Source organism: Melitaea cinxia, chromosome Z (assembly GCF_905220565.1).
Source record: "Melitaea cinxia chromosome Z, ilMelCinx1.1, whole genome shotgun sequence".
Lineage (NCBI taxonomy): Eukaryota > Metazoa > Arthropoda > Insecta > Lepidoptera > Nymphalidae > Melitaea > Melitaea cinxia.
In genome coordinates this window covers 4,553,195-4,683,950 of record NC_059424.1, presented here as the reverse complement: position 1 = coordinate 4,683,950, position 130,756 = coordinate 4,553,195, and the positions used below count along the sequence as shown (strand labels likewise).

Genomic DNA, 130,756 nt, shown 5'->3' with positions numbered 1-130,756 from the left:
GATCTACGTAAGATTGCCGGTATTGACTGGATGAGGATTGCAGAAAACCGGGATGTCTGGTGCGAACTAGGGGAGCAGCAGTGGACTGCAATAGGCTGAACTGACTGACTAACTGACTGACTGACTGACTGATGTATATAAAAATTAATGATCGTGTGCTTGTTCTGTAGTGTGCTGAAACTATTCATCAGATCTTTGGTAGAGGATTCTGGAGACGATCGTGAGGTATCCTAGCCAAAAAGATCGCTTTCGCTAATGTATGTTCTCGTAGGAAGCCGTTCTGGGTCGCTAGTGAAATATTAATAAGATCTCACAATCGATCATAATATTTTCTAGACAATGAAGTATGTTTAATACTGTATGTTTATTACTGTATGTTTATACAAATGTAACGGTATTTCGAAGTCAGCGGGTTCTGGCACACGCGTGGGCGATCAGCGAGGCGGTCACTTCACCGCAGGATGTCTGGATTACCTTATTATATACGACAAAGCGTCATCCGCCGTGTCTACCGGCCTTCACCTTACTCTTGCTCTTGACTCTCTTCAAATTGCATTTGTATAATAGGTATTTCAAGTAGATAATTATATAATAGATATTTTGTTTGCATTACAATTTTCTGCATTTTTTTTTTTTTGATTATCCCGTTGGCGCTGTTGCAGTGATCTTCTTCTCTACTCCGGGAACCATTCCTGACCCGAGATTGGATCTAATATACAATGTGTATGTTAATTATAGATGTTTAATTAATATTCACTAATTTATATATATTTTTATTTATTATTTTATTTTATTATCATTTATTTTTATTTTATTTTTATTATTTTATTTTATTATCACTAATTTATATATATTTATTCACATAAGTTATAGTAGTTTTCGCTTGCGTTTTCGATTTCATTGACATTTCCATTGTCCTGACGCAATTCGATATATGATGTTTTTGATGCTTACCTTATATTATGGAGACAACATTTTCATTTGTGAAAAAATAATTAACCCAGCATTCGGTCAGACGAAAAATTATACAACTCTAATAACTTTGAAATAAATGATACGCATTGTTTTGTTGAGTTCGAGTTTAACGAAAACCACTAATTAATGCATTCCATACTGTATTAAGGAAATAATGTTGCTCTATAAATTATGCAGAATATAAATCCGTGCCTCCTGTGTTAATTATATAATATAAGTCTAGTTATTGCCTTTATAACGGTGTGATTAGTTAAAGTTACGTTCTTCTATCAGCTTAACTTACGGATATATTTTTTGTACAAAATGATATAACTATGTTAAAAAATTCGCAAATCTTAACATTTGTCACGTATTATCAATTTGTCAGTAATCAATCACTCTAAGCATTCAACACTATTTTTCGTGCGTTTCCCTTCGTGGTTAAAGTGCGATTGTTTTGAATTTCACATTTAATTTTCAGTATATATTTCGTGAATATTGGTGTAACTAGAGTTAAATCCCTTTGAACATAAAACTTTCGTAAACTGTTAAAACTCAGGTAAATTATGTGACGCCGCGTTGGCGCAACATGGATTGTACCTGTTGCGCTGGCTGTTGCGGGTTCGATCCCGGCACATGACAAACATTTGTATTGGCCATACAGGTGTTTGCCGTGGTCTGGGTGTTTGTGCAGTTCTTGTGGGTCTCCCCACCGTGCCTCGGAGAGCACATTAAGGCGTCGGTCCCGGTTGTTATCATGTACACCTGATAGCGATCGTTACTCATAGTAGGGAATATATCCGCCAACCTGCATTGGAGCAGCGTGGTGGATTAAGCTCTGATCCTTATCCTACATGGGGAAAGAGGCCTATGCCCTGTAGTGGGATATTACAGGCCGAAGCGTAAATTATGTGAATAGACGAATGGTAACAAAAAATACGAAATCTAAAGGGAAGGTACACCAGTTGAAACCCACATAGTTCTAGAACAAAAATTTTAAACTTGTTTTTGCTCTCCTGTAAAATGATGTTTTTCAACATGTATCACTTGTCACAGGAGGCAAATAAATAAAAAACTGAAGCTTTCTGTTTACAATATTAATATTATATCAATATTAATTATATTACCTAATCTAACAGGAATCCTAAATTATTAAGAAGTAAATTTCACTATATACTTAAAGAAACATAAATATTTAAAATGAGTTTTCATGATTTTATTTGAAATTCTTGTAACAATAACTATAAAAGGTAGATAACATCTTTGTGGCCCTAAAAAAGTCTTTCACCGTCCTCTGTTAGAAAAGCTTATACTTAAGTAAAAGGTACCTGCATAAGCCTCAGTCTGCACTTTCTTACAAAAAAATGAAAACAAAATGAAAAACGAAAACAATTACAAAAAAATATATATTACTGCAACATTAAGCAAAGTCCCTAAATCAAAATAGAAAAAATAAAATATTAAACAATACAATGTGCCAGAACAATATTGTATTCTTTGTAAAACTATATTCGTTCATCTTTAGAAGAAGTAATGTATATATTAATACGTGAAGCAAAAACTTAGTACCCCTTTTTACGAAGATGGCGTGGAAGGAGAAATCTGAAATTTCGCACACTTATCTATAATAATATATATAAAAGCGAAAGGTCACTCACTCATCACGAAATCTCCGAAACTATAACACCTACAAACTTGAAATTTGGCAGGTAGGTTCCTTATACGACGTAGGCATCCGCTAAGAACGGATTTTACGAAACTCAACCCCTAAGGGGGTAAAACGGGGGTTGGAAGTTTGTATGAAAGTCCTATGTTTTTGAAGTAAGAGACTTGAAATTTAAAATGCAAGCTCTATAGATGGTGAAAAGGTGTCCAAATAATGTATCTTTAGAAATTAACTCCTTTTTGCGGTTAAAACGGGGGATGGTAGGCTGACTCACTCATCGCGAAATCTCCGAAACTATAATAGCTACAAACTTGAAATTTGGTAAGTAGGCTCTTTATAGGACATAAACATCCGGTACGAATGGATTTTACGAAACTCGACTCCTAAGGGGATAAATCAGGGGTTGGAAGTTTGTATGTAAGTCCTATGTTTTAGAAGTAAGAGACTTAAAATTTAAAAAGTATGCTTTATAGATGGTGAAAAGGTGTCCAAATAATGTATTTTTAGAAATCAACTCCCTTTTGAGGTTAAAACGGGGGATGGTAGGTTGACTCACTCATCACGAAATCTCCGAAACTGTAACAGGTTCAAACTTGAAATTCGGCAAGTAGGTTCTTTATAGGGCATAAACATCCGCTGAGAACGGATTTTACGAAACTCGACCCCTAAGGGGGTAAAACGGGGGTAAAACGGGGGTTGGAAGTTTGTATGAAAGTCCTATGTTTTTGAAGTAAGAGACTTGAAATTTAAAATGTAAGCTCTGTAGATGGTGAAAAGGTGTCCAAATAATGTATCTTTAGAAATCAACTCCCTTTTGGGGTTAAAACGGGGGATGGTATGCTGACTCACTCATCGCGAAATCTCCGAAACTATAATAGCTACAAACTTGAAATTTGGTAGGTTGGCTCATTATAGGACATGAACATCCAGTAAGAACGGATTTTATGAAACTCGACCCCTAAGGGTGTAAAACGGGGGTTGGAATTTTGTATGAAAGTCCTATATTTTTGAAGTAAGAGACTTGAAATTTAAAATGTATGCTCTATAGATGGTGAGAAGGTGTCCAAATAATGTATCTTTAGAAATCAACTCCCTTTTGGGGTTAAAACGGGGTATGGTAGGTTGACTCAATCACCACGAAATCTCCGAAACTATAACAGTACAAACTTAAATTCGGCAGGTAGGTTCCTTATAGGGCGTAGACATCCGCTAAGAACGGATTTTACGAAACTCGACCCCTAAGGGGGTAAAACAGGAGTTGGACTTTTGTATGAAAGTCCTATATTTTTGAAGTAAGAGACTTGAAATTAAAAATATATGCTCTATAGATGGTGAGGAGGTGTCCTAATAATGCATCGTAATCTATATATATAGAAGAGAAGGGATCACTCATCACGAGAACATAAAAATCGCTGGATGGTCTATCCATCCAGGTTGGGCAAAGATAAAGTTTGGCAGGGATGTAGATTATAGTTAGTAGACGTCCGCTAAGAACGGATTTTACGATATTCCATCGCTAAGGGGGTTTAATTGGGGTTGATAGTTTGTATGAAACATATACAGCCTGAAAATAAAACCAAAAATGTGGTGTATAGAGAGGTTTTATAAAAATAATTATTAAATTATACTAAATTGTGCCTTTTAAAAAGTTACTCAGTTTGATAAGCATTTCAAGTGACTGAAATAAAAAAATAATTTGCGTTAAACATCTTAATAGTAATACATATCTTCATAACCACGAGGACGTAATCGCAGGCAGTTAGTGTATTATAAACAAAGTCCCCAAAAGTGTATGTGATCGATTCGCTCAAAATTTACTGAACGGATTTTCATGCGGTTTCACCATTGTAGAGAGGGCTCCACCATTGGCAAGAGGAAGGTTTACGGAACGGCTAAGCCGATTTTGATGAAAGTTTCACTGGAAGTTTGCCGGCAAAACTTTGTGACACACTTATTTCAACGCGGGCGAAGCCGCGGGCACAGCTAGTAGTTTATATAGAGAAGTAGAGCAAAATGGTATTTTTTTTAAATTACGCATTACAATACTTATTATTGTCTTTACTGAATGTCAAACTTTTAATTTTAAATTAATTATTATCGAACTCTGAACATTGGGCGACCACTAGTATATATAAATAATTCGCCGTAACAAACGTAACATAACTTAGCACCTGCATCAAATTGTATTTTTTTATGTTCGTTACTGTCATGACTAGATTTATGTACAAAAACTTAAAAACAATACATCAAGCAAATAATAAAACATGGCGGATCGAGGTTCTCAGGAACTAATTATTAGAATTTTATAATGCGACCTTCGTCATAGTATAGATTTTCAACGCATTTTGTTAGAGGCTCAAGTTTGACGTGACATGACGTACTAGAAATACACGTACGTACGTAAAAGAAATACTCTTCGAAAATTTAGTTCTTTGAAAATCAACAATCGCATTGGCTTTGATTCGACAAAATAAGTCTGTCAAGTCACTTCAACGTATTCTTATTTCCGTTCAATTTGATGCTTTCTGAATTGTCATTTATGAGAAAACTTTATATAGGTAGACCTTTCTAACTATATCAGCGTATATTCTTCAGAAGTTTTTTTATTATTTTATTTTATATAATTACCCAAAGGCCAAATTGCCCACCACGATTTAGCCTGTAATATCAAAACAACAAATTACCATTGGAGCATTGAGTAGGTATCAATTTTATAAAGTCGATTAATGAATGTAAAATTACGAGTATAACTTATATTATTGAAATCTGTCATAGAACAAGTTTAAAATATATACCAACATGTAATACACAAACAAATTCTTATAAAATCAGTTCAATAATTATCGCAAGCAATTAACACAAAAATAAAAATAAAAATGTTAGCGTCCGTAAATTTAAATCAACTACGAGTAAATTAGACAATAAATACAAATCTGTTGTAATGAATTGTATTCAATAAACTATACGATGTAGTAGTAGAAAGAGACTAAGATACAACGAGTCACTTATCATGAAACCAATGGATCGAGAAATCGCCTGGACAGTGGAGACCGAGGGAAACTTGCACTACTTCCAGCGCATACTTCATTGGTTTCTTACACATATTTCGTGACTTGAAACTTTACGGACTTGACAAGTATTTTATTTTTGCACAGATAAGTTAACATTATTAATAACTAGCTGACCACCAAAAGTTGAAGTTTAATTTTTTGAAAGTTTAATTTTGTGATAATATCCAATTTTATGCGTTCAATTTCTACAAAGTATTTGGAATGTTTAAAAATAGGCTAGATCGGCGGAATAAAATGGAATATAAGAGAAATGCAATAGAATCGGCAGCCGTTCTTGAGTTTAGTGCTAAGCAGCACATTTAGCGATTCATTTTTATTGATATAGAAAATAATAATAATCTGTTAATTTCCGAAATAATTTCCGGAATAAAAAACTATCAACGTTAATTCTATTAGCACTTTATTATTAACAAAAATATAAACTAACTTAAAATAAATCAATTAAAAATAAATTTGAACAATATAATTAAAATATATTGGTGATTCGTTTTTATTTTTAATTTTTATTGAACACCATGCATTAAAATATGGTTATCCTGCAGGCGATTTATTATTTATAACTACAGATGATAGTCCTGTGACTGCCTCGGGAAGCTATGTCGCGGTCCGACGCTGATGGTATTTTTCTATTACAATATACTAATTTTTAAGATATTATAAATTCAAACAAATTACATACAAGGAAAAAAAAACGTTCTAGTTAAAAGAACAACGAATAAATTTTACATCTATGTTTGTTACGTTGATATGAATTATTGCTGACCCCACGACTCATAGTCTCTACTGGTGACCGTGGGTGTGTACATTCCTTGCCGAGATAATAGGTATTTCGATTCAACGGGGAAATGGTACCAACATTCTCGCCACTTTTACACACAGATATAGATTTATTTGACTAGAATTATATTGTATTATCACAACATAATATAAAACGATGTCGCTTCCCGCTGTCTGTATGCTTAGATCTCTAAAATTACGCAACAGATTTTGATGCGGTTTTCTTTAATAAATAGAGTGATTCCAGAGAAAGGTTTATAGGTAAAATTCATGATATACTAGAGGAACACTGATAGTTTTTGTCCGTCATAGTCTGTGCTTGGCGGGTCACTTGTAAATTATAAATACCTATGTGTAGTTAAGTTATTATACTCGTATTATAACATTTATAACAACATTATTAATATTAATAGCAGTGCAGCAGTGCAATAATCGATAGCACAGAATGAAATAATTAAAATTAAAACGTGTATCATATCATAGAAACAAAAGCATGAATAAAGCTGCTTTACGGATAATAGAGTTGTACATCAAGTTAATGCTAACAAAATGCATCATAACGCAATATAAACAACCGCCGAACGCATCCATTTGGCACACTCGCGTAAAGCTAAAGCATTCATCAACTCATGTTATATTCCTGTAAGCAATAATAATTTTTTGAATAATTTACTAAATACTTTAGAGCGCAACGTATAATTTATATTCTAGATAAATTTTTCAGGGTTTTTTTTTTCTTATATATATATATATATATATTTTCGATGATTCACCCACATGTATTTCGCGATTTGCTCCGTTACCTTTACCGTTATGATTTTTTACCGTTATGATTGAATGAATTGTATGCATACGTTTAAATTAAGTTTTAAATTTTTAAAGTTGTTTTACAATCTTCAATTTCATATCCGTCTTTGTTAATATTATTTACAAGCCTATATATCAAATTATTTAATCCTAATATAACTGGACTAGCTTTTAATCTTTTCTTGCTTTGGATTATTACCGACAGTCAAGGATATGATATCTCTTCAGAATCCGTATTTATGTTTGTACGAACGTCGAATATCTGACTGTGTCTTAGTACTATCCACTGTGCCTTGAACTAGACAGCGGTCGTTGGACTTTTCATGGAATTTTTTCATGATTAAACTAACCCTATATGCTACAAAACTTCACTTTAGGTACGGTAGGACTTCATTTTAGGTACGTCTCAATGAATGACTTGTCTTTAGTGTCCTTAACGCTACAAAGGTTCAGTGAGGTTACGGTATGATATATCTAATTGGTCATGGTGTAACTCAGTAGTTCAACGGGCTCAAAATAAAGGACTGTTTTTTTTTTTTTTTATATATACAACTAGTTATCGCCCAGTGATCGAAATTCGAACATAATTAATTTAAATTATAAGTTTGAACATCTGAGGTTTGAACATTAAAAAAAAGAGTATATATGCATGCGCGTGTGTGTCAAATAAATGGTTGTGGGTGTAATGTTTTTTTAAATTGATTTAATGTATTTTTTATGCATAATTAAAAAAAAATATTAGCATTCTGCAATCCTTGTCTATATAAACTATGTGTGCGAAATTTCATGCTCCTCCGTCCGTGCAATTTTCGTAAAAAGGGGTACTAAGTTTTTGTTTCACGTATTAATATATACATTACTTCTTCTAAAGATGAACGAATATAGTTTTACAAAGAATACAATATTGTTCTGGCACATTGTATTGTTTAATATTTTATTTTTTCTATTTTGATTTACGGACTTTGTTTAATGTTGAAGTAAAAAAATCTTAAATGTACACTAATATAAAATTCTTATTTGAAAATCATATCAGAAACAAACATCTATATCAGAAACGGTGTTCCTATAAAAATATGAAAAGTCAAATTTATCGTATAAACCAAAAGTAAAATATTACAAAGCCCTCGTTTTACACGTCACACACATAATAACATTACTGAAAGAAAATAAATATCTCACACAATATGTGACTATTACAATCATAAAATATTTAAATATTTCAACTCAAAGTAAAAAGATAACGCCATGTCCTACGTTTTCCATTGTGTTTTAGTAAATTGGTTTGAAATTTTTCATTGCATTATGTCTCTTGCTACGTACGTAATAAGATTCATTGTTAATGTTAACATTAACATTATTTGCGTACACGAATACATTATAGTTGGTATCAAGTTGTATTAACATAGAGGCATAAATTTAGCCGTGCTTCAAGTCAGCGTTGTATTGTTGTAGAATAATATTCGCATAAATCACAGGTTAATTAATTTTATTGTTGTCGACTGTCTTACATATGTATTGTTCGAATACACTACATTTGTTATACAGGTTGTTCGACTCTTAACTACGTTTCTTCAAAGCCCCCCCCCCCTTGAAGAAACGTGGTGGGTTCTGTAAATATAATAAATCACGTTCCGCTTAACAATTTAAAAATTGGTATATTTTTTTACGCGGTACTTGATCTATGTCATCTACAAAACCCCCCATTTAAAAACCAGTTAGGAGTCGAACACTTTATATAGTGCTATTATGTAAAAATTGTAATAATATTTCAAGCTCTTTTTAGTTTCTTGTACAAAAATGGTAATAATGCACTTATACAAAAATATTGAGATATTTACTGCCAAATTATTCTCAAATGTTATACGTCTACTAGCTGACCTCGCAAACGTTGTTTTACCATGTATGTTATTAAGCCCCTTAATCCCCCCCCCCCCCCCCCCCCAATAGCTTTGGAATATGAAAAATAAATGTCGACCGATTCTCAGACCAGTGATTTCGGAGGAGTATGGTAACTAACATTGTGACACGAGAATTTTATATATAAGAACTAGCTGTGCTCGCGACTTCGTCCAGGTGTAATTTAACAATAAAGTTATTGTTCAGTTCGCAGAGTTATTAAATAAATAAATTTCTAAAATAAAAGTAGCCTAAGTTACTCCTTATTATATCAAATATCTGCCAGAGAAAGTCCCGTCAAAATCAGTTTAGCCGTTTCAGATTAGCCTGAACAAACAGACAGAGTGTATGTACCGTGTATACATCTATATGCATTTAGTAAAAAGCCTTTATTTTAATATTACATAAACAGACACTTCAATTTTATTTATTTGTATAGATTATATATCTATTACGAATATGGGCTGGCGGAATAGAAGAATAATAATAAATAAATAATAAGTTTTTCTTCCAAATTCACGTAAACCCGATTTTCACAGGTTAAGTACTTTGTAATACTCAAATAGTAGATTAATTAAATAATCCCTACACTATACCCGTGCGAATAATTCGCATTAAATAAGTAAATAAAATTACCGACCGTCGATCATGTTGACTTTGTTTCAAAATTAAAGCCGTCATATATATAATTTTATTAATTAATTTATCAATAAAATAAATATTTTCTTGTTGTGGTTAAAAATAAATATTTCTAGTTGTGGATGCCGGTAGAGCAAACCATTATCTATGAAACGATATATAGTTTATGTGGAGTAATTGTAAGGTAAACATCTTAACCATAGCGTATATATATATATATATATATATATATATATATATATAGTAGCTGACCCCCAAACGTTGTTTTGCCATATATTTTATTAACCTTCTCAACCCCCTCCCCTCTTATAACTGAGGGGAATGATAAATAGATGTTGGCCGATTCTCAGACCTACCCGATATGCACACGAAATTTCATAATATTTTATTAACCCTCTTAACCCCCCCCCCTTGCAAATTAGGGGTTTGAAAAATAGATGTTGTTCGATTCTCAGACCTACCCGATATGCACACAAAATTTCATAAAAATCGGTAAAGCCGTTTCGGAGGAGTTTAACTACAAACACCGCGACACAAGAATTTTATATATTAGATATATATGTATATATATGATGCGGTTCCGTTTACCATATGCATCTTAGTTTTTAATTAATGTTGGGCGAAAATATTTTGTGTCGTTTGTTTTTATTATTGTTTTATTTATTTCTATTGTTATTCTATTATTATATTGTAGTTGTTATGTCTCAGTTTCAACGAAGACCAAAAACATATTATTAAGCAAATCTACTTTCATAGAAATTAGTTAAATTATATAAATTTAATGAATGTTAATATGCCAGAAATATTGTAATTTCTTGATGATTAATTTATTAAGTACGATCATATAAATTGACAGCCGATCATTCTAGTGTAGAGTTGATAGGAATTCCATTTACAGTGACGGTCGCAATTACGACTACCACTTGAAGCAGATATATACAATACTTGTAAATCTATTTTTTATTGTATACAAACATATATTTAAAAAATATATAACATACGATTGAGATGTACACAACATTTACGTATACGAATCTTCGCTTCAGCCTGTAATATCCCACTACTGGGCACATGTCTGTTTTCCCAACGTAGGAGAAGGATAAGAGCTTAATCTACCACACTGATCCAATGCAGGTCGGCGGATGTATTTCCTACTATTAGTAATGATCGTTATCAGGTGTATATGATAACAACTGAGACCGACAGCATAACGTGCTCTCTGAGGCGTGGTGGAGAAACCCACGAGGACTAACATCATCAATAATCATTTCAGCCAATTGCAGTCCACTGTTGCACAGCTCCCAGGCCTACACAAGTTCGCCCAAAAATGGCGTGAACTCATGTATGTGTGTTACCCATAGTCACCACGCTGAGCAGGCGGCTTGGTTACCGCAGGGCTGGCTTTGTCGCACCGAAGACGCTGCTGTCCTGTGTATTTCAAAGCCAGCAGTTGGATGGTTATCCCGCCATCGGCCAGCTTTATAAGTTCCAAGGTGGTAGGTAGTGGAACTGTGTTATCCCTTAGCCGCCTGTTACGACACCCACGGAAAGAAATGGGGTGATTATATTCTTTAATGGCGTAGCCACACAGCCTAAGAATAACAACTAACACAAGGACTAACAACCAGGCCGGAAATAAATATTTTTATAAACACAAATATACACTCCAAGTGAAAATCGAACCATCATCGGCGGTCCTCACGTACGTACGAATCTTACGTATCACTATCCTATAAAAATATTAACAGCAACAAGCTACAAAAATATATTGTTCTTTCATAACTTTTTATTCAAAACAGAGATGTTCACGTCTCCTTTAATAGGCAAATTTTTCCAGAAAAAAAAATCAAATAAAAGAGTCAAATAAATGATCTAGATCGGAGAGGATTTTTAAAAAAAATTCGGGGATAGCTGGATTCAATATTGGAAGTAGAAAAACGAGTAGACAGACACAGAACGAACCTTTTGACGATAAAGAAGATGAATACACCAACGAAAACTTATAGTTTGCAATTATTTAACAACTACTTATACCCGTGCGAATAATTCACACTAAATAAGTATAATAATTATGGATTGGTCGATCCATAATTTGAGATACCGCTCGCGTTCAATAATTTGACCATTCAATATTCCAGTCCAACAATTAATTTTGAATTGGTAGAGGGTTAGATTTTCGAGTTGCCAGCTATGAAAATTGTTTACGCTACGCCCGTAAGGAGGTACCTGAACGAGAAATTGGAGAGCGCAGGTATTCGCGCCTATTAAAAAGGTCGTTCATAAAAAGATGTAGAGCCTGTAACTGAACTGAGAACTCTAATAGAGTAGGTGGCAAACAATTTGAGCATTTATTATAAAACTACCTATTTCGAATTGTGGTTTAAATTATTAAGCATCTAGGTTCTTTGATTCCTTAAATATTTTTTATCATGATCATCATTTCAGCCTATTGCAGTCCACTGCTGGACACAGGCCTCTACAAGCTCGCCCCAAAAATGGCGTGAACTCATGTCTTTTGCCCATAGTCACCAAGCTTGGGCGGGTTGGTGACCGCAGGACTGGCTTTGTCGCACCGAAAACGCTGCTGCCCGTCTTCGGTCTGTGTATTTCAAAGCCAGCAGTTGGATGGCTATCCCGCCATCGGTCGGCTTTTCCAGTTCCACAACTGTTATCCCTTAGTCGCCTCTTACGACACCCACGGGAAGAGAGGGGCTGGCTATATTATTACTGCCGTAAATATACAGCAAAAATTAAATATTTTTATAATAGTCTAAAAGTTTGTTAGATAGTGTTGTAGTTTCAAGGTGGGATGATCTTATTTTACAATATAAATCTACGAATGCACACAAAACTATAACGTGTAACACGTCACTGTGTAAAACGTCATTATTATACATCCGTCATTACAGTATTTTTAACTCTATAACAAAAATAACAGAATAGCTTAAATGAAAATTGTCGCATCGGAATTCGCATTCATATATATGTATAACTTCTATATAAATAAAAATGAATGTTGCTAAGCGCATAACTCGAGAATGGCTCGCCCAATTTGGTTGATTTATATTTTTTACAGCGCGTTGGTGTAACGGTCACAGTCATGGGTTGTGCCTGTTGCGCTGGCGGTTGTGGGTTCGACCCCACACATGACAAGCATTTTTACTGGCCATACAGGTTTGCCGTGGTCTGGATGTTTGTGAAGTCCTTATGGGTCTCCCCACCGTGCCTGAGAGCACGTTAAGCCGTCGGTCACGGTTTTTATCATCTACACCTGATAGCGATCATTACTCATAGTAGGGAACCCGCATTGGAGCAGCGTGGTGGATTAAGCTCTGATTCTTCTCCTACACGGGGAAATAGGCCTGTGTCCAGTAGTGGGATATTATAGGCTGAAACGTATTTTTTTATATTCCGTAAAGCCCACGGAAGGCTTTAGTACAATAAAAAAATATATTACTATTAACTTTGACAGAACGAAGTCTGTCCGGGCAATTAGTACCAAATCTTTAAATTTAAGAGATTTAGATGCCAAATCTTTTAATTAAATTTCTCTTAAATTTCATACGGTCCTTAGATACCATGACTTATGTTAGACTGTTAAGTTTGACGGATTATTATATAGTGGACGGTCAGTGGTCGAAATTCGACCATAATTAATTTAAATTGTAAGTTTAAACATTAAAGAAGAGCATATATGCGTGTGTGTGTGTGTCAAACACAAGGTAGTGTGTGATATGTTTTTCTTTTTACTGATTTAATGTTTTTTTTTTTGCATGATTAAACTTTTACTTTTTAACCGACTTCCAAAAAAGGAGGAGGTTCTCAATTCGTCTGTTTTTTTTTTTTTTTTTTTTTTTATGTATGTTACATCAGAACTTTTGACTGGGTGGAGCGATTTCGACAAATTTTCTTTTAATCGAAAGGTGTTGTGTGCCAATTGCCAATAATTCTTTTTTTGTTAGAAAGGAGATATCCCAAGTTTAGTACCATGATAAGGAAACTAGGATCTGATGATGGGATCCTAGAGAAATCGAGGGAAACTCTTGAAAATCCGCAATAACTTTTTACTAGGTGTACCGATTTTGATAATTCTTTTTTTGTTGGAAAGAAGATATTCCTAGTTTAGTACCATGACAAGGAAACCAGGATCTGATGATGGGATCCCAGAGAAATCGAGGGAACTTCTTGAAAATCGGCAATAACTTTTTATTAGGTGTACCGATTTTAATGATTTTTAATTTAATCGAAAGCCGATGTTTATCATGTGGTCACATTTAAATTTCATCGAGATCTGATAACTACTTTTTGAGTAATCTTTGATAATGCGTTGTTACTTGACTATTATTTCGTCGATCTACGTTGTATTACTCGTCGATGTAATTGAAGTCGGTTTTTTTTTCGTTTGCGAGCAAACACAATTATACTCTATATAAACTATAAGTGTGCGAAATTTCATACTTCTCAAGCCGCGCAATTTTTGTAAAAAGGGGTACAAAGTTTTTGCTTCACGTATTATAGCCAAATAAATAGCTATGAAAGACATCAGAAATCCTTTTATGTACTAACAAATTAGCAGCGCACGACTGATAAAAATAATAATAACGATTAACATTATAACATACCTACTGTTATTACATAAAAGATGTAAGTCGGATTGTATTATTTTGCTTGAAACTTACGGGGATTAAAATATAAAAATTGTTGTAACAAAAAACAGCAAAAGTACGCAATTGTGTTTATTGGGTTAAGTTATTTCAATTGTATTTTCATTTTACTTATTATAAAGGTAGACGATGACCGTCGGAACTAAGTCTTATACGAAAAATAATAAAAATCAGCTAGCCACTATAAAGCAACGTGAGTTGGAGACAATCGAAATTAAATAGAAAAATTCATTAAGATAATTGTTGACGTATACACCTGGCCGTAATGTCTTACCTTGAATCACCTGCATCACACGGATACCGGGGCGCCGTCACCGTTCATACCTCCGACGCCGGCCGCCGGACACACACGTCACACCCGGAAGGACTCGACTTGCTCTCGCGGTAAAAAAATAAACAAATCGATATATCGGAGGAGCAAGCGAGCGTTCGCGGACAGGAAGCTAGGATAATAGCGAAGTCTCGTCCGGTGGTCGGAGACGGCAGGGTGGAGTGGTCCCTGGCAACGCCCCTGGGCGGAGCTACATGTCGCCTGCGCGGGATTATCACCCCTTCGATGCGCTGGCTGATTCTTTACGTATAACAAAAGACCAGCCACAATGCCTTCGTATTTTTGAGATAAGTCACTCCTTCCTATCGTCGAGGTGGCATTACTCCCGATACAAAATATTTAGATGGTGATAAACGTTATTACTTTAGATAACCGTGTTAAAAATTTTGTATCTCAATTGGTTTTTTGTTTCATATTTCACGTATTATAGTGGTTTCGTGTGGTTTTTAGGTTTTGTAGACATTAAAAAAAAATTATTAAAAAAAAAAGTAAGTATTAATAATTGAAAACTTTTTATAACCAGAGTTCTCTTTAAAAATAATTCCAAGTTGAAAAAATCGGATTCATAATTATAAAAATGAAGACAAAATGTAAATTTATATAAATTTTTCGTGCTATTTATTAGAAATTTACATTTCTCTCGGAAAGTATTTAAAGTCAAACTCATTAATGGTAGTCTTGTATCTCAAAGCTAAGTCAAGAGCAAATTGATAGAATTTATTTTTTATTTTTCATCCTACATAGACTAGTCCACAAACTTAAAATCAAGTAATTAAGAGAGAACAATAGTAACCGACATAGGCCAAAGAATAAGCAAGTGGCAGTGACCTGGGCAATTGGATCGCAGGACCGATGACCGTTGGAGCAGACGTGTCTTGAAGCGGAGACCACTTGCTGGCAAACGCAGTGTGGCACTCCGGCTCACTGGATCGATGATCTACGTAAGATGACCGGTGGAGGCTGGAGTATTACGAAAAACCTATTTCCATCAGTGCGATGCTACAGGCTAAATCGTATTATATTTTATATTTTGTATTTTCGATTGTACTATCAGAATCCAATTTAAAATCGAAATGATCTTGTGAATAAAACATATACCTAAATGGATACAAAACATTCATAGATTCAAATACGTTGTTATCATACATACCTAACGTCACAGTTGTTATTATAGATGCCTAATAGCGATCGGTACTCATAGTCAAGAATATGCTAACTCGCAAAAGCTCTATGTTCAGCAGTGGAATGTAACGTGCGTAATGTGTGTGATCAAATCTGTGTTACTTTTGCAAAATTTATCTTTGAACCTCTAGTTAATATTTAATGTAGGCTTAATTTTTTATATTAAAAGTGTCAAATTGAAAACTTTAACTAAGTTTTATATACATAATTTGACACACACACACACTCAAACCTTTAGTCAGCAACTCATTCGTAGCTCCATTCGTAAACGTTCACGTGTTGTCTCCAATACAGCGGCTGCTACTTATGTTATGTTACTTATATTATGTTAGAATTTAATTTTGTAATTCTAACAATTATTAAAAATACTAGCTGCACCCTGCGCGCGTTGCTACGCATTTTATTATTTTTGTTTTTGTCGTACCAACTCAGAAACCTTTGTGGGCTCATGCGCAACACTTTGCTGAACATCATGACATGATCACAGGCATAGTTTACGATTCTCTAAAAGATATACAGACAAACATTCATATATATTATTTTGCCATATAAGTGATTAGTGTGATAACTTATTCAATGTAGTTGAAAGTGTGTATTGTGAATGAATAAATATAGATTTGAAGTGAGAAATGAGTGTTTTATTGTGTGTTTTCAGTCGTGTTCTACAATTAGATGGTTTTTTATTTTATTTCTTGACGTATTATCTGAAAGATATAACACTAATTTATAAATCCCGCGTGATTGTGGGGTCCAGCTTTGCGGGTTTGCAATAACTACTAGCGAAGTGGGCACAGGTACATCGAATAATGGAGCTTCCATGTAATTTGAAAGCTTTTATTAATATTTTACAATATTTCTCTGTCCTAGGAGAGAGTAAGAGAGAGAATGTGAGAACTAGAAGACAAAAAATAAATGAAAAGTAGTCCCTTTGCGCAGTGTGCAGTAACCATGCAGTGCATTTGTGTGGGTTCGAGTCCAGCCCCGAATCTGGGGGTGATAATAAACATGCATTTATTAAAAAAAAAAACACAGGTATCTATTAAGTTGGCCGTTACAAGCATTAAGTTGCTTATCGCAGGAATAGACGGCTAAAGAAGATATCTTAAGATGTCTTTTTTAACTGAGTGACTCTCTGTACCCAGATAGACCCACGAGCCTTTCGTGGTACTTAAATTGCAAAGTGTAATGTATTTGTTACATATTGGCCAATAAATTGAAAAAAAATATATATACATTTCACAAACTTTTATTTTTTCCTTTACAGCAAAAACTAAAAATAACATAATAGTCTATAATATAATCTTTTAAAATATAAATCAATAAACTCTTGGTACTGGGGGTATGGTCTGCACTTCATCATCCAATGTCTTGTCAATCACGGGTCGATATGTTATAGAAACTTTTCCACTTTTCAAATCTAATGTTGATAGGCTGTGTTTCCTCCAGTGCTGCTCTATTGGTTTTGCCGTCTATTGAAATAATAAAATAGTAATATTAATAACTACTATTTAAAAAAAAAATAACTAGGTTTTACAGGACTGACACGTTGGCTTAGGAAGCATTGACTTTGCCTTCTTTTCTGGCCTATCATAGGGAAAGATAAAAATGTATGTTAATATTATTTACAAAAAAAAAAATACAAATATGAGTTTAGCACGTTTTGGGTCATGTTTGAAATTACAAGATTATTGTGCATTATAGAGTATACTGTGCTGTGTGGCTATGGCACCAAAGAATATAGCCACCCCCTCTCTTTCCGTGGGTGTCGTAAGAGGTGACTAAGGGATAACAAGGTTCCACTACCACCTTGGAACTTAAGAAGCCGACCAATGGCGGGATAACCATCTAACCGCTGGCTTTGAAACACACAGGCCGAAGACGGGCAGCAGCGTCTTAGGTGCGACAAAGCCAGCCCTGCGGTTACCAACCCGCCTGCCCAGCGTGGTGACTATGGGCAACACACATGAGTTCACACATTTTTGGCGCGAACTTGTGGAGGCCTATGTCCCGCAGTGGACTGCAATAGGCTGGAATGATGATGATGATGATGATGATAAAGTATACTTAATTATAAAAGCCTATTAGTTCAGTATTTACAAATCTTTGAGAAGTCCCTTCAGAGTGAAACGTAAATCTGTAAGTATCAAGCGGTTGAATAAATAAATGAGTTGAAAACGAGTGAAACTACAAAATAGAGAACTACGATGTAGTTAAAATACAAATGTATTTACAGTTTGTCGTTTGTGAACTACGAAAAACATTAAGAAACAAATAACTAAAATATAATGTAGGATAGTGACCCTGCTTTCTGCTCCGAGGATTGTGGGTTCGATTCCCACCCCGAGTCTGGGTGTAATATAAATATTTATTTATATTTTCATATATGTATTATTTATAAGTATGTTTATCGAAAAAAAAATATAAGTAGCTATACCAATCGACTGCTACCTATACCACAAGCATTAAGTTGCTTACTTTAGGAATAGACGACCGTGTGTGTATTGTGTTGATATTTATTTATTACTAGCGACCCGCCCTGGCTTCGCACGGGTGCAATGCTGATACTAAATATACTACAGAATGTCTTTATTTATAGTATGAAGCTAGCTTATAGCATGGTTATTAACATAATAACAACAACATTCAAATATGCGTCATTAGATTACACGTTGTTACAGAATGCGTTGAAGAAATAAATGTTCACTGCTCGTTCCCCGTAGGTGATAGCGTGATAATATGTAGCCTATATGTTGACCCGACTTCTTAATAATATTCGTGCCAAATTTAAAGTAAATCCATGCAGTTCTTTTTGAGTTTATCCCGGACATACATACAGACAAACAGACAAAAATTCTAAAAATTATATTTTTGGCTTCGGTATCGATTGTAGATCACACCCCAAATATTCTTTTAAAAAAAATTTAATGTACAGTTTTGACTTTCCTACCATTTTATTATATGTATAGATTATTTATTATTATGCAATAAAATAATGTTTGCAAACCTGTCCTTTAGTCGGTTTGCTATAATCCATTTCATCTATTCGTTTAGGGAAGTCATCTCTGAAGTGCGCCCCTCGACTCTCCTTGCGATTGAGAGCACACGCAACAACCTGCACAGCAGTTTGAAGCATGTTTTGAAGTTCCAGAGCTTCGATTAAATCAGAATTCCAGTTGAGTCGATGATCTGTTACGCGGACGTCATCAAACGACTTATACCATTTTTGTATTTCGGTACTGGCTGAAATGTATAAAGTTCATTATATGAAAAGTGACTTTATAAATACGACTATATATTTTCAGGCATCAAAAGTGTCTTCGAGTTTCTCATGCTCACAATGAGTGCCTTTTATAAATAGTAGTTACAGTTATGTATTTAGTATAAGAGGAATCAAATATGAAATCGTGTCTCAAAATGACAAAGTAGTATCAACTATTCAAAAAAAGATATTCAGTTTTGATATGAAATCACTTTAATTCATTTTTTTTATATTATAAGTTTGTGCTCTTGTTTAATCTAACGATTTATCATAAATGCAATAAACAATCTACGTCAATTTCAAACATCATTCAAATAGTAATCGTAGGTTCTCACTACAATCGAAAGTTTATTAAAATGTACCTTCAGTAAGCAGCTTTTCGTCCCTAAACACGCCACACTTATTTTGCATAGTGTGTCTCATACCCTCCCTTAACTCATGTACAGCTATAGATCCTTTCTTGTTGCGAACTCTGTCAAGGTTGTCGAGAATTGGCTCGCAAGTACTCTGAAATTTTAGAATAAGTACTATATTTAATAAGGAATTGCAAGACACAGTTTCAAAATAAGCATGCGAAATTTTAGTCTTCTGTGTATGTGTAGCTGAAATTGGGCTACTGACTAGTTTTGTGTCTGTACAAACTATATTAGACAGATACGTGTCGTCACATTTAAGTACCTTTATACTTGACATAGCAGGTAATTATTATAATAAATAATAATTCTTTATATTTTTTTTAATAAATAAACGCCTCACACTCAACGGCCCCACTAATACTTATTCCTGTGTCGGGGGTCTGAAAACACACAGAATACACGCAAGCACAAACGCCCAGACCAAGGCAAACATCTGTATGGTCAATACAAATATATTGCGGGTAAGATCGCCGCGCATGGCATATGCCATGCGCGGCGATCGAACCCGCAACCGCTAGCACAACAGGCGCCAACATTGCTGTGACCGTTGCGCTAACGCGTCGATTGTATTTATTATTGTTTATTTAGATTTCTTTCATTTTGACATTTATTTACTTTTCTACCGACCTCATATAATTATCTTTATTCCGAAATTTTACAATATTATCCACACTTACAATTCACAACTTAAGCAAGAAATATTTACAGAAAGACGCAGTATAAATAATGTCCGCGTGAAAAGGTGCCAAGAATGCTGGCAGCATGTTCCTGTGGAATCGCTATGCTGATTCTCTGGGCAAAAAATGCACCAGCCCTCTTATAACAAAAAAAAAAAATCAAAATGAAACTAGGTAACATTTCATTATAATTATACTTAATTTTAAAATGTGCCTTTTTGTATGTTTTGGTGTTTTATATGTAAACGTGTGATAACTTTCTTTTATTCTAATATAATAATAATAATAATAATAATACACTTTATTGTACACCAAAAACAGAAATAATACATATCAAAGAAAGAAAGAAAATATTGACAATATATTCATTAGGTACAAAGGGCGGCCTTATCGCTAAAAAGCGATCTCTTCCAGGCAACCTTAGGGCAAAGGAAATGGTCTAGCGTCAGCATAGGTGTACAAGTTACTACAAATTTGTTATAAATATTCAAATAATTAAACATATACATACATACATACCTACATACATAAATAGATACATAAATACATACATACATACATAAATAGATACATAAATACATACATACATACTGACATATATACCCACGTACATGCAGACATACATGTAAATACATATATGTATACATTATAATTATGAATTACTTGTTTATTGTTGAGTTTGAAGAAAATGCTTCCAAACAGTCTTTTTAAAAAGTGCAGGTGTTTGTACACGTCTGATATTCAAGGGCAAGGTATTCCATAAGCGAGAGGCTTGAACTGTAAAAGATTTGTCATAAAAGGAAGAGGAGTGAGAAGGAATTTCAAGAAGAAAATTACTGTCAGAACGAAGACAGCGTTCGTGAGAATCACCAAGGAATTTGAAACGTTCTTTCAGATAGGAAGGGGTAAAGGGATTAAATAAAATGGAGTAAAGTAGGGTAAGAATATGAGTATTCCTGCGAAGGCGAATTGGGAGCCACTTGAGTTTTTTGCGAAATTCCGAAATATGGTCATATTTGCGTAGTCCAAAGATAAATCTTATACATACATTCTGAATGCGCTCAAGCTTATTAAGCTGCTCCTCTGTAATGTCAAGATAGCAAGTATCAGCATAATCAAGAATTGGTAATAGGAGACTATGTGCAAGAGCAATTTTAGTAGGAATGGGCAGAAGATTACGCAATCTGCGGAGAGACCCAACCGAAGCGAACAGTCTGCGACTAATTTCACATATTTGAGGACCCCAAGAGAGATGTTGGTCAAAGATAACACCTAAATTTCTCACGCTTTCGCTATATGGAATGGTGAATCCATTAAATGTAACAGGAGATAGCTCAGATTTATCAATGCGGCTGAGCAGTCTGGAGCTTCCTATAATAATAGCTTTCGTTTTATTTGGATTAATATTTAGGCCATAGGCTTTACTCCACTTACCAATGGCTAAAAGGTCATTGTTTATACGCGATACACACTGAGATAAGTTATGAACAGTGGAGTGAGAGTATATCTGGAGATCATCTGCATAGAGGTGGTAGAAAGAAGATATTACATTACAGATAGAATTTATAAATATTGAAAACAAAAGAGGGGAGAGCACGCCACCTTGCGGGACACCGGTATTGACCATTGACCAATTGGAGTATGAGTCATTCAATTTAACTCGCTGCCGGCGACCCTGCAAGTAACTAAGAAACCAATCAGCAACCTCAGGAGATATGTTAAGAGAACGTAAAATATCACATAGTATATCAAAGTCCACGGTATTAAAGGCGTTACTAAAATCGAGTAACGTTAATACCGTGACCTGTTGGTTTTCCATATTTGATCGTATATCATCCGTTATTTTTACAAGCGCAGTAGTCGTACTGTGACCTGGGCGAAAACCGGATTGCATAGGATTCAACAGACGGTGTTTTAAAAGGAAACTGCTGAGCTGTTGATGCACAAGCCGTTCGAGTGCTTTGGACAGAAAAGGGAGGATGGAAATAGGACGATATTCGGATAAGGACGACGGATTAGCTTTTTTTGGGAGAGGTACAATTTCAGCATCTTTCCACATTGATGGGAAAGTGCAGGTAGAGATGGAAGTATTAAAAATGGATGTAATTATCGGTGTTAGTATATCAAGGAGAGGAAGGATCATTTTCCGACTAATGCTATCAGAACCAACGGAATTTGAAGTTATTGCTAAAATATTCTTCTTAACATCACATTCAGAAAGCTGATCAAGAAAGAAAATGGGAGAATCAGGAACTGACAAAGCTGAAAGTTGATTTCTTGTATGGGCTTTAGTTGCACTATCTATGGCAACAGACGAAGAGAAGTGGAGATTTAACTCGTCAAGATTAAGATTTTGAGAACTGTTATCTAGACGCGCTTTGCCAATTCCAAGTGATTTAAGAAAATTCCAGACTTTGCTGGAATCTTCTTCTTCGATGACAGATTTGTGGATATGGCGACGATGTGCATCTCTACACACCCTATTACAGTGATTCCGAGCCTTTACGTATACCTCTCTATTAGCCTCACTGTTATTCAGTCTGTACCGCGACTTAGCACGAACTTTTTTTTCCTGCAATTTTTTAATTTCGGGTGTAATCCATGGGGCAGGTAGATGTTTTATTCTTACTGGTCGAATGGGTGCGTGAATATCGTAAAGTTGTGTAAGCAGAGAGCTGAAAACAGCTACCTGGCTGTCAATTGTACCTGCATCGTAAACCGCAGTCCAATCAATCTCAGCTGCATCCCTCCGCAGTTGTTCCACATCCATTCCACCAAAACTACGCTGCAGAAGAATTCTTGATTTAAGCTTAGGAGGTTTGATTTTGTAGGATAGATATAATAAATCGTGGTAAGAAAAAGCATCAGCAGCACATTGACCATGTTTTTCAACATGGTCAATGGAAGAAACAATAATTAGATCTAAAAGAGAAGGAATACAATTTGGTAAAGTATGAGTAGCAAGCAAAGGTAAGATATGAAGATTTGAACCATTAATTAGAGTTTTTAGCCGGGAAGACCGGTGATCGTTTTTGAGCAGACAGGTGTTAAAATCACCCATGATTACCGTATGACTATATAAAGGACTAAACTGTTGAAGTAACAATTCAAGCGAGGTGAAATAGTCTACAGTAAGACATGGGCTATAAAAAACACCGAGTAGGAGTTTTGTGTGTGACAGATTCACTTCAACAAAAAGATGCTCAGCTCCACCGGCCTGAGGTTGTGAAGTATCTATGATGGTAAAAGGAATATGAGAGCGAAGATATATGGCAACCCCTCCACCTGTCCGACCAATGCGGTCATTACGGATCAAGTGAAATCCCGGTATGGAAAAGGAAATAGAAGGCAAACAAGGTTTGAGCCAAGACTCGGAAACTAGGATAGCGTGTATATATTTATTACCAAAAGATGACAATAAATCTGGATAATGAGCAGGAATACTCTGTGCGTTTATGTGGACTAAATTAAAATTCTTGGGAGTGTTTTCAAAACAAGAGTTTAACGTGTCGCTCAAAGAGGGTATGCTATAATAACTGTCATTGTTACTTGAGCCTTCGGAAGCAGACGATAGCGATAAAAATGCGTCACTATCATCAAAGAAAGACATAAAAAAAGAAAAAAAAATGATAAATAAATAAAAGAGAAAAAATATATATAATAAATGTAGGTATATAAAAATAATAAAAAATAAATAATAAATAATAAAACAATATATATAAATATAATACAATAACGTAAAAATAATAATAATAATAATAATAGCAGGAATAGATATTAAAAATATATATATATATTATTAAGGTATAAATAGATAAAAATCAATTTCTATATAAATTAAACCTTTAAATCAATAATATAATAATGATGATAATAATAAAATAATATAAAAAATAAAAAATAAAATACTATAGAAAAATAAAATAATTATAACTATTATTATAATAATAAAATTACAAAATGAAATAAAGATGAAATATGTTAATACCATTTAACGTACCCACCAGTTGCAATGAAAGAAGTTAGAATTTACAAACTTCCAAGCGTACAAGCAAGGTATAAACAAAAATTATAAAATAGTTAATAAAGATGAAGAGATAACGTTAATGTACACAACACAGAATTAAATATAAAGTAGCATGGCAAATTATACACCACTACTGGCAACACAAACACCCAGAAAACAAAGTATCCATGTCGATCGTCAGCTGTAATACGTATCTATTAGATTACTTGTTAATCATCTGCAAAGATCATCTGTGTCAAAATTATAGAATCTACCCTCCATAAATAAAATAATTGTGCATATTGGATGACATATAATAGTAAACAATAACAAAGTGTATTGAATCTTTATGAAATATAAATTAAACGTAAATGAAGAAAAATAAATAAATAAGTTAATGTACATAGGAAAAGAAGATAAGTGTTACAGCAACAATTAACAGACGAACTATTTCTTAACCGCCCGCTTGGAGCGTGTCGCAGCTGCTTTACATTCCGGTGCCTTTTGGATGGATTCAGTGCTTGTTAGCGGTGATTTTGCTTCTTCATTGGAGCTGGATCCAGTAATTTCATCAATGTCTGCCAGGCATTCAGCCCGATGTCGTGTTCCGTCTGAGGTTACAATGAAAATTATACCTTCACGTGTCCAACACCTGCTGATACCGAAACGCTCCCTAGCCGCCAGGAAAGCTTCATGTCGGGTCTTCGTTAGGAATTCAGACTGTGTGACGCCTGTTCCTTTCAGCTTGGTCTTGGCGTACCATACCTTGTCCCGCACAGCAGTCTCACTGAATCGGACTACGATTGGACGCGGCTTCTTGCTATCGGGGCGGCCCAACCGATGTGAAGATTTAATGCTGGTAGTGGAAAAATTAGCCAGGTTGAGACTTTCAGCAATAATGCTGGTGACACGCGCTGAAGTATCCTCACCCTTGCTCTCAGTCACACCATGAAACAGCAGCATTTTACGTCGGGTCCTCATATCCTGCCGGTCAATCACTCTGCTCAAAAGTTCAATTTGTTGCTTAAGTGACGTGAGAGCCAATAGAATGAAACTTTTGAAGGATTTAAAATCAGCGGCTAATGAACTAGTGGTCGTCGGAGAAGAACTCTTGTGCAAATCTTGCTGGAACTCATTCATCTTGGTGGTAAACAATTCCGTCATTGACATCAGGGTGTCTTTCAGCGAATCCATATTTTAAGAAGTGGGAAGTAGCAGGTGGAGCTATTAGCGGTTATAAAACTAATGAAACTGGCTTGAATTTAAAAAGGATTTGTTGGCTGGTGGGTGGTGTACTTTAAATTTTGAAAACAAACATTTATTGCACTATACTAAACAGAACTAATAAATTTTAAAGCAATATAATTTCTATTAGACTTTTTTACGTGTAACTTGTTTGGCACCTACCCGCCGAAAAAGTATTTTATTCTAATATATGTTATTATATCGAATTCCAAATGATAGTGTTAATCAAGGGCAAAAAATCATCATTACTTCACTTCAGCCTATCGCAGTCCACTACTGGACATAGACCTACCCAAGTTTGCGCCAGACATTATGGCGTCAATTCACGTGTTTTGCTCATAGTCTCCACGGTGGGCAGGTGGGTTGATGACCGCAGGACTGACTTTTCACACCGAAGACGCTGCTGTCCGTCTTCGACCTGTGTACTTCAAAGCCAGCAGTTGGATGGTTATGCCACAATCGGTCGGCTTTAAAAGTTCCAAGGTGATAGTGGAACTTTGTTATCCCTTAGTCGCCTCTTATGACAACCACGGGAAGAGCTGGGGGTGGCTATATTCTTCACTGCCATAACCAAAGCAGATCAAATCAATCATTGCTGTACATTTAATTGGGGAGAGGACTAAAGCGTACAGCTTACCTGATGGTAAGCGATTACCGTAGCTTATAGACGTCTACAACACCAGAAGCATCGCAAATGCGTTGCCGACCCTATTCCCACCAGCTCTGGTCACCTTACTCACCAACAGGAACACAACCCTGCTTGAAAACAGCATTATTTAGCTGTGACCTTCTGTAAGGTCAAGGTACTACCCCAGTCGGGCTGCTCCATGTTTTGAGAAGGAAATGTTCTGCTGTGGCCAAAATGTGTGCAAAAAATATGATCAGTAAAATTATGTGTACTATCAAGTATATACTTTTATTAAAATTTTAAACTTGAGTTTACAAGTAGAAAGACTAAACATTATATATATATTTATTATATTGTATTATAGTACCTGGGTAACCGAGCTTAGGTCGGTATTTTTAGTAAATCGTGTTTTAAAAATTAAATATGAATCATATTTTCCGATTTTACCAACATAATAATAAAAAATATGAACTGGCTATTTAAATAAAAAATCATGAGTGCAATTAGAAAAAAAAAGAACAAAATAATCGACCGGCCGAGCTATTATAACTTAATGTACAACTGCGTAATTTACCTTCGTATTCTAAAGATATTGTAGCCATTTTTTTATTGCCTAAAAACAGGATAAAACAACATTTTCTAAAAATGAATCCTAGCTATCGATTTATCGCCCCCGAAATTCCCTGCATGATAAATTTCGTGAAAATCATTCGCGCCGTTATATATATACACAAAAATTGCCCGTTTAATATATAGTATTAGATTTTGTCTAGCCCGTTGGCGCAGTTTGTAGTGGCCCTGCTTTCTGTTCAGCGGGTTGCGGGTTGATTCCCGCCTGAGTCTGGGTGTAATATTTGTATTTATATATTTATATATGTATTATCGGTACGTATATTAAAAAAATAGTTATAACAGTTTAATGTTACCTGTAATACAAGCATGAATTTACTTATCATAGGGACAGACGACCGTGTTTGTATGAAGATATTTATTTATATTTATTTAATTATGTTGAGGTTATGTGGTAGGTATCTACATAGAGGTACGAAATCTAATATTTTGATTATTACATTTTGTTTGAAGCACTTATAAATACTATTGCATATTTCTCAAATTAACTTTTATACTCAGTCATTATAATAGTAAAAATTAAAGATTCGTTTTAGTGATGTAATAAAATACAAATATTAATATATTTATAATTGCTTCTTACTTCTTTTAGTTTTGGTTGACTTTCTCCTGGCTTGTAAAGTTTCGCTATATTTAATCCAATCGCTTTGCCGAACACAACGACGTCCAGAATGGAGTTTGCTCCAAGGCGGTTGGCTCCGTGACAGTTGCTCACGGCTTCTCCAGCAGAATGAAGACCCGGAACAGCCGTGTCTGACCCGTTCTTGTGAATTAAAACCTGAAAACGAAATTTTATATGCTCAGGAATATTTCAATAAGACTCGCAGAAACTAAGACTTTTAAACCTTATAACCTTCAATGATATCTAAACACGATTTAAGCCCGGTACCTATATTCAGAAACCGGTTTATCTTATTTACGAACTTCATATTTAGAACCTAATTTAACTAAATTAGATACTAATTTTAGTACCTGGGTGACCGAGCTTAGCTCGGTATTTTTAGTAAATCGTGTTTTTTGGAAATTATTTTTAAATACGAATTACATATGGATGAAATATGAATATTATTTTCAGATTTTACCGACATAATGATTAAAAATATGAACTGGTTATTTAAACAAAAAATGAGTGCAGTTAGACATAAAAAGATAAAAATGATCGATCTGGAGAAATGGGGATTCGAACCATCGTCTTCTCGGACGATCCCGACCGGCCGATTTCCAGCCGGAGCCATTACAGCTTTATTGACTACTGCGAGATTTGCCTTCGTATTCTAACGATATTGTAGCCATTTTTCCATTACCTAAAAACAGGGGTAAAACGACATTTTCTAAAAATGAATCCTAGCTATATCGATTTATCGCTCCCGAAATCCCCTGCATACTAAATTTCATGAAAATCGTTGGAGCCGTTTCCGAGATTCAGATTACATATTGCAAGAATTGTTCGTTTAATAGCATTTTATAACTTTTGACATAATTATAATGCCGAGACGTGACCACTGACGAAGTAACTAGCCCACAAGCTTAAAGTTGCTCAACGTGCAATAGAACGGTCTATGCTTGGGGTCTCTCTCAAAGATAGGATTAGAAATGAGACTATCCGCGAGGGAATGAAAGTAACCAACATAGCCTATAGAGAAAGCAGGTTGAAGTGGCAGTGGGTTGTTCACTTGTGTCACAGGATCGATGGCCGCTGGAGCAGACGTGTCCTGTAGTGGAGATTGCGTGTTAGCAAATGTAGTGTGGGACGCTCTCCAGTAAGCTGGGCCAACGATCTACGTAAAATTGCCGGTGGAGGCTGGTGGAAGATTGTGAAAAATCGGGATGTTCGGCGCAAACTTGGAAAGGTCTATGTCTAGCAGTGTACTGCGATAGACTGCAGTAGTAAATGTATAACATTTCGTATTGGATTTAATGGTTTGTAAGAAAAACCAACCGTTTTCTGAATATATAAACCAGGCATTACCAAATACTATTTTTGTTACTGTTAAATTTACTAACGTAGGGCCTAACAAGATGTATCCTGCTCATAATCTGAAGTAGACAGTCTGGAAAAACACCTCAACATTACAAAACATAAATAACACTGTTCTCAAGCAGTGGGGTGTTACAAGCACCTGTACGGTACGGTTATGGTAGCTACCAGGTGGTATCGGCTACGGTAGCTACCAGGTGGTATGATTGTTTGCCGTATAAAATCTAATTGTATAAAAAACACCAAGGAAACCTCTGTATCTTTAGCATCAACAATAGTATAGTAGAGACATTATGTTTTGTAAGCACCTATTTTCATTCTACGCAAAACAACGATACGTAAGCGCAAAAATTGTGTTTATTTACGACCCTCACATTAGAAGCCTCTAAAACTATCACTATTACTCTACTGTATCTATTATACATAAAAACCTTCCTCTGGAATTACTCTATTTAATAAAGAAAACCGCATCAAAATTCGTGGCATCGTTTTAAATATCTAAGCATACAGACAGTGGGACGAGACTTTGTTTTATACTATGTAATGACAAAGTACCTCGCCTTTATAATTGATTGGTATTCCACCCATCGTGTAATGAACGGTAGGTACAATAGGAACAGGCTGCGTGTATACGTCTGCTCCTGTAAATGTCCATGCTGTCTCCGAAATCCCTGGAAGCCTTTCTCGGATAACTTCTGGAGGAAGATGATGGAGTTGAAGATACACGTGGTCTTTCTTAGGTCCGACACCTCGACCTGGGAATCGTATTGAAAAAGAACGAATTAAAAATAAAGTACCTTGATTGATGAATCTACACAAAACTCTAGTTCGAAAAGTATTATTACAGTATCACCACAAAAATTATCAGCATAATTAAATTGAAAAAAAAAAATGTTCACAAGACATGGGTAAAGAGGCTATAAATAAAACACATTTAACTATATAACTTAGGTGACTCGGTTTTTGATACGACACTCAAAGAAACCGCCGCGCCACTTTGAAGGTCATCTGTTAGTGATGTAGCGATGTGTAGCGATTTTCAAATATGTTTTTAATAATATCGCTTCAACATTTTATAATTTAGAAAATGTATAAAATAATTTTTTTTTGTTACTTTAGTAAAAAATGAGCATTTACAACGATGACTATCTTTTTCAACTAAGTTCTGAGAATCCAAAACCTTAACACCATCAGTATTCTAAAGATCGAAGAGAATATTTTTGTGCAAATATTTAACTTATACTTAACTTAACATCGTAACAATAAAATTTTCTATATTAACTTTTAGCATTTTCGATTTTATAAGTTACGGAATTACTTTACGGATCAATTCCTGGATATAAACTTTTTTTTATTGTCAATTTTTATTTTTATTTTTCGAAGTAATGTAGGTTTATTTATCAAATATTTCACACATTAAAAAAAATATTTCGATTTCAACGTTAATTTGACTGTGCTATTGTGTATCGTTAAGCAGTATATTTTAAATAATAATAATACAAAAGTGCGCGCGTAAAAAGTACACATGTCAGAAGTGAAACTTCTTTGGTAAACTAATTTTTAAGTCTCGATTATATTTATACAAATCTAAAGCTTTAGATTTCCGTTCCAGCGCCACCGACAAAAACGTTGCCGTTTCATCAAAAAGTTGCCATTTCACCCGTAAAAATTTTACTCTCATGCACCTATAGAAGTGTCACTTCAAAAATTGTTCAGTTATAATAATATTTTTTTTTGTCTCAACAAAATATTATGTACAATTTAAGTGTTATAATATTTTAAGAAAGAAATTTTTTATCACATATTTAGCTTTTCTTTGTTTTGTACTTGTGATATTATTTGCGGCGAAATTAAATACCTTTTGTAAATAAATCAATCAAAAAAAATTTACATCGATACTAATACACAGCAGACTTGTATTTGTCTCGTACACGTGTTACTAGATAAATTAGATTGATTCCTTAAAAAAAATGGTTAGTTTTGTCACAAAATTATCATTACGTTCGTATTATTTATTACTAGCATCCCACCCTGGCTTCGCGCAGGTATTTAACACCTGCTTTGTCTATTATAATAAATTTATAGTATTTGTAGCACGAAAAATGCTTACAGTACCTTAAAGTAACAATGTTCCAACTGATAAATTTCAAGGTGAAGTTTCAAGATTGGTTATTTTGTGTTGAAAAAAGTTTTACCCCAGAAATTGTAAGGAATTCGATAAATAGAAATGTGACACAGTAGCCAATTAAAATCAGATTTAAGCACAAGTAAAGTTTACATAATCACTAGTAGTGACACTATAAAAAGTTTCACTATAATAATAATACACGAAAATAATTTAAAATGTTGTTATCTGTTTTATGAACTGAAAGTGAACAACTGCTTCAAAAGCTAAAAAGAAAGGTTTAATCCTGATTGTGATGAAAAATAAAAAGTATTTATTCTATAACAACCCTAAAAAGAAACAGAATACGCCAGTCGCCAAGCCTTTCAATCGTTGTTATTAACTCCAGTATGAATACCAAAACGAAAGTCCACGTTTTGAGGGTAATGTCGTGCATCTGATGAGATCAAAAGGGTATTGTTTATTATGTACACCTAACATCTGAGGAATCCGCTCGAACCGAGTCTTGCGATAAAAATGTCCACTATACGAGGAAAGACAGGAAAAAGTTATTTTCTTACACAATAACGTTCGGACTCTATTAGGGTATTAGTGAAAAATTATAAAATAGCGGGTATGCGTGAGATTTCACTATCCCTGTTATGTTTGCCGGACATGCCTCTTTAGGATTAGAGGTCGTTTTAATGGATTCAGGATGATAAGTGAACAGTTCTCTTCTTTCGAAAAAATGTTCAGTTCTTTCTAAAATTCGGATAACCTCAATAGATGAAATATTTTCAGAAATGAAATCCAACAATTAACTGAGAGATGAGGAAAAGTACCAGCTTTCTTGAGTCAGTACTTTGATTAATCAGTTCGTTTACGATATTTTCAAATTTATACATTTTTACGCTCAAAAACGGACCGAATTAATTTGTAGGTCAATATGAAGTTTAATTTTTTTATTATTATTCTCTTATAAAATACTTTACAAATAACATCGTTAATTTTAAAATCCAAAGAGATATTTATTCTAAAGATGATCACTAATAAGCAATGTTGCTCTATATTACTAGAGTAGTTCTATTTTTTATTTATAATTATAAGAAAAAATATAAAAAAATAGAAAAAAATAAAAATAAAAATTCTTTGTATTTACCTTGTCGTATCTCAGTTGCTATTGACCTCGACACAACATCGCGACTAGCTAAATCCTTAGCTTTGGGAGCATAGCGTTCCATGAACCGCTCTCCTTCGCTGTTCACTATAAAGCCTCCTTCCCCACGACAACCCTCCGTCATTAGACACCCAGAACCATACATACCTGCAATGATAAAAATGTTAACCTGAAATTAAACGACAGTTTTACACGATTTGATGTGGTTACTCTCACCTTTGCTATACGTTAATATAGAATGATCCTTTTTTTTTTGTTAAAAAGTTAAAAAGTAAATCAATAAACTAAATTTATTTTGACTAATTAAAAGAGATTGTAAATATAGAAATTTGAAAATACAAGCGTTGTGTCAGCTCCGACTAGCGACTGAAATTCACTTCTTAAGAATAATTACACTGATATGAAATAATTAAAATGTTAATAATATATTTAATGTTATAATACTTAAAAATTAAAATCAATTGACGCTTACTATTTTTATCGATAAAATAAATGCTGGTAAAGTATTATATCTTTACCTTACATAAAATGTTTTGTACAATTTCACTCCCTTATATAGTTTGTTAGGCAGTAAACTTCAAAAAACATATAAAAAAGTGGATAGAAGTAATAACTTTAAAACTATTTTAGGTCTAAAATTATACTTAATATGCATATTGTCTATATATTAATACGCTTCAGCCTGTAATATCCCACTACTGGGCATAGGCCTCTTTCCTCATGTAGGAGAAGGGTCAGAGCTTAATCCACTACGCTGCTCCAATGCGAGTTGGTGGATATATTCACTATTATGAGTAGCTATCGCTATCAGGTGTACATGATAATAACCGGGACCGACGGCTTAACATGCTCTCTGAGGCATGGTGGGGGGAACTACAAGGATTGAACTAACACCCAGACCACAGCAAATATCTGTATCATCATCATCATCATCCCAGCCTATCGCAGTCCACTGCTGAACATAGGACTCCAAATTATTAATATGTTTCTATACAAATAAATAAAATTGAAGTGTCTGTTTATGTAATATTAAAATAAAGGCTTTTCACTAAATGCGTATAGATGTATACACGGCGATGTGTTCCGGCTAATCTCTGAAACAGCTGGACCGATTTTGACGGGACTTTCAGTGGCCGATCGCTGATGTAATAAGAAGTAACTTAAGCTACTTTTATTTTAGAAATTTATTTATTTTATAGCTCTGCGAAGTGAACAATAACTTTTTTGTTAAATTTCACGTGGATGAAGTCGCGGGCAGAGCTAGTAAATGTATAAATGTATAGATTTTTTTGTCTTTACTTAATGTGAATTATAACCATAATAAATTCATGTATTAAAATATAAATATTAGTTATTTATGGTCGAATTTCGACCACTGGGCGACCACTACTTTAATTAATTCTATTTCAATTTAATCTTTATCGAATGTTTCTAAGTGATGTCAATAAAATTATAGTTACCAGTCGGATGGAACTGTATAAATTCCAGGTCTTGAAGTGGTATTCCAGCTCTAGAAGCCATAGCACACCCGTCTCCTGTACAAGTGTGCGCCGCGGTGCAGGAGAAGTACATACGAGGATATCCCCCTGTCGCTATTACGGTATTCTTCGCCTGAAAACTTTTTTGAAGACTTTGACGATAGAGTTACAAAAATAGGATAACGAAGCAAATACAATTTTACTTAATACGCAACGCCTTCTATATTCTATACATATATAATTAATATATAAGTCGCGGGGCACAGCTAGAGTTGAGCAAAGGCATATTCTGTGAAGCAAACCGGCTGGAGCTTAATCCACTTTTAATCATGTTTATTATTTTTTACTTATTTTATTAAGTGGCGTATTTTAAAAGGGGTAGTATTTAATCCTAAAACTGTAAATCCAATTTTTTCTGTTCAAATATTCGAAATTAACCATCATTGTTCATCAAATAAGTCAAATTTAATATACGAGTACTGTTTGATCTATAAAGCTAAACTGTTTCACTGAATGACTATCTGTTAACTAAAAATAAAACTGATAATTCTGTGTGCAACAAAATATTTAAATCTATTTTTTTTTTTTTTTTGAAATCTATCACCTATTAAACAATAAAGTAACACAGTTTTTTTTTAACAAATTACAAATTACAAAACAGTATGTAAGGTAACTCAGTTTTTTTGACAAATCAATCTTTGTTATTACAACATAAAAAAAAAATAATTGTATTAAAATAACAAAACCTTTTTTTTTTTGATAGATGGGGAAATACATTTACGCACTAACCCCGCCACATGGATTTTTATTATACGGTGAATAATTTTGTCTTAAAATCTGTATATCTGTGGTTTCAGCTAGTGCTTCTGTAATGTTCGACGATGAGATATAAAATTTTTTTTGATGACGACATCTTCATATCTGTGGTGTAAGGCATTTATCCCTCCCATCACTAAATTATTAATTTATTAATTGAACAATTAACAAAGTAATGATGTTAAGGAAAAAGCCAATATTTTTCTGTTCAAAATGACACATATATCACTTATTTATAGTACAGATATGACACTACAAAAATCTAGAAAAATATAACAAGACTTTTTTAAAGTAAATACTTAAAATCTATATTAAAAACGATAATTTTTCGATTTGGGGGTGCGAGGAACAGGGTCTAAAGTTCCTCATCCACCATCGTAAAAGAAGGATCCTCTGACCAGATGGGTGTTGTGTCTGGTGGGCTACTGCCTCCCCAGTTGTTGTCGGGTACATGTGTCCAATCGCTCAGATAACTTCAACATCGCGATGTAAGGCACGTCAGTTCGTATGTGCCGCTATAGATATCGCCACATTCGACTTATTCATTTTGTGGTATCTTCTGTAGTGTTTGACGATGAGATGTGAGAAGTTGTTTAATGACATAATAATTAATAAATTAATTAATTATTAATAATAATTATTAATTTCGTATGTGCAATGTAAGTTACCTTTTCTATTACGAAATCATTGATTTATAAATTGAAAAATTGACGAAATAGTAATATTAAGGCAAAATTTTTTTTTCTATCTGATCGGAGATTATTCTTAATTTACAAAAATACTTACGTAAATAACACTAAGAACACATACTACACTTAAAAAAATTGAAAAATTCAACACCTGTTTTTTAAAATAAATAAACTTTATAGAAAAAATTATCATAAGCAAGTCAGTAATTTGTATTGCACTCTTCTGTCAGCTTGACTAGTCACTAAGAACATCTATGAAGATTTATTTATTCTGAGGATTCTTCTGTAATGTTCGACGATGAGATATGAGATTTTTTTTGATGACGACATCTTCATATCTGTGGTGTAAGGCATTTATCCCTTCCATCACTAAATTATTAATTTATTAATTGAACAATTAACAAAGTAATGATGTTAAGGAAAAAGCCAATATTTTTCTGTCTGGTCGGCCATTATTCTTTTTATTTTAAAATAACGTATAACACTTATAACATATATTACACGTATATATATTACACTTTACAAAACTAGAATAATTCAACAAGAGTTCTTAAAGTAAATAAAACTAACAATACCCGCGCGAATAATTCGCACTAAAAAAAGTATAATAATTGTCAACCATGTTGACGTTGTTTAAAAATTAAAGTCGTCAAACATATAATTTTAATAATTAATTAATTTACAAAAACGATAATAAAATGTTTAAGTTGTCATTGACGGTAGAGCAAGCAATTATATGATATATAATTTATGTGGAGTAATTGTGAGGTTTTTCTAAAAAGGGATGCAGTTATCTTAAACCTTAGTGTGTTAATATGATGATTTTTAGGAAAAATGATAATGAGAAAGTTGGTAATTTGTGTCGCTCTTCTGTAATGTTTGAGGATGAAATGAGAGAAGTTGTTCGATGACGACGTCGTCATATATGCGGTGTAAGTGTACCCATTCTATCACTATATCATCAATTTGTGTTAGTAAGAAAAAAAAACAAAACTCTTCTATCTGGTCGGAGATTCTTCTTATACACTGAACTGAGAATGAAATAACATATATAACACTGATAATACATAATTACATTTAAAAAACTTGAAATTATTTATTAATTCTGTTGATGTCAACGTCTTTGTATGTGTAGTGTTAGGCATTTAACCTTTCGAGTACTTAAACGTCGATATATTCATTGAATAATTGACGGTTTAGTAGTACCAAAGAAAAAACCAATATTGGAGAGTCTTCCTTTTATTCCAAACTAACATTTAAAACAACTAGGACACATACACAATTAAAACTAAAAAATCAACAAGAGTTTCTCAAAGTAAATATAATTTTTACATTTTTCTTATATCATGAATCAATATTTTTAATTTACTCTGCTGATAGCTTGACTAGCCATGTAAGAAAATCTATGAAGTTTTATCCATTTTATGGAATTTTCCATTCTATCCTCTGTAATGTTTGACGATGGGGTGTGAAAATGCGTTTTATGACGAAGTCTCCAAATGTGTGATAAGTACTTGGTATTTAACCTTTATATACTAAAATAACAATTTATTTATTGAAATATCGATATATTACTATAATATTGAAGAAAAAACCAATATTCTTCTATCTGATCGGAGATTCTTCTTGATACTTCAAATTTTTATTATTTATTTGAATATTTTTTATTTTTTTCATTTTACAAAGCGTTCACAGCAAATAACAATTTTACAGTTTTATATCAAATCACTCGGTCACAAATCGGTGTACTGTGTGGCTACGGTACTAAAGAATATAGCCACCCCCTCTCTTCCCGTGAGTATCGTAAGAGGCGACTAAGGGATAACACAGTTCCGCTACCACCTTGGAACTTAAAAAGCCGATCGGTGGCGGGATAACCATCCAACTGCTGGCTTTGAAATACACAGGCCGAAGACGGGCAGCAGCGTCTTCGGTGCGACAAAGCCAGTACTGCGGTCACCAAGCCGCCTGCACAGCGTGATGACTATGAGCAAAACACATGAGTTCACGCTATTTTTGGCGTAAACTTGTGGAGGCCTATGTCCAGCAGTGCACTGTATAGGCTGTAATGATATTAAATCACAGTTTTACAATTTTATCGCACAGTCTCTTTATCCATTTGTATTGAATGCAAACAAACAATCAAATCTTTTCTCTTTATAATATTAGTATAGACATACAAATATCTCTTTTAAACTAATATTACACTTGTTCAAATTTTACAATATTCTATACATTTACAACGTAAAGCTTAAAGGTAAATATTTTCTTACAGTTTTTGTATAAATCCTGTCTGCGGAAAATGGTGCTAAGAATGCTAGAACATTTAGAAGTGAAAAATAGGTACTTAAATAATCTATTTCACAACTAAAAATGTTCCAGTTCTCCTATCACCAGCGGAAGCTATGTGACAAGAAGAGAATTCTTTCTGAAATGTACAATTATTTTGACTGGAAAGGGCACAAGGATATGCGGATAAGTGGCGAACATAAAAATAATCTCTATTTGATACACTCCTTTCAATTAAAGAGGAAAAAATTAAACTTTGTGTGAAGCAATTATTTCTTATGTGAAGCAAGCAATAACATAGTATTATATAGTTTTTATTTAAAAACTAATCTTAAGCTTATTTGATGGATTCTTGATGGATGCCGAATTTGTGACGAAGGCTGTTTTTGACTATCCTGTACATATCAATAACATGTATAGGAAAGGCAATACTGCCTTCATTACAACACCTGACTTGCAGATATTCTGATTTTGATTTTTTACCTGTTCTTAAACAATGAAAAGACACTTTATTAACACATATTTCTATAACTACGCAGATAATAAAAAAGACCAGATTATCACTACATAGTATAAAACGAAATCACTTATCGCTGTCTGAATACTTAGATCTTTAAAACTAAGAAAATTTTCAAATATTAAATTATTTCAAAGATTCTGATACAGTTTTTTTAATAGATACAGAAATTCAAAAACAACGTTTATATATATAATAAGCTGTGCCCGCGACTACGTCCGCCTAGAATTAGTTAAAAAGTATTGTTCAGTTCACAGAGTTATAAAATAAATAAATTTCTAAAATAAAAGTAGCCTAAGTTATATCTTATTACATCAGCTTTCGGTCAGTGAAAGTCAAATCAAAATCGGCCTAGCCGTTTCAGAGATTAGCTGGAACAAACAGACAGACAGACAGACAGACAGATAAAAATTGTAAAAAATGTTATTTTGTTATAGTTACCGTGTATACATCCATATGCATTTAGTAAAAAGCGGTTATTTTAATGTTACAAACTGACACTCGAATTTTATTTATTTGTATACATACATGCATAATATAGTAGGTGAAACATTGATAATTTTACAGGTTTCTAATATGATGTCGTATATAGACACACTTTTTTTTACTTTGCAAACACTGGCTGAACTCTAAGAGGTAGATCAAAATAACGAACTACAGTATAAGAAGGGCTATAAAAAAGTTCACGGTTGTATATGTCTATCTCTCAGGGCTTACAATAACCGTTTTTTATCCCTTACTTTTTGCGAGAAATAATGGCTTATTTACGAAGCGATGTTAAGCAATACAGCATTAATCCTAATGCATTGTGTATTTAAAATAATTGTAGATCAATATGGCCCTTAACATAATGTATTTTAAATGAAAATTTAACGGTTGCGGCGGTACCGACCGGAGGGCCGGCGCTTAACTTTAAAACCGCCTAGTAAGTTCGTTGGCGATCCGACAACTTTGAAATTTCGCTCGTAAAGGGACTGATAGACGCGCGGTTTTTAAGATCGCGAACTTACTCGGCTCGACGTCGGTGACACACGTCAAGCTTACTCATTCTGTATTGCGATGTTATCGAGAGAAGAAGTTATTTAGGAAGTTACTTTGTGTTATTTAGGAATTATATCGTATCACTTATCGAATTGTATCGTATTACGGAATTTAGGATAATAATTTAATGATCTTAGAGATAGTTATTTAATTGTGACATCTAAGAAACATTTCAATTATGGTAATATTAATTATATAGTTTTAGGAAGAAATTATATCACATATTAATAATGTATAAATATTTAGGAAGAAATTATTAACACATATTAATAATAATGTATAAATAATTTAATAATTTTTTCTTTCTCAATTATATTAATATTGGTTGTATAGTTTTAGGAAGAAATTATATCATATATATTAATATTATATACCTATATGATATAATTTCTAATATATTTATATATTTTTTATTCTATATTTTTATATATTTTTTATAATTTATTATATTATAATCTATAAATAATTTAGTAATGTATAAATTTTGTTATTGTTGTTATTGTTATTATTATAATTATTATAGACTGGATGTTACTCGACCCGCTTAATATATAATAGATACATATATTATAATAAATACTTATATAAATACTATAGTAAATTTATTTATACTTATATATATAAAAATAAGCGGGTAGAGGAATACGCCCCGGCAGGGAGATCAAACGGCCGGGGGTTAGGGCCGTAGGCTGAGAAACCGGCGGACAATCCTAGCCGAGTCAAGTAACACCGCCTTCTGCATCCTGGCTGCGAGCGAACCGTCCCGGATCTCCAGTTGCCTCAGATGGTGAGCGAGGCTAACCGGGATCAAACCGCTGGCAGATATTACGATAGGAATGATTTCAGCGGACCCCACATCCCACATGTCGACAATCTCGTGGAGCAGATCCAGATATTTACGTTTTTTCTCAGTTTCGGCTTTCACGAGGTTCCCGTCATGCGGAATAGTGATGTCCACTAAAAACACCTTCGACCGTGCCCTGTCCATCACTATGATATCAGGCTTGTTCGCCAGTCCTGTCTGTAGCTATAGGAAGGTCCCAGTAGAGCCGCACTCCGTCGCGTTCGAGTACTGGCACCGGTGAGTATTGGTAATACGGCATCCTCTGTTCCAGGAGACCGTACTTAAGAGCAAGCTCTTGGTGGAGAATCTTGGCCACTTGGTTATGTCTGTGCAAATACTCAGTGTTAGCAAGCGCAGAACAACCCCAAAGCACACGCCTAAGTGACTCACCGGGATGACGACAAGCTCGACAGAAGTCAGGAATACCATCCTTCAGGATGTGCTTTCGGTAGTTTTTCGTCTTAACCACCTGATCCTGTATTGGGATAGCCCACAATAACCATTTTTTATCCTTAACTTTTTACGGGACATAATGGCAGAAAAATTAATCGTTATCCAATTAAGTACTATAAATACATTGTGTATTTTATATAGATCAATTAAGCCCTTAACAGAATGTAATTTATCTTAAAAATTTCGAAGATATTACAGTTTTAAAATGCAGGGAGTAGGGGCGTAACGGTTGCGGCGGTACCGGCCGGGGGCTGGCGCACAGTGGTCCCGATATAATAAAATATGATTTGATATGATGATTAATGATTTTTGAACCCGCAATAACTCAAAAGTATGCAGAGATAAGCAGAAAGTATCTTCGCATGAAATACTCAGAATCACTTTTTTTCTAACATGTGTGATCGCCATCTCGACAACTCTTAAGAATTTCGAGAAATTAACAGATATGTAATTTCTTTCATACAAAACAAAGCAATTGTTTTCTTTTTACCAAGAAAGAGTCGTGATAGGATAATAATATTTTTTTGTCTTATTAGTTATCGTAGTGTTAACCATCAGAAAAATTTTCGTGCCTCTAGCATCAATGTCTATATTTTATTAAATCGGGACCAATGTGTGGCGCGACAATTTTTTTGAAATTGTATGTTCGTACTTTAGTCTCTATAAAGATTAATTTTTAAGACGCATTTATAGTAAGTCAATTAGGTTTAAGATAAGACTAAAACCGAAATTTATGTAATCAAGAGTAAAACCTCTAAAGAAAACATATTGATATTGTCTGATGTCAAAAATGCTGTGAACGTTGTATATAGACATTCTGCAGTATATTAAGTACCAGCATTTCACCCGTGCGAACCCGGGGCGGATCGCTTGTATATTTATTAGTAGACTTGTGACTTTGGGCCTTTTTAGGATATATCTTTTGGTTTATTTTGGATTATAAACACCGTCGTTTGCGTATTTACATGTTCGTGATTTTTTAAATTGGCATTACTTTTTTATTTATCAATTGATAAAGGTTAAACAAGCATTAAATTTTAAGAGAAGCTTACCACGATTTGTTGGTAAAAATTGCATTTAAATCAGATAAGATGTTTCTGAGATAAGCGTGTACAAACATATTACATTTACATTTTTATTATATGTATTGATTGATTAATGAAAAATGAGGGGAAAGAGGTAAAGTGGCCCCACTTCCGCCACCTACAGTAAGTTCCGACCACACGTCGTTGAACCTTCCTCAACAGAGATCGGCACTTTATAGTTTGCCCTTGCATTAATTACAAATATTTCTAATATCAGTGAATTGATCCAAAAAGATATAAAGTCCCGATCTCACTTCTGTTAACAACTCGTATAAGTTGTTGTCAGAAGCAGGTCTTTCCTGTACGTATGTACATATTTAAATATTGAGTAAAAGATAGTGAAGCGATAAGTAACAAACTTGTCCCGACTAGAAAAAAGGTCAGGCTCAACCAGATCATGTATCTAGACCGGATCAGGATAGAATGAGGCATGCCAGATCCGGCACGCTCTATCAGGACCAGGTCTGGTCCAGACAAGGATAGCCTGATGTAAAATATAATCAGGTATGGTAAGGCATACTGGATCAGGACCCGGTCTAGTCCAGATCAGGATAGCCTGATGTAAAATATAATCAAGTATGGTAAGGCATACTGGATCAGGACCCGGTCTGGTCGAGGTCAGGATAGCCTGAAAGAAATTCCGCGAACTGAGCCTGAATCACGCTATTAATGTTTTTAAGCGCACTTAGTATATATACAGTTATCAGGACAGTCTAGCAGGGAGTCCATTTCTACACAGTGGAGCAGTCGCAAGTAATACGAAATAGTTAATTATTAGAAGTTAATAAATAAAATTTAATTAATGATAATAATTTATTAATAACATAAAAATGAAAAAAAAATTAAAAATTTTTAAAGTAAAAACATAAATAAATAATATTGGAAAAGTAAACGGAAATAAATATCATAATAATTACGTTAAGTAACATTTACACATATTATAATATCAATTCGCTTTTTTTTCGCTTATGTAATTTTTTCAAGAATATACATTCGTGTTTTTTAAAAGAGCCGGACCGAACCAGTTGATCAGGATGAGATGAGATTGCCTGATCTGGACCGGATCAGGAAATCTCATCTCATTCTGATCGGGTCTAGACCAATCATCTGCGTTACATGCCTTATCTAGTTCTGATCAAGCATGCCTGGTCCGGTCCTTTTAAGGAAGACGAAAAAATTTCTACTCGGGATATTAGTTCAAATTCACAAACTCACGTTTATAATATGTAACACAAAAGGTATGTAACATACAAATATCACCTTTAAAATATTATTACATTTATTAAAACTTAACAATATTCTATACGTTTACTAAGTAATACTTAAAAGTAAATATTTTCCTACAATTTTTGTATAAATCCTGCCAGCGGAAAATGGTGCTAAGAATGCTAGAACATTATTATAACTGTGAAATATACTTAAATAATCTATTTCACAACTACAAATGTTCCAGCTCTCCTATCACCAGCGGAAGCTATGTGACAAGAAGAGAATTCTTTCTGAAATGTACAATTATTTTGGCTGGAAAGGGCACAAGGATATGCGGATAAGTGGCGAACATAAAAATGAGTATAAATACAGTAAATACAACATACACTCTTATTCGATACACTCCTTTCAATTAAAGAGGAAGAAAATATACTTCGTGTGAAGCAATTCTTCAAACTATAACATAGTATTATATAGTTTTTATTTAGTAACTAATTTTAAACTTATTAACAGGTTTTCTTTATGGATGCCGAATTTGTAACAAAGGCTGTTATTGACTCTCCTATCCATATGAATAAAAAACACACGTATAAGAAAGTCAGTTTTGCCTTCATTACAACACCCGATTTGCAGATATTCTGATTCTTTTTGACCTCATAGCGAAGATTTTTATTTTATACCTGTTCTTAAATAATGAAAAGACACTTTATTAAGATATATTTCTCTAATTACGCATATAATATAAAAAGAATAGATTATCACTGCATAGTATATAACGAAATCGCTTCCCTGCTTCGCTTGCTCAGATCTTTGAAACTAAGCAACGGATTTTGATGCGGATTTTTTAAATATAATAGATACAGTGATTCAAAATACAGATATATATTTATATGTAATATATGCATAATGTAGTAGAGAAACACCGATAATTTTAGAAGGTTCCAATGTGATGTCGTAAATGAACACATTTTTTTCCCGCTCTCATTGCAAACGCTGGCTAAACCCTTCGAGGTAGGTCAAAACAATGAACTACACTATAAGAAAAGCTATAAAAAGATCTACAAAAAAGTCCGCGATGGTATATGTCTATCTCCTAGGGATAGCCCACAATGACCATTTTTTATCCTTAACTTTTTACGGGAAATAATGGCAGAAGAATTAATCCTTATCCAATTAAGTAGGTATAAATACGTTGTGTATTTTATATAGATTAATTAAGCCCTTAACAGAATGTAATTTATCTAAAAAAATTCGAAGATATTTATATATAAGTTTTAAAATGCCGGGAGTAGCGGCGTAACGGTTGCGGCGGTACCGGCCGGGGGGCTGGCGCGACAATTTTTTGGAAATTTTATATTCGTATTTAGTGTGTATAAAGATTAATTTTTAAACCGCATTCATAGTAAGTCAATTAGGTTTAAGATAAGACTAAAACCGAAATTTATGTATTCAAGAGTAAGACCTCTAAAGAAAACTTATTGATATTGTCAGCAGGGCTATTCTGTAAATAACCATTTCGATATCGAGCTTCACCTGAGTGACAGCGCTCACTTCGAAAGTGAACCCACTTGACCTTGGTTTGGAATTCTGTAAACATTCCGTACGCACAAGCGATGTGAAGTGAGTGTCGAATCGAAGAGCGGCAATTTAGAGCTGTGTTTATTTTATCGATATTCTTTTCTTATGACTTTATTTTAGAATATGTGCATGAAGTCAAGTGTCGAATCAAGTCTCGAATTGTGATGTATGAAGCGGTAAATCCCCTTACAGAATACCGAATTCATACTATTATATGTCAACGTTCTCACGCAAAAGGGTTCGACTCGTCGCCGCACTCACAAGTGTGGCGCTATGGGACTGTCGAGTTTCAATAAATACGAATTTGATATCTCACCGCGGATTCCGCTGTCGAGACACGAAAATGTTCTTACAGAATAGCACTACTGATGTCAAAAATGCTGTGAACGTTGTATATAAAGACATTCTGTAGTATATTAAGTACCAGCATTTCACTCGTGCGAACCCGGGTCGGGTCGCTTGTATATTTATTAGAAGAGTTTTGTGACGGCATTTTTAGGATATATATTTTGGTTTATTTTGGATTATAAACACCGTCGTTTGCGTATTTACATGTTCGTGATTTTTTAAATTGGCATTACTTTTTTATTTATCAATTTGATAAAGGTGAAACAAGCATTAAATTTTAAGTGAAACTTACCGCGATTTGTTGCTGAAAACCGCATTTAAATCAGATAAGATGTTTCTGAGATATGCGTGTACAAACCTATTACATTTACAGTTTTATTATATGTATTGACTGATTAATGAAAAATGAGGGGAAAGAGGTAAAGTGGCCCCACTCCCGCCACTACAGTAAGTTCCGACCACACGTCGTTGAACCTTCCTCAACAGAGATCGGCAATTTATAGTTTGCCCTTGCATTAATTACAAATATTTCTAATAACAGTGAATTGATGCAAAAAGATATAAAGTCCCGATCTCACTTCTGTTAACAACTCGTATAAGTTGTTGTCAGAAGCAGCTCTTTCCTGTACGTATGTACATATTTGAATATTGAGTTAATGATAGTGTTTAAGCGATAAGTAGCAAACTAATATTCGTTCAAATTCACCAACTCACGTTTACAATATGTAACACAAAAGGTATGTAACATACAAATATCTCTTTTAAAATAATATTACATTTGTTGAAACTTAACAATATTCTATAAGTTTACAAAGTAATACTTAAAAGTAAATATTTTCCTCCAATTTTGTATAAATCCTGCCAGCGGAAAATGGTGCTAAGAATGCTAGAACATTATTATAACTATGAAATATACTTAAATAATCTATTTCACAACTACAAATGTTCCAACTCTCCTATCACCAGCGGAAGCTATGTGACATGAAGAGAATTCTTTCTGAAATGTACAATTATTTTGGCTGAAAAGGGCACAAGGATATGCGGATAAGTGGCGAACATAAAAATGAGTATAAATACAGTAAATACAACATACACTCTTATTCGATACACTCCTTTCAATTAAAGAGGAAAAAATATACTTCGTATGAAGCAATTCTTCAAGCAATAACATAGTATTATATACAGGCTGGGCTATTTAAGATTTGGAATTTGAATCGACTATAAAAAAAATACTAATGAATAGTTTTTCAAAGTTATGAGTTTTCAACTTTATGAGGTTAGAACCTTTCCATTAAGGAATAGAAGACAACATTATTCAAATGACTGCCATGGCTAGCCTTACAATACCCCATTCGCTCAGTCCAATTTTTTAGTACATTTTCGATTGTTTGAGCCTCTGTTTCGTCAATGGTAACTTCGGTTTCATGTTTCAAGTCGTCAATCGTTTCTGGATGGTTAGCGTAACACTTGTCCTTAACGGCTCCCCACAAAAAGAAAGTCCAACAGAGTCAAATCGCAGCTTCGAGGTGGCCAATTGACATCAGCATTTCGGCTGATTATGCGATTTTCGACAATAGTGCGCAAAAGATCGATTGTTACGTTATCTGTTTGGCACGTTGCGCCGTCCTGTTGAAACTAAATGTCGTCTATGTCATCCTCTTCAATTTTGGGAAACAAAAAATCGCTTAGCATGGCGCGGTAGCGATCGCCATTCACTGTAACGGCGTTTCCTTGCTCATTTTCGAAGAATAATAGCCCAATAATGCCGCCAGACCAAAATCCGCACCAGATATTCACTCGTTGTGGATGCATTGGTTTCTCGACGATGACGTGTGGATTTTCAGAGCCCCAGATACGACAATTTTGTTTATTGACGTATCCTCCGAGGTGGAAATGAGCTTCATCTGAAAAGATGATTTTTTGGTAAAAATGCCCATCTTCGATCAAGCGGTCTTCGGCCCATTGAGCAAACCGAAAACGCATCGGATGATCATGCGGCTTCAGCTCTTGCACAAATTGAACTTTGTACGCATTCATCTTCTTTTCAGTCGTTCACTCTTGACAGAGTGGTCGTGGTTGACGATGATTCATTGGCTAAAGCAGCCCCTGCTATACGTCTCCACTTGATGAGGTTTTCAACGTCTCGAGAACTCTGGACTATGGAGGTCTGAGTCGCAGCTTTGATGAGGTCTGTCCAACGCGTAGGTGATCGACCGAGTGACCGCTTGCCCTCTACCTGCTCTTGGATAACGAGTCGCTTTATGGATTGTTCGTTTCAAACAACGTGTCCGAAATATTTCAGGATTCGAGTTTGCACAGTCGACGACAATCTCTGCTTGATTTTTAATTCCTCTAGGATCGAAATATTGGTTCTAAACGCTGTCCAAGGGACCCGCAGCAGTCGCCGCCAGCACCACATCTCAAGTGCGTCGATTTTGCGTCAGTCTTTGAGTCTAACCGTCCACGTTTCTGCGCCATAAAGAAATATCGGGAAGATTAAGGGGAGCTGTTTCAGGTATTCCTGCAGAACACGTTTCTAGTTATTCATTTTTGAAATAGTAAACAGTGAAATTGTAATCTAATAAATTTAATTAATATTGTTTAGGGTATACTTTAGGGATTATATCCGATGGAAACATGATTTGATAAATTTGGCTCGATAGAATAAATTCGCAAAGTTACCTCTTTTCGCGTCATATTATGTTCTATTTTCGGTTTTATTTTTAAAATAACTGATTTAATATTATGAGTTACTTACCTAAATAAAGGTCATATATAACTGGAGGTATTACACCCGATGTTTTTTTTTTAAATAAATTTATTAATTTTTTATCGATTTTTCAAGTGATTTTCGATCCGCGCTGGGCGCTCGCATTGTCCAGCGGGACGTTACCGAGATAGGACGTGTGACGATTTTTTGCGCGCGAGTCCCTTCTGTTGCGTAAAGCATATTTTCATATTATAATAATTTTGATTAATAGAACCAATAATATTAGTAGGTTAAGTTAATCATTAAGGTTAGTAGTTACTTAGGTTAGTTCTGTAAATATTAAGTACAATAAGAATATATTTTTTGTGATTGTTCTGTGAAAATGGGAAATAAAAAAATAAAAAAATCAAACATTCACGGTTGAAGAAGAAAAATATAGCGAACAAAGAATGGTAACTTTTATTTCTCGTATTTTTAATATTAGTGCGGATTCAATATCCGTACCTACTGACCACAGTCTAACTTTATCAGTAGGTTGTAAAAGAAGAATAATAAATACATTATATGGAACCATTCACTTATTATAGTACGGACGCGGAGTACGAAGAATTTCGCACACCGACTCCCCATATACTCCCCATATTTAGTCTTTGTCGCTCGCATATAAACATATTTAATAATATATCAATGATCAATCAATTGGATCAATGCAATTGTGTCCAACGTAGCTTCAAAAGCACGAAGTTTGGTCGAAAATGTGAATACAAATAAGGTAGAGTGCTTCAACAGCGTAATAGCAAAATTTACTGGAGGCAAAAGAATAAATTTTGCTTTAAAAGGTGGCTACCAAGGAAGGTGTGCAGCCGCCGTTGTTTCGTTTAACACGAAAGCTGCAGTATCAACAATCCAAACTGCTTTAAAAGATAACACTTCTGGAGGTAAAGCAAAAGAAATTGAAGAACGACGTGCAAAAAAACGAAAATTAAATATGGAAAACCCAGTAAAGAAACGAAGAGTGCTAAAAGATTTAAACAATGGGCAAAACGACTATGGTTCAACCTGTTCAGCGCCTGATATGTCGCCAAAAGAATACGAAACAGCAAAGAAAGAATTACTAAAAAATTTAGAAACTGTTACATCTGACAGACACAAGGTAGAAAGATCTACGATACTGCGGAGAGACAGCGGTGAGTGGCTTGAAATCAGAAAAAACCTAGTAACTGCTTCAAACTTAGGCCTTATATGCAAAAGAAAAGTAACCTCAAGTACAGCTCCTCTTGTAAAAAACTTACTTTACAGAAAAAATTTGTCCCATGTCACGACTGTTGCACACGGAGTCGAGCATGAGCAACAAGCTTTGCAGCAATTACAACAGCAGGAAGGTGTTATCATTGCACCTTGTGCTTTATTTATTGACAAAGATTACCCTTTTATAGGGGCAATTCCTGACGGCTTAATTGGACATGATACTATTGTCGAAGTCAAGTGTCCAATTGCAGCATATAAAAAAGGACTTCGAAGAAGAAAACAAGATACAAATTTAAAAGTATAATAAAAATACTAAAACAACCACAATTAATAAAAAAATTAACTGGTATCACCAAATACAAGGTCAGTTGCACGTATCAGAACGACAAAAGTGTCTTTAGGCCATATGGGCAGGCGAGAATGAAAAAATATACACACAATTGATAGAAAAAGATGATGTATTTTGGAATACTAATATGAAACCTAAATTATTAACATTTTATATAAATTGCTTGCTGCCTGAAATAATAGTAGAAATGCAAGAGGTATACCCATTAGAGACATATCAAGTCAAAAGGAAAATGAAATGCTTGCCATAGATCCCCCTAATCCTAACTCTGATAACCCTGATGATTCAATGCTGGCACAAAGCACACGCCAATTAAAATTAAATGAGTTTTAAAATAATTTTGACACTAGTTTAAACTAAGCATCGCTACATGTCAAACCTTACACTCGTACACAGCTAAAAATGAATAATTTAAATTATATTTTTAACCGACTTCCCAAAAAGGAAGAGGATCTCAATTCAACTGCAATGTATGTGACTTCAGAACTTTTGACTGGGTGGACCGATTTCGACAATTTTTTTTTAATCGAAAGGTGGTGTCTGTCATTTGGTCCCATTTAAATTTATTTGAGATCTAACAACTACTTTTCGAGTTATATCTAATAATGCGTTTTTACTTGACGCTTTTTTCGTCGACCTACGTTGTATTATACTGCATAACTTTTTACTGCTACCCTAGTTTGGTACCATGATAAGAAAACCAGGATCTGATGATGAGATCCTAGAGAAATTGAAGGAAACTCTCGAAAATCTGCATAACTTTTTATTGGATGTACCGATTTTGATATTTTTTAACTTAATCGAAAGCTGATGTTTATCATGTGGTCACATGTAAATTTTATTGAGATCTGATAACTACTTTTTGAGTAATCTTTGATAACGCGTTGATACTTGACTATTTTTTCGTCCATCTACATTCTATTACTTGTCGATGTAATTGAAGTCGGTTTTTTTCGTTTGCGAGCACATACAATTATTTTTTATTTTAAGTAAATATAATTACAAAATTCAAAAGTCAGTCTGTCTGTTATATTTTTACGCCTATGCCGATGAAGTAATTTTAAAATTCATCAACATCGGAGAACTAATTTAATTACAGACTATTTTATTGAGATGATACATAATAATATTTTAAATTTGAAATGTAATTTGTTTCATTTGATACCCTTTATTCTATTTATGTCAAACAGTCTTTAAAATAAATAACCTTAAAATCCTTTACTTCTTTCATTTATTTACGAAACTAGATATTATTTATCAATACTATAAAAAATGATCATAATAAATGCCTTTCTATTTTAAAGCCAAATAAAATTATCCTACTGCTTAATTCTGCACTGTGTCACTGACGGCGGGGTCACGTTTGCAATGCGAGTTCACTGCAGCAGTGTCCGCGCGAAGTATTATTACACGCGGCCGGCTCAGCGCTAAATGCCTACTTTTGCAGGAATACCTAGCCTTAAGCTTCTCATTAGGCGAACTTTCGTGGCTTTGGTGATATTACGGTTGCACCAGACTCTTTTAAACTTGCCAACGGCAGATCTTATAATAGCACATCTCCTTCGAATTTCGTCTTCGCATCCTCCGATGTTTGCAATAGTGGAACCGAGGTACACATAAGATTGGACAACCTCACAGTTGCCAATCATAGAGGTGTCAGGATGGTTTAGTTCGGCTCAACCCACTATCATCATCTTGGTCTTATCTCTGTTGATCGTAAATCCAAAGGAGAGGCTTGTTGTCTCTAGAAGTGTCAGCAGATGTTCCATGTCCTCTTTTGTTTGAGTGAGAAGAGTAGTATCATCGGCATACCTCAAGTCAGATATTTTTCGCATTCATACCGAGATCTTTATACAACATTCTTCTCAAAGAACAGCGTGAAATGTTCAATTCTTGAGAACGATGACGAGTTGATGTTGATGGTTGCTCACGCACACTCTAACCAACAGCAGCGATGTTTTCGGTTGAGCGCACTGGACGAGTACGTACACAGGTTACTTTATTCAACAAGGATCCAGCTTTACGAACTCGCTTTACAAATTGATCCACAAACTGCGTTGATGGCACATCCTTTTTGTCAAATTTTAAATTTCTTACAGTTTGAGTAGAAGACTCACCACTTTGGAAATAAGTTTTTAATATTTCCCAACTTTGTTCGAGCGAAAAGCGACCCATTTCATAAATGTCAAACATAAAACTAACTTTCTGTTACATCGGAAATGTCATCAAATCTTCAAACCTTGAAATAACCTACAGTTCCAATTCCAAACGTTAGATGGCTTATTTTTATATAGTAACTAATCTTAAGCTTATTAACAGATTTTCTCGATGGATGCCAAATTTGTAACAAAGCCTTTGTTACAAATTTGGTATTTAATTTAAAACAAAATAGCCCTTTACATAATTCGATTTCAATGAGTATCTCAGGAGATATCGAAATTTTAAAATAACATCGCAGCAAAATAATGATCAAGTGTTGCGCGCGCCTCTGTTCCACGCGGACAAAGTTGCGCGCAGAAGCTAGTCAATTGATAAAGGCATTTGACAAGCATTAAATTTTAAGTGAAGCTTACCATAATTTGTTGCTGAAAATTGCATTTAAATAAGATAAGATGTTTCTGAGATATGCGTGTACAAACATATTACATTTACATTTTTATTATATGTATTGATTGATTAATGAAAAATGAGGGGAAAGAGGTAAAGTGGCCCCACTCCCGCCACTTACAGTAAGTTCCGACCACACGTCGTTGAACCTTCCTCAACAGAGATCGGCAATTTATAGTTTGCCCTTGCATTAATTACAATATTTCTAATAACAATGAATTGATGCAAAAAGATATAAAGTCCCGATCTCACTTCTGTTAACAACTCGTATAAGTTGTTGTCAGAAGCAGCTCTTTCCTGTACGTATGTACATATTTGAATATTGAGTAAATGATAGTGTTTAAGCGATAAGTAGCAAACTAATATTCGTTCAAATTCACCAACTCACGTTTACAACATGTAACACAAAAGGTATGTAACATACAAATATCTCTTTGAAAATAATATTACATTTGTTGAAACTTAACAATATTCTATACGTTTACTAAGTAATACTTAAAAGTAAATATTTTCCTACAATTTTTGTATAAATCCTGCCAGCGGAAAATGGTGCTAAGAATGCTAGAACATTATTATAACTGTGAAATATACTTAAATAATCTATTTCACAACTACAAATGTTCCAGCTCTCCTATCACCAGCGGAAGCTATGTGACATGAAGAGAATTCTTTCTGAAATGTACAATTATTTTGGCTGGAAAGGGCACAAGGATATGCGGATAAGTGGCGAACATAAAAATGAGTATAAATACAGTAAATACAACATACACTCTTATTCGATACACTCCTTTCAATTAAAGAGGAAAAAATTATACTTCGTGTGAAGCAATTCTTCAAGCAATAACATAGTATTATATAGTTTTTATTTAGTAACTAGTCTTAAACTTATGTATTAACAGTTTTTCTTGATGGATGCCGATGTAACAAAGGCTGTTACTGACTCTCCTATCCATACATATAAATAAAAAACACATGTATAGGAAAGACAGTGTTGCCTTCATTACAACACCTGATTTGCAGATATTCTGATTCTTTTTGACCTCATAGCGAAGATTTTTATTTTATACCTGTTCTTAAATAATGAAAAGACACTTTATTAAGATATATTTCTCTAATTACGCATATAATATAAAAAGAATAGATTATCACTGCATAGTATATAACGAAATCGCTTCCCTGCTTCGCTTGCTCAGATCTTTGAAACTAAGCAACGGATTTTGATGCGGATTTTTTAAATATAATAGATACAGTGATTCAAAATACAGATATATATTTATATGTAATATATGCATAATGTAGTAGAGAAACACCGATAATTTTAGAAGGTTCCAATGTGATGTCGTAAATGAACACATTTTTTTCCCGCTCTCATTGCAAACGCTGGCTAAACCCTTCGAGGTAGGTCAAAACAATGAACTACACTATAAGAAAAGCTATAAAAAGATCTACAAAAAAGTCCGCGATGGTATATGTCTATCTCCTAGGGATAGCCCACAATGACCATTTTTTATCCTTAACTTTTTACGGGAAATAATGGCAGAAGAATTAATCCTTATCCAATTAAGTAGGTATAAATACGTTGTGTATTTTATATAGATTAATTAAGCCCTTAACAGAATGTAATTTATCTAAAAAAATTCGAAGATATTACAGTTTTAAAATGCCGGGAGTAGCGGCGTAACGGTTGCGGCGGTACCGGCCGGGGGGCTGGCGCGACAATTTTTTGGAAATTTTATATTCGTATTTAGTGTGTATAAAGATTAATTTTTAAACCGCATTCATAGTAAGTCAATTAGGTTTAAGATAAGACTAAAACCGAAATTTATGTATTCAAGAGTAAGACCTCTAAAGAAAACTTATTGATATTGTCTGATGTCAAAAATGCTGTGAACGTTGTATATAAAGACATTCTGTAGTATATTAAGTACCAGCATTTCACTCGTGCGAACCCGGGTCGGGTCGCTTGTATATTTATTAGAAGAGTTTTGTGACGGCATTTTTAGGATATATATTTTGGTTTATTTTGGATTATAAACACCGTCGTTTGCGTATTTACATGTTCGTGATTTTTTAAATTGGCATTACTTTTTTATTTATCAATTTGATAAAGGTGAAACAAGCATTAAATTTTAAGTGAAACTTACCGCGATTTGTTGCTGAAAACCGCATTTAAATCAGATAAGATGTTTCTGAGATATGCGTGTACAAACCTATTACATTTACATTTTTATTATATGTATTGACTGATTAATGAAAAATGAGGGGAAAGAGGTAAAGTGGCCCCACTCCCGCCACTACAGTAAGTTCCGACCACACGTCGTTGAACCTTCCTCAACAGAGATCGGCAATTTATAGTTTGCCCTTGCATTAATTACAAATATTTCTAATAACAGTGAATTGATGCAAAAAGATATAAAGTCCCGATCTCACTTCTGTTAACAACTCGTATAAGTTGTTGTCAGAAGCAGCTCTTTCCTGTACGTATGTACATATTTGAATATTGAGTAAATGATAGTGTTTAAGCGATAAGTAGCAAACTAATATTCGTTCAAATTCACCAACTCACGTTTACAACATGTAACACAAAAGGTATGTAACATACAAATATCTCTTTGAAAATAATATTACATTTGTTGAAACTTAACAATATTCTATACGTTTACTAAGTAATACTTAAAAGTAAATATTTTCCTACAATTTTTGTATAAATCCTGCCAGCGGAAAATGGTGCTAAGAATGCTAGAACATTATTATAACTGTGAAATATACTTAAATAATCTATTTCACAACTACAAATGTTCCAGCTCTCCTATCACCAGCGGAAGCTATGTGACATGAAGAGAATTCTTTCTGAAATGTACAATTATTTTGGCTGGAAAGGGCACAAGGATATGCGGATAAGTGGCGAACATAAAAATGAGTATAAATACAGTAAATACAACATACACTCTTATTCGATACACTCCTTTCAATTAAAGAGGAAAAAATTATACTTCGTGTGAAGCAATTCTTCAAGCAATAACATAGTATTATATAGTTTTTATTTAGTAACTAGTCTTAAACTTATGTATTAACAGTTTTTCTTGATGGATGCCGATGTAACAAAGGCTGTTACTGACTCTCCTATCCATACATATAAATAAAAAACACATGTATAGGAAAGACAGTGTTGCCTTCATTACAACACCTGATTTGCAGATATTCTGATTCTTTTTGACCTCATAGCGAAGATTTTTATTTTATACCTGTTCTTAAATAATGAAAAGACACTTTATTAAGATATATTTCTCTAATTACGCATATAATATAAAAAGAATAGATTATCACTGCATAGTATATAACGAAATCGCTTCCCTGCTTCGCTTGCTCAGATCTTTGAAACTAAGCAACGGATTTTGATGCGGATTTTTTAAATATAATAGATACAGTGATTCAAAATACAGATATATATTTATATGTAATATATGCATAATGTAATAGAGAAACACCGATAATTTTAGAAGGTTCCAATGTGATGTCGTAAATGAACACATTTTTTTCCCGCTCTCATTGCAAACGCTGGCTAAACCCTTCGAGGTAGGTCAAAACAATGAACTACACTATAAGAAAAGCTATAAAAAGATCTACAAAAAAGTCCGCGATGGTATATGTCTATCTCCTAGGGATAGCCCACAATGACCATTTTTTATCCTTAACTTTTTACGGGAAATAATGGCAGAAGAATTAATCCTTATCCAATTAAGTAGGTATAAATACGTTGTGTATTTTATATAGATTAATTAAGCCCTTAACAGAATGTAATTTATCTAAAAAAATTCGAAGATATTACAGTTTTAAAATGCCGGGAGTAGCGGCGTAACGGTTGCGGCGGTACCGGCCGGGGGGCTGGCGCGACAATTTTTTGGAAATTTTATATTCGTATTTAGTGTGTATAAAGATTAATTTTTAAACCGCATTCATAGTAAGTCAATTAGGTTTAAGATAAGACTAAAACCGAAATTTATGTATTCAAGAGTAAGACCTCTAAAGAAAACTTATTGATATTGTCTGATGTCAAAAATGCTGTGAACGTTGTATATAAAGACATTCTGTAGTATATTAAGTACCAGCATTTCACTCGTGCGAACCCGGGTCGGGTCGCTTGTATATTTATTAGAAGAGTTTTGTGACGGCATTTTTAGGATATATATTTTGGTTTATTTTGGATTATAAACACCGTCGTTTGCGTATTTACATGTTCGTGATTTTTTAAATTGGCATTACTTTTTTATTTATCAATTTGATAAAGGTGAAACAAGCATTAAATTTTAAGTGAAACTTACCGCGATTTGTTGCTGAAAACCGCATTTAAATCAGATAAGATGTTTCTGAGATATGCGTGTACAAACCTATTACATTTACATTTTTATTATATGTATTGACTGATTAATGAAAAATGAGGGGAAAGAGGTAAAGTGGCCCCACTCCCGCCACTACAGTAAGTTCCGACCACACGTCGTTGAACCTTCCTCAACAGAGATCGGCAATTTATAGTTTGCCCTTGCATTAATTACAAATATTTCTAATAACAGTGAATTGATGCAAAAAGATATAAAGTCCCGATCTCACTTCTGTTAACAACTCGTATAAGTTGTTGTCAGAAGCAGCTCTTTCCTGTACGTATGTACATATTTGAATATTGAGTAAATGATAGTGTTTAAGCGATAAGTAGCAAACTAATATTCGTTCAAATTCACCAACTCACGTTTACAACATGTAACACAAAAGGTATGTAACATACAAATATCTCTTTGAAAATAATATTACATTTGTTGAAACTTAACAATATTCTATACGTTTACTAAGTAATACTTAAAAGTAAATATTTTCCTACAATTTTTGTATAAATCCTGCCAGCGGAAAATGGTGCTAAGAATGCTAGAACATTATTATAACTGTGAAATATACTTAAATAATCTATTTCACAACTACAAATGTTCCAGCTCTCCTATCACCAGCGGAAGCTATGTGACATGAAGAGAATTCTTTCTGAAATGTACAATTATTTTGGCTGGAAAGGGCACAAGGATATGCGGATAAGTGGCGAACATAAAAATGAGTATAAATACAGTAAATACAACATACACTCTTATTCGATACACTCCTTTCAATTAAAGAGGAAAAAATTATACTTCGTGTGAAGCAATTCTTCAAGCAATAACATAGTATTATATAGTTTTTATTTAGTAACTAGTCTTAAACTTATGTATTAACAGTTTTTCTTGATGGATGCCGATGTAACAAAGGCTGTTACTGACTCTCCTATCCATACATATAAATAAAAAACACATGTATAGGAAAGACAGTGTTGCCTTCATTACAACACCTGATTTGCAGATATTCTGATTCTTTTTGACCTCATAGCGAAGATTTTTATTTTATACCTGTTCTTAAATAATGAAAAGACACTTTATTAAGATATATTTCTCTAATTACGCATATAATATAAAAAGAATAGATTATCACTGCATAGTATATAACGAAATCGCTTCCCTGCTTCGCTTGCTCAGATCTTTGAAACTAAGCAACGGATTTTGATGCGGATTTTTTAAATATAATAGATACAGTGATTCAAAATACAGATATATATTTATATGTAATATATGCATAATGTAGTAGAGAAACACCGATAATTTTAGAAGGTTCCAATGTGATGTCGTAAATGAACACATTTTTTTCCCGCTCTCATTGCAAACGCTGGCTAAACCCTTCGAGGTAGGTCAAAACAATGAACTACACTATAAGAAAAGCTATAAAAAGATCTACAAAAAAGTCCGCGATGGTATATGTCTATCTCCTAGGGATAGCCCACAATGACCATTTTTTATCCTTAACTTTTTACGGGAAATAATGGCAGAAGAATTAATCCTTATCCAATTAAGTAGGTATAAATACGTTGTGTATTTTATATAGATTAATTAAGCCCTTAACAGAATGTAATTTATCTAAAAAAATTCGAAGATATTACAGTTTTAAAATGCCGGGAGTAGCGGCGTAACGGTTGCGGCGGTACCGGCCGGGGGGCTGGCGCGACAATTTTTTGGAAATTTTATATTCGTATTTAGTGTGTATAAAGATTAATTTTTAAACCGCATTCATAGTAAGTCAATTAGGTTTAAGATAAGACTAAAACCGAAATTTATGTATTCAAGAGTAAGACCTCTAAAGAAAACTTATTGATATTGTCTGATGTCAAAAATGCTGTGAACGTTGTATATAAAGACATTCTGTAGTATATTAAGTACCAGCATTTCACTCGTGCGAACCCGGGTCGGGTCGCTTGTATATTTATTAGAAGAGTTTTGTGACGGCATTTTTAGGATATATATTTTGGTTTATTTTGGATTATAAACACCGTCGTTTGCGTATTTACATGTTCGTGATTTTTTAAATTGGCATTACTTTTTTATTTATCAATTTGATAAAGGTGAAACAAGCATTAAATTTTAAGTGAAACTTACCGCGATTTGTTGCTGAAAACCGCATTTAAATCAGATAAGATGTTTCTGAGATATGCGTGTACAAACCTATTACATTTACATTTTTATTATATGTATTGACTGATTAATGAAAAATGAGGGGAAAGAGGTAAAGTGGCCCCACTCCCGCCACTACAGTAAGTTCCGACCACACGTCGTTGAACCTTCCTCAACAGAGATCGGCAATTTATAGTTTGCCCTTGCATTAATTACAAATATTTCTAATAACAGTGAATTGATGCAAAAAGATATAAAGTCCCGATCTCACTTCTGTTAACAACTCGTATAAGTTGTTGTCAGAAGCAGCTCTTTCCTGTACGTATGTACATATTTGAATATTGAGTAAATGATAGTGTTTAAGCGATAAGTAGCAAACTAATATTCGTTCAAATTCACCAACTCACGTTTACAACATGTAACACAAAAGGTATGTAACATACAAATATCTCTTTGAAAATAATATTACATTTGTTGAAACTTAACAATATTCTATACGTTTACTAAGTAATACTTAAAAGTAAATATTTTCCTACAATTTTTGTATAAATCCTGCCAGCGGAAAATGGTGCTAAGAATGCTAGAACATTATTATAACTGTGAAATATACTTAAATAATCTATTTCACAACTACAAATGTTCCAGCTCTCCTATCACCAGCGGAAGCTATGTGACATGAAGAGAATTCTTTCTGAAATGTACAATTATTTTGGCTGGAAAGGGCACAAGGATATGCGGATAAGTGGCGAACATAAAAATGAGTATAAATACAGTAAATACAACATACACTCTTATTCGATACACTCCTTTCAATTAAAGAGGAAAAAATTATACTTCGTGTGAAGCAATTCTTCAAGCAATAACATAGTATTATATAGTTTTTATTTAGTAACTAGTCTTAAACTTATGTATTAACAGTTTTTCTTGATGGATGCCGATGTAACAAAGGCTGTTACTGACTCTCCTATCCATACATATAAATAAAAAACACATGTATAGGAAAGACAGTGTTGCCTTCATTACAACACCTGATTTGCAGATATTCTGATTCTTTTTGACCTCATAGCGAAGATTTTTATTTTATACCTGTTCTTAAATAATGAAAAGACACTTTATTAAGATATATTTCTCTAATTACGCATATAATATAAAAAGAATAGATTATCACTGCATAGTATATAACGAAATCGCTTCCCTGCTTCGCTTGCTCAGATCTTTGAAACTAAGCAACGGATTTTGATGCGGATTTTTTAAATATAATAGATACAGTGATTCAAAATACAGATATATATTTATATGTAATATATGCATAATGTAGTAGAGAAACACCGATAATTTTAGAAGGTTCCAATGTGATGTCGTAAATGAACACATTTTTTTCCCGCTCTCATTGCAAACGCTGGCTAAACCCTTCGAGGTAGGTCAAAACAATGAACTACACTATAAGAAAAGCTATAAAAAGATCTACAAAAAAGTCCGCGATGGTATATGTCTATCTCTTAGGGATAGCCCACAATAACCATTATTTATCCTTAATTTTTTACGGGAAATAATGGCTGAACAATTAATCCTTATCCAATTAAGTACTATAAATACATTATGTATTTTATATAGCTCAAATAAGCCCTTAACAGAATGTAATTTATTTAAAAAAATTCGAAGATATTACAGTTTTCAAATGCAGGGAGTAGCGGCGTAAAGGTTGCGGGGGTACCGGACGGGGGCTGGCGCGACAATTTTTTGGAAATTTTATATTCGTATTTAGTCTGTATAAAGATTAATTTTTAAACCGCATTCATAGTAAGTCAATTAGGTTTAAGATAAGACTAAAACCGAAATTTATGTATTCAAGAGTAAGACCTCTAAAGAAAACTTATTGATATTGTCTGATGTCAAAAATGCTGTGAACGTTGTATATAAAGACATTCTGTAGTATATTAAGTACCAGCATTTCACTCGTGCGAACCCGGGTCGGGTCGCTTGTATATTTATTAGTAGAGTTTTGTGACGGCATTTTTAGGATATATATTTTGGTTTATTTTGGATTATAAACACCGTCGTTTGCGTATTTACATGTTCGTGATTTTTTAAATTGGCATTACTTTTTTATTTATCAATTTGATAAAGGTGAAACAAGCATTAAATTTTAAGTGAAACTTACCGCGATTTGTTGCTGAAAACCGCATTTAAATCAGATAAGATGTTTCTGAGATAAGCATGTACAAACATATTACATTTACATTTTTATTATATGTATTGATTGATTAATGAAAAATGAGGGGAAAGAGGTAAAGTGGCCCCACTCCCGCCACTTACAGTAAGTTCCGACCACACGTCGTTGAACCTTCCTCAACAGAGATCGGCAATTTATAGTTTGCCCTTGCATTAATTACAAATATTTCTAATAATAGTGAATTGATGCAAAAAGATATAAAGTCCCGATCTCACTTCTATTAACAACTCGTATAAGTTGTTGTCAGAAGCAGCTCTTTCCTGTACGTATGTACATATTTGAATATTGAGTAAATGATAGTGTTTAAGAGCCATTTCACAAAAATCGGTAACAATCCGCGAAATTGTAATATTAAGACGTCGTTAATCTCAGTGTTGGATGCAATAATGTAATTTATATTCTTGAAATATAATAAAGCAACCTTTGTTGTAGTCCATAGTCGGATCAGAATTTTGATTTATATTATGCGTATAATATATATAAGGGGTGTGAGTAGAGAGCCTCCTCGAGTGACGATATATTACTGATCGTTCGGCGCACCCTGGGCAGTCAACTTTAAATCCTTCATGTTGACTGGCTAATCCCTACACCACGGCATGAAGAAGATGCATCACGATGATCATCTCCTTGCCCATTAAACGCAGTGACGCGCCGCATCGGCCCTCACGGTGTAATGCGCTAGCGTAAGCGTCCTCCGGGTGACGGACGGAGGAAAAAGTCGGTAGTACAGCTTAGCTACGCTTCCGGCTAAGTCCGATGGACTCGCTGTCTTCTGACGGGTGTGGTCCTCCAGCAATATGGGGGTTGTGCGGCGGGTTAACGCCCCTCCCACGCAAAAAAGACCAAGTTACGAAACCGAAACCAAGAAAGAAACGATCCGATCCCAAAAACGACGACCAATGGCACGAATTAAAGGACTTCCGAATTGCTTCGTGGAATGTGCGTTCCTTGTATAGACTCGGGGCTATCTACCAAGTTAATAAAGAGCTGTATCGATATAATATCGGAATAGCAGCTCTCCAAGAGGTAAGATGACCGGGCCGAGGAGAATGCAATGTTGACAACCAATCAGTGCTCTTTTACAGTGGTGGGGAAGAAAGAGAACATAAATACGGTACGGGCTTCATGGTCGCTAAGAAATTCATGGGTAGTGTGCTTCGGTTTGATGCAATATCTGATAGAATATCAATACTACGAGTAAAAGGCAAATTCTCAAATATTTCAATATTGAATGCATACGCGCCCACTAAACTTGCTGAAGATGAATTTAAAGACAGCTTTTATGAACATCTCGAAGCGGTTTACGACCAGCTACCCAATTATGATATTAAGATAGTCCTCGGTGACTTTAACGCAAAAATTGGCCGGGAAGAAATTTTTGTGCCTACCATCGGGCGACACAGCAAACACGACCAGTCTAACGATAATGGTCTGAGACTAATCAGTTTTGCTACAGCAAAATCAATGGTTATAAAAAGCATAATGTTTCCCCATAAAGATATATACAAAGGTACCTGGCGATCTCCTGATGGCCATACCGTTAATCAAATAGACCATGTTGCAATCGATGATAGGCACAAAAATACAATCCAAGATGTTAGGTCGTACAGAGGCGCCGACTGTGATAGCGACCACTACATGATTGGTATTAAATTAAAATGTAGAATAAAATCAAATAAGATAACTACAAAAGTACACACACCATTATTAAACATAGACAATTTAAAAGATAAACGACACAGAGAGAAATTCCACTTAGAACTAAGCAATAGATTTAAAGACTTGATGATTGAGGACATAGAGACGGGGTGGGATAGAATAAAGAACACGGTAAAAGAAGTTGCAACAACGGTAATTGGTACAAAGAAGAGGAAGAGAAGAAAGAAATGGTGGAATCAACAATGTGAAAAAGTGGTGGAACAAAGAAGAAAATATAAAATCTTAGCAAACCAGGAAGACAGATGGCAGACCAAATATGACGAACTGAGGATAGAGGCCAAAGGACAAATAAAAAGGGCTAAAAGACAACATCTTAACGACATCGTTCATGACATGGAGCGACTTATAAAGGCAGGCGAGACCAGAAAGTTCTATCAGGAGATTAGAGAAGTGAGGAGGGGATATCAGCCGGATACACAAATGCTAGAAGACGATCATGGTAACTTAGTCACAGACAAAGATGTCGTTAAGTGCATGTGGCGAGATTACTTCCAACAGCTGCTCAATTGCCCCCCACCGACAGAGCCGATTATCCAACTAGCCGATGACAATCAGGAGGAACTGGGACCGCTCACCTTCTTTGAAGTTCGTAGGGCGATAATGAGGCTTAAAAACAACAAGGCCCCAGGTGTGGATGGAATACCAGCTGAATTATGGAAATATGGTGGAAGCGCTGTACAGTCCAAAATGTTCGAACTCCTGGAAAAAGTGTGGGACCTTGGAGTACAGCCCCAGGAATGGAATTTGGGTATTATTTGCCCAATTCATAAAACGGGCTCCAAAAAGAAGTGCGCGAACTACCGAGGTATTGCTATGCTCCCGACTGCTTATAAGGTCTGGTCATACATACTGCTGGAAAGGCTAGAACCATATGCGGAAAAAGTCTTAGGGGACTATCAGTGTGGGTTCAGACGCAATCGTAGTACGGTTGACCAGATTTTTCTTCTTAAACAACTCATGGAAAAGAAATGGGAATACGCTCAGAGCATTCACTCATTGTTCGTGGACTTCAGGAAAGCATATGACAGCGTGGATCGAATTTCCTTGTATGCCATTTTAAGGAATTTTAATATTCCAAGAAAGCTAGTGGACCTAGTGGTGGCGGCTACCGGAGTGAGCAGGATGTGTGTAAAGGTTGGCGGCGAGCTGAGCGACGAATTTCCTGTTATTACCGGTCTAAAACAGGGCGACGCCCTGTCACCAGTGCTCTTCAATATTGTCTTAGAGCATGTAATTAGAGGATTAATGACACTCGATCTGGGGCTTGACCTGAATGGAAGGCATATGGTGATAGGCTACGCTGACGATTTGGCCCTTTTGGGGGAGCACATTAACGATGTTGCTTTAGCCGCTATGACACTCGAAGAGCAGGCAAAAAAGGTTGGTCTCTTGATCAACCATGACAAGACCGAGTACTTCCACATGAAGCGGTATAGGATTATTCGCGAAGCAAGACAAGACCTCCATGTTGGAAGTACCACATACAAGGGAGTGTCGAAATTTAAGTATCTTGGCTGCACTGTAACCGATACGAATACACGTGACGAAGAAATACAGATCCGTATACAAAACACCTTGAGGTGCAGTGCAGCCCTGCACAAGGTCTTGGTGTCCAAGCTTCTTAGTAGGAAGACAAAGATCACAATTTACAAAACCATCATTCGTCCAATCCTAATGTACGGTTGTGAGGCTTGGACACTTACGCTCAGAGAGGAGAACAGGCTTCTGGTTACGGAAAGGAAAATTTACCGTAAGATCCTAGGACCATCTAAAGGGCAAGATGGCAGCTGGCGAATAAAAACCAATGCTGAAATTGCAAACCTGGTGTCAGAGCCAAACATCATTGGAGTTACCAAATCCCATCGGTTGCGGTGGCTCGGTCATGTCGAACGCATGGGGGAGGATCGAGCAGTTAAGAGAGCGTATCTGGGTCGACCAACTGGACGTAGACCGGTGGGTCGCCCCAGGTACCGCTGGAGGGACATGGTTGAAGCAGACTTGAGTGAGATCCAAGCCAATAATTGGCGGGAAATCGCGCAAGATCGTGCAAAGTGGAGAAATCTTGTTTCGGAGGCCTAGACTCACTTCGGGTCACTGAGCCAGTTGAGTTAGTTAGTTAGTTATTATGTGTATAAAATTATTAACCTTTTTATCAGCCTCCTCCCTAGATAAACGGTCGCAATGTATACTTTGAAGTCCTACTTTTCAATAACCTTTACGTTGAAAACATTTTAAAAAAATATCATTATATGTGGAATATAATTTTGTTGCACACTATCATAGATTTTTATTCCATTTGTATCTCTATTAAACGATAAAAAAAATTTAAAGTTACGAATATTTTCCAAATAAGTACAATTTTAAAAGCGATATTTCTCTTAGAAAACTAAGAAATTTTAACGAACTGTCTTCATCAAAGTTAACTTACATCATCAAGGAATACAAAAAAATAATTAAAAGATGTAATTATTTTTTAATACATTTTATATTAAATAATAAAAAGATGTATATATTACCACGCATCAAGCCCAGTAAATCAGTAGAGCGCTAGCGCTCTTAGAGGTAAGGTCCACGCCAAATTCTGCGCAGCCGTCTCTTTCGCTCACACGCGCCAAGCGCCTGTTGTTATAGCGGATAAAACGCATTTGATACTTTCATAATAAAATATAAATAAAATAAACATATTACGAAAATGACTGTAAAATAATATAATGATAATTTCTGTAAACAAATGTATAATTTAATTTTCTTTTCTCACACTATCAATACAAATAGGCATTTCAATCTGTTTGTCTTGTTATTTGTTAATTAATATGTTTGTCGGTGTCGATGTCATAAAATGCTATTTTATTCATATCGTAAATATTAGATTCATTCGTAAACTGAAAAAACTAAATCAATTTAAAAAAAATTGTTTCATAAAATTGATTTTTTATTTTTATTTTATATTTATTGATTGTTGTTATATAACATACTTGAAATTTTTAACAAATTAACTATGTAAAAAACATTTTATACCATAGTTATTAATTTTTATTATACATTAGAAAATGATCAAGATGGTCTTTTGGTTGTCACACTATACTTACTAGCACAAAGATCGCGCGGCTCGTACGATTCGCGCGATGCGACCAAATTTACCTAAACTTGCAGAGCGTAAAATTGTGAAATGGCTCTTAAGCGATAAGTAGCAAACTAATATTCGTTCAAATTCACCAACTCACGTTTACAACATGTAACACAAAAGGTATGTAACATACAAATATCTCTTTGAAAATAATATTACATTTGTTGAAACTTAACAATATTCTATACGTTTACTAAGTAATACTTAAAAGTAAATATTTTCCTACAATTTTGTATAAATCCTGTCAGCGGAAAATGGTGCTAAGAATGCTAGAACATTATTATAATTGTGAAATATACTTAAATAATCTATTTCACAACTACAAATGTTCCAGCTCTCCTATCACCAGCGGAAGCTATGTGACATGAAGAGAATTCTTTCTGAAATGTACAATTATTTTGGCTGGAAAGGGCACAAAGATATGCGGATAAGTAGCGAACATAAAAATTAGTACAAATACAGTAAATACAACATACATTCTTATTTGATTGATATACACAAATATAGCTAGATATCTTATATATAAAAATCAACTGTAAAATGTGTTCGTAAGCGCATAACTCAACAACGCCTGGACCAATTTTATCATTTTTTTAATGTTCATTCAAGTCCAAGGATGGTTTTCCGTGAAAACCCTAAAAACAGCCCTTTTCTTTTTCCCATACAAACTTTTCTAACCAAAATGTAGAGTGAATTTGAACTTTATTGCTATTCAATAAAGTTCATGTTAAATAATATATTAGGGAGCATTTTACGTAAGTTATTAAGGATTAAATTGAGCTTGTTCGTAGACCGTGCAATGGAACGGGATATGCTTGGGGTTTCTCTCAAAGATAGGATTAGAAACGAGACTATCCGCGAGAGAATGAAAGTAACCGACACAGCCCACAGAATTAGCAAGTTGAAGTGGCAGTGGGCTGGTCATCTGTGTCGCAGGACCGATGGCCGTTGGAGTAGACGGGTCTTGGAGTGGAGACCGCGTCTTGGCAAACGCAGTGTGGGACGTCCTCCGGCCCGTTAGACCGACGATCTACGTAAGATTGCCGGTGTAGGCTGGATGAGGATTGCGGAAAACCGGATGTAAAAATGGTATTAACTAGCTATTTCACATTACCTATTATATTGTTGCGGGGGCGGTAACAATGGAAAATTCCCGTTTTTAAACTATCGACTCCAAATTTGGTACGAATCTCCTATACCTATGTGATGTAGAAATGATCGATGAGCGGATTTTAGGATAACTCATGCCCAATAAGGATAACGTGGATGGGCTTTAACAATGAAAATTTTAAATGTATGTAACTCCGAAACTACTGATCCAATTTTTATCAAATTACTTAAGCATTTGTAATTTGGTCCAACTTGGGAGATAGGGTAGTTTTTATCTCAACTGGACCCGATAGGCGGCGCTGCTATTGGCATGTAACTCCGAAACTACTGATCCAATTTTTATCACATTACTTAAGCATTTGTAATTTGGTCTAACTTGGGAGATAGGGTAGTTTTTATCTCAACTGGACCCGATAGGCGGCGCTGTTATTGGCATGTAACTCCCGAAACTACTGAACCAATTTTTATCAAATTTTGTACGCATCTATAATTTTGTTCAAGTTGGGAGATAGGGTAGTTTTTATCTCACTCAGACCTGGTAGGTGGCGTTGCTATCAGTATGTAACTCCGAAACTACTGAACCAATTTTTATCAAATTTTTTAAGCATCTGTAATTTTGTCAGACTTGGAAGATATGGTAGTTTTTATCTCAAATGGACTCGGTTGGTGGCGCTGCTATCTGTATGTGGCTTTGAAACTACAGAATCAATTTATATCAAATTTTGTAAGCATCTGTAATTTTATCTAACTTGAAAGATATGTTAGTTTTTATCTCAATTGGACCCGGTAGGTGGCGCTGCTATCGGTATGTAAGCTATCAAATTTGGTAGCTGTTTTCCGGGCAGGACAACGTCTGCCGAGTCTGCTAGTTTACATATATAATAGTACTCGTACAATAAGTTTATTTCTATAAACACTTATGCTATATAAGGATGGAACTAAATTCATACTATCTTCAAGATTTCTGGAATGACGTCTTCGTTGATGTTTTGCTAAAATTTACGATTGCTGTTTAGTCTATAGACTAGTAAATTACGCCTCATGTACTAAACAGAATCGTAAAAGCTAACGCAAAACTCATCACAATATTCCCGCCAATCTTCACTCTAATAACTCCATTAAGTGCGTGACCCATTTTTCGATCAGGTTAGACCACTTCCCCCGCTTAAGTGAGATTTAGTGAGATTTTCCTGGACGCCCTCTCTCTCCTTACGTGAGATTGACGCTGAATATAATAGAGATTGACGGCAAATAATAAACTGTTCAAGTGTACTATAGTTAATTTATTTAAATTAAATTCCATTCTGAGCTCACGTAATTAATGGATGTCCTGATTTAAGAGTTCGCGTCGAGCGCTCATAGGCATCACTCGAAAGTATCGCTTCGTTAGTTTGTTCTTTTGTGTTCCTTAAGTACTTAACAACTATAATTATGCAAACCAAGTGCGATCATTGCAATCGTAATATAACAAAGTTTAGACCGGGTCTAGAATGCACCTAAGTTACCAATGTACTGCCCTTATTAACAAGCTATTAGCTGTTGTTGGATCGACAGAAAACCTGGAATGGACTTGTTAAGATTTTCAAAAAACATCAAGACGATCCATCCTGACGACGATGAAGCGGATAAAGACAAAAACCAAACACCGGCAGCAGTACAGTTGGACGTTAAAAAACTCGTTGATGATATCTCGAAAGAAGTGGAGAAAATTATACAGAGAAAACTAAAAGATGTCACCGAGTCTCTTCAAGGCCATTCAAATAAAATGGATGAACTAATAAACACTAACGAGGCTATGAAAGTTAATAATATTATTATTCTAACTGATCGGAACAATAATTTAGTAACGAGGGTAGGCGCTCTTGAACAACGTATTTAAGACATGGAACAAAAGCAATTGCGCAAATGCATTGAAATTCATAATCTTCCAATAACTGAAGGCGAAAATCTTGAACCCCATCCAACTTGAAATTACAGGTAATGTGGCAAAAGTGCTTAATCAAAACGTTGAAGAAGTCAAACAGGTAATACGCCTGCCTGAAAAAAATGAGTGTGAAAAATGAATGAAGTGAATGAAAAGTATATTTTTACACACACACACACACACACACACACAGAGAGAGAGACACACACACACACACACAGACACACACACACACACACACACACACACACACACACACACACACAGACGCGCACACACACACACACACACACAGAGAGAGAGACACACACACACACACACACCCTACAATAAGCAACTGCTGTGGTGTACTAAACAAGAACTGAAGAATGCGTTCAAATACATATGGATAAAAAAGGAATACCCCGTGTGCGGAAAGAAGGAGATAAGCAAAAGGCTTACATTATTCGTTCTCAAAAGATGTAAAAAATCTAATTTTAAAAATCACTCCTAAGTAAAAAATTTGCGCCCGGAATTAAAAAAAATATAAAAAAAAATAACGAAGTAAATAAAAAAATAATTAAAATTATTGTAATAATTTGTTTATAAAATGGACACGATATTGGATGATACGGTGGATATAAAAAACTATACAAATCTTAAATCATTCTTAGAAAACATTACAGGAAATACTGCTTTATTATGTTTTCATATGAATATTCGCTCAATTATTAACTGCGGAGTAACTGCGGAGTTTCTTGCCGATTATTCTCTGCAGAATCTACATTCCGAATCGGTGGTAGCTTTACTTTTACAAATATAATAATAGATTTTTAAAGTTTTAATTTGTAAAATGACGATTCGAAAGTGCTCTTGGAGCCTATTTGAATAAAGGTGATTTTGATTTTGATTAAAAACTCCGCGGCGCTCAACAGTGTACTAACTCCTCAGTGAGAGCTATTGGCGTTATAATGCTAACTTAGGTTGATGTTTCCCATGTACTGCATGTAATCTTTATCAGCTTCGCAGATATAAAAAGCTCGTGCGGCTGCGGGCGGGCCGCAGGGGTAGTGGTGTAAAAATTTATTTAAAAATTGAACAAAAATTTATATCCACGAGCATCTTAATAGGATGTATACACCTACACCTTCTGGCTATAAAGCATCCGTGTGCTGTATATATCGCGCACCAAGTAATAGTAAACACCTGTTTTTAAGAGAATTAAACTCATTATTGTCCGGTATGAAGCGCTATCATGATATATGTTGGGAGATATTATTAGTCTTCGCAGTGATTGTCCTGTAAAACATACGTATAACAGCGTCATGTACGATTACGGCTTAGCCTGCGGTATAACTGAATATTTAATATGTACTCATTGAACTGACATAAAACGGACTTAGTTGTATGAGTACACAATAAATATTAAAAAAAAAACATATTTATAAAAATACTAGGGACATTAATAACATAACATCGTGTTCAGTCAATAAATAAAAAGTTATTACAATAGAACTAGTTGAACCGGTGATGTTCGCGTCATCATATATTTTTCCATAAGTATATCGATTTTTTTTAATTACTTTTTCACAAACCTAGTTCTGAAAATAATGTACACAAATAATATTTCTAATAACAGTGAATCGATGCAAATAGATATAAAGTCCCGATCTCACTTCTATTAACAACTCGTATAAGTCGTTGACAGAAGTAACTCTTTCCTATATGTATTTATTTATTTATCTTATTAGGCAATCCAACAGCGTTATGATACAATAGTATGTTACGATATAAAATATGAATATGGCCAAAATAGGACCACACTGATATGAACAAATTAATTATTATGAAATACATAACTAGGCATTATGTTAAAAAAGTAACAAAAAGCAAAAAAGTGAACGGTTATGTTCAATCCCATCCATTGTAGTTAGAAGTGTGTGCGCATGACATGTAAAGGTGAATGTTTGTTCGTGTAGGTGTGTGCATGTAAGACGAAGGTGTACTAGTGTGGATTTGTGCATAAATATGTAGGTGCTGGTTTTGTATATTTTAATAATATTAGGAAAAGTGCATCTTTTTGATTTCATTCTTAAGTGACGTCTTCGTTCTTAAGTAAAAAAGATCTAAGTTCGAATACTGGGTATTATATGTATTGACAATACGACAGATGGCCGAGTTATGTGCGTAATTAGTTCTTACTCGAGATTTTGTTTATTTATTTATTTTATTTGGACAAACAGTAGTTGCTACATTACAATTTTTACATAAAAACTATAAGTACTACAATTAAGCTTGAAATCGCAACATTTTAAGCTGTTACAACATGCACAAAAGGAGATGTAACACTACACTGTCTAGTCTACACGTGTATAATATTTTAATTAAGTTAAAATATTATATCGAGATGTGTGAAACTATGGTTTAATATATCTAGTGTCATGATGGAATTCGGAATTCAATCTGGGATAAAAGCTCGCTGCAATCTATTTTCCCACTTACGAAATCATGTAATAAGACAATATCGTACTGCTTACGACGTTGGCATAGGGATTCAATATGGTAGTATTACAGGAATCAACATAAATGGGCATAGAGTAGAATAAATATTAAAAGGAATAGAAAGGACAGATTCTATAAGTTTCGAAATTCAAAAGTTTTATACATTTTTCTGGAGCGATTCAATCCTGTCGATGTGTACATTGTATACAGAGGCCCATATACTACAAGCGTATTCCAGTATAGTTCGAACGAAGCACAAATATAACATTTTGATACAACCTATATTTTTAAAGGAGTTGCAAACTCGTAATATGAAACCTAGTTGACTATATGCTTTAGAAATTATTGTATCGATTTGATTTACAAAGTCATTTTGGCAGCTAGTAGGTATCACCCCTAGGTCTCGAACAGAATCGACTCGACGAAATGATGGAGACATTGTTTATAGCATAAGTATAAACCTAATAGATATAAGATTCTTTTTACGAGTGAAAGTAATTTGATGACATTTTGCTGTGTTTATACGATATACGATTACGATTTTATGTGATATACGATTAGTTAAATAATATATGTATAGATTATTTACGTCACATTGTATTTTGTGGCAAACATTGTATGTACCCTTTAATATTTAATAAAAGATAGCCAGTGTTTACGCGAAAAGTAACAAACTTATATTCGTTCATATTCACTAACTCACGTTTATAATAGGTATGTAACACAAAAGGTATGTAACATACAAATATCTCTTTTAAAATAATATTACATTGGTCGAAACTTAACAATAATCTATACATTTACAACGTAAAACTTAAAAGTAATCAATAATCATCTACGGACATAATATAAACCGGTTTGTTTTGTAAGAAATTAGCTCACAATAATGTAGTAGATTAAGCTCCAGTAATTATAATAATATATACAAGTATATTTAAAGAGTGCCTGACTGTGGCGTTTATAGACAACATTAAAGTTAAATTAACCAATAAAATTCTAAAATGAAAATTAGAGTAAACGAAAATAAATATTTGGTCAAGTAACACTATCGTTTTATATCAGAATCACTTTTTAATAATAATTATACTACTTGTAATATGATGAAAAAGAAGCGTAGTTTGTTTGTATTTGAAAAACTCTCAAGGTATTTAAAAAAAAAAACTACTTCGCCAGTACCTTTAATATTTTTACATTTTTACGCGCATTTAACACGTGGTTCAATAAGTCCCGAGACTAAGTACTAAAAAAAGGTCTTTTTTATAAAATTAATTTTTATTCATCAACATAGTCTCCTCCAAGAGCGATACAGTCCCTCCAACGCTTTTCTAACTTTTCTATCTCATGTGTGTAGAACGATTTGTCTTTGGCTTCAAAATAAGCCTCCGTTGCTGCGATAACTTCACTATTTGAGTCAAATTTCTTACCCTGAAGCATTTTTTTGAGGTCTGCAAACAGCCAGTAATCGCTGGGGGCCAAGTCTGGTGAATAAGGGGGATGAGGAAGCAACTCGAAGCCCAATTCGTTAATTTTGGCCATCGTTCTCACGGACTTGTGACAAGGCGCGTTGTCCTGGTGAAACACCACTTTCTTTTTGTTCATGTGAGGCCGTTTATCCGCAATTTCGTACTTCAATCGCTCCAATAAGCACATGTAATAGTCACTATTTATATTTTGCCCCTTTTCAAGGTAGTCGATAAAAAGTATTCCATGCGCATCCCAAAATATAGACGCCATAACCTTACCGGCCGATTTCTGAGTCTTTGGACGCTTCGGGCGGCTTTCACCAGCCGCTCTCCACTCCGCTGCCTTCCGATTGGATTCCGGAGTGAAATGGTATATCCAAGTTTCATCCATTGTTACATACCGACGTAAAAAATCCTTTTTATTATGATTCATCAGCGCCAAACATCGCTCTGAATCATTGATACGTTGTTCCTTTTGATTAGTTGTAAGCAAACGCGGCACCCACTTAGAAAAAAGCTTTTTCATGGCCAAATTTTTATGTAAAATAGTGAAAACACTACCAGCTGAAATCTTCACTATCTCGGCTATCTCTCGCACTTTTACCTTCCGATCTTCCAATACGATTTTGAGGACTTGGTTAATATTTTGTTGAGTCGCTGCTTCATTTGGACGACCTGAGCGTTCCCCATCATTGGTGTCCATGCGACCGCGTTTGAAGTCAGCATACCACCGACAAATGGTTGCTTTAGAGGGAGCTGATCCTGCATAACATTTTATAAGCCATTGCTGTGCTTCAATGGTATTTTTTCCCATTAAAAAACAATGTTTTATCAACACGCGAAACTCGTTTTTTTTTCATTGTATCGAAATTACAACCGTAGCGTCACTTAAATGTTTCAAAATCAATAATTTTATTGTTCCATTTTTAAAAAATTGACACATATTCTTGTATTGATAGCCAGTACTTTTTAAAAATCAAAAGAGTTTTTAATATATGCGCCATTTCCAGGTTAGTCTCGGGACTTATTGAACGATCTAGTATGTCGTACCTTCATTAATAGTCAAACATTTACATACCTGTGAAGGCTGCTGTCATCCATGTCAAGAGCTAGCGCACCTACAATTTGATCATCTTGTAATAAAAGATCCAGGACGAAAAACTCAGAGAAGAGATTAACATTTTTGAACTTAGTGCTGTAGCCGTAAAGTGTATGAAGAAGAGCGTGCCCCGTTCTAAAAACATAATAATTGTTTTTCGCAAACTAAAAAAAACCGACTTCAATTACATCGACCAGTAAGGTAACATACCTACATAAAATAATTGTGTTTGTACTCAAACGAAAAAAAAAGACTTCAATTACATCAACAAGTAATACAACGGAGATCAGCAAAAAATAGTCAAGTAAATACAAATTATTAGCGATATCTCAAAAGTTAGACGCTCAAATATATTTATAACAAGCATGATCCAATCCCCCTTCATACTTTAATCTTGGCTTAGAACAAGCAAAAATACTAAGATATTTCACTCGAATTTGTTGTAAAATAAAGTACTACTGCCATCTAGTGGATATAACAGCTCACTGCGTTATATATGGATGTGGCTATGTAACAATTTGATCGAGTTACCTAAGTAGTTTTACTGAATTTCTATAGATAGCGTTGCATTAAAGTACTTACATGAGAACCCTCACGCGATATCAAAGATCGCTCAAAAGTACTCATGATATCTCGATATTTAAATGGAACTCAATGATAATGGAACTAAATGACTCAATGACTTCCTCCTTTTTTGAAGTCGATTATTAATAAATTTAGACACATTTTTTATTCTATATATATTATTTAATAATAAAACGTTTAGATAAAGGAAAACTAATTTGTTTAGTTCAATACACTCTAAATTTCTTGTATAATTCAGACATCTAGTGGAAGGCTTTCGAACTAACTATACCAGAATTTACCACACCACCTGAAAGGTAGCGCTATTTCCATCTTGTTTATGTTACAATATTGCTACAATACTCAAGAGATGGCAGCACTTGAAAACATGTATGAAATAAATGATTTGTACAGTTTAGCGAACTGAAATTATAATATAAAGGCTCTTTTAGGCTAAGACTTTTTTAGGCCAATCGTAAGATTTATCCAGTAAAATTATTGGAAACGAAACATTATAAGAAATTAGATAATTATAAATCTTTGAAAAAGATGAATAATCGTATAAAAATCAATTAGGTAATTGAAAAGTAAGAAAAAACCTATTAATTAGAAGTATAGGCCCACTACTATAGGCCTCTTTTCCCCATGTAAGAGAAGGATCAGAGCTTAATCCACCACGCTGCTCCAATGCGGGTTGGTGGATATATTCCCTACTATGAGTAACGATCGCTATCAGGTGTACATGATAACAACCGGGACCGGTGGCTTAACGTGCTCTCCGAGGCACGGTGGGAGACCCACAAGGACTGCACAAACACCCAGACCACGGCAAACACCTGTATGGCCAATACAAATGTTTGTCATGTGCGGGAATCGAACCCGCAACCGCCAGCGCAACAGGTACAATCCATGACTGTAACCGTTGCGCCAACGCGGCGTCACGGTATTAGAAATTACAATTTAGCATTAAAAAGAGTTAATTTTAGTAGAAGGAAGATTAGTTAGAAAGAGTTTATTTTTTAATAATAATAATAAGTTTAGTAGTTTAAAGAGTTACTTAGGCAAATGGTATAAAACTTTTAAATACAAATAAAATGGTTTCAAGAGACGCCTTACGATGTAAAACAAATTCCATAAGATCGTTAAATGTCCTGTAAAAATAAAATAAGCACTTACCGATCAGCAACAGCACACGTTCTCTTCGCTATCTCCTTCCCATTTTTGATAGTACCGCCGCCAAAACTCCTCTGATAGATCTTACCCTCCTTAGTTCTCGAAAAGGGCATACCCATATTTTCTAATTCATAAACGCAGTTCGGAGCATTTCTCGTCAGATATTGAATCGAGTCCTGAAAAATATAATTATATGTTAATTTAATTTTTTTTACGATTAAGTTGAATTTTGTTCTGAATCAACCAGGGCTCATGGATTTGCACAGTTAGACAAAGCCATTTTACATTGAGGAAGGTTAAAAGTTCAATCTGCACATATACATAATATGTATAGTAACTTTGGTGGACCTTACGCATTACTGGTATCCATCACAATCAGATGAAAATGGTAACACTCGGGTAAGATAGTATTCGAAAACATCAATTTCTTTTAAAAGCACACAACTAATTCGAGACTGAGATATTTTGAAGTGCGACTATAAGAGTACTTGTGAAGTGCAAGAGAGTACAACACTAGATAAGCCCTTGCTAATGTTCCAATGTTCGAATAACATCAATTTCTTTTAAAAGCACACAACTAATTCGAGACCGAGATATTTTGAAGTGCGACTATAAGAGTACTTGTGAAGTGCAAGAGAGTACAACACTAGATAAGCCCTTGCTAATGTTCCAATGTTCGAATGCAAGTTTAAGGTTAAAGATCATTTAGGTATTTCTCAAAAGAATACAATTCACTTACATGAGAAATTACAAAGACTAAAATTAAACAAAAATTTATATGTTGGTACATCGCAATAAAATGATTCTTAGTCGAGCCAATAAATTAACAATATGTAGGGTAGTATTAAAATATATATCCAGATAACAGAAATATGCGCAACTCGAAGTGTCATTATTAAGGAGTTATTTTATGTTTCATTATAACAAAAATTAATACACCTATTCATTTTTATTTATTTTTTTAAAGTGAAAACGTATTAATTGTTTTGCTTTATTATATTTATATCATTTTAGTAATTTGTTTTTTTATTATATTTAAAAAAAATGTTATTATTATTATCGTTTCTTCCTTGCCAAATTCCACCTGTATAATCTATTTCACATAGGAAGAGTACGGTGACATTTCATATGTTCAATACTACTCACTATTTTTAACAAATCAGATAAATATTTTTTTTTTTAAATCACCAATTAATTACCAAAGCAAGCAATAATGCTTGATTAGATTGAAATTGTATTTAAATACGCTTTTTTTTTACATTTTAAACAAATTAAAAAAGGCATAGAAAAAATAATAACCGAAAATTAGAAGCATGAAACGAAACGTTTAATGGTAGGGATTGACAGGTAGTTATCGGCAAAAACAAATTATCGTAACGGCCATCTTGTGAATCGTTTATATTTTTACCCGACTGCCAAGGAAGGGTTATGTTTTTCGCGCGTATCTTGTATGTATGTATATTTGTATGTAATATTCTTTACTACCTCATATTTCCAGAACCACTGAACGGATTTACATAATTGAGGTATCGTTAGGTTCGTCTTAGCTGCCCAAGTGTTCTTAGATAGGTGACATTAAAAAAAAATCAAACATGGCGGCTGCGCGAAGCCATTGTAGTTAATGAAAAAAAATTTTTTTTCTCGAATACTACAATATGGGTATCAAATTGAAGGGCACAATACAAGGATTTTAAAAAGGTATATCATGATTATTATTATAGTTTATTTTTAATTTAATGACATTCATGTAGTTTAATTTTTTAATTAGATATTTTTATGAAATTGAAATAATTATAGTGCTTTGTTTATAAATTATTATGATCATATTATTCGATTTTTTTTTATAGCTTTTGAGTAGTTTCTTAAAAGTAAAAAGGGATTTAGCTTCCTTAATGTCTTTTGGAGGTTTATTGTTCAGTTCGAGCACATTCGAACGTTATACATCTCTTATCATAGTTAGTGCATGGTTTATAAAGTAAGTACCTGGGTGACCGAGCTTAGCTCGGTATTTTAAGTAAATCGTGTTTTTTGGAAATCACATTTAAATACGAATTCCATATTGATAAAATTTCCGATATAACCGACATAATAATAAAAAAATATGAACAGGTTATTTATATAAAAAATCATGAATGAAATTAAAAAAAAAATGGAAAAAATAATCGATATGGAGATATGAAGATTTCTTCTCGGTCGATCCCGACCGGCCGATTTCCCACCTGAGCTATTACAACTTCATTAAAAGTTGCGAAATTTACATTCGTATCCATTGAGGTATAATATAGTACATATTACTTCCATGTTCGTATCCTAACGATATTGTAGACATTTTTCATTGCCTAAAAACGGGGATAAAACGACATTTTTTATCCCTGTTCCTGTCCTTCCGTTTCCGGGATTCAGATTATATATAAATATACAAAAATTGCTCGTTTAATAGTATTAGATAACATCATTGGCAGATCTTAATTTAATTTTTTTATTTCTTGTTTTTTTTAAAAGTTATTTTAGAGTGTAAATCCTTGGTTGATATTTTACATATAAATAAGCAATTATAATAAACTTAAGTTTGATGGACATTCATAGGACCAGTTTCTTTGTAATTTTTTTTTAGTTGGAGGTGAAAAAATTATATTTAAATAAATTTTTTATTAATTTATTTTGTGCTACTTGTAAAGGTTCTAAGTTAATTTTTGCCGCTAAGCCCCAGATTTCAACCACATAATCTATGTGTGCCTTAAGAGAATTATATATAATACTAGCTGACTCGGCAAACGGTTGGTCGTAGAAAGGTGAAAATTTAGGGTTGTATATCGTAATATGGTAAAATTAGAGTTCTATGTATTTTTCAACGCCAAATATTAATAAAATAAAAAATTAATAATTTATCTAAAAATTAAAAAAAAATTAGGGGTGGGACTACCCGATGAAAAATGAAAGAATGTTGAGAAAAATGTTGTTCGATTCTCAGACCTACCCAATATGCACACAAAATTTCATGAGAATCGGTCAAGCCGTTTCGGAGTAGTTTAACTACAAACGCCGCGACACGAGAATTTTATATAATAGACAAGCGAGACGCGACGACGAAGGACAATTGCTAGTTACTGAATTACAAAGATAGAAAAATTAAAATATGTTGCTTAAATAATGTGTTTAGTAAATAACGCGATAAAAAGTAGCATATGTTCATCAGGGATAATATCGGCTTCTAATGGTAAAACAATTTTTCAAATCGGTCCAGTAGTTTCGGAGCCTATACGACACAAACAAACAAACAAATCTTTCCTCTTTATAATATTAGTATAGATAACGTACATCATGTGAAAAACATCGGACTATGCTTTTTATAGCTCCCATTAAAGAAGTTAATTTAGATTTTATTTTATGGATATGTGATTTCCAAATCAATTTACTATCCAATATTAATCTTAAATCTTTTTCTTGGTCTACTTTTGTTATTTCTTGATTATTTAACCGACTTCAATAAAAGGAAATATATTTTTTTATGTATACGCTACGCTCGCTACGCTCGGGGATAACTTCGTCGTTTATGGGCCAATTTTGATAATTCTTTCTATTGTTGGAAAGAAAATATCCTCGGTGTGATACCATGATAAGGAAACCAGGATCTGATGAAGGGATCCCAGAGAAATCGAGGGAAACTCTCGAAAATCTGCATAACTTCTTACTGGGCGTACCGATTTTAATGATTTTTAATTTAATCGAAAGCCGATGTTTATCATGTGGTGGAATACAACTTTTGGAGTAATCTTTGATAATGCGTATTTACTTGACTATTTTTTCATCTACCTACGTTGTATTACTTGTCGATATAATTGAAGTCAGTTTTTTTCGTTTGCCTGCAAACACAATTATTTATTGTTAAAAACACCTTTTGAGATATCTTTTTATTTTTTTGAGTAAATACGATATATTTAGTTTTTATGATGTTTACTGCAAGCAAGTTAGATTGGAACCAAATATTCAAGATATTCGAATCCTTCTAAGCATTATTAACAATGGTTTCTAAGATATTTCCATAGTAAAATAAGCTAGTATCGTCTGCATATAACGATACATCACCTCGGAGATTTAAAGTATGGATTACTTTATTCTTGGCACGCAAAATTGACTTGACTGTTTTATGATAATCAAAACAAACCTTTAACGGACGATTTTTATCAGATTGATATTTTCCTAAACGAAAGATTTTTTGAGGACTAGGAAAAACTTCACTGATTTTTTTAATTATTTTTACTACTTATTTAGTGTCCAAATTTTTCCTTTGGTCTTTATCAGTTGATTCAGCTTCTCGTATCCCATTAATAATAATATTTTTGCTTCTTGTTTCACGTTCTTTAATTTCATTCAAAATATCCCCGTAATTAATTTCCGTTAAAACTCGGGTTGGGTTTGCTTTAAGTTGTTGTATCTCAGATTCTAGACTATTGATCTTACACTCTGAAGCCAAATTCTTGCCAACAACATCTGAAATATGCGATTTCATATTATTTAGTTTGGTTGTTAGATTATCAATAGTTACTTTGATATCTGCTTCTTTATATCGTTTACATCTTGATTTTTTTTGCCATGAAATCCTGCTTATTCTTCCGAAGTGATGTTAAAATTATCATAATTTGAGATGTTTGTGTACGTAGCTCAGCAATTTCTTCTCTAACACAAGTATTCTCATTAGAAATTTTACGCTTACTAAGATGAGCTACCGCTGAAAATTTAGAGAATTCAGGAAGCTTATTGCAACTTGACAAATTTGCTTGCGAAACACTGCGGCTGCCACTAAGGCACTCCCAGTAGGTGAACATACGGTGAATGAGCTAATATTAAATTAGGAGCTTGTCTCTTTTCCTCAAGGTGGTGAAGGGCCGTTACCTCGTTGACTTTTACATTGTCACTTCGTAGTAAAAGTTGTAAGGGCACAAAAACTTCACAATTTTAGTTTCCAATTTCAAGAGATTAAGGGGCTATTTTGCGTAATATAAATTAGAAGATTTAGAATTATAGTACACTGATAGCATATCTTTGGCGGTTACTTACGGGTGAATGAGCTAATATTCAATTAGGAGCTTGTCTCTTTTCCTCAAGGTGGCGAAGAGCCGTTACCTCGTTGACTTTTACATTGTCACTTTGTAGTAAAAGTTGTAAGTGCACAAAAACTTTTCACAATTTTAATTCCCGATTTCAAGATAGTAAGGGGCAATTTTGCGTAATATAAATTAAAAGATTGATAATTATAGTAATATCTACTCCATGCGACACCCAAGCGTTAAGTTTCGTTACTAATTTAGATCATGTGGCTGTGCTATTAGTTCCTTGATATAATATTATAAATATGAACTTAAGTTTGGTTATTACGATTTCATGAAACTTTATACATATTCTAGGAGGTATTAGAATTAAATGAAATAAAATCAATGCTAGCGAAGCCGCGGATAAAAGCTAGTTGTGGTATAATAATAGAAATATAATAACATCGTTACGCACCTGATCGCCAAGCCAATCGGATCCTTTCACTGTGTCGTAAAAGTGCCAACGCCAGTCATCCTCATGCATGCTACCTGTTAAAAATGAAAATGGAATGTTATTGCAATAGGTATGAAGTGATGTAATAAAGTGTATTTAATTGCAAATAAGACGAATAGGCCTCCACATGTTCGTGACAAAAATGACGTGAATTCAGATGTTTTGCCCATAGTCACCACGCTGGGCAGGCGGGTTGGTAACCGCAGGGTTCGCTTTTTCGCGCTGAAGACGCTACTGCCCGTCTTCGGCCTGTTTATTTGGAAGCCAGCAGTTAGATATTTATACCGCCATCGGTCGGCTTTAACAGTTCCAAGGTGGTAGTGGAACTGTTTTATCCCCTAGTCGCCTCTTACGACACCCACGGAAAGATAGGGGGTGGCTATATTCTTTACTGCCGTAATTACACAGCATATAAGATTGTCAATTTTAATTAAATAGTTGGCACAATAGTCAATGAAACTGGCTGATGCGTCGGCGGTCGGGGGCTTGAGCCACGGACATGACAAACATTTGTATAAGCCATGCAGACGTTGTATGTTTCCGAATTTAGAATTCGAATGTTGCCGAATTTAGAATTCGAATCCCCGAAGGGCCGTTGGGTTTGCGATGTTAATTATTTATTTTATTTAATCTCAATAAAAAATAAAGCATTAGCACATAGTAAGTGCTCAATCCAAAAATAAAATCGTATATTATTTCATTACCTATGGATGCATTCATGCCACCTTGGGCAGCAATAGTGTGCGAACGAGTGGGGAACAGTTTGCTGACGAGAGCAACCGAAAAATTAGCTTCAGCGAGACCAACAGCAGCTCTGAGACCCGCTCCTCCAGCACCTATCACAAGGCAGTCGTGTTGGTGTTGGTGAACCGTATACGACGCTCTCCATCTTAACCCTATAAATAAGTATTTCTTTTAAAGCACAAATTAATGCAACTGAATTCTCGGATGATTCTTATTTTCTAAATATAATTACCAAAATTTTTTTTGAAACTAAGAATAAGTAAAATAGCCCATATATGAAAAGATAAAATAAAATAGCCTCAGCCTGTGAACACACACCACATTACTGGAAGTTGGTGAACTTTACTGATAATATACTATACTAGCTGTGCCCGCGACTTCGTTCGCGTGGAATTTAATAAAAAAATATTGTTCGATTTGCAGAGTATAAAATGAATAAATTTATAAAATAAATTTATCTAAGTTACTCCTTATTATATCAGCTATCTGCTAGTGAAAGTCCCGTCAAAATCAATCCATCCGTTTCAGGGATTAGCCGGAACAAACAAACAGACAGACAGACAGACAAAAACTGTAAAAAATGTTATTTTGATACATGTACCGTGTATAAATTCATATGCATTTAGTATGAAGCGGTTATTTTAATATTACAGACACTCCAATTTCATTTATTTGTATAGACTAGATGTATAGATATATAATCTAAATGTCGGAAACGGCTTCAACGATTTCCGGCTTCGGGGTTGATAAATCGATCTAGCTAGGATTTATTTTTAGAAAATGTCGTTTGATTCATGTTTTCAAACAATGAAAGTTTTTCAACTGCTACAATGTCATTAACATACAAATGTTTGCTTCCGTCATAAGGTCATAATAGCTCAGATGGAGAATCGGATAGTTGTAATCTATAGACCCCGGTTCGAGTCCAATGACCTCTAGTCCGCTTGCTTATTTTCAAGTTCTCTTGATTTTTTACTTTAATAACCAGTTCATATTTTGTTATTATTATAACGGGAAGATCGAAAAATACTATTCATATTTCATCAGTTTGTAATTCGTATTTAAATATAATTTCCAAAAAATACGATTTAGCAACAAAAAAATATCAAGCAAAGTCCTCATCCATGTACTGTCTAAATTTTATTGTAATAAAAATGCATGTTGAAAAAAAACAAGTAACCTTTAAAAGTTGGTTTCTTCTTTGCCTGGATATACACGTTTTTAAACACAGCGTCCTGTAATACATTAAATTATAAATACAAATCCGAAATCGAGAAGTTAAATGCAATCACAAGTTAAAAGAAAAATAACGCAACGTTTGCATCTCATTGTATGTACATTTAAGATGTATCAATGTTTGAGAAAGAACTAGCTGTACCCTGCGCATGTTGCTACGTTTTTTTATTTATTTGTTTTGGTCGTACCAAGTCAGAAACCTTTGTGGGCTCATGCTCAACACTTTGCTGAAGATAAACAGACCCACATTCATTTATCTATATATAGTAGAAAGAATAATGAGTTGCAAATGGTACATCCAATGAAACGAAGATAAAATAAACAAATAAAAATCATATGAAGGCTGTTTTATTTACAGTGCAGAGTAATAGACTGTCAAAACATTTAATACAAACGAAATTATTAAAAATATTTTTATTACATGATATAGCTAAAAATTTATACTGTTCAAAATGTTCCCTTTATCTGTGCTATAAGACGTTGCTTCGTACCAAATTACAACAATCTGAGTACACGGGAAGTACCCTGTAGGTTTTGATTCCCTTAAGAGTGTCGAAAATTTGCAGCATAAACAGCTGTATCTGTTGATTACTTTGGCTCAGAAGTTTGATTTTTTCATAGCTCTAAGGGACACACTTGAGTATTTGATATGAATTTCAGCTTAATACCACCAAGTGTTCCTGAGAGAAAGGGTCTTGACAGACACACGGACAACAAAGTGATCTCCTATCAGTGTTCCGTTTTTTTTCTTTTGTTTTACGGAATCCTAAAAATAACTCGATATCAGCTTATTTGACGAAATCGGCCAGTATGAATTGGATAGTAAAATAATGGATAGGACGAAGCTTTAAAATTACTGGAAAACTTCGAACAACAAATAAGTTTGACCAAAAATACTTTTTTGTCCTAATTTTTATTTTTATTTTATTAGATATTAATTTTATGTGTTTCACAAATTAAGTTAGTCAATGTTAGTGTATATTTATTGGTACTATCGAATAGATAGTGCAGCATTTTTAAAAGAATAATTTGTCGTCTTTAGAGTCGAAACCCAAATTTTACAAACCCATTTGTAGGTATTTGTTTCAAATATTTTTGATTGACTAATTCATTAATTGATTGAATGGCTTTCAGAATACTTTTGATAGTGGTGTCCATTATTTTAACAGGTTTCACCGTTAAGCCTCTTGACGTAATCCGTTGACAATGACAATCCTTTATTACTTTAAATTTGATATCCAGTAAAATTAATAAAAGGATAACATATACATAATCACACATTTAGTAAAATAATTTACATACCCTAGTGAATCGTATCATATTCGTTAAGTAATAAATAGTGTTTCCAACGACACCAAAATATTACACAACACAGAAATGACGAAGGTTTTTTCACTATCAAATTGTCAATGTTTACTGACATAATAAAATAAGTAACCAGTAACGTTACGTCAATATGTAAAAACTGTACAAAAAAAATGTTTTACGGCCATAGCCTTAGAATTTTGCGGCAATAAAACACTTTTTTTTTAGGATAAACCCTTTACATTTTGATATTTAATTAAATTTTGATTGGCGTAAAATAACGCGCAGTTCGCAAACCTATAAGAAATATCTAAATACAAATATATAAGTACAGATGTTTATTTTGAATCGCTTAGATGTAAAGCTATGTCAGAGAAGCCCATCTGGTCCTTTATATTGAAAGACCTTAACAAGATCCAATTAAAATGTTCCTTGATGAAAATATAAACTCAAGTCCGTGGGGAAAAACACAATTCTTCTAGTGCCGCTAAATAATCGACTAAATCGCCACTAATGGAGAGGCCGAATAACAGCGATCAAAGAGTTTGTTATAGCGTTTCACATACGGTTTACTGGTAAGACAGGTTTTATACAATTTTTTCATACCTTTCAGTGGGTAGTTTTTTTTTTATGTCACTAGTTCGGCAAACAAGCGTACGGCTCACCTGATGGTAAGCGATTACCGTAGCTTATAGACGCCTGCAACAAGAGAAGCATCGCAAGCGCGTTGCCGACCCAATCCCCAATCCCCCCAGGAGCTCTGGTCACCTTACTCACCAACAGGAACACAATACTTCTTGAAAACAGTATTATTTTGCTGTGATCTTCTGTAAGGTCGAGATACTACCCCAGTCGGGCTGCTCCATATTTTGAGCAGGAAATTCCTGCTGTGCCCTACCTCAGTTAAAGGTAGTGATTTAAGTACATAAAATAGATGTTATGAGTTAAATGGAAGGTGTAATTGTAACATAATACCAAAGTATCAATGATACAATAATTAACAGTAAGGTGATTAAAGTTAAAATGGCACGCCTTAATTGCAGTTCTTTTATCGAAAACATCGCCACCTTTTAATGGAAACTAACACTTACGGAGATCAAATACGAATTAAAAATTCAATTAGGCCTCCTCGTAACAAAATAGCTCCCCTCTATCCACCACCCCGTAAAACAGTGTTTGGATCAAACTCCCCGGTTCCTAGGCTTTGCAAGCTGGTTAATGGCCATAGTGACCTATTTGATATTAATGCAGACTCAACTAATAAAGTTCGATCGCTGTTAAATACCGAACTCCAATTATCTTAAGATGTGTTTATACTTCTTTCTTTTTTTGTATTTTTTTTATTTTGTTTTTATGTAGTTTTTACTTCAACTCGTGATTAGAAGTTTTACTCCTATTAAGCATGATGTATCTGCCTGTAAGTGTTTGTTACATCTAGTTTAAGTTATGTATATTATGTATTTTTGTTTTTGTATGTATTGATGTAAACAAATGTTGGTGGATCAATAAATAAATAAATAAATAAATAAATAAAAAATTACTACGATTACAAAGTTGCACACAAAAGCTGTGTTTCGTAATAATCTTAAAGGATAACTCTTATGGTTACATGAATGTGAGAACATTATTTGTAATACAAAAAGATGCTCATATAAAATCTTGATATTTCCTTTTTTTAAACAATTTTGAACCGTGGCAAATATTCGTTTAAATTAGTACATACTTGTCTACAATGACAACAAAATCTATGACGATAGAAACTAACTTGATTTAATCTGAATTACACGCCGCGTTGGCGTAACGGTTACAGCCATGGATTGTACCTGTTGCGCTGGCGGTTGCGTGTTCGCACATGACAAACATTTGTGTTGGCCATACAGGTGTTTGCCGTGATCTGGGTGTTTGTACAGTCCTTGTGGGTCTCCCCACCGTGCCTCGGAGAGCACGTTAAGCCGTCGGTCCCGGTTGTTATCATGTACACATGATAGCAATCGTTACTCATAGTAGGGAATATATCCATCAACCCGCAGTGGAGCAGCGTTGTGGATTAAGCTCTGATCCTTCTCCTACATGGGGAAAGAGGCCTATGCCCAGTAGTGGGATATTACAGACTGAAGCGTATACACACACACCCGAATAGAAAAATGGTCAGGCTCAACCAGATCATGTATGTGGACCGGATCATCATCAGGATAGAATGAGGCCTGCCAGATCCGGCAAGCTCTATCAGGACCAGGTCTGGTCCAGACAAGGATAGCCTGATGTAAAATATAATCAAGTATAGTAAGGCATACTGGATCAGGACCCAGTCCGGTCCAGATAAGGACAGCCTGATGTAAAATATAATCAAGTATGGTAAGGCATACTGGGTCTGGAATCGGTCCGGTCCAGATCAGGATAGCCTGAAAGAAATTACGCGAACTGAGCCTGAATCACGCTATTAATGTTTTAAGCGCACTTACTATATATACAGTTATCAGGACAGTCTAGCAGGGAGTCCACTTCTACACAGTGGAGCAGTCGTAAGTAATAGGAAATAGTTGAAAAAAATAATTAATAATTATAATTAATTAATAACAAAAATAAATAAAAATACTTAATATTTAAAGTAAAAACATAAATAAATAATACATTGGAAAAAATAAACGGAAATAAATATCATAAATTTCTTGATCTGGACCCGATCAGGAAATCTCATCTCATCCTGATCAGCCGGTTCGGTCCGGTCCTTTTAAAAAATACGAATGTATATTCTTGAAAAAAAATTTTAAGAAAAAAAAGCTAATTGATATTATAAATATGCTACTTATAACATAATTATTATGATATTCATATGAGTGGTTTGTTTACTAAATAAAAGTTCCAAAAATATAGACTTTAATGAATATATTGTTAAAATTTTTCTTTCTTTGCTATGTATTATTTCTGTTTTTGGTGTAGAATAAAGTGTATTATTATGTAAATACAAATATTACACCCAGGCTCAGGGGGGAATCAAATCCACAAACCGCGGAACAGAAAGCAGGGCCACTACAAGCTGCGCGAACGGTCTAGTCAAATTATCAATAATAATCTTATAAAACCTAAAACTGCTTGTTTGAACGCGATAATTTTAGTTACTACTAGTTCCATTTAACGAGGTTTACTGGCCCATTTAACGAGGAAGGCTTAGCGGCATTTTCCGTCGGAATATCATTTGGTCAAGATATTTTTTATAGTTCTATTTTGTTGTAAGAATAATTTGGCCAGGTATACACTCTGGTAACTATGTGATGCGGTACAGCATGGTGTTATATGTTGTCGAAATTGTGTCATGTGAAATATTGGGTGAAACTTGTCTAAGGTAAAACTTTGGAAGTTCTGTAAATAATATACATATGCAACATGCATCATGTAGAACTATCATTAGAGTAGTTATCGACTCGACACGACCCTTCATTTAATAGGTGCATTTTCATAGCTTGGAGAAAAAAATAATGCATATGTTAGTAACCTCAGTGAACTTTACATTTTGGGCTGTTTTGGAACTATTATAAAAACACCTGGGGTCCGGATACATTCAACTGTAATACCTTTTTGTAGTGCTGATGCTGATTTGATAAAGTCACACCACCGTTAGTCCGTTAACTCCTACTTGGTTCGAGTTATCATTTGACATTGAAAACAATATTTATTAAAGAATGTAACAGTGATTCTGCATAATAAGTTTGTAATGCTTGCTATGTTTTTACCTAGTCTGGATACGCCTTTGGTTTACTAAATATGGCAATTTTTTATATATTATTTATTTAGAAGTTTACCTACCACTTAATTGATTTCAAGTGCAGACTTGTTTCCTATTGGTAGGCGAATACCTAATCAATATCGAGTGTAGATGGGGGTGTAATACAAAATTTCTCTTGTTCTAAGATTGTGTTACACGCGCTACGCTTCAGCCTGTAACATCCCACTGCTGGGCATAGGTCTCTTTCCCCATATAGAAAGAGGAACAGAGCTTAATCCACCATGCTGCTCCAATGCGGGTTGGCGGATATATTTCCTACTATGAGTAACGATTGCTATTAGGTGTACATGATAACAACCGGGACCGACGGTTTAACATGCTCTCCGACCCACAAGTGACACCGTGGGGAGACCCGCAAGGACTTTAGAAACACCCAGACCACGGTAAAAATCTGTATGGCCAATATAAATGTTTGTCGTGTGCGGGGATCGAACCCGCAACCGCTAGCGCAACGATTGAGTGTTAGCCGAATATTCTGGTACCAGGATTCGTAGCGAACAACAGTTTATTCAGTGTACCTACTCTTATAATAAAAAGAATAGCAACATCTTGTTTTTTCATTATTTTGTGATTTAAAACGCGGTGTGTGTGTATGATATAAGACATTTATTTATTAAAATTTACTGCCATACCGTTTCTAGAATTCTAAAAACTAAAACCTCAATAGAAACTGATTTTATATAATCTAAAATACACCAATTTAAATATTTTATAGAGAAATTCCTATTCCTCTTAAGTAGACTTAATAAACTAGTGTTCGCTACGAGTTCTGTTACCAGAATACTCGAAGCGCTCCTTCTAAGGACCTTTAAGCGCGAGTAACTCCGCTCTTCCAACCCACTCAATACTAATCCTGTTCGCCAAACAATAGTAAACGAGCCGAAGCTGAAAATCCATTAAAGGTATATCTTTTTTAAGTAAAAAAAAAGCTAAGAAATATTCTTGATTTAAAAGGAAAAACACGAATTTTTCTTCGTCAATAATTACAATCTCATTAAGGAAAATCAAATAACATTCATCCATTATCACAGCAGTAAGCCGTTAATTAAAAAATAAAATCCTATCATTTTACGACTAATATAAAATGTTTGTTAATAAGAATGAAAATTAAAACCGTTTTAATCATTTTTAGATAATTCAGTTCGATTTGGAAGTCTGTCCTTGTGGGTCTCGCCACCATGTCTCGGAGAGCACGGTTAAGCTATCGTTGTTATCATAAATACCTAATAGCGATCTTTACTGATAGTAGGGAACATATCCACCAACCCACAGTGGAGCAGCGTGGTGGCTCCAGTCCTTCTCCTACATGGAGATAGACGCCTATGCCCAACAGTGGGATGTTTATGTAGATTACTATTTCAGGCATCATTTATTCTAAAGTTAAATAAATTAGCGTTAGAAGTAATTTATATTTTTATTCTTTACTTGTTGTCAAGATTTAACCGTAATTGTAAAAGAAAATGAACGACAGTAGAATTGCCCAGTTTTTAAAAAATATGCTTTGTTTCTAAAGAGTTACAACAATTAGTGCTTGACAAAGAAAAATATTACTTTGTAAGAGCGAAAGAACTTATCACGGTCGGTAAGTTCATTAAATAAAAATGCTTTTATTACATAAAACTAAATGTTCAAATTGTCCTCTATTTGCAGTCGGATAGTGCCCGCGTTGTACTCTGTTGACTAATTAAGAATCTTCCTTAAGGCTTTGAGCATAAATGCGGTCACTTCATATATAATGTTATTTTGGTAAATAATAAAATATTGCTCAATTATAAAAAAATACTGTTCCGTATTTTTTGTGACCTCTCTACCCCCCCCCCCCCTTCCCTCCCTTTTTTTGCGTACCAGCATTTTACCACCCTATTATTTTTTATTATCAGTTAGGAAATGACCAGTGAGTCTCTTGAGTCTCACAAACAGAGGATGTTTCATTGTACCTATCAATAGCCCGGTACACAAATATTTGACTAATACCAAGCGTATGGAATTTTAAAAATTGTATTTGTCTCCATACCTACTTTGTGTAATGCAATCACTGCGCTTCGGTACTCTCTATCACCCCACTATTGGCGCGAAAATGAGAAAACACAATGAACAATCATATAAAAATGACAGATTCTAAATTCAAATGTAATATTTTGGTTATTGTTGTAAAATGGTCACGGATTCGTTTGCAACCGTTTCTGTACCCAAGTCTAGTCCAGAAACGGTCCAGGTCTAGTGTATTAGGATACAGAATTGTTATTTTGAATGAAGTCTACGAGAATAAGGCGTTCGAATTGAACGTAACTGAAACAACGTATCACATGCTCATGGTGCAAAGGCCTCTTTTCCAAAAAGAAAAAAGTGTTTGGGCACACTCCGACCATTACGAGGTATGCTGATAATATCCCTACCAGGAATATGATCACGATGCAGCCTTTAACATCTTACTGCCGGGCAAAGCCATCTCATTCCCAACCGGTAACAAATATTTGTACAAATACACATATCCACCCGATAACACCCGAGCCCGAATCGAAGAGGAATAACGATCAAATATTCGTCGCGTCAGACGACGTGTTAGCGCAACGCTCATAGCGCTAGATTGCGGCTGTTGCGCTGACGGCCGCGGGTTCAATCCCGAACACGTTAAACATTTGTATTTACCATATGGATGTTTGCCGTGGTCTGGGCGTTTGTTCTTGTGTATTATGTGAGATTCCGGACTTTGACACAGGAATAAATCCTTGTGGGGATCGTTGAGTGCGAGTCGTTTATTATTATTATTATTATTATTATCGTATTTATGATAACAAACGGGACCGAAGTCATTTCGTACACATGAAGTGGGAAAACTATGATGACGTAAACCTAGAGCAGACCTAAATTGTAGAAATTTATGACATCTCTTCGTTTGGAAACGCTTTATTACAGTGTTAGCCCTATGCACTAAAATTACTTCAGATATGTTGATATAAACATAAACGGCCACATGGAAGTTTGAAGTTGTAGTCATACTACGTTATTATTTGTTGGTGTGAATTAGTATTTAGTAAGTTTGTACTAATAGTTCAGGAACACGGCTATTACTATTGTTTGTTGAATTTTTTATTTGCTGAAGATTTTGCTCGGCCGCTTGGCGCTCGGCCGACTTTGTTTTTAAAGTTATAGGTAGATTTCAAACTTACAACGTTGGTTACGTAGACAGTAGGGGTTGCTTGGGTGAAGTTTGTATGTATAATTAAAGAAAAATTCGTCTTCAATTCATTTAAATTTTTCGGGAGAGTTAAAATATGTACGAGTACTTATTCTCATCTTATATTATTTGGTTATTCTTATTTTCAGATAGAGTGTGTTTTAATATTATTTAATTAAATTCGACATTAATTTTGGATACAAAATTATATTTGAACTGTACCAATTTTAATAAATACTGTCCGTATCATTGGATAAATATGAAATTATAGGAGCGAGCTTTCTCGTGAACGAGTTTTCGTGGAAACACTAATCTCTTCTGCAATATCGGCAGAGTACAGATAGTTGGAAGTAAAATAAAAATTGTGCGTGTTTTTATCATACGTTTTTCGTTAGACATTCTCAAAGATCATTATTCCTATAGTCTGGGTGTTTTACCGAAGATGACGTCATCCATTGAATGACCACAAAAGAGGGGCGAGGTCGACATAGCAGGCGCATGCGTTTTAAACATGCTTTTGCAATTAGGGTAGCAATTCCAAGACGCTTTTGTGAACTAGAACATTTTTGGCAGTCGACAAAGTAACCACTAAAAGTAACCGATAATACGTTAAAATAAATCCCATTTAGTGCAGTAAAATAATATTTCACAAATGACAAAGTTTTAGTTGTTTTGGTGTATTATTACTTTTAAAGATTCCTTGTATGAGTAGTATTGTAATATAAAACATCTGCATTGCGATTATTTACATGCATAGATGTGGAAATACTCTAATCGGTAACGAAGTGAAGTTAGTTCCAATAGCTTTATACTCAAGTTTTTTGATGTTACAATATTTTTAGTAAATAGATTATTACGTAAGTTAGTGCCTTAATAAGTGTTAACCAGATATGTAACAAATCACAACAAGGAATGTTTGGATATACTGTGAGGATCAAGTCATAAGGTATGTTCCTAACCTAACTTTAAGGTTTCAGATAGCAGATCGATTGCAATGCAGCATAACCTCACTTTGAAGGCAGATTGGAAGCTATAAGCTCATATTTCAAATAAAAACCTACGAATTTACATTATTTGAAATGAACACTTCGTTTCATTTAACTTTACTATTGGCATCGTTAATATTTGTAGGTTATGGTTCAAGTTACTCGCAAGATATGTGTCAATGGTGAGGTTATGTAATGAGTGGTGACTTATGGACTACACATTCTGCGTGTATGCTGCATTCACATAAAAACCCAATCATATTTAATAATACATATTACAATGAAACGCCAACCTTAACAGTTATATCTCTTACATAATACAGTTAGAGCACATGTAAAGATGTGCTATGCTAAAACACTTAATATGTTTTTCGTGAACATTTCAACAAAGTCTGAAAATAAATATTATTAATAACTTATTTATGACATACAGTATATTTTTCTGGGAATTTCCTTCTCAATAAGTATGTAATCTGATATCTTTTGAAAAGCAATAAATGTGTTTTTAGTCTATGAATTAATTAGACATTTATTTGTTTATTAACTTCGTTGTTACTTAAAAAGTTATGTTACATATTTATTTACATTATCAAATGTAATAAGTAAAAATATGGCGTACTTAAAAAAAGTATTTAGAACAAAAAACTCCATTAACGAGTATCGTAATTTTGTATTTTGTCAATTATTTTATAAAATATATATTATAAATATAAATTAAGTTTTATAGAAATAGAAAAACGTTAAAGGCATTATAAAGAAATTTCTTTTTAATGAATACAAGTATTACTTCTCTACTCTTTATTACTCTCTATACGGAACGTTTGTGCAACCGCTTTACTAGTGTAAAGCGGTTGCACAAAATTCAATAGTAACCTTGACCTGGCGTAGTAGCGTAGCAGCTGAAAGTGAGACAAAATCGAATATACACGCATGAGTTCAATGGAATGTACGAGTTAGGAACCCTTGGAGATAGAAAGAACTTAAAAAGTACTAAATTATATGTATTTTTACATGGCTTAAACAAAAAATTTGTCTGAAGGAAAAATATATTTCCATACACGCATTCGCATTCAGCCTGTAACATCCCACAGCTATATGGACATTAAAGCACAAGATACACTAGAGAACATTTTACTCCTCAACATGAAGCACAACACTCAATGTACGTGATGCTGCAACGTTGCATCGTGTCCCGCAACATTATACGTGACGCGGAGCATATTACTTGCTCGCGCCTCGCGAGCGAGCGCACGTGTGCAGCGTCCAGTGCTGCCACCTTGGGGGATTTACCCCTAAATTTAGGATATATTGCAAATTGCGGGAAAGTTTTATTTTTTTGGGAATTTGTAATTCGTCAGACCTTAATATATTTTAATATAAAAAACGAATAAAAAAAAAACAATTCCTTAGTCATAAATGTTTAAAAGAATATGTTCAATGAACATACTAAAGCAAAGTCTACAAAATAATTTATTTTCTATTTTAAAACCCTTTGAAAAATAAGAACTAATAAAAAATAATCTCAGATTTTTAAAGTTTTAATTTTAGGTTTGGGGGGTTTCATTTTGAATGTAGGGACTTTTGTTAAAAGATTTAGGAAAAAGTTTTTTCAAGAGTTGAGAACACTGCCCGCGTCAGTGTCGCGCCATTTGTCGCCAAGGGTAGTCGCGGATGAAAGATAATATTAATATTCGTAATATCATTTCTCGTTGTAGTAAGGAATTCTTTGTCCACCTATTTCTTTTTAACCGACTTCCAAAAAAGGACGAGGTTACTCAATTCGACTGTATACGTATATATATATATATATATATATACTATATATATATATGTATATATATATATATATATATATATATATATATATATATATATATATATATATATATATATATATATATAGTATATATATATATCGTTTATGGACTGATTTTGATAATTCTTTTTTTTTTCAAAAGATAAGGAAGATAAGGAAACCAGGATCTGATGATGGTATCTCAGAGAAATCTAGGAAAACTCTCGAAAACCCGCATAACTTTTTACTGGGTGTACCGATTTTGATGATTTTTAATCGAAAGACGATGCTTATCATGTGGTCACATTTAAATTTCATCAAGATCTGATTAAAACTTTTGAAGTAATCTTTGATAATGTGCATTTACTTGACTATTTTTTCGTCTACCTACGTTGTATTACTTGTCGATATAATTGAAGTCGGGTTTTCTTCGTTTGCCTGCAAACACAATTATTCTATAACGTTTCAACACACTCGATATAATTACTATGTATGCAGCACTAATAGCCACAACTCCCTCGGGCGATATTTCTATAAACACTGACTGGTGGGGCCTACACAATGTTCCGCGTAATTTGCTCGGCAACTAGTGTAACCGAGGCTTAACCCTTCATGCTGCTCTACTGTGGGTTGGCGAATATGTTTCCTACTATGGGTAACGATCGCTATCGGGTTTCTCACACGCGTTCATTAAAAAAAATCCGTATTAATAAATATGCCTATCCGATGGAATAAAAAATTACAATTTCCACTCCGGTTTCAAAAAGTTTTACACCTTAATTAAGTATATCATATAATTTAATGACAACTCTAAATAATAAATTTTGGTTGTCTGGAAGAAATGGCTAAATAGCCATAAGTCCGCCCATTGTACTTCACAGTCTGTAAATATTTTTTTAAATGTGTTTATTGTTTAAAATGTAGTTGTGGTGTACAATAAACTATGAAAAGTAAATAAATAAATAAGCAAGTAGAAAGAAAACTAAAGTCTTAGTCGTTAGAAGATCGCGAGGTAAATTATAGATTTCTTAATTTGTGGGTTATAGACGTGATAAAAATGTATTAAAGAAAATAGCTTTCTTAATTCAACTTTAATAGAGTCTCTTGCAAGAATCTGCGATTAGACCTTCATTACTTTGTAAAACTTAAAAGTTTCCCTTTCTGTCCCTAATAATGTAAAATGAATCCCACAATCAGACGTTTAGATTACGGCGACTTCGAAAGATAAACAGAAGGTAACAGAAGTGCATAAAATCGCACCTTTAATTTGTTAAAAATATAGACCACAGTTTTACATATTATACTCGGAATCTTTATATTAATACGTGAAGAAAAACCTTTGTACCCTTTTTACGAAAATTGCGCGGACAGAGGAGTATGAAATTTCGTACACTTATAGTTTATATAGAGAAGAAGTGCAGAATGTTCATATTTGTTTTTATTTATGCATAAAAAGTACATAAAATTAATTTAAAAAAACATTACACACACTACCATGTATTTGACACACACACTTATTTTACTTTTTTGTTGATTGTCAAAATCTGTACCTAGTCAAATTGAATTTTTTTTACAAGGTTCTTTATTATCATTATTTTTGGTTTTTTTTTTTTTTTGGAACGAAGTTCCTTACGGCAGGCTTGACATTTGGCTGGGTGATCGAACTGAAAAAAATGTGAGACTAAACCGTAAGAAAAATATATAACGGAAGTGACATAATATCAGTCACACGACTGTATAATATGACGTTTGTAAAACTAAAATATTACTAGGAAACTTTTTTTAAATTATTTATATAATTTTATACTGTCGACAAAAATAGAAAAAAAACGTGTTTTTGTTATTTCACTTAATAGTTTAAATTATTATTATTATTATTTTTATTTTGTTTGATTTATTTTATTTTACTGTATTTGTTATTTTATAAAATACTAAATTTCCTAAATACTTTTATGTACTTAATAAAAACCAATTAACAAAATTAAAAAAAAAATCAAGAACTACATAGAAACTATATATAAAATTCAACATTTTGTTTTTTCAAATTATTTTGCTTCTATACTATCCGAAGGAACTTCGTTCCTACCTGGTGTCCCATGACACCACATTATTTTAATTTAAATTTTTAATTATGGTCGAATTTCAACATTTGGGTGACCAATAATAATATTGGAAACACGTCGTCAAATATCAGTCACCTAGCATGGTTGCATCTTACAACCATGTCAGACCTCAAATTATAACGATATATAACTAACCTTACAATATAAAAGGTGACGTTTATCATCAATACATATAATAAAAATGTAACGGCTATAAGAAATATTATTGGTACCTTTATCGTCGCAAACAGCATCCAAAACAATCATTGTTAGAATTTTTGTCTGTTTGTCTGTTTATCTATTTTTTTTTTTTTTTTTTTTTTTTAAATATATAGACTAGCGCTTGACTGCGATCTCACCTGAAGTCAAGTGAAGATGCAGCCTAAGGTGGTGCGCGCTTGCCTAGAAGATGCCTATTCACTCTTGATTTAAAGATACCCAAGTTATAGTTCGTTGGAAAAACGGAAGCCGGAAGGGCATTCCAAATTTTTGCGGTGCGTATTAGGAACGAGGAAGCAAATCGTTTAGTGCGAGATCGTGGGATTTCAACCACATAGCGGTGCAGATTCGTGCGATGCCTTGCGGTTCGGTGGTAGAAAGGTGATGGTGGAACCAAATTGTATAGTTCTAGAGCACACTCTCCGAAATATAGCCTGTAAAATACCGACAAACAGGCAACCTTGCGCCGATGTTCGAGACTTTGAAGTCTAGAGCGAACCAGCGATTTGTCACCGATGAGTCTTCTGGCGCGTCGATCCACAGAATCCAAAGCAGCGAGCTGGTACTTGGCAGAGCCATCCCATAAGTGGCTGCAGTACTCCATACACGATCTATGCGTTTCTGCAAGCTAATCTCAGAAACGGCTTATCAGATTTTGATGTGGTTTTTATTAATATATTGTGATATAATTCACTTAACATTTAGTGTTTGTTTCATGTCAATCGGTTCATAAATAAAAAAGTAATACCAATTTAAAGAATCGCGTTGAACATGTAGTCACTATTCCACGCGGACGAATTCGCGAAAACAGCTAGTATACAATAAAACATCACTACTAAAAGATGTTTTCTCAGTTATCAGGCAGTGTTGATTATTATTGTAGTTTGTCACACGTTAACTGTCTACCGAAGGCGAGCGCAAAGTAATTGATGTACAAACGGGTGCGAGTGAAATAGTGAATTCGATCACCCACGACCTTTCACTGTGCCATTTCACTTACTCAATATTTCGTGTTTTATGAATTTGTTGAAATTTTTATTTATTAAATTATTTCTAAATTAAATATATATAATTATGAGGAACAAATTAATTTCCAAAATATTTTTACATTAAAATTATCATGTCAAAAAATTAATGTCTAAAATGTAATAATTAGTCAATAAGATTTTTAGTCAGTCACGACAGTTTTACCATTTCTTATTTAAATTAATTTAATTAAAAGAATTATAACTTTGGCGATTATTTATTTAAAAATATATTTTTTTCTTGCAAACCTGGTTGCTATTACTAGACTAGCCCGTTGGCGCAGTTTGTAGTGGCCCAGCTTTCTGTTCCGTGGGTTGCGGGTTCGATTCCCGCCTGAGTCTAGTTGTAATATTTGTTTATATATGTATTATTCCTATGTATGTAACAGGAACAAACGACCGTGTGTGTATTTTATAAGATATTTAGTTATTATTTATTATTGGAACGAAGTTCCCTACGGCAGCCTTGACATTTGGCTGGGCGACCGAACTGAAAAAAATATGATACTAAAACCGTAAGAAAAATATGAAATGACGTAATATCAGTCACACGACTGTATAACATGACGTTTGTAAAACTAAAATATTACTAGTAAACTTTTTTAAAATTATTTATGTAATTTTATACTGTCGACAAAAATAAATAAAGACATGTGTTTTTTTATTTCACTTAGTTTGAATTATTATTATTATTATTATTTTGTTTGCTTTATTTTGTTTTACGGTATTTGTTATTTTCTAAAATACTAAATTACTAACTTCGTTCCTACCTGGTGTCCCATGACACCACATAATTTTATTATTATTATTAGGTTTAACTAAAATAGTGGTATAATTTTAAATCTTCTGTAACCATTAAATACATTAAAGCATTTCACGTGAAGCGAATTAAAAAATGTTAATGTTTCTGATTTTAGTATTTTTTGAATACATAATAATAGGATTATGCCTTAACGAGTTAACGAGTTATAATAAGACATTAAAGTTTTAAGTAACCGACAGATAGGTACGCGCTACTGTAAGTCCAGTTATATTAAATTAATTGTAAATTAGTTGTGATGTATATAAAATATTTTACAAAACTTATATCTATAATATATATATTATTATTAATATACATACGCTTCAGCCTGTAATATCCCACTACTTGGCATAGGACTCTTTCTCCATGTAGGAGAAGGATTAGAGCTTAATCCATCACGCTGCTCCAATGCGGGTTGGCGGATATTTTCCCTACTATGAGTAACGATTGCTATCAGGTGTACATGATAACAACCGGGACCGACGGCTTAACGTGCTCTTCGAGGCACGGTGGGGAGACCCACAAGGACTGCACAAACACCCAGACCACGGCAAACACCTGTATGGCCAATACAAATGTTTGTCATGTGCGGGGATCGAACCCGCAACCGCCAGCGCAACCGACACAATCCATGGCTGTGACTGTTGCGCCAACGCGGCGTTTATTATTATTAATTATAAATTAATATACATAATTATTTATATTTAAAAAAGAATATATCGATTGCGTGTGACTAGGGCCGTAAAAAAATCAATATTAGTTATAAGTATATAAAGTATATTGCTTAGGTCTGTGCGTTCAAAGGCCAAGTTAACGCAGCTTCACGAACTGCTTCCTACGCAACGCTTGTCTGGTAGGTACGCTGTGTGGTTACGGCAGTAAATAATTAAGCCACCCCCTCTCTTCCCGTGGGTGTAGTAAGAGGCGACTAAGGGATAACACAGTTCCACTACCACTTTGGAACTTAAAAAATCGACTGATGACGGGATAACGATCAAACTACGTGTGACAAAGCCAGCTCTGCGGTCACCAACCCGCCTGCCCAGCGTGGTAAATATGGGCAAAACACATGAATTCACGCCATTTTTGGCGCGAACTTGTGAAGGCCTATGTTCAGCAGTGGACTGCGATAGGCTGAAGTGTGTATACAAACTATAATAAGAGATAAATTTTATTGTGAATACGTTACACAATAACATACAAACACCATAAACATTATTGTAGTCGCTCTTAGCGAAAGTATAAGGTTATTTTTGGATTGCTCTCATTCGTAATTGAGAGATTGATATTAAAATATTGTTTAATACCTTTTTAGTCTGTATTTTGTTTTATCATATTCGGGTTTTAGTTTATTACTTTCTTTTCACTTCAATATCACGCGGTTGATAATTTGTAACAAAGTACAACGTCTGTAATGACAGCTAGTATCAAACAATAATCATCATAATTATTTAAGCTTTACTCGTGTAGCTAAATTTAGCATATGTTTAGAATCACTAGCACTCCTCCTCCTTTCACATCCGACCCTTCCCTGTAACATGCACAAAGCGCCGAAATATAAGGGTGACAAAATTTGTGCGGACTCTATTCAAAAAGGCTTTATTTAAAACCCTATGTTGGATATTTAATTATAGAAAGCAATGAATTTTACTAGTATTATAATTATTTGAATATTTATACATCTCTTTTAGCATTTGATTTTATATGAAAAATCAACTCCACGCACGTGAATATACATTTTTTTTGCGTTAAATAAAAACACATCACTGATTATGCAAAAAGCTTAAAAATAGGTAAATATTTTAATTTGACATATATCTATACGAATAAATAAAATTTGAGTGTCTGTTTGTAATATTAAAAGAACCGCTTTTTACAAAAATATGTATGTGAACATGGTACATACTTACACCAAAAATAACATTTTATACAATTTTTGTCTGTTTGTCTGTCTATCTGTTTGTTCCGGCTAATCTCCGAAATGGCTGGACCGATTTTGACAAGACTTTCACTGGCAGATAGCTAATGTAGTAAGGAGTAACGTAGGCGTACTTTTATTTTAGAAATTTATTTATTTTATAACTCTGCGAATTGAACAGTATCTGTTTTTGTTAAATTCCAAGCGGACGAAATCGCGGGCACAGCTAGTAACGTATATAACCGTTCTCGACAATTCAAGACTAAAGACTGTTTGGTGTGGTAAGGTTTTTTTTTTAAATTTGTTAAGTACCGTTTTGTTTGATGGAAGAAACACATAATCACCATTAATAGTTTTAAATACAAATTCTAAATTCAAAAATGTCTTGATAAGTAGATAACTATTAGTCTTATATAAGGTCTGTTTTTTTGGAATTGTCCTAATTGGTAAACAAATATGGCGTACTTATGACCACAGACAATTAGAGTATAGTGTAGCTTAGTGAAGTGACACAAAGAGCAAATGAATGAACAATATCAATAAGCCATAGACAAAGTAAAATTAATTTAACATCGAAATATTTAATGATACCATATTGCTGAAATTATTTCAAAAACTAATAATATATTAAATAATTTTGCTAAGAATTAGTAGAGGTACAGAATTACGAAAAAAAAAAAATTAATCGAGCATCGAGCATAAAAGGCAACAAAGGGGACTGTCCATTTTGGCCCAAGGTGAACAGAATTCATACAAAAAAACAAATATACCAATAATTTTCATAAATTAAATCATGTTTATTCGTGAATTGCAGTTTTATCAATATAAACTGATGAAAAGTTTATTTAATAATAAATAAATAAATAAATAAATATTTACACAATACACACACGGTCGTCTGTTCCTAAAGTAAGCAACTTAATGCTTGTGTTATAGGTTACAGCAGACTAGTATATAGATACATATTTTTTTTCCGATAAACATACTTATAAATAATACATATATAAATATATAAATAAATATTTATATTACACCCAGACTCGGGGTGGGAATCGAACCCACAACCCTCGGAGCAGAAAGCAGGGTCACTACAAACTGCGCCAACGGGCTAGTCATAAGTATTTTAATTCATTAATTATATACTTCTAGTTTATTTTCGGTTGGTGATTTGATTACAACACGTTGCCAGTCTTAAACAAACAATTATTATTAACGAACAATCGATTTTAAAATATTTTTAAATCAATTATTTGTTAAAATCGATTAAAAGTATTGTTAAATCGAATTAATAAGAAAAAAGTCTAAAAAAAGTCTATAAAAGTGTATTTAGTAAAAAAACATTTAACTTTGGTGAAAAATAAACTATTTTAGAAACATTGTTATTGACTAAATAAAAAGCAAGCAATTAATTATATTAAATTCGATTATCGATTTAATCGATTTATTTGTTTATTGAAAATATTATTTATTATGGCAACCCTAAACTACAGACTTTTGCTTCATACATTCATTTGACTTCGATGTTGCTTTCATGGTGATATAGCAAAATAAGGTTTTCCGTCAACCGAGAATTCATCACTACTGCGACGTAAAATACACAGTAGGCATATTCATAAGTAGGAAAATATATTTTGTATTTATTTTATATGTAAACAATAAAGGTCAGGCAGAGAAGCCATAAAAAAATATTATTGCAACTGCATGGTTGGTCGACGGACAGTAGGTTGTTGTGGCCATGTCATGAAATTATTTGGTTTTTGGGCTGAAAAAGGTTTCAAGATTTTATAAATCTACCTGCCTAGTTTTTAGATAACATTCTGTTAACGTACGAATCCGATTAGTAAAACAAAAATAACAAAACAATGATTTTTTATTTCAGAAACCTTCTTGTAATTATCCACAAAAAAACAAAAAATGAAACACCTGGATACAAAACTATATCATTTTTCTAATTCATACTTGTTAGTACTACTAACTTAATATATAATTATTATTCTCAGTGACTGTCCACTCGGGGCCGAAACCCCCATACAAAGTGGACAGTCCCCTATATATTTCGTTTATGTGATATGGTCGGTAAAAAAAAAGCCAAAAATAAAATTTACAACAAAATAAAGGGGCCGCCTGTGTCTAAAAAAAGTCGACCCTATTAATATTATTGTCACATTATTTGTATTTACTATGAATAAAAACCTTGCGCCGGCGGCACACTCTCTCTAACATCTAAAAAAAGGACTAATAACATTGTACTCCACGAAGCTCTCATTGGGTAATCTTAAGTCTCATCCTAAAGTCTCAAAATTTTTTCCTGTGAACTACAGTAAACGTTTATGCCGTTGCTATGTGGTATACTTTAATATTATATGGGATAGCATTAAAAATGTTCAGGATGAAATTGATATTCAGAAATATTCATAATATAAAATAAAACCTTTACAATGAACACTTTACCATAAATGATTGACATTTGCAATATTTTGTAAGCATTTTTTTTGTGCGCTCAACATAAAAAAAAGAAGAAAAAAAACAATTAATAACAAAATACAAATAAATAACAAATCGCTTTACTGTAATATTATTTAACAAGTTATAATTCGTGAAATTTTAAAATATAGTTAAAGAACATGGCCTATTTTATCGCTCATGCTGTTCATTCACTTATACTCATTCACTTCTAAAAATATTATGACCACATCCCTATCTGCCTTATAAAAAAAGATATTGAAATGTCATATTCGAAAATATTAGTTATCTGTACTCTCGGAATTCGTATTTTGTAGTTTTTATGTGTTTAAAATGATAAATTGATATTTGTTTTTAGTGAAATAAATAGTAAATGGAGTTTTACAAATGTCCGTAAGCTAATATGTTGTGAAAGTGAGTGATAAATGCGGAAAAAACGTGAATTACGATTGACAGCGGTTTGTTTACCAATTAGGACTCTTCCAAAAAAACAAGATATAGGTCTTTATAGTCAGCCACGCGTTTGAGATGCTCCTAGAGTTGCAGGCGTACAAAGAATACGGAATCTATTTATATCGGGAAGACCGCACGCATTTTTTATATCACTAGAGTAGCAAAGGAGCATATGATGTATCTGATACTAAGTGGACACCGTACTACCAGAATCGGTTCGCTTTGAACCTATCGCAGTCTACCGCTGTACATAAAGCTATCCGTCCTCGCGCCAAACACTACTGCTCCAGCGGCCATTAGTCCTACCAGCCAACTGCCACTACAAGTTACTGACTCATATGGTCACTATTTTGGTACTAAAATTTGCTTTTGACCTGGTTTAAAACCGTTAAAGTTATAACTACGGTCTGTCGCTTCACAACATACATATTATATATAACGAATCCTATTAACATTATTACAATCATTCCTTGTTTGCATACTTACCTATCTATATATCATAAAATTCGAATTTCACGTCTGGGAATGCAGTGCATAACATAATTGTTAAACGATGGCATTCCCATATTCATGTAACATTCCTATCTACAAGTATACCGGTAAAAATAAAAACCAACAACAAGAACTTACGAAGTAGATATATAAACACTAAGGTCTTAACTGTGACTGAGTTCAAATATATCAAAATAAATTCCTTTAAACTTGGTCAAACCGAGTCTCAATGAGTAAAAAATTAAGAAAACTTCATTAAAAAAAAGAAAACAAAGTAGAATTTGGTCTTTACCTTAAAAAGGAAGAGTACGTCAGATGAAAAAAAAAACTAAATTCAAATTTATTAAATGCTTGAACTATAAAAAAGTCACGTAAAAAGGCACTAAATTGGTTAACGCGACGTGTCACTTTTAATGAAAAGGCAGACACAGCCTCTTTAGCTAAAAAGCACTATCCTCTATCGCATAGGTTCAAAGAGATTAGTCAAAGGTCAAACAATTACGAAAGCGCGTAAAAAATTTAACCGTTAAATTTTTCAGAACTCTCCCTATCGGTTCGACGATGACAAGTGCTCTAGTGTTATATACTCGTAGTATTGTTTTGTTGAAAAGCTACGTTTTTAGTTTCTACTACGTTTTTAGTTAACTACGTTAAACGTCTAAAGGTTAGCTGGTAAATAAGGTTAAATGGATATAACTTCGTATTTTTCTCTCACGCGGGTTGTCTATTGTAATTTAAATAATAATAAATTTTGATCACCGAAGCTCTAACTGATTATTTAAAATTCGAAGAAATTCAAACCTCGTCACCTTTTCAGAAAAACAGGTTTTCTGAAAAGTTGAAAAGGCTAACGTATTCCATACTGTTGTATATTATTTAGTGTGAGTAAATAAGTGATGGCTGTTACGTACAGGCAAGAAATAGGCTTTTTTAAAATATTATGAAACATCTCCTAAATTCTCCTTTGAAATTTTTCTGTACCAGCACAATGATTCAATTTTCACAAGTTATTTTAATAAAATCAATGATTTAACCTTCAGCTTAAGTTGGTCATATTCAAGATTTCAATTAACTAACCAACGTTCAGCAGTTAACCACGTACAAATTAGGATAATATAACGTAACAATGTACTCTAATGAACAAATAATTATCAATTGTTATCTCAGAAAATAGAATGATGTATCAACTGCATACAGAATTGCGTGAATACCAATACCTCAGAAATTTAATTACATAAATCTGCATTGTATTAAATAATAACATTAAAATCTAGCAGAGTTTTATACATAATTGCAATTGTTAAAGTAACGAAGATAAAATATGGTTGAGTAGATAGAGCAGGTACATACCACTTATAGTACGTAGCAAAAGCTAACGGAGAGGTCACCTGAAAAATTCAGTGAAAATTCCAACCTTTGTCCGAATTTTCGTGTGCACTCTTTTAACTGCATCTAGTACTTGTGATATCAAGAATATATTTCCGGCATGTGTCGGCTAAAAATGTCAGACAAAATAAAATAAATGATATCATCTAAATCACAATCGTCCCTTTCCTTATTATTTATAGCGTTACAGATTCACTCTGAAGTTAAGTAACTTCTTTTATTTGTCACAGATATTGCATACGTATCTAGTAATTTCAATTGTATTTTTTATACTCATATCAGTTTGTTCCAAACGATTGTAGTCGTTTTTTTTGAAATAATCGCAGTGGTCTACTAACAAATGAAAGTGTACTGAAGTATAGATACATATTAACTCTATTAAATAAAATTTGATAGAATAAAATCAGGCGATAACTAACAAAGCCTGAGTTATTAGAATGGAGGAGCATAAGCGCTAGTATGAACTTTAGAACAAAATTCTTTGCATAAAACCGACGTGTACTTAGAGAATCCTGTGAAGTTAGAAGCTTAGTTTAGAAGAACATTGGTGGCTGAGGTATGAAACTATTTTACTCGCTACTTTAGCTTCACGCTAACACATTACAATGTGACACTTTGCTAGTTAATACTACATTCTGGTTTCACTAATAAATATATTAAATTGATAAAACGTTATCATGATACAAAAAAATTTAAACTCACATTAGTCAATAAGAACACTTTTGATTTTATGGGAATTATTATTAAGTAGCTGTGCCCGCAACTTTGTCCACGTGAAATAGTGATTTTGGACAGCATTTTTTGGATATATGTTTGTAAAATAAATAAAAATAAATATATAACCGACTCCTTTGGACTTCATTTTGACCCAATTCAAATGTTCAGATGTCATTTAAGCTTAGTAGACTTATCGAGGGCCGATGATAATATACTAATTTGCAGTGACGTAGCGAGCCTAACTTGAACCTGAGACATAATAGAATTTTAGATTTCAAAAACCATAAAATATATCCAGCAACTTTTGTTTTGCGGACCATTTGGGCGCCCCTTTGTGAGTAGCGCCCCAAGCATGATGCTCTTGCCCCCCTCCATCGCTACGCCACTGCTAATTATCTCTTTTTAATTTGGTTTATTTATTTTACGCAACTAGCTAGTTTTTTTAAGCTACTATTTATTGTTTCAAACGATTTCTTTATTTCGTCCTCCTGTGGCTTTATGTTGTCCTGTGGCCTTGTTTTTCCGAACTTGGACTCCCGAACTCGAGATTATCAAAATGCCTGTCACTGAGTATGACGAGTTTAATGTTAATTTTTTCTCAATAACAGTTACTTCTATGTAGACTATGTAGACCGACGGCATACAGCTGCCTATTACTTTAAACGGAAATCATTTGCAACATGGATTTTTGTTAAATTCATAATTCGTGGATAACTTCAAATTAGGAAAGCGCAATCGCTCGTCCATTCAGTACATGTCTATTCACGACGACAATCGGTCTGTCAGGCCGATACGTGTCACAAAATCGAAGAACACATTTTTTTTTGCATTTTTATAAATTAAAGAAAATCAAAAAATAATGAAAATAAAGAATCATATTTTTAATTTCCATTTTGAGTACAGACTTTGGCAATCAACAAAAGAGTATAATATGCTTGTGTGTGTCAAATACATGGTAGTGTGTGTAATGTTTAATTTTTTTATCGACTTAATATATTTCGATAGCTTCGATAGCTTCGTTTCACAGCCGGGCAATCGCTGGCGTTCCACTCATTACACCTGTAGGCCATATATCGTAGATATAGGTAATATAATAGACTATTGTATATTAATAGCAGTATAAAAAGAATGTAATATAAGGATAGTGTTTATAACAAAAAAATATAGATTTAAGATTACCTATGTAATTTTCTTGGGAGTACACTGCACCAGCGCTTTTAAGGATGTGCCGCCTCTGCTCGTGAACAAGACATTCCTAGATAATGTCGAAATATTGAGCTCCACAAAATAAAAATAAAGAACATGGGAATTTACCGTTTTAAATAATTTTAGGAATAAAAATAACCATGTTAATTTAAAATGTTAAAAAAGTAACCAGTATCCAGATAAAATCTCCCATGCGACCGAAGTCGCGGGTACAGCAAAGAATATCGATACATAGGACACTAATCGGACTTCAATATACAAGCTTGATTAAAATTATAAAATAAGGTTTCTATTTTATTAGGTACAGATTAAATATTTGAACTTTTTCAATTATTGAATGGCATCTTAGTTGATTTGATTATCTGTTTTGTAACTTCTTGAAGTAAGTTCGCTGTTTAAATTTCTGAATAATTAACATTAAAATATCATTGTAATTTAAGAAGTCAATGCTATACATTTCTACATTGATTTATTAATTTAGTAATTCAAATTAATAATGTAACGATCCTAATACATGAACCGTCCCTCGACTAATAGGAACGCAGTCTATGCCGTCATTGTACCTACGTGTATTGGCGGGGAATAGAATTGACGTAGGCGTATTTGCTAGCTAGCGAACGACGAACGAAGCTTTTGTCTCGTAGGGGAAACTCTGTTCAATTTCTGCCGTATAATTTAGATCGTGAAATAATTAGTGATTTTCTTATCATAAGTCGAATTAAAACATATTTTAAGTGACAGTATTTTAAAAGCGCATAAATTACAAATCTACCAACACAAATTATAATTCATTGTTGTAACCTCCATTAAGTATACCTCCTTTAAATAATTATTTCTTTTTGACATAGCAGAACCGTAAATCTAAGGTTCTGCGTTTTTTTATAATATTAACGAGGTAGCTAATCTGGTATGTTATATATAAAATTCTCGTGTCACAATGCTAGTTAACATACTCCTCCGAAAAGGTTAGACCGATTTTTATGAAATTTTGTGTGCATATCGGGTAGGTCTGAGAATCGGCCAACGTTTATTTTTCATACCCATAAGTTATAATGGGGAGGGGGTTAAGGGGGTTTATAAAATATATGGCAAAACAACGTTTGCTGGGCCAGTATTATATAATATTGTTGTTTGGAATCAGTCATTTTTTATGATTGTTCATTGTGTTTTCCCATTTTCACGCCAACACATTGTAAAATATTTTGTTATATTAAAATAGAGTGGGGTGATAAAGAAACCAAATCGCTGTGATGACACAAAGTAGGTATGGAGCCAACCAACGTTTCGGACTTTGTCAGAACTGAAGACGGGGCGTCTTCTAGTCCCGATCTCAATCCGCTCTTAATGTCATAATAATTTGGATTCCCTAAAACAAAACATACGATTGGCAGTTAAGAATTTTTCCGAAAAAAAAATATATCTTCTATTGATAACTGGCCTCAACATTTAATTGCAGCCAATGTTGACCACTTCGAATAAGCTTTACTTATATATTTTTTACGTTTTTTTTTATGTATTATAGAAGAATATAATATATGTTCTATTAAAATTTAAGATTTTATTTTGGTTAAACAAAAAAAAAGTATATTTTCACTAATTTTTTTTTCTGATTGCTAGATCTCTGTAATTTTACCAAGGTTGTAATGAAATACTGTTAGTTGGTAATAAAATTCAATATTTTCTATAATCCCCTGTTTCAATATGTATTTGTACACAATACTGTCTATATCCAAACTTCATTTAATGACGATACGTTACTAAACAATCTACTAAAACGGCATTAATATTAATACTCTCGGTCCCCTAGACCGTGCGTGGTATACGTGTTACACTTTTTCACGTAGGTATAGCAAGGTTAACAATATAATTTTAAGCCTAACATAGAACGTTTGAAACTGAGACATGTATTCTTCCGCAGCAACTATCCGGGTCCCTGCAGATAATATTAAAAAGTATCTTAAGATAGTGGCAGCTATTTCAAGAGATGCAAAGTATTTCAAAAAATCGTATGGCGTTCGATAGCTAGATTTGTACTCGTAGCGAAATTTTATTATTGATCGTATCCTTCAAGCTTTGTATACCATGTCTCGTATAGCACGTAAAGCCGTTCGTCAAGTTTGTTATCGTATATACCTGAGACCCGTATGACCTATAAACAATTAACTGTTTCAGATCAGTTTTATTCTATACCATCTAAATAAATAATTTCTGAACAGCTGAACTAAATTTTATAGCTGGTTTTTCGTTACTATCAGGATAAATGTTTTTAAAAAAATAAATATAAAAAACTACGATATAAAGTTTACTGAGTTTACTAGCTCAAAATAATTTGCTATTGGAAAACAGTAGTTCGAAAATTGATTGAAATCTGATATAAAAAATAATTGTCTATAGGTATTATAGAATAGCATATAATTACAATTTACTAGCTATACCTGGATGGAGGCCTATGTCCAGCAGTGGACTGTATAGGCTGTAATGATAGCTATACCCGTGTGAATAATTCGCACTAAATAAGTATAATAATTATCACTTTACAAAATTACAAAAAAGCACTTATACGTGAGTTAATTTGAATATGACCAAAAAATTTATCAACCTTCAATCATGTTGACTATGATTCAAAATTAAGTCATACATAATTTTAATAATTAATTAATTTACAAAAACAAAATCAATAATCAATTTAGTTGTTGATGCCAGTAGAACAAGCAATTATCTATAAAATGTTATATAATTATGTGGAGTAATTGGCAGAGGCAGACATCTTAACCTTAGCGTATTAATATATATGATATGATTTCAATAACAGTTTGACAATAATAGCTCTTGCAATTTTTTTATTTATACAAAAATGTTTAAATTTTATTTCGCAAAACATAATTGAAAATTTCGCATATCTGGTTTAATACTAAAAGCATTCCCTATCAATCAACATTGGGATGATTGAATAAAACTCGAAAAATAAAAACAAATAAAAAATTAGTCGTTGTCCCTTAAATGAGTTACGTGAAGGAACTTTACGGGTAGATTCTGGTAACAAGTTCCAGAGACTAATAGCAGATATAGCAAATATTATACAAAAACGTAGATCGACAAAAAGACGACTTTAAGAAATGTAGTTTAAAAAAATTTACAGGGCTCTGCTAACTGTAGGTAAATATCTACATACCAATACATCACTTAAAATTGATGAAGAAAACATTTTATATTTATAGGCTTTATTTATTCATTATAAATTAGTAATTAGTAATCCTTCGGGAAAAAAAGACTTTCTAAGCCGATCGCTCGCTTCAGCCTGTAATATCCTACTGGGCATAGGCCTCTTTCCCCATGTAGGAGAAGGATCAGAGCTTAATCCACCACGCTGCTCCAATGCGGGTTGGCAGATATATTCCCTACTATGAGTAACGATCGCTATCAGGTGTACACGATAACAACCGAGACCGACGGCTTAACGTGCTCTCCGAGGCGCGGTGGGGAGACCCACAAAGACTGGACAAACACCCAGACCACGGTAAATACCTTTATGGCCAATACAAATGTTTGTCATGTGCGGTGATCGAACCTGCATCCGCCAGCGCTACAGGTTACAATCTATGGCTGTGACCGTTGCGCCAAAGCGGCGTCCTTCTAACCCGATACAGGGCGGGATACTTCTTCAATATATCAAAAAAAGCAAAGAACCCAAGCAGAGCCAGTATAAAGCTGTATTAGTTTACGTACATAATAGAAAAGTTAAGTGCTATCTTGAAAAAATTAAAAGTAACTTTCTGGTGTTCTACGAGTGAATGGTAAATTTTTGATAATATGAAGAATAACGTCAACACATAGAGAAACAGAGCACGATCACTATAATATATTAATTAACTTCTAGTTCATATCATTTTAAAAGTAACGCCTACTTTTTCTAACCATTACGTATGACGTACTTTAATCAAACAGATAAGTTATTAAGAGCTCTATGAGAACTATTTATTAGCGCAACCAAAGTAAGTAAAGTTCAACACGATGTATGACTGTGTACTTAGTGTATCTAAAAGAGAGAAAATATATTTAAATCAATACAATAATCGTAATCTTTGAATGTTTACGTCCACTATTCATGTGTTCAATACGGACGTAATGATGCAAAAAATAATATTATTTTCAACATTATACTGAAACGATTTTAAGTATATAACTCTTGATTCTTCTCCAAAATAAACAGAAGAGGTTCCCATACTTTTGCTTATATTATACAGATTAAAAAAACACTATTATTGTTTAACTACAAAAAATGACAAACAACATAAATATAAGAAATAAAAAAGAACTACAATATATTATTCGATCATTTTTTTATTTTATAAATATTTTACGCACTCTAAACATTCACATATTATTTATTATATTATCTAACATTAAAATAAAGTAATTATTACTTGTAAAAAAAATATTATGAAGGAAAATCATACTGTATGTAATAAAATAATGAAAGAAGAAGAATTTAAGTGTTTATAAACTGACGAAATACAAATTGTGCTTGTGAATATCAAATTTTTGTTTGTACTCGTAGGTAAACAATTATGCTACTAAGGAATTTTACATGTGAGGTGGATTCTATGAACTGTTCGCCGAAACGTTCGAAATATGTAATATACCTGAATGTAATCTATTGATGGAATTACTAAGCTTTGTTTCGAAATATGAGGCTGAATTTCAAGTAACCACTCGAAACAAATAAAATATTTAATATTCGTTGTTATTCGGTAAACATTTACGACGCATGTCACACAATGAACTATATACGCATTTATCGCACAAAAGCCTACACCTTTTACCACGTTGGGTGTCAAAACAAACAGATTTGTATTAGTTCCAGGTATTTGCTTCTAAGGAAAATAACAGAGAAAATAAACAAACGAGTTTCTAAAGCGATATTTTTATAATTATTTTTCAACTATTTAAAAGAAACTCTGGTAAAAAAGTATGCCTAAATATTCAACTTCATTTCAATATCTTTAACTTACACAAAAAGTTTCATAATTTTCATTCAAGAACGAAATGACAAGTACCGCTTTGAAATCAAATACTATTAGAACCGAGCTAAAGTAAAAATTATAATAAATCCTTTTGAATTTAAATACTCGATTGACTTTATATCATTATAAATTATTTTGATTTCAATTTTATATAACTTTGAAGTTGTCGGGGTAGTATGATGTTCTACTAAAATAACCAATGCAATTTCAGTACGGAAATTAACATGTATGGCTGAACTATCTCAAAGAAACTAATATGTCTGTTTTGGGCGAATATCCTCATGAGTTATAAAAATCAAAACTGTACGACATAAATTATTTTAATATTATCGTTAAACGATGTATGTTTTGATAAAGATGGTTTTTTTACCTAACTTAGTTACCTGATAATTCTTAAGATTGGTATGATTTATAAACATTTATTTAGTATGACAGTCCACAAAATATCTTGTGACTTAACAAAGACCTATTTTGCTCTTATGGGAAAAATCATTATCAAATACGCTATGCTGCGAATGAATATACTTTATGATAAAAAATTACGCCTTTCACTTAATATAATCTAGAAATGCTACTCCGGATTAATAAGTTTCGGTACGCTTTCAAGTCTCTGTGTTTTAACCACGATGTCGTAAAGTTCAAAATGGTTTTACATATAATAATAAGTATAAATAACATTTTATAGATATACTAGATGACCCAGCAAACGTTGTTTTGCCAAACATATTATTAACCCCTTAATGCCCCCCCCCCTCCCTTGTAACTTAGGGGTATGAACAATAGATGTTGTTCGATTCTCAGACCTACCCGATATTCACACATGAGACTGATGACATGAGAATCGGTCAAGCCGAAGGATTTTAACTACAAACACCGCTACACGAGAATTTTATATATTAGATTTTATATTAGATTTATTTTTAGATTTTGATGACGGTATAATTATTTATTAAATGAATGACTTTGAATCGGATGAGATAAATTGCTAATTAATATTGAACGCGAACTCTATAGCTATGGTAGGATATATAGATTCTCTTTCAGACGTTACGTTAGCAAAAGCGTATGTGTCATGGTAAGCGTTGGCAATGGAACAGCAGCATTGATATGTGTAATACAATTCGGGTAACTTTAACAAGAAACCGACCAGCAATTGCTTGACTTGTTACCCTTGACATATTTAACAGTGAGCATTACAACAGCGGATGCTCCTAAGCATCGCATCGCGTCAATGTGTAACATCTCACTGTTGGGTATAGGCCTCTGTAGGAGATGGATTGCAGCTTAATCCACCAAGCTTCGGCACTGCGAATCGGTGGATATGTTTCCTAATATGAGTAACGATTGCTATCAAGTACTTATGATAATGACCGGGACCGGAATCGGGGGCGCGGTAGAGAAACTCACAAGGACAGACATCCAAACCGGAAAGAAATATTTGTACAAATTATTTATTTATTCATTTACAGAAAAAAAGATACAATTTATGTGATAAACAGTGCAGCAAAAACAATTAACAGTTTAACAGTGCACTGTGTTATATATGGTGCTCCTAAGGATAAAAAGGGAAATGTTAAATTGTTTAGAGAATGAAAAAGAAATTTTTTTTTGAGTAATAATAATATTTGCCAAGACACTATTTATTGTATAAAAATAAATAAGAGAACGTTTAATTTTTATGAGTATATATTATATCGTTTTGTACTCGTTTTTTTTTAATCTATACAAATATATTATTGGAGTGTCTGTTTGTAATATTAAAATAACCGCTTTTTACTAAATGCATATGCTAATCTCTCAAACAGCTGGACCGATTTTGGCGGGACTTTCACTGGCCGATAGCTGATGTAATAAGGAGTAATTTGGGCTACTTTTATTTTAGAAATTTATTTATTTTATAACTCTGAAAACTGAACAATAACTTTTCTGTTAAATTCCACGCGGACGAAGTCGCGGGTAGAGCTAGTTATATTATAAATTAGTACAGCTTTACTGACTACGAGTAATTGAGTTATCAAAAATAACGTAACAATACGTGAAATTAATCAGTAATTAATCTCATTGAATATAAAATCAATGAGATTAACATGTATGAGATTAACATAGTTATGTATATAGAATATAAATAAATTTGAGTCGTTAAATGTGCTGCAATGCGTAAAACATGAGAAACTCTTGATTAATTCGGCTATATGTTTTTTTTAAGTTTCTTTATTATTTAGTTAGTAGTTATTGTCTTAGTTATTTTTATAATATTTGAACATTACACCTCGATATCAAAAATTTCAATTTTTTACAATAACATACAAAGCTTTCCTTTCTTATCTAGTTTATATTGTTTGTGTTTCTCTTAAGTCTTAGAACAGAAAATATCTTTTACACTTTTATAAAGTAAACGTCAGTTATTGTTACGTTGACAATAGATGATCTGGAATCAAAAGTTAAGTAGCTTTCAACGGAGCACTCTTGTTACGCTTCATCGCCAATATTCTTTTATGTTACATATTGTATTATTTTTAACTTTAAAACTTACAGAAAACTGATAAATTTATAGCGCAAAACGTTGAAATATCATAGGCGTATTATCAGTTATATTGATACCGGGCTCGTTAGAGTAGTAGTAAATACCAAGGATTCTTGGAGTATTTATTTATTTATTTATTTTATACTTTATTGTACACCACAAATATATTACAAACAAAGCATAAAGATAGTTACAGACAGTGAAGTACAATGGGCGGACTTATGGCTAATTAGCCATTTCTTCCAGACAACCCATACAGTACAGTAGAGTACGTAATGTAAGTAGAGAACTCATCGAATATTTGATTACGCTTAAATTATTTTTTCCTACACACACACACTTCCGCCTACCGCAGTCTACAAGCCTCCACAAGTTCACGCCAAAAATGGTGTAAACACCAGTGCAGTCATCAACCCGCCTGCCCAGCGTGGTGACTTTAGGAAACACGCATGAATTCACGCCATTTTTGGAGCTAACTTGTGGAGGCCTATGTCCAGCAGTGGTCTGCGATAGGCAGCTGGGCAGGCGGGTTGGTGACCGCAGGGCTGGCTTTGTCGCACCGAAGACGCTGCTGCCCGTCTTCTGCCTGTGTATTGCACAAAACGAGTTAGTGGTATCATATCAATTTTAAGACAATTTTTTTTTACATCTAAATAATTTGTCTTGGTGACGATTAGAGTAACAAAACCATGTCAATGATGTCGGCCATTTGAAATATTAAATTAACGAGAAACAATTTTCTTAATAAAAGCTTCGTTGTTTTTTTTTTTTTTTGGATCACTAGGTCGGCAAACAAGTGTACAGCTCACCTGATGGTAAGAGATTATCGTAGCTTTTAGACGTCTGCAACACCAGAAGCACCGCAAGCGCGTTGCCGACCAAATCCCCAATCCCCCCCAGGAGCTCTGGTCACCTTACTCACCAACAACAACACACACAAAACTGCTTGAAAACAGTATTATTTAGCTGTGATCTTCTGTAAGGTCGAGGTACTACCCCAGTCGGGCTGCTTCATATTTTGAGCAAGAAATTCCTGCTGTGCCCTACCTCAGTTAAAAGATGTATTTGTATTTATGTATTTACTTTGACTACAAAGACCTACCAGTCTATATGGGAAAAGGGTGGGAGCTTAATTCGCCGCGCTACTCTACCGTAGACCGAAGGACAACGCTAAGAAAACCCTCGACTAATATAACAATAGAAAGACTCACAAGATCAAACAATAAATATTTGAATAAAAATAAATATTCGTTTCAAGCGTAAATCGAACATAATACACAATATTGTAACGACACGATATCTAAATGAATACCTTGTGTATGTGAAAATATTTACAAACGAAATCTTAAAACAACTTTAAGTAGTGCCGGCAATTTTAAGTAGTGAAAATCAAAAAACTCTTAAATATTGAACGAAGTACTCTCTCCTACTTTTTGATACAGTCAAAAAATCAGTAATGTCTTTATATTGAGCTAATACTGATATATTTTAAGATTATACATTGTCATTTAAAGCACCAATTTCTGAATATTTAATATGTAATTTATTACCATTTAGTTTTCCGATGTCGTTAGATTTCCATAAACCATTCATGCATACATAAATAACATTCATGTGTATCAATAAATGGCGAATCACACTAAATGTTGTCTCAAGTAAAGGAAAATCTGTTGAAAGTTTCACCTTATTAACTCACCCCGTAAACTTACGTGTAGTAAAAAAATTACATACGCACAAACAGACATTGTAAAATAAGTTGTCTTGAAGCTCCTACTGGCAGTATTGCGAAATATTTATTTCTTTGTTTATTTTTTATTCAACTACGAACGAAGTGAAATAACGTGTACTTGAGTGGAAATTTCCACTTACGATCACAATGTAATAAACGAATCTTATAAAATATTACCTAATATTGTTTTGTTTACGAAATTCGCTTCTATATTATATAATATAAAAATGTACATTTTAAATCATCTACATATGTAAAAATAAAGATTTTTCGTATGTCCTTTATAGAATCATAAACTATGCATTTGATCATGTCATGATCTTCAGCAACGTGTTGTGCATAAACCCACAAAAATTTCTGAATTGGTAGGACCAAAAAAATATATATATATAAATAGCGTAGTAACGCGCGCAGAGTACAGCTAGTATGTTATATTATATACACGTGTAAGTATAGGTAATGTATATTAAAAAAACTCCCGCCAGCGCAACAGTCAGTGCTGTAACCGCTGAGCCAACAAATCAATTAAATGGAATATTTGTAATGAAAACTTAAACACCATTATAAATATATTTAATAATTCAGTACATATATGATTGACCTGTTTGCGAAACGGTGATATCACGTTATTGTTATTCAATTGAGCTGATGTGATCGGGTCGGCGGGAAGCAACGGGCTGCAAAGGACGTGTAGCTTAAAATTACGTAGGTTGAGGTTAATCAACCGAAATAAACAGTTCGTCACTAGTTTCACGATAAACAACAATAACAGTCAATAACCACATCACTTCAATTTATGCCTACGTACATTGTTCTGAATTCTTGTGAATTTGTCACCGTTCGTACCTTAATTTTTTAATTTCTTAAATGGTAGTTAAAGCGATTTTTTCAAATCAATAGCTTTTATGCGCCCATAAAACGAAAACCGTGGCGGCCTCCAGACATACATACACGTGCCGACCTATTCACTGCTGCCCCGACATCACGGTGAGTCGCTTCTTGGAAGAGGTCACTGAATGTGGCGGAATTCCATCTAACTAGTACCAGAAATCCCGATAAACGGGTAAGGGGGTTAATTAATATACTCGACCACATGACACTCAAATTTGAAAGAACTTAGTACCTGTAAGTATGCTGTCAACAAATGGATCGGCCATGAAATTGAATTCAAACATTAATGTCATAATCAAAGAAAATAACTACCAGTATTAACATCGCATTTTCGTATATATGCAAAAATATTAAAAGCACTTTCAAAGACAATAAATATAAAAAAATTCTTTAAGCAACCTGTTACAAATAAAACAAACTAAAACAAAATAGCGCGTGCAATTTTTTTTTTCTTTTTTTTTGCTGGAGCTTCTTAATAAAGTAATGAGCTCCTGGAGAAAAATTCCGGAGAAATAAAGTAGAAAGTAGTTAGTATTATTCGTGACGCAATTTTCGCCTACGCTTATACAACAAAGGTTGTCAGGGAAAATTCCGTATCAGAAAAACTGCTAATTATTTTTTTCTAAATTTAATGTCAAACTTGGTAATGGCGAGATGATATACATTTCTTTACTACAATGTATAAATGCCAAACACACACAAGCACACTTTCTACCCGAGTGTATTGAATATTTTCAGTTCCCAATTCTGATTTATTAGTGTTAATGTATTACTTATTATGAAAGTGATTTGTGAACCATACTCATTAAAAATAGGTAATACATTTCTCATTATACAACTAGTTATTTTTATGTAAATATTAATAATAACCGAAAAAAAAGTAAGCTGTTTATGTTTACACTAGCTGTGACCCGTATTAATTTGAGGAAAAAAATATACCAAATAAAATATATGTGGGCCTTGTTGTTGAAGTGATTTTCATTCGTAAGTATTCATATATCTAGCCAATTATAACGCAACAAATATCTTTTAATTTTTTATTATTTTCTTCTAGGATATTCATTGAATACAAATTATGTTATTTTGTTAAAAAATAATACTTGCAATGATTAATCGCGAGTGTGTAGTGTGTAATATGGATGAGGATTTCGCCTTCGCCAACTATTCAATATTTTAGAATAAACTTGATTGCCTTAGAATAAGGTGATCATGAGTCAACCGTCATGCATTACGATGCGATGAAGCTTTCTATGTACGTATGTCTATGTACGCAATTTTTATAAGTAACTAAAACCTAACTTGCTGCTCAATTACTGCTTCAATTTGAGTAATTTTTTAGACTTAGTATTTAAATTATTCTAAGATTCTTATTGGTGTACTCTGGTGGGTATTGAGACAGTGGGTTTAAAGATTTATATATACTGCATAAAAGATGGCCCATTCTTTCGTTTACTTTAAAATCATTGTTTAGACAAAAGTCGTGTTTATTATTTAAGTTTAAACCATTTTTTTTTTTTGTTTGTACTTGATCTAATTTCACTTTTTTTTTTTTACTGAGAGAGACAATTTATTTATTTGATACGGAGACTACACGTAGTTTTAACTTTTTTAAGATTTTTTTTTGTGTTCTTTAAACTTCAATTATTACAAACGTTGTCGTAACTTGCACGAAATACATGCTTTAGCAACAAACTTGGAATTCTTTAGTTACAGTTTTTTTCATCAATTCATTTTATGTCATAATAATCGATATTTTATGAATGTACTCAATACTATTATAAAGGTCCTGTGAATCAATTCTAAGTATACCAATCATATTAATTCTAACCATTCTAAGTATATCAAGTCAAATACAGTCTCATGCTGGAACGTATTCAAAATAAATTCACCAGGTTTCTTTACCATAGGCTTTATGGCCTGTATCCCTTGTATCCCTTGATGTATGCGACATTGTTTGTATTGGGCATGGTTGGATACAACAAGTTGGAGACTAGGAGAGAGCTGGCTCTGGCAACTTATATTTTAAAATTATTCCGCGGTGTTGTCAATAATCCAGGGGTACTGCAGTGGATAGTTTTGAGCGTACCCGATAGGTATCTACAACAAAGGCGGCGACCGAGCTTATTTGCAGTACCCCACGGCAGAACCAAGCTAGTGCGCAACGGCCCCCTTGCTCGTTCAGTCAGAACGCTGAACTTGGTGGCTGACACACTAGACCTTTTTTCTTGTTCGTGGAGTGAATTCGCAAAAGTTACTTTGTATATAATTTGTTATGAGAAATGAATTTAATGTTTTTATATTTATTAATGTTACAATGTTTTGTTTTTAGTATTATTGTTTAAGTCAGCTAATTCTTTTTAACTAACTTCCAAAAAAGGAGGAGGTTCTTAATTCGACTGTATTTTCTTTTATGTATGTTACCTCAGAACTTTTGACCGGGTGGACCGATTTCGACATTTTTTTTTAATCAAAAGGTGGTGTGTGTCAATTGGTCCTATTTAAATTTATTTGAGATCTAACAACTACTTTTCGAGTTATATCTAATAATGCGTTTTTACTTGACGCTTTTGTCGTCGACCTACGTTGTATTATACCGCATAACTTTCTACTGGATGTACCGATTTTGACAATTCTTTTTTTGTTGGAAAGGGGATATCCTTAGTTTGGTACCATGATAAGGAAACTAGGATCTGATGATGAGATCCCAGAGAAATCGAGGGAAACTCTTGAAAATCCGCAATAACTTTTCACTGGGTGTACCGATTTTGACTATTTTTTCGTCGATCTACGTTGTATTACTCGTCGATGAAATTGAAGTCATTTTTTTTTCGTTTGTGAGCAAACACAATTATTTAATTGTAGTTTAACATTTTTTTTCCTTTTGCTTTCTGTCTCCTTTACTATGTCTAGTGAACTGGGTTATGCCTGTAATATTAGATGTAAGAAAATAAAATAAATAAATAAATATTAAAAATCTTCTGAAGAAAACTCGAGCCAAGATCATAAATGCCACGAATAGCCCTTTTTCTGCAATATTAATAGTCTTATCTGTAGCTAAAATACTGTCGAAGTCCATCATTTTTCTAATGAGAAACACCTTATAGCTATCAATATAATTTTATTTCAGCATTTTTGATATTCTTGCTAACGGAGACCCCCACAAGTGACTCTAATGACTTGAACGTTCGTCTTATTTTTCCATGAACATTTATTTTCGATAAACATCCACTTATTAGATCAGTGCAGATAGCTTTTAAAACCAAAAAATAAATGGAAAAAACAAAAAATGGAAAAGGAAAAATAAATTACGGGTGATCTGAGGTCGGGAAGGGGCGGGGGGGGGGGGTTGAGGGTAAAAAATTGACATTTAAAAAACTACAAGTCCTACGGAAAAAAGCTCATTGCCAAAGTTGTAGATAGTAAAAAGATTTACAACTTATGTATTTTCACTTTTATCACATTGATGTGAGTAATCCAAAAACCCAAGTTTTTGGTTTTTTATTTTTATGCCTACAACTTCCCGACCTCAGATCGCCTGTAATTTATTTTTCCTTTCATTTTCGTTATATTCTCTTCCTTTTCCAATGGGTTTCATTCTATTATAATTTATTTCACTTTTATCATTTCTAAAGGCTAAAAGCATTGGTCTATATATACTTAATGAAAATAGACATTTAAAAAGTATTCTTATCATAAAAGAAATTGTACGCCTTAATACATCTAAACAGATTTTCTCTCATACCATAGGTAGAATTTTTTGAAACATAAAATTATATTATTAGGCTTTTGATGTCACATAAATAACTAATCACGAATTTGCGAGATTTATATTAGGTATTCTGTATATTTAAGTAGGAGGTTATTTCGTATTAATAAAATTAAAAACATGACCTCATTTTTTTTTGTCTACACCAGTAGACCTGAGAGAAAACTATTTTTTACACAACTGTTCTATGAAGCCTGAACTATAGCAACCTCTGCGAGCAGTGTGGTAGTTTTAACGGAGGACAGTCGAACCATAAACGTGGGGTACAAAGAGCTCCTAAATAAGGTAATAATAGGTACTACTTTTTTATCCAAAGGAAATCCCTAACGGATGCCCCCAGCTCCTCCGGGCTGTCCGATTATGTCGGGTACGTCCGATTAGCACGGACTAAAACCTCTGGGATGTTCCTTCGACACGCCTGGGTGGCATCATGGGGACGCGGTTGCACTTCCGCGATACCGCTAGCGGTTGCCTTAAAAGCTCGACGCGATTAGTAATTCCTGAGTACTTTAGCCTTTGATGACAATTTAAGTATCTTGTGTCTTATTAGCCGTATAGTAAGTAACTGTTAAGTATTATCTAACATATGAAATTATTATTCTCAAATTAAAACCGCTTAATACATTAAAAATGTAAAAAAATGGATTTATTAAAACGACGAATTACAAAAAATAAAAGCAGGTTGTGAAAAGGTAAATTACTCAAATATAGAAAATTATTTTTCCTTTAATTTACTTTATTTTTAGTTTATTTATGATATTATAAACTTCATCAAATTTCTACATTTTATTCATACCTATAACTTTTTCGATTGACAAAAATTGTAGTATCTATAATCGTGGAGAAAAGGCATATATGACCGTTTTGTTTTAAATATTTTACGTTTGGAAAGTAAAATTTTAATAAAAATTTTTAAAATTATAATTTCATAAAATTATTCTAAATAAATACATACAAACACCTACAACGTAAATTAATACAGATCAAACTAAATGATTTTCTTATTATTTCTTCCAAAGATGCTAATACGATATATTCATTTTTTCTTACCCAAAGCACAAATGTAAAATGCTTCAGCCTGTAATATCCCACTGCTGGTCATAAGCCTCTTTCCGCATGTAGGAGAAGGATAAGAGCTTAATCCACCACGCTGCTCCAATGCGGGTTGGCGGATATATTCCCTACTATGAGTAACGATCGCTATCAGTTGTACATGATAACAACCGGAACCGACGGCTTAAAACGGAGACCCACAAGGTCTGCACAAACACCAGACCACGGCAAATATCTGTATGGCCAATACAAATGTTTGTCATGCGCGGGGATCGAATCCGCAACAACTAGCACAACAGCCGCAAACCAGTGCTGTGACCGTTGCGCCAACGCTTTATCAATGTAAACATACGAAATGTTAAGCTTAGAGTTAAGTTAAACCGTATAACTTTAATTTTTTATTTTCCTGAATAGTTACTCTTTACCGTCATATCAGGTTCAACTGTAAAGGGATTTCCAAAAACTACAATGTATTCAACAAAAATTTTGTATACTATATATATATATATATATATATATATATATATGTGGAGATGATGATTATATAGATATATAATCATCATCTCCACATAATTTCACCCTTTTGTAAAAAAAAAAAAAAACATACAAAATGCCTTTTTAAATAAAGAATTGTCAAAAAAGCATTCTTTTATTATTACACCTTATTAAAGAGCAATGGCTAATGAGTAAAGACTCGAGTAATGACTCCGTAAATTTCATGTATCTAGCATCAACAGGAGAAGATGATACTGAATCAATAATTCAGAGTAATATCATCACTTCATAATCATAGCTATACCAGACTTGTCTGTATTGGCTTTGTAGCGGTTTCTTTTTTTTTTTTTCATTACAGCCTATACAGTCCACTGCTGGACATAGGCCTCCACAAGTTTACGCCAAAAATAACGTGAACTTATGTGTTTTGCCCATAGTCACCACGCTGGGCAGGCGGGTTGGTGACCGCAGTACTGGCTTTGTCGCACCGAAAACTCTGCTGTCCGTCTTCGGCCTGTGTATTTCAAAGCCAGCAGTTGGATGGTTATCCCGCCATCGGTCGGCTTCTTAAGTTCCAAGGTGGTTGTGGAACCTTGTAATCCCTTAGTCGCCTCTTACGACACCCACGGGAAGAGAGGGGTTGGCTAAATTCTTTAGTGCCGTAGCCACACAGCGGTTTCTAGTTTAATCATTTCTCTATAACATGACTTTCAATACGAGTTTAAAATAAGCCATAAATTCAATGTTTTTTTTTCGAGTGTCAAGTAAATTTTGGGAAAGAGTTTTGTATTGTTGTAACAGTTGGTACAAGCAACTTTTTATGTTTCTACATGAGGTATTTTTACACTTTATACACGTCATCTGCGACATTCTTTTACTTTTATGCTTTGCTTAACTCACGTTGATAGCGAATTTTAGCATTGGATTCTTGAAATATGAATTTGCATTCAAGAGCTCATCCATGGATGGAGGCGAAATTCCTGTGGATATTTTTTTCACTTGTTTAATGGTTTTTCTTGTTTTGACAATACACTGAGTGCTAATTATATAAGAATTGACACAAACCATATATAAAATACTATAAAAAATATTTTAGACATCTGTTAGTCTTTTTACAACGAAACAGCAAAGTACTATCTGATCAAATGTGTCGATGAATATAATTATCTCAGGTTTATCAATTGTAGGGTTTGTAGCATCTCCATAACATGAAAACAAGATATTATATATCATCTTTAAAGTTTAGCTTGTAAAATCAAGAGGTTAATCGAAATAGAACATAGGCTACTTAGGCTTGAGAACAGGTATTTTTCAAATTTTCAAGAATTTTCATTTGTTTGACCTTATGATGTTAAAATGTTCATCACTCATCATCATCATCACTTCAGCCTATGGCAGTCCACTGCTGGACATAGGCCTCCCCAAGTTCGCGCCAGGCATCCCGGTTTTCCGCAATCCTCATCCAGCCTACACCGGCAATCTTTCGTAGATCGTCGGTCCAACGTTAAATGTTAAAATGTTCGTAAAACTATTTACATTAACTGAATACTATGTTAAATACGTATACGTACGGTACACGAGAACATACGTAACATATAATAAAAAGAAAATCACGAGAAAATTACAAAAGTTACACAAAATATAAGCATGCGCCTCTCAGGCGCAACATGTGCTTATAGCAAGTAAACTGTGGTACTTATTGAACAGTAGTAGTCATCTTACGGGCGAGTTGGTATGTAAAAATAAACATTGAAACGCGTCGGTTAAAAGGATACAATGATATATCTATTTTTCGTTCGCCTCGGAGGCGCACGTTATCTTTCTAGGGTTAAACCAGGCTTCGGAAACAAGGATAGAATCAACTATGTAACTGCTAAAAGATGTAAGAAATTCCGGTTAGTGAGCAAGTATGCTCTGCGCATTAATATGCACCAAGGTTAGGAAATTCTGTTTATTCAGAAAAGCTTGTGATAATTTGTCTACAAGCGTTTCCGAGTCATATATCGAGGTGTTGTAACTGTTTCCAGCACTCTCAATAACATCCAAAGAACAGAAAGATACTCGTCATCTATCATATATATATATATATATATATATATAAACTAGCTGGCACCCGCGACTTTGTCTGCACAGAATTAGTAAGTACTACGAGTAGCTTATTATCTTTTCAATATCTATCTTTATACCAAAATTCACCAAATTGATCCTGCGACATAAAAATCAATTTATTACTACCAAATGTGCATCAGAAATATATTATCAATTTTTGTTGTATTTATGGTTCACAGTTTTTGCGATAATGGCTTACTTATAAAAGATAGATATATGCTGTTGCGGACTTTTTTGTAGGACTAATTAAGGTACACACTTCTCTTATACATTATTATATGGGTGAACATACAAAAATTCGGTAACTCTATTTTATCAGCCAGTATACACAAAGTTTGCATACCTCGGCTATATGCCCCCGAAAGTTGAGATCAGAGGTAAAACGAACGCCTAGATCCCTCACCTCTGTGACCGGCCGCAAGGCTCATCCCCCACGCGATAGGCAAAGTGCCGAGGAACACGCGTGTGACTGAACGAAAGCAAGGAACACTTTCCAGCATTGAAGTGTAGTCTATTCCTGCGACTCCATTCGACACCGGTGTCAATATCCTTCTGCAGTCCCTCAATGGTCCACCATGTCACCCACTTCGCGTACTAGCTTCAAGTCGGCAGCATATAGGAGGCATGTAGACTCTTGAACCACCTCCGGTAGATCATTAATCATTATGATGAATTGGAGGGGTACTAAATTACTACCTTAACTGACGCCTGAATACGGCTCCCAGCCAACTTCTCCAGCAGGACGTCGTTATCAACCGTGTCAAATACCTTCCGGAAATCGAAGTAGGCGACATCTACCTGCCGCACAACTTCCATTGCTGGCACCAGCCGCGTCATCAAATACAGCAGATTGCCCGTTGTTCCCCGCCCAGAACGAAATCCGTGCTGTGCATCAGATAACCGGGCCCCACATACAACGCATGATGGATAGCCAACTCAAACACCGTGGCCATTGCGAACAGGATAGCCACGGGTTGATCCCTTCGACACTGGTACCACTCGGGTGAGTCTCCACCTATCAGGAAAGGTAGCGTTAGCCAGGCAAACATTGAACACATGCAGCAGGGGCTCCTCAAGCGTGAGACGAGAATCCTTGAGGATGTAAGGTGGGATCCGGTCCAACAGCTACGCACGCTAAGCACGGAGAAGAACATGGCTAGTTCATTTGCACATTCCTGATCTGAAAGAGTGCGCCCTTCTCTCATTAATTTACACTGCGTGAAAGTACCTCACTTAGATCTTAAAAACCCCCAAAATGCTTTGGGGTCCGATGCGAGATTATCCTGGACTCGTTCCTGATAGAGGTTATGAGCACGCGCAGTCTCCGCCTTTACTTTCGCTCTATACTGAGAAAACTTCTCATAGTCGCTACGACACTAACTAGTTTTATATTTTTTGTGTAGCCTGAATTTTATCTGTATATCTTTAATAATTTGTGAGTTATACCATAATGGATATCTAAAATCATCCCATTTACGAGACTTCAAAGGCACATACTTACCAAAAACATCTCTTATTTATCATCTCTATTTTCTTCTTTGCGCGGCGAGTGGTACGCGTCCACCGGCAGTAAAGCCTCGTCGGCCGCTTCCACCGCCACCCCAGCGCCGCCGCGCGCTCTCACCACCAGGTCTTGCTGTCGGCCTTGGCAGTTCGGAACAGTATTATACTAAACAAATTCACAAAAGGACATAAAATATTCGTAGTAAATGAGTACACTGTTATAACTACATTATTTTTAAATCTCACAAATATTTGTTCAATCAATCCGAGCATTACTAGGTACTCGTTTTCCCCAGTCCGCGGTGGTATATAAACAACACAATAGGCAAACAAAAATCTGTCACGTAGGGTAAAACCGGGATAGATGCCTCACTTTTTGAAATAGCCACCTAATTTTAAAAATATGATTTTTATACGAATAATTTTTATTAATGTAGCTAGCTCAATCCTTTATGTTGAATTATGACTATTTTTTTTCAACCTAGCCAATACAAATTAAGCAGAAATTAGCTTTTCGTGAACCCTTTTTTTTGAGGATAGATGCCTATCTATATGGATAGTTGCCCCCACCATGAAAATAGTGAGTAGGATAGATGCCCTTTAAACCGTGTAAACGAAAAAGCCAAACCAAATGTTAGGTTAGGTTAGGTTAGTTCTACTCCTAAAACATCGATTGTCTCTATATATATATATATATATATATATATATATATATATATATATATATATATATACTTGACATTTGGCTATATATATATATATATATATATATATATATATATATAAATTTAATTAAATTTTACAAGCATTTATTCAACAAAAGTATAAATTCTTAATTGTTGGTCTAAAATATTCATATCAACTGTCAACATGCACATTGCACAATCATACTTTCTCATCGAAAGCTGACTGTAGGTTTTCTATAGTCCAAGAACATACTCGAGCTCGCATTTCTTCCTTTCTTTTATATTTTCGTGGCATAGTTCTGCTAGAATCAGTAAAACATCCAAACATAAATATACGTAAATACATAAAAAATATAACAAAATAAAAACTATACATATAAACTTACTCTGTATATGGTGAATGAAGGGATAGATGAGGGCAAGGCTAAGGGCACCTATACCTCAAAAAATCAGGGCAACTATCTTTGTGATTGGGATAGATGCCTATGTATTTTTTAAATAAATTATAAACAAAATAGCATCTATTTACAACTATATGCAGACTCAATGATCCAGTATATAGACGTGATAAAAAATATAACGGAATTTATTACTATTTATAAAATTATACAACCTTAAATACTAACCTTTAAAACTTTGACGTGTTTGTAAATTTCACCACGGAGAAAATTACACACACGATCCAAACGCGTCCTTCATCATTATCATCATTACAGCCTATAAAGTCCACTGCTGGACATAGGCCTCCACAAGTTTACGCCAAAAATAACGTGAACTCATGTGTTTTGCCCATAGTCACCACGCTGGGCAGGCGGGTTGGTGACCCTTGCCACACGAATATCTGTGGATATCTGAGGGACGGGGTGACTTCGACTCCTACTTATGCGATTAATTTTTATTTGTGAGTTCGGGATGTTAGGTTTTTAGAACATGAGGCATCTATCCCACTGCGGCATCTCTCCCGGTTTTACCATATATAAACCGAAGCACATAGTAGTTCAAAATTACAATTGTCTATGTTAATACTGTCAGACACGGGTACTTGCTGCAACTCGAACCGAGGCGCGGCCGCCAGCAGCACGCCGCCGCCGCCCTGCTTGTCGTCCGTTCGCACGGTCGCAGCGCACCACGAAGTAGCCGGACGCCACGATCTTCACATTCTGAATGGCCTAGTCGCAGCCGGTTTCGGTGACCGCGAACAAATCGGAGCCCAAAGATTCGACAAAAGATAAAAAATGCGAAGTCTTCGTTCGGAGGCCTCTTACATTCTGATACAGAATGTTAACTATCCTATTAGTCAGCGACTTCTTTTTGAGCGTGTTTGGGGGTTCGAAAAAATACCCATTCACTGTATTCGGCGTCTTTCGGGCCATACGCTAGGATTGTACAACTCGTTAAAATTGTCTTCCGTTACACAAATTTTAAATGACGAGTACAACCCTCTCTGTTTTGTGTTGGATCTTGCTAACTGTTACGGTGCCTTCGCCCAATAGTTCTGTTACATACTCGGTTATGTCTTTCTCTGTAGTACGTTTAAGAAGCCTCCAGACATGTAAATACTTGTTACGTTCAACCGCCTTAATTTTAATACTCGACGTATTTATCCCCTTGCTGATCGGGGTTATTTTCCGAGTTTTGGTCAATTTATTGCCTCCTTTTAAGTTTATATCTGACTCCTCCGCAGGTATAATCTCTTCCTACACCGCTAACTTACGCTCGCTTTTATTAGTGGTTGCCGATCGACGGCGCGATCGTCTCGGTCTCACATTAACCCACTCATTCGAATTCGAATTCTCACTATCGACTCTCTACGCATTAAGCGTCGATGGCTTCAATAACGCATTATTGGAACAAAGTTCCTTACGGCAGGCTTGACATTTGGCTGGGCGAGCGAACTGAAAAAAATGTGATACTAAAACCGTAAGAAAAATATATAACGGAAGCAACGTATTATCAGTTACACGACTGTATAATATGACTTTTGTAAAACTAAAATATTACTAGGTAACTTTTTTTAATTATTTATGTAAATGTTATTTTTTTAATTGTTTATACTGTTGACAAAAATAAATAATGCCATATGTTTTTTTATTACACTTAATAGTTTGAATTATTATTATTATTAATATTTTGTTTGATTTATTTTATTTTACGTTATTTGTTATTTTCTAAAATACTAAATTTCCTAAATACTTTTATGTACTTAATTAAAAACCAATCAACAAAATTTAAAAAATAGTCAAGAACTAGAAAATATATATAAAATTCAACCTTTTTTTTTCAAATTGTGTTGCTTCTATACTATCCGAAGGAACTTCGTTCCTACCTGGTGTCCCATGACACCACATAATTATTTACAACTTGCGTTCAAATTATGACTCACTCGACGGGGAAGCCAGTGCGCTCACGCTGGCTCGAGTGAACTCAGTCGTCATAACGACGACCGCCTTGCTCCAGACGGGCACCGAGATTGCCGGCTTCGACCGATGATTGACATTAGTCATTAGTTGCAGAGACGTAACCCTCATTGTTGTCAATATTTTTTATTGATCACCGATTCACTTGATACTCCACTCACACAAATAAGTTTTTTAATTACGCTATTTAGGTCTATAGCCTTTTCAAGTGATGTCACTTTTTTTTGAAACTCAAGCACAGTTTCAATGAGGTAGTTAATCGCATTTTCCAATGAATTAACAGCCTAATAGTTCCAATTATTTAACACTTGCTTGCAAATAACTTCCGATCACGGCGAGGCGCGCGGGGTGTGTGTAAAAAGTTATTGTTCAGTTCGCAGAGTAAAAAAAATAAAAAGATTTCTAAAATAAAAGTAGCCTAAGCTACTCCTTATCACATCATCTACCAGTGAAAATTGACAAATAGACAGACAGACAAACATTGTAAAAATGTTATTTTGGTATGTATACGGTGTATTATTATTATTTATTTATTTAAAATACAACGAATCTTAATTAAAAACATTAGAATTCAACGATGACAAAAATCATTGTTGATTTATCCGCAGATCGGCATTCGACATTTTACGCTCACAATATCAAAAATAAATCAAAAGCATAATTGTAACAAATTAACAGTAACAATACGATCAACATTTTTACACAACTCTCCACCAAGTCTTACAAATCAATCAATCACAAAATAATATAGTCGCAATAGCTTGTGGACACATGGGGTGATTTACATTGAACGATATTATGTAATGTTTATTTTTACTTACGACTAGCTGTACCCGCGCCTTCGCCCGCGTAGAATTTAACAAAAATTGTTATTGTTCAGTTCGCAGAGTTATAAAATAAATAAATTCCTGAAATAAAAGTAGCCTAAGTTACTCCTTGTTACATCAGCTATCTGCCAGTGAAAATCCCGTTAAAATAGGTCCATTCGTTTCAGAGATTAACCGAAACAAACAGACAGACAGACAAAAATTATAAAATATGTTATTTTGGTATATGTACCGTGTATAAATCCATATTACAAACAGACACTCCAATTTTATTTATCTGTATGTATAGATGTATAGATTTTATTTGCATAGTTTCTAGATAAGTTGTACTTTTGTTTTAAAACTTTATTGGTTGGATCTGAGAGCCATTTTTTGAACAATTGATCCGTTTGTTCATCTGCTTCTTAATGATACTTTTATTTATCCAGTGATTATTAAGGCTGTTTTTATTCGTGTGAATTTTTAATTTTATTGCTGCTTTATCATTAAATTTGTTCCGATTTGATGCACCGGTCACTGGAAGAGCGATCAAGCGGTGGTCGGACAGTGCAGTTCCAAGCGCCGCCGCATACAAGCCTAGTCAGCGGGATCACGCGTAAATTTGCTCTATCGCGCCAGCCTGTAATATCCCACTACTGAGCTTAATCCACCACACTGCTCCAATGTGGGTTGGCGGATATATTCCCTACTATGAGTAACGATCGCTATCAGGTGTACTTGATAACAACCGAGACCGACGGCTTAACGTGCTCTCCGAGGCACGGTGGGGAGACCCACAAGGACTGCACAAACACCCAGACCACGGCAAACACCTGTATGGCCAATACAAATGTTTGTCATGTGCGGGGATCAAACCCGCAACCGCCAGCGCAACGGGTACAATCCATGGCTATAACCGATGCGCCAACGCGGCGTCTAGCGCCAACGCGGCGTATATAAATTTGATCTATACAAGTACAACTAAGTCAATTTTTTGTCAGTTCAATGCGTGTATATTCAGTTATCCCGCAGGCTAAGCTGTAATTGTACATAACGGTGTTATACGTATGTTTTACAGGACAATCATTGCGAAGATTAATGTTAATATCTCCCAACATATACAGATCGTGATAGCGATTCATACCGGACAATAATTATTATACCACCACCCTTCGGCCCGCCCGCAGCCGCGAGTGCTTTTTATATCCGCGAAGTTGATAAAGATTACATGCAGTATGGGAAACATTAACCTCAGTTAGCATTATAGCGTCAATAGCTCTCACTGAGGAATTAGTACACTGTTGAGCGCCGCGGAGTTTTTAATAACTGAGCGAATATTCATATGAAAACATAATAATTCAATATTTCCTGTAATGTTTTCTAAAAATGATTTAAGATTTATACAGTTTTTTTATTTTCACTATATCATACAATATCGTGTCCATTTTATAAACAAATAATTACAATAATTTTTTTTTTTTTTAATTTTTTCATTATTTTTTTTTTTCTTAAATATTTATGTTTAATTCCGGGTGCAAACTTTTTACTTAGTAGTGATTTTTAAAATTAGATTTTGTACATCTTTTGAGAACGAATAATGTAAGCCTTTCTGCTTATCTCCT

General features: G+C 34.0%; 1 protein-coding gene across 1 annotated transcript; it reads right to left on the bottom strand.

The window, feature by feature from the left end:
- Positions 1 to 17,303: 17,303 nt before the first annotated feature.
- LOC123668513 (succinate dehydrogenase [ubiquinone] flavoprotein subunit, mitochondrial-like) lies at positions 17,304 to 124,559 on the bottom strand. The gene is made up of 12 exons (XM_045602248.1): positions 124,439 to 124,559; positions 81,025 to 81,216; positions 80,282 to 80,355; positions 74,780 to 74,952; positions 73,019 to 73,174; positions 33,568 to 33,725; positions 32,090 to 32,254; positions 29,382 to 29,581; positions 27,432 to 27,626; positions 19,609 to 19,753; positions 18,992 to 19,227; positions 17,304 to 17,456 (listed from the first exon to the last, which is right to left on the bottom strand). The coding sequence occupies exons 1-12, from the start codon at positions 124,557 to 124,559 to the stop codon at positions 17,304 to 17,306; spliced, it is 1,968 nt and encodes a 655-aa protein (XP_045458204.1).
- Between the last annotated feature and the right edge of the window lie 6,197 nt (positions 124,560 to 130,756).

Excerpts from the sequence above, each read along its gene's own strand:
- LOC123668513 (XM_045602248.1), bottom strand. The coding sequence starts at position 124,559 with ATGACGCGGCTGGTGCCAGCAATGGAAGTTGTGCGGCAGGTAGATGTC. Across the intron at positions 74,953-80,281 it reads CCGATTGGCTTGGCGATCAG|GACTCGATTCAATATCTGAC; the intron begins GTGCGTAACGAT and ends TATATTTTTCAG. Across the intron at positions 33,726-73,018 it reads GATGACAGCAGCCTTCACAG|TTTTCAGGCGAAGAATACCG; the intron begins GTATGTAAATGT and ends TCTTCAAAAAAG.